This window comes from Heteronotia binoei, chromosome 2, assembly GCF_032191835.1.
Source record: "Heteronotia binoei isolate CCM8104 ecotype False Entrance Well chromosome 2, APGP_CSIRO_Hbin_v1, whole genome shotgun sequence".
NCBI lineage: Eukaryota > Metazoa > Chordata > Lepidosauria > Squamata > Gekkonidae > Heteronotia > Heteronotia binoei.
Window position 1 is genome coordinate 92,214,071 of NC_083224.1, and position 144,179 is coordinate 92,358,249.

The following is a 144,179-nucleotide window of genomic DNA, read 5'->3' on the forward strand; positions in this document are numbered from 1 at the left end:
CTTCCTGCTCAGTTGCATTCAATTGGTGACTCAAACTTTCTGTGCCATTTTTTTAAAGCTATGATTCAAAGTTTTATATTATTGTTATTTTAGTAGCTTGGAGATTGTGCATATCTCTGCTGGGCAATTCATGTGTGGGAGTGTGCACATAGTGAGCTTCTTTAAAAAGTTACTCAGATAGGCTGTGTAATTTTTTTTTTATCCGTTGTTAAGGTTTTTCCCCCCCATTGATACATTTGGAGTTCGATCATTCTCATGATCTACAATTTATGTGTGGGAGTACACACACAGTCTGATTTTACTTTTAAATGGTGAATGATGCAGTTTAAAAGGCTGTATCTGCCTCCCCCTCTCTCATGGTACATGCCAATAGAAATTTTGCTGTTGTTGCTAATATGTCACTTGTGAGATCAAGCAGTTGTTAATGCACAAAAAGAGCATTTTAGGGGAATGGCTGTCAGTAGCAAAGGACATGCTTGGCATGCAGAAGGTCCAAGCTCCAATCAGCGGTATATCCAATGAAAGGAACTCCAGCAGGAGGGCTTTAAAAACCCTTGCATTTGAAGAGTCCCTTCCAGTCAGAGTATGTAATAATGGATGAAATAGGTCAGGGAGCATAAGAATGTTGTGCTCTGCGCTTTGAGTATTTAGGAAGAGATGGAAAAATCTGGGTATTTGTGCATGAATGCCTGCTCTCAAAAGACAGCCATGGCTAACCTTCCTTAATTCCCCCCCCCCCTCAATTAGAGGAATCTTTTGGGAAATGACACAGGAAAATTGAGCTCTGTGCATTTTCATGTCCATGGGATCAAGTTCTAGCAAACAGATCTTCATCATTTTCCCATAGGTGTAAACCAGGGATGTTCCTGACTCAAGAACTGCATGCTTAAGAGCCAGTTTGGTATAGTGGTTAAGTGTGCGGACTCTTATCTGGGAGAACCGGGTTTGATTCCCCACTCCTCCACTTGCACCTGCTAGCATGGCCTTGGGTCAGCCATAGCTCTGGCAGAGGTTGTCCTTGAAAGGGCAGCTGCTGTGAGAGCCCTCTCCAGCCCCACCCACCTCACAGGTTGTCTGTTGTGGGGGAGGAAGGTAAAGGAGATTGTGAGCCGCTCTGAGACTCTTCGGAGTGGAGGGCGGGATATAAATCCAATATCTTCTTCATCTTCTTCTTATAGTAAACAGCAATGATTAGTGGGCCATTTTAGAGCTGGTGTATACAAACAGGCTATCCTGTAGAGAACACTTTATTTGTTTGTTTGTTTGTTTAATGGAAGCAGGCTGCCACCATTCTCTATGGTTCAGACTGAGGGATTTTTTTTCCAGTCCAGAAAATAAAAAGGCTTCCTGTGGCACAGAAAATCTCCCATTATGTACAGTGAGCCACTGCACATGAATAGCTTGCTGAGACTCAGTTGAGACAGCTATTAAACCTCCCTGTAGCAGCCATTCCACTAGAATCCAACAAACTGAAAGGCTTCTGCCTTCTGGAGATTTGGTTCCATGAATGCTTAGCGAGTGGGTGCCAGTGGGTGGTGCTGTTTTGCTATGTCTGTCCCAAAGGCAGGTCCACACACTCAAGCTCTGACGATTCTCTCTGTGCTCTTGTATGTGTGTGTGTGCAGGATAAGGACAGGACTGTACCAAGAAATAATGTGAATCAGGCAATAGGTAGAGGCTGCCTTTTCCAGGATTGCAGCTGCACTTTTTCAGCCACTCTGATAATGGACATTTTGATGATCTCTGCACATGTCTTCTACTTTAAGGCTAATTTTTCTCCATACTGTTGTGGTCTCTTGAACACTGTAACCCAGCTGTGTGGAGGAAATGGAGGGCAGGGGTATATGCTCCCACATATAATGTCCCTCAAACAGGAAAGAATCTAGTGATGGTGTTTTTTGTGCCTAGTGATCACTTTGCACCATGATTTGGAGATTATGGTGGAGAAGCACATGTTGGTTTCAACCTAATCTTAAAAATACTTTTATGTAAAAGTAAGACCTGCTGATTTCAGTGAGAATTATTTTTACTACTTCAGCAGAGTAAAGGCCTTAGCATACTTTGCACTTCTTTTTCTTCTTCTTTTTGGTCTTCAAATTAGAGCTGATAGAGACATTCCAAGATAGTTTGCTATTGCTTCACTCACACGTAGCAACCTTGAATTCATTAGTCATCTCCCATTCAAATACTGACTAAGGCTGAGCCTGCTAAGCTTCCAAGGTGAGCTAGCCTGGGCTATCCAGGTCAGGGCACTTTGCACACTGAGAAAGTTTATTACTAATTCTATTGCGCTCTCTCTCTGCCTTTCCATGCTCTTTTCTCCTCACCCTCTTCCAAGTAGTGCTTTAGGATGCAGTCTGTCAGGGATTAACAGCCTTCTTAATCTATATGTATATTTTGCTGGCCATGCTTCTCAGCCTATGCACACTGGCAAATTTATCTGGAGTTCAGTGAGACAGACGGAACCAATGTAAAATTAATGCACTTCAGTTGAAGCCAGTGGAGCAGATCCTCCACTGAAACAGATTTGTGGCATACCTCTATAGATTTTGCCCACCATCTAATGGGGCAAGCCAGTGACTCTGCAGTGGGTCCACTGTGTTTTCTTCTCTCATCTTTTGTCAATATCGTGCCATTGACAATGAGGAAACAAAGAAGCACTATCTGATATGTAAGTGTACATATTTATAGATATAATCTATATATTCTATTTCTATTGTATATTTTATTCTGTAAATGTTGGTGTAAATGCTGTTAAATGACGAACATATACCAAAAGTGATATGTGAAACTATTTTCATTCTCAGTGCTGTACAGATCTATTTTGTTGTATATTTGATATATTTATAATTTTTTAGTGTATGACTGGTGACCACACCCTGCTGAGCTGCCCATATGGGGGTGGGTGGGGGAGCACAGGGGGGCACTGCCTTCATTCTTTCTGTGGAAATGTTAACAGTATTATGTTATGGCATTTGCTAGGCATTAGAATGGGGAGGTGATGGGATTAAATGTTAGATGCCTTGAGCAGTTGCTCCATTGTGTGTGTGTGTTTTAGAGATTGTAACTGCTGTTGTGCTTATGTTTGTTATATTAGAGTTAGCTTTTCCTATAATCTAATCACTTTCAAAGCCATTCTGTAGCTTCTGTTGTTATGGATGTTTCCTATTGGGTGAGCATGGCCTCTGGATGTTCCCCAATGTATGGTTGTTCAGGCAGGGGTGAAACTGAGCGGCATGGTTTGATGATTGGGCTATACCTCATAGTGACAAGACTGAGCCCAAAGAAATGATCACATGTACATTCCATACAAACATGGATGGCCTGTATAGGGAGCTTCTGAAGTCAACATTTTCACTTTGACTTTTAGTATAGCGAAAGTAATCTCATCATTAATTGGATACAAGCACTGACTCAGAAGTGTCCATGCTCTGAAAAAACAAAACCCACTGAATTACAGTGAACCAAGTGAGAATTTTGTCAATACTCCACCTCTCCATTCACTCCTACTGCCTCTGCCCACCTAGGGTTGGCTAGTTTTTTATAGCACATCCTACAACTTCTTGAAGTGCAAAAGCCCAGAAGGGAAAAGCACCATCCAGCAGCTCTCCCATCAATATAGCCTACCTGGAATGTATCCCGAGCACCTGAAAGCTAGCCCAGCATGCAGAATGAACCCACTTGGCCAGGGTTACTTTCCCTTATTTTGTCTTCTATATTTTGGCCCTTTAGACACAATCAAGTTTCTGTCTATTTATATAGTCAAGTAATATCTAAATTGTTGAAATGGTTGCCTTGAGCCAGTCACAGCCTTGATAAGCACACTGAACTGCACACTCTTAATTCTACTTAGCCAGGAAGGAACTTCAGATAACAGCACAAAGGAGATGTATGCCCCATTCCAGAGAATGTAATCCACATGTAGGCTTTCACATATGGATCTTCTCTGGATCAGATACTGTAGGTGTAAATTGGATGTACATTCAGATGCTCATTCAGATGTAGATGTCATCTATTCAGACTGCATTGCTTTCGACTGATATAAATCCAGGTGTACACCCTGGTCTACACAGTGGTGCAACTAGTCACATGTGATTATAACTGGATGGGGCTGGCCTACTCCAAGAACAAGCACATTAGTCTTATTTTATCATGAGGATGGTTTGAGACCAAGGCCTTCAAATTTTGACCACTGCATATTTTCTGGTTTAGCTAAAGACATGGGCAGACACACTATTAGTGGTGTCATGGGACCCATAGTTTCAAATGAAATCTGCAAGATTTTGTATCTGAGTCATAGTAGGTATATCAGAACCTAGTCTTATCCCCGTTTCTAGCTTATTTTTGACTCCATTAATTGATCTCAAGTTTATTTCACCATGCAATGAACGTGTTTCATAATTTCCTTAAACGTTCCTCCAGATCAACAGGTTCTAAAATAGGTTTTGGAGTGCTGAATGAGGATATGGTTACTAATATACTAGCTTCATCACATGGTGAAAGCAAAAAGGGTCGACTGAGGATTGGATAAGGAGCTATCTAATCCTAGGCAGTCGGATGTGTACCTAAATTGCTTGGTTTCAGTGGGCTTAGGCACAACTAGCTCTGTATGTTCTATCAGCCAGATGTGCATCCCATCATGCAATAGACATTGGTTAAATGTCACTTCACCACAAAATGGTTGTCTCAGCTTCCTCCAACAGAACTAGAGCAGAATGATCAGAATTTTAGAGCTGAACTGTGACTGGAATTCCCAGGGGCTGAGGAGGGCTCCATTAATCATCTTCCCAAGAATGCTATTCCTGGAGCTGTTTTAGTTTGCCTTTTACCAGCTGACAGTTTATACTCTGTCCCCAAACTATTTGATGTTCTACTAAATCCCTCTCCCCATACACACACAATTGTTTTTGTACAGTTTTGTATGCCTGCAGTATAACATCCTGCAGCTTCCATAAAGTATCTGGCAAGACAATGCAACATTTTTTCAACCTGTCAAACAGTACTAGATTATCTTGCTGCTACCTTACTTTTTAGACTCAAGTGCTATTGGAGGTGGACTAGGAGGCAGCTACAAAACAGGAACTCTGAATGTTACCTATTTCGCTCCCAGTAAATCCCCTTGGCATAGTTTCTCAGCTCCAGCTACCTGTACAATTTCTTAGACCATGGACATGTTTGTGTGTTAGTCCCAGCAGGTCTATGGAGACAGGAGTAAAGATCTTTCCCAATAGAAGAGCTCAAAAGTGATGTTATGTTGATGCTCTCAGAATAGAAAACATTTATTTTATTATTTATTTATTTATTTATTTTATTTGATTTATATCCCGCCCTACCCCACCGAAGCAGGCTCAGAATACACACCTCAGCAAGTTAATAGAGGCCACAAGGCTATATTTCCCACAATCTACTGCTGAATTCATTTGAAAACAAAGGCCTGATCCATCATCAGAACTGTTAATTGACTTCCTAGTAAATCCTGAAGCAAGAAAAAGCAGGATGGTTAACCTGAAGAATGGAGAAAAACTGAAAGAGGGAAGAGGGACAGAGTGCAATTGTTGCCAATCTTCAGTTGGAACTGGAGATCTCCTGGAATTACAACTGATCTCTAGATGACAGAGACCTGCTTTCCTGGAGAAAATGGCTGCTTTGGAGGGTGGATATGGCATTATAACCTATTGAGATCCCTCCCTAGACTTCCCCAAATCATGCTTCATGGACACACCTGAGTAAAAGTACGCTGAATCCCACAGGGATGTCTCTAGCTATAGTGAGGAAGCAGCATTTGGGATGGGCTAATTATGATTTCTGAATGTAACACCATGCCATGCTTAAGACTGGAAAGCACATGTTTCTCATGAGACTTTATGGGGTGTGGTGGTGGGGAGCACTGGTTGTAGTGGTTTGTTTGATATATAATGTAGCTAGTGTATCTACCCTATGCACCCTGTGTCAGCAGGAGAATTCTGTTGTTTGGGAGAAATACTGTAACAATCTATAGCACCCTGCAATTAAAAAGAATTTCTTCTTTACCATGCAATGTCTCTGGGGGTCTCCTTTCCCTCTTGTATATAATACCAGAGCACATGGGAACAATCTTCAGGGACTTTCAATGAAGGATGAGGTCCAGAGCAAGATTGTCCAACTTAAATATATTTGTGCAGCACCTAGCAATCTGTGAAAGCATTCTTTAAATATCATTGCTGCTATGGAATACATTGGAAGCTATATGAGTGTAGTGGTGAAGTGAATGAGCTGTGATCTAGGGAAGCTGAAGGTTCCAATTTCATATCAGATGCAAATTTACAGCTACTAGCATTTCCTACCAGCAATACTGGCCTACCTTACAAGGCTGTTGTAAGGATTACTGAAGTACTTTAAATAATAATAGAGTATAATAGAGATAGTAAGTAAAATATATTTAAAGTATAATAGAGATAGTAAGTAAATACATAAGAAACATATTCTGCTACTTGCTTTTGAGTTGTGCCCTACCAAGCAACTATGGTATTAATACATGTTATAAGGCCATGGCCTAATTTACTTTACTTTTTTGATTTATATCCCACCTCATCCTGCAAGTGGGCTCAGGGCGGCTTACAACAATAAGGCCTAAGAGGTAGAACTGACATACCAGCAACCTGGAGAATCACTTTTCCTTCAATTTTGACTAAGGCGATTTGTAAGGCAGTGCAGATTGCAACATACCACCACCTGTGAGAAGTGACTGAGGGGGGCAGTTTCCTTATCAGCATACTAATGTGAAGCCTGTGCTTCACTATGGTATTTAACTACCTTTAATCCAGTTATAATACTTCTGGGTATATAATTTTTTGTGTGTGTTTTAGGGAGGGTGCTTTGTTTTTGGAATTGGTTTTGTGATATAATAGCAGTAGGAATAAGGCCCATTATGAAGGGAAATACAATGGGCTCTAGAAAGAGGCTGTGGGCGACTGCCCCCCCATCTTTGCTGTCTTCCCACCCACTCACCCAAGTGAAGGAATTCACTCCCCCCCACCTTGGTGTCTCCCCATCCACCCAAGGCAGCCATTTTCTGTAGGGGAATTGAAGCTTTTCATCTCCTCTCCCCTCTCTGCAGCCTTTACCTAGGAAAAGTACATTTTTTTTCTTTACAGTGTGGACCAAAGCAGTTTACATTATTCTCCTCTCCCCCTTTTGATCTGCACAACAACTCTGTGAGGTAGGTTAGGCTGAAAGTCTGTGACTGGTCTGAAATCTCAGTGTGGGCCAAAGCAGGGAGAAAGTGACCTCTGCAGGGTATAATGACACAGAGTCCACCCTGTAAAGCAGCCATTTTCTCCAAGAGAGCTGATCTCTGCCATGTGGAGAGTATTTGTAATTCTGAGTGATCTCCAGTCCAAACCTGGAGAGTGGCTGGTTTGGAGGGTGGGGTCTATGGCATTGTACCTGTCTGAGGCCCCACCCCTCCTCAAAGCCCACTCTCTCCATGCTTAACCCCTTAAATCTCCCTTTGAAGGGGGGGCAGAGATACCAAGAGCGCGTGGAAGGTTTAATGATGGTTGTGGCTGAACTGCTTATGGTACTGGCAGGTCCTTGTGTTGTTATATAAAGGAGCTCTGCCCTGTATTGCATCTGGCCATGCTAGATGCATGAACTCTAAGGAAGTAAGACAATAGCAATAATTAAAAAAAAGCACCCTAAAATGAAGGAGGGATTGCCCCATCATTATCTGACTTTGAAACGAGGTTAAAAAAGCACTTGATTACCTGCACTGCAAAAATTGCAGTAACCTTATTTCTGGCTCAACCAAGATTTTGAGCTTTGAGGGTTTTTGTCACAGGCGAAGGTAAATATTGCAGTGATATTATAAATAATGATATATCTTATTTCCCTTTATTTCAGTGAATGCCTTGGATTAGTTGCTATTTCCTCACCTAACATGTCACTGGGTTGCTGTGAGAATAAAATGAGATAAGGGTGTATTGTAATTTGCACCAAGCATTAGGGATGAGCTTGGAATGGAAAAATATTTTTAAAATTAAGTTATCTAGGCATTAGCCCTGTCTCAAATTCATAGCTGATAATGTCACCAGCTTTATTTTCCTTGAGTATTATCCCAAATAAAGCACAACTGTACCACTTGCTGTGTCCACTGGCAACTAACTACTCCGCTTTCATATGGTTATATCAATAATAGATTTATTTATAGTCCATAAATAGTCATAATGAGTCACTTCTCAGGTCTCAGGATGATACTTGTTCTTATTTAACATTTCATATTTTAGGTGGTGGTTGTTTCTTGAAAAGTAATCAAATTAACAATGGTGTTTCTGGTAGAAAATCAGTGCCTAATCTATTTATCATACTAGTGATTTCTGCCCTAATCATAACAGTGAAGTGGGCTGTTTCTTTCTTTAGTCTCAGGGGGGCGAGTTCTGTGCCTTTAGCAGCAAACAACATTGGCTGGCAGAGTATTTCCATATGTGCTAACAGAATAACTGCAATTCTAAATGCAGAGCCAGTGTCCAACTGGACTGGTAGTTCACACTTTGCTAATTTAATTTCTTCAATTTACCAGGCTCCTTCAGCTCAAGCAGATCCAAGTTACATACATCAGGGCTGCTCTTTATTGACCTGTTCAATCACAACCTTTAAAAGCACACACATACCCAATTTAGTCTTGGTGCAGGAAATAAACTTGAACGAGGAGATTTTGACTGAGGTTTCACATTGGATCAGGCATGGGCCAGCCAGGCTATGTGACTCCAGAGAAAAAGGGAAAACAGAGGGCACTCTCAAAGACATGAAGATCTGAATAGCTATTCATTCAAGTTGCAGCCCACAGACAGAGGAATACAAAGGGTCTTTGCTCCAGTTTTATGGGCCAGCATAATGAAAGCTTGTACCATGGTGCCACTGGACTCAACTTCTGTTCTGCTGCTTCAGATCAACATGGCTACCCCACTTGAACCAATCAAACACAGTAGTTCTCCAGTGTGAGTTTACACAATGAGGCCATTCCCCCTGCAATGTCTCCGTCTACATGTCCTTATTCCTCAGGAGTCCATATATATCTGCCCAGCTCACTGGTTTCTGACTGGTCATTGACAGTTAAATGGGCTTAAGTATTATGTATGTATACCAAAGGCACAAATCCTTAGTAAAAAAAGAGAGGAGAATGGCCTGTGTTAATAACAGTGCTACAGTTACAAAGATGAAGTATAAAAGCCATCAGACATATTCTCAAAACACATTGCATTTTGTACAATATAGTTTGAACGTATCCAAGAACAGGCCTCTAAATCTTTCCCACACATCTTGTCCCCTAGCCCTTTCTGAAATCTGAATAGGGCTGGATTAACAATTAGGCCAAGTAGGCACTAGCCTATGGGTCCCCACACCTTTAGGGGCCCCAGGCTGGTTCCCCCCCCCAGTCCCCCCCCCCCCTGCTTGCAGCCCTTTCAGCCTGCACTCACAGCCAGCAACTGAGCTGCTCTTTGCCTGACTTGCCTGGTGTGGCTGCTGCTGGTGTCATTGCCAAGTTTGCCTCTCTCTGCCTCTCCCCCATAGCTTAGTAAAAGGGACTTTTAAGAAGGTGCCTGCAGGTGCAGTGGTGGCCATAGGTGGCAGGGCAGGTGCTCCAACTCTGAGATAATTTGTGAGGGGGCCCCAAGATTTTGACTGCCTAGGGGGCCTCCACAGGGTTTAATCCAGCACTGAATCTGAAACTTCTTACTCCCATCTTGTCTCCCTTGGAAAAGCCTAAGCTCTTCTTTTGCTTCTCCTGCTTCTTGATCAGAATAGAAAAAATGATGAAGATAAATATGATAAATAAAGGCAGAAGGAAGTATTCCAGAAAATTTTAGCTGCAATGGGGAAAAAGGCCAATAGCCTTCTAGTGATATTTTCCCCTACTCATGCAGCCCATCTGTACTGCTCTCTGCTTACCTATGGTGCTTCATCTACCACATCACATTTAGTGGTTTTCTTTTTAAACTGCAGGCTGAGAACCATGCACATTGAGTTAGTTTGTCCAAAATGAGAAAACCTGAATGTATAGCAGTGGTTTACATAATTTTAAAGCATAGAATGAAAGAGTTGTATATCCCCTTCTTCCTTGCTACAAAATTATGTAATTGTGCTTAATGTGCATCACTCTGGAACTCATTTTTTTTCTGGATTCTGCTTTACAAGCTCCTAACAATTACCAGAGAGGGATTTGGGTTAACTCACTCCAAGGACTGTTTATGAGTATATCACCCACAGAAAGGTCAAGTATGCTCAGGGCAGTTAACCACACAAGAAGTACAATATAAATCAAGTTAAAATTTAAAAACAATTTTAAAAAATAGAAAACTTTAGATAGTGCCAACTAAACACAGTATGCATTACTGTTCCACAAGCAGGAAAGAGTGGGGGGGGGGGGAGGGAAGAGGGAGTGTCAGATAAAAGTGGTATCTGTTGCTATCCTCAACTAAAAGCCTGGTAGAACATCTTTTCCTTATATGCCCTGTGGAACTGCATAAAGTCCTGCAGGACATGGATGTAATTTGGCAGAGAGTCCCACCAGGAATGAGGTAAAGGACAGCTGGACATCTTTAGGGCTAGCAACCACCAATTGTTTTCCAGCAGAGTGTAAAGCTCTTTGGTGGACATACCAGAGGTGGCAGTTCCGAAGACATGTAGGTCCCAGACTGCACAAGGTCATTACCAGAACTTTGAACCTGACCCGGTACTCCACTGGAAGCCAGTGCAGCTGGCACAGCACAGGTTGAATATGTGAAATCCATGGTGTCACAGTCAGGACCTGCTCCACTGTGTTCTGGACCAGCTGGAGGCAGGCCAGCACAGAGTGAGTTACAGTAATCCAATCTGGAGGTTTCCACTGAGTGTGAGTTTTACCAGCCCAGTTCAATCCTTTGCATTAAGCTCTAAATGACTATCTGAAAGATGTGAGTAGCTGTGGTACAGAGGTACCAAATCTGATCTCCAGAAATGACATTGGCAAAGTTTTCTGCCAGAAGCCTTTGGAACATTTGGGCTAGGTGAATCAAGAAGCATATATCCTAATATCCCATCAGGAGAAACAGCCTGCTGCCGCCTTGGAATCATATCCCAAAGGGTCTCTTAACAATACTCGCCAGCTCTCTGGGACAGAATGATAAAAAAAAGAAGACAAAAGAACACACTCTGCTGGTCAGAATATACTGGACTAGGTCTCTAGCTGGTATTTGGTAGCTCTGATTCCGAGAAAGCAATGACATAAGCGTGACTGGGAATCTGCCATTTTCTCTGTACATGCATCTATGCTTTTAGTCCACATAGTATATTTCAGCGTGCCAATAAAGTATTACTGTATTATCCATCTGTCAAGTAATTATCACTGTGAGCCTGTGCCAAGAGCTCTGTGAGGTGCCTGAGATCAGATCTATGGGAAGCCTGTGGCTGTTGACTTCAGTGCTATCGTCTCCAAGGACCGGGGCACAATCATTCACCTACATTTTCTCTTTGAAGTGTCAAATTTTCCTAAAAATTTGGCTCTCTTGCAGTTAAATGGAGACTCAGTTTTAATTTCATTTGTAGCCAGGAGGCCTGCCATAATGCTGTGAAAGCTGAGCATATCGCTGCTGGTAAATGAGTGTTTAGGAGAAGCTGTTGTAGGAGAATCTCAGGGTTTTTTCTTCTTAAAGTATTGTTCTGGATGTATTAATGAATGGGGGAAACTAAGGAAGGCTTTGATGCATTGGGTACCTAGCAACTCAGAAACCAATTGACAGACCAATATATAATTAAAGATGGAGACAACTGTATTAAAAGAAACACTGGATTTTAGATATCTCATCATGTTTCAGTATTTTTTTTTATTTTGCTGTTGGACATATTTTTGTATAAACAGAAGCCAGAACAACAGATTTCCCCCCTTAGCTTTGCATGCCTTTTTATAACAAGACAAAGGGCCCAATCTGACTGACAAATCAAGTGTCACATTGTTGTTTGCCTTGCTACTTGTGACCAACAGATGTACCAGCACACATCTGTTGCAAATATTGGGTATTTTTTCACCTATGGCCCTAAAGTAATTATAGCTTTTTCCATGCCTGTTATTGAAATATATACTTTGGCTAAAAAGTATATTACATTTTAGAATGGCTCTTTCTTGCTTTCTGTTCTGTATTATCAGCATACACACCAGCTCACTAATTGTGCTTGAGAAGCTCCAAATTGTGATACCATCACATCTGAAAAAACAAAAACGTATTCCTGCCAAATGGACAATAGCCAGTGTGCCCTGAGATGCTGAATTTGTATTCACCTACTGTTGAATTGGGCACTATGTGTGTTTTCTTGGGAATAAACTTTTACATAACTCAGTTGGTTTTATTCCTAAGTAAGGTGCTCTCCTATTGAATAGCTCAGCTGCAGAACTTAGCTACTGAACCTTGGGTGGATGCATGCAGGGCTGGCCCTACCACTAGGCAAACTAAACGATTGCCTACAGCACTGGCCTTCTAGGGGCACCAAATTGGGTGCCACCATGTGACTCAGTGACATTATCAGTGCAGGGGGGGCACCAGAAGTTAGCCTTGCCTAGAATGACAGACAGTCTAGGGCCACCCCTGGATGCAAGCTACAGGTGGCTCCCACTCGTGCTCTAGGACAGAGTTTCCCAAACTTCTCCCCTCCATGGCCCAGTTGCTTCCCCAGAAGAAGCAATACAGAGACTGTGAGCCGGCCAGGAACTTTCCCGGCCCTCTCTGATGAGGGGGGGGGGGGGGGCTTCTGGCCAGCTCAGTGTCTGTAGCACTCTCTGAGTGCTACAGGCAGCAGTGGTGGCGGTGTGAGAAGAAGAAGATGATGATATTGGATTTATATCCCGCCCTCCACTCCAAAGAGTCTCAGAGCGGCTCACAATCTCCTTTACCTTCCTCCCCCACCACAGACACCCTGTGAGGTGGGTGGGGCTGGAAAGGGCTCTCACAGCAGCTGCCCTTTCAAGGACAACCTTTGCCAGAGCTATGGCTGACCCAAGGCCATGCTAGCAGGTGCAAGTGGAGGAGTGGGGAATCAAACCCGGTTCTCCCAGATAAGAGTCCGCACACTTAACCACTACACCAAACTGGCTGGGGGGTGGGGCTGGAGTGCGGTGTGCAGCACCGAAGATAAATAGAGAGGGGAGGGGGCTGTCAGGTCACCCCTGGTGACCCGGTATTGAGGCTTCCACAGCCTGGTACCGGGTCGCGACCCTGCAAATGGAAAACACTGCTCTAGGAAACCAGATAGGAATGTGACCGGCGAAGCAACTAGGATTCCTCAGCCTATTTGCTCCTGCCCCAACTGTACATGACCCTGCTGGTGATCCAGAGCTGATCCACCTCCACTTATAACTCAATGTCCCCCCACTCTCAGCTGAGGGAGAGCGCTGGTCTGCTGCTGATCCCACAGGATAGTCGTGCAGTGGAAGGGGCGGTGCTTTTTCTGGAACCCGACAAAACTTCTTGAGAGTGGCCTATGGATGCCCTTATTCCCTAGGCCCCTACGGCACCTGAGTCTGAAAGCCAATTTGGTAGCGCATAGGACAGCTTTCCCGAGTGGAGGGTAAGGATACCCAGGGCCATCTTAACAGCATTATGAACCCCCCGCCAAGCAGTGTACTGGGCCCTTACGACAACTACTCACAGGAATACAAATGTAAATAGTTATTAATACTGTATCATGCACAGATTAGTAAGGGGCCCCTATGCTCGTGGGGCCCACGGGCAAGCATCCATCAGGCCCATGCGTTAAGGCCCAACCCCTGAGACTCATGGGGCCATGTGATATACTTTTTTGGTTGGGTGTGGACTGGGTATAACAAGTGGTCATCGTCGGCTAGCCAGCGGTCTCTTTCGGCAGCCGTGAACCCTCCTCTTTCTCACACCTCAGATCTGTCTCAAGTTGTCCTGCGCTTTCAAAAGACTGAGCGTCAGTTCTGTTCCCCGGAGCGAGTCACACGCTTCGTGCTGAGCGAACACTCCCTCCCCCGGCCTCAGCGGGAAGCTGCTTGGAAGAACTGCAGCAGCACAAATGGGGTTAATGCTCATCTCCCGCTCGGCAGAGTTGGGCTGGGCAATCCAGAGCCGAGTATCCGGGCAACAGGCGGCGAGGAGTCACTTGCTGGAAAGCTGCCGGAGTTGTCCTGCTTCGTGCCGCCCTCCAGAGAGTGCCCCCTCTGGACAAATGGCGAAATGCACAGGTCCCCGTTTGCTTCGCTCCTACCGAGGCTGGACGCGGCGGCGGCCGTCGTCATTGGCGCCGGGCGTCGTGCAACAGGGCGCTTCACGGGCTGAACAACTAACGTTGCTGATGGCTGCCCTCAAGCTCTCTCTCCCCGCCCCCGCAGCAACTTCTCGGTTGCCTCAACTTGCCCCTGTGATCGGTGCCTCCCCCTCCAGCCCCTCCCTCCCAGCGCTGGCGAAGGGAGGGGGAAGAGAGGCCAAGTCGCCTAAGCGGCGCGCTTCCTTCCACTCCCTCCCTCCCGCCCGCCCGCCCGCCTTGCGTCTGAAAATGATACAGCTCCCAGCCGACTCGGGTTCTTCCCGCTTTCTCGCAAACCTGCAGGCCGGCCAGAGCCACCCTGCCACCCGCGCCCGAAAGGTCCCATCGCCTCCGCCGGGAAGAAGCGGACTCCACCCGGAGCCTAAAGGCTTTGCCTGAGAAGGCGGAGGCGAAAGCCCAGCCCAGCTCGGCCCCCTGAGGGATTGCTGGAGAGAAACCAGCTCAGCCCAGGAGCAAGTGCAAAGGATGCGCTTTGCGAGGTCGCGTTTCCCTTACCGGCTTCTCAAGGCGGGGAAATAAACTCGGCTTCTTTCTCGGAGCGCTGGAAACGTCCGTGATTTTTGTCGACTGGCTGGTCGCGACCCTGCCTGAGAGGGAGAGGCGAAGCCACCGGGCCGAAGCAAAGCGAGATCCAGGTAGCTGGCTGCGTGTTTCCATGCGGAAGAGAAGGGGGTGTTGATCATACTGTGTCTAGAAAGATCGTTCAAAGTTTAAGACCTCTTTTCAAGTCAAGGGAAGCTCTCGCGTCCACTTCGGAAAGATCTGGAGTGGCGTTGGCAACCTGCAGAGAACAGAAGGGGGAAGCATTTGCTGTTGCAAATACCTGTTTGTTTGTTCCTACCTCGTTAGCAGCCTTGTCACATTTGATGAGCCTTTGCCGAAGACGCGCACTGCCGTCGCCTTCACTTTCCAATCTGCGTAGCCAGAGGCAGAATCCGCCGGGCGTCGGGGTTAGCCGGCGAGGTCAGCTGCCTTTCTCTCCGGGTCTTTTCTTCGGGTGCAGATGTACTTGTTGCAACCGGGCGGTACTGGGAAGAGGTGAGAAGTCCTCGCCTCACGGCCTCGCCTCCCTCCAGAGCAGCCGGTTGCGCCAGACTAAAGGCCAGCCCTGGCTGGTCTCTGAAATAGCTTTCTCAGCCAAAGGTCAGGGCTGCCAGAGGTCAAGAGGGAAGAACCCTCCCCCGAACTCCTTAACAGCAGAAGGGTGTTTAGAGGGCACCTCTGGTCCACCTAACGTGATCTATGATTAGCTCGGTGTGCGTCTCATCTTACCGAGGGCGCAAATCAGGGAACAAGCCACCCTCCAAAACATGCCTGAAGGAAGAGATGGGCAAAGGGGAAGAGTCGGACAAGATTACCATCAATGTGGGGGGCACCAGGCATGAGACCTACAAGAGCACTTTGCGCACATTGCCTGGCACCAGGCTGGCCTGGCTGGCTGACCCTGATGCCCAGAGCAACTTTGACTTTGATGGGCAAAGCAATGAATTTTTCTTTGACCGTCACCCAGGTATCTTCTCCTATGTGCTGAACTACTACCGCACAGGCAAACTGCACTGCCCTGCAGACATCTGTGGGCCCCTTTTTGAGGAGGAGCTCACCTACTGGGGCATTGATGAGACTGATGTGGAGCCCTGCTGCTGGATGACCTACCGCCAGCATCGCGATGCTGAGGAAGCCCTGGATATCTTTGAGAGCCCTGAGCCTGGTAGTGGAGGAGCTGGAGAAGAGGCTGAGGATGAAGGGGCCAGGGAGGTGACTCTTCAGCGCTTGGGCATGGATGACAGGCCTCCTGGAGCTCCTGGGGCCACTGGAGGAGGAGGCTGTTGTCACAGCTGGCAGCCCAGGATGTGGGCTCTCTTTGAGGATCCCTATTCTTCCAGGGCAGCCAGGGTGAGTTGGGGAGCTGTGGGTGACAGCTGGTGGACTGGGTCATAGAGTATTGTGGTAGCACAAGCTTACACTTCTCTCTTGATAATCCTTTCCCCACACTCCATTTTTGGGGGGTTAGGGTCAGAGGGTATATGAGCTGCTACCATTCAGCTATACCTTTCTCTGGATCATGATAGTTCCCCACTTTTGATTAACTTGAGGTGCAGCAGTTAGTTCAGATTTCATCCACTCCCCAAGGTCATTGAATGGACTTTCTTTCCCCTTCCCACCTTTATGCCAATGTCTTTGCTGTTTTTTTCCTTTTTGTTACTTCTCTTGCACGTATCATCTCACTTTCTCTCCTTACTTTCTCCTGCCAAAGCACTGGAGATAGGGCATGTTTCAGGCCTTCATTCCACTGTAGGACTGCCTGCACAGGTTTGATTGTACGTTGTTTCATTTGTTTTGCATGTAGACACTCCATGAGCAAAAACATCTAATTCAAGGTACTAAATAGGTGAGTCCCTGGATGTGAGTTGCTTCTGAGGACTATTGTCATCTGAACACAATTCCCTGGAGTGCTGTACTCACCTTGTGCTTGGGGTCTCTGTGCAATATTGGAGCCATCTGCCTCTGCCCCTTGTATTTGCAAGCATATGCCTGAATGCTTTGGCGATTCCTTTCCCTCTTTCACCTGCTGAGCTCAGGATCTGACAGTTTTAGGAGCACCCAAGAATTCCCTGCCAACTTTCCTCTACTGGGTGTATGACAAACTTGTGTTTAATTGTGTTGGATTTATGAATGGTGCACACAGCACTTGATTCCCTTTCCCACATATGTATACATGTACATGTACACAGACACATAGGCTCTCACATGTCTGTGCATGCATGTATAATACTGTACATATCTGCAACAAAAGCAGTTTGGGTCCTCAGAATTATTACAAGCTGGGGAGGGTAGTACTGTTCTGCCTTTCAGTTCTTTCTGCTGACCATTGCAGTACAGACATGTACTAATCAAGAGCAATCCTTCCTTGGATTAGGACAGCTGTGAGGCTGCCACATGATCTTTTCCATTCCAGCAGTCATTTATTTTTCATCTTCAGAATAGTAACTTGCAAGCCAATCAGCAATTCTCCTGCTGCCTGCTTCCAAGTTTTAGGACTCAAAATGTCAATGAATGGAGATCTGCATGATACTTGCTTTTTAGAAATTCTGCTTCCTTTTTCATGTATGCTAATGCAGGCACACCCACTGCTTTCCCATTCAGACCCATACAAATTGTCATTCAGGTTTTTTTAAAAATGCATAGTTCAGAGACATAATTCACAAGTTCTTCTCTTTGCCATACAGCCAGATTCTGCTTTCATACTCAAGCCATTCACATATCTGTTTCCTTAGTCACGGAGAGAATATAATTGCTGCTGTACATACTGGTAACTCTGTATCTCACATGCATGCACTTGGGATGCAAAAGAATTGTTGGCATTTAGAGGTGTAAAAATGCCAGGGAACACTCTGAGCTTTGCTTGCCTTCTGGCAGAGTTTATATCAAAATGCATGTGTTGGGAGGGAAGGCAGTTACTATTTCCAAAATGTTTTCTTCTATCCAAAGAGATTATTTAGGAAGCCAAATATTTTCCAAAAAGGCACATTCTGAAGATGGAATTACAGACTCTTCCTGTGCCTTAGAGGCCTTAGATTTCCAGAGTGTATGTTCAGTGTATGAGAGGGTCCAAAATAGACTCACTGAAAACAGCCTCCAGGGATTTCTCCCACACTGCAGTTGGCTGCCTCTTCTCTTAGAAAAAAAAAAAAACTTTCCTCAGCCATTGACCTCAGCAACAAGGAGATATAATGATTATCACTGCTCGGAAACCAAAGAGCTATCCTATAGAGAATTATTGTAGTAGACATCATGAAGATAGGTTTCCCAGTCTTTTTCCTGTTGGTGAGATAATCTCAGTTTCTGTTTTGATTTTTTTAAACAACAGCTCAGTAACTGCCTTGGGCAAAATATTTAGTTTGGGGAGGAAAACTATGTGGCCCAGTGTCTGCATAGAATATGGAAGGGAATGTGGCTCCCTACATTATCCTAGGCTTTCTCAGGGTCATGTTAGACAGGATATGAGCAATCCCTGATAAGTATCTCCCACTTTTTAAAAACCTAATTAGTACTCCCCTGCAACTGCACAGAAGATCATGAAAGCAGAAAGGGATGTTTAACCCTTTCTTCCATGCTTTCATCAGAAAGCTGCAGGTACTCTATGGTGTTTCTCCATCCTCCCTGGAGTTAATTGTAACTTAAGAGGAATGGAAATTGTGGAAGAGGCATGGCAGGTATGGGTTAAATATCTCTTTCCTGTCTTCAAAACAGCTGCATGGGACTGCTAATTAGCCTTTTTGAAACAACCTTTTGTTTAAACCCTTCCCCCCTGATCATTTATTAGTTAGTTTTGTTATTATCTTAGTTTTATAAAGGCTAGTTTGATGGGGTGGACACAGTAGGCCCATCCAGGGGTGATGATCCTGCAAAGTTAAGGTGCTCCAGGAGCACTTGGAGCTCCCTTAGCATGCACTTTTTGCTGGGCAGGGTTTGAGTGACAAGGGTGCCCATGGTTGCCAGTTTGTCATCTGGCAAATGGGAGATGCTGCAGATGGAGCAGAACATATCCAGGACTGGATGGCTGCATCTAGCTGGCATAACCTGGCTGTACTCTGTGCTTTACACCATGGAGAAACAGTTGGACATGGAATTTGGCTCCTCTCTGAACTGTCCTACAGCTGTGATAAGAATCCTCATGTGGCTTAAGTTCAGCTGCTTTCATGCGAACTTCAGCAAGGTTGTCTCAGTTTGTACCACATCAGTATCTGACACTCGTGCTTCTAATATTACATGCTGGTGTTGAGAAGGGTGTTTAAACAGTTCATAAAATATAAATGGGCTGTCTTGGAAGGTGCCCTTGTGTTTCTCCAAGAGCAACAGAAATAACTCTCTTCTTTGTGGTCTTCTGCTATGAATTCTTTACTTTGGATATCTCCCAAATACTTGCATAGACAATTCCTCTGTCTTTTGTTGTGTGCTTGGGGTTGACTTACCAGAGCTTGGCCACTGTTCCTTTTCCAACCACCAGAGGAGTTTTGTTTTGTTTTTGTTTGTTTGTTTGTTTTAAAAAAAACACAATTTACAGGAAGAAGAAGAAGAATTGCAGATTTATAACCCCCCTCTCTGAATCAAAGATTCAGAGCGACTTACAATCTCCTATATCTTCTCCCCCCACAACAGACACCCTGTAAGGTGGGTGGGGCTGGGAGGGCTCTCACAGCAGCTGCCCTTTCAAGGTCAACCTCTGCCAGAGCTATGACTAACCCAAGGCCATTCCAGCAGGTGCAAGTGGAGGAGTGGGGAATCAAACCCGGTTCTCCCAGATAAGAGTCCACACACTTAACCACTACACCAAACTGGATTATCTTATTAACAATTCTAAATAATTTCAATTGTTGTATGAAGTTTTGGCTTGCCTTATCAGACCAGAAAGCATTTTCTAAATAATAGTGTATTGTCCTGATTAGCAAGCCATAGAACAGATCCTAACTTGTCATAAGACTTGATTATAAAGTGACACCATTCACTCTTGCCACATCCATATTTCTAGTCAAGGAAGCTGGACTTTATCATATCAGTGTCCAAACTTGGAGAGGAAAAGATGGCAGGTGAACTCAGAGAGCAATCCTAGGCGGGTCTTCTCAGACTTTAACTCCAGTCTGTTCCATGGGGCTTAGTCTCTGGAAAGTGTTATTAGGATTGCTCTCATAACCTGTGATTAGTGCGATTTATGCTGAGTTGCTTTACACTCAGATCACATTAGATAAATGATAGTTTCTAGATATACGGACAGGAAAATGCTACTCCTGTTAACTGGCAGCCTGATCTTGTACATTGTGTTTAGTTGTCACCGCAAAAGCTAAAGCTGTGTTGTAATTTAAGAAAGTAGGACAGGTATATCCTGTGCTGTCTTCTCACTATTACAAGAATGTGTTAAATGTAGGCTTTCCTCATTCAGGCACTTCCTCCAGCCAGCCTAGTGAGGTCCTTTCTTCCAGTAGCCTGACTCCCCTCTCCAAGTCCTGCCCTCCTGCTTCTTGTTCTGTAAAGCTATGCGTTGAATGTGAAGAGCCAGGTGCTGTAGTAACAAAGTGTGCTATTGTGCCAATGCATTAGCTGGAGCTTGGTTCCTGCAGTGGTATGAGCATCTGTGCAAGCATTCCAAGACTTGGCCTGTATTTATAAGTCTTTTCAAACCTATATGGAAGGTAATTCCATATCATAAAGCAGAAACTGAGGCAAGAATTGGTATGTTCTTGGTGCTTGGGGGGAGGCAACAGTGGGAGGGCTTCTTATGTCCTGGCCCCACTGGTGGACCTCCTGATGGCACCTGGTATTTTGGCCACTGTGTGACAAAACGTTGGACTTGATGGGCCATTGACCTGATCCAACATGGCTTCTCTTACGTTCTTATGTAAGACTTACAGTTTTGATTTCTCCTGAAATAGCACAAAACCCATCTAAAAAGTCCCTGAGCTTAACATATACATTGCTATAGAGTGCCCTATGGAGTGCTGTGAAAGAGAAGGTAGCCAAGCTGATGAGAACAGCAGGCAAGCAGGAGAAGAGGAAGGGCTTCATTGGCTTCTTATTAAGATACAGCAAAGACTGTGTGGCTGGCTTTGGAGTAACAGTAGGAACCAGTGCTTTATGCAGGGAAGAAGCTCTGCACCCCTGCAGTGATGAACAAGGAAATGGCATACAGGAGACTCACACAAACAGGTGTAATCATAAAACCTACAGTGTTCTGCTGCACAGCTCCAGATGAGAGCAGACCTTCCACCCATTTTCGCCCAGACATTAATCTTGATTGCTCACATCTCATTATGAAAAATTGTGACAGAGCTGTGTAGGTCGCCAGAAATTCACTCAGAGGCCCTTTGAATAGAACAGAACCCTGATGGCAACTGTACTGGCATTAGCAGTGTTACCATGGTCTCTCACAGGATGGACCCATTAAGCCAGAGAGCTTATCCGTGTGGATAGCCCACTCAGATGACATGGACCTCAAGCAAAAGAGAAAAAGGAGAAACATCTGTATTTAATTTTTTAATTTAATTTGCGATTTATACCTCGCCCTATCCCACAAGGCGTAAAGCCACCTCAGGTTGGCATTTACCATTCCTCAGGCCAAATGGACACTGTTAGAAAAAGATGTGTCTTGAAAATGGTGCAGAAAGTGCATGATCTTAAGATATGGAAGCAACTTGAGCTTTGCAGCTCCTGCCAGCATGTTTTGGGGAATGGGTGGATCTGAGAAAATGGATGCATAGGTGTGCTCTCACCATGAACCGGTTCATGACTTTAAATGACCCAGTGGCTAAAAGGCAATGGTTAATTTCTAAGAGATAAGGCAGGACTCAGCTCTGTCTACAGCATATTACTCCTGATTTCTTTACTGTGCCCCAGATCCCAAATTATGTGTTGTGGGCTGTGATAACTTCGTGATAAAGAAAGGGAACTCCATATACACTCAGGGACAGTTGTCCAGAGGTGAATTAGCTGGAATTAAGCTCTGCATAAGGAGATGTGTTCCCCTCTGTTTGTTTTCCCATCCATCCATGTGGAGCAGCCCTGGCTTATTTTTATATGTACAAGAACAGAGTGGGAAACAATTTCGCCAGATCGATTTACATAGGAAATAATATACAATGACTAAATGGTTTCAGTGGACACTGTGGCTACCCTTAATTTTCCTTTCAGTAGAAGTTAGATGCTCAGAAATCAATCCATAAGTGATTTGCTCAAGGTAACACATGGAATCTCAACAGAGCAAGAAACCACTTTAGTAGTAAATAACCCCCCATGCATTTTAATGAAGGGGGCATGGCCAGTGATGTCACTTCTGGTGACGTCACCGGAAGCGGTGTCAACCCTTGCATAATTAATGAAAGGGGCATGGCCAGTGACGTCACTTCCGCTGATGTCACCGGAAACTGCATCATCAGTGTCATGACCCCAATGATGTCACCTAGGTCATGACCCCACCCCCACGTGACCTAGCCCCTGCCGATCACCATCTATGCTCCACCATTATGTAACTACCCCGCATATTTAATTAATTAAGCACCTCCTCCAGGAAATGACCTTACTGACTCACACCACGTGACGTAGCCAGGCCAATCAGCATCTACGTCCACCTTGCTGTGACCTAGCAACCCTGCATATTAATTGAGCAGGATGGAAATCACATGTGTAGCCCCCTCCCCTGCCCCCTTCTCCAGCACCACCCACTGCAGCATCATTGAACTTCCGCCTGTGGCACCCCACTCTGGAAATTGGGGGCCACCACTGAGACGGCCTGAGTAGGTCCGTGTGACGCCTCTAACATCAAGCCCAGTCACCCCTGACCAATAGCAAATGGGGCTGGGGCCCACCTCCACCCAGCCCACCCTCACCAGGTTATTTTAGGAAAGAAGCCATTTGTGCTTGAACACACGTGCACAGGCTCTTGCTGAGAACATGGAAACTCCAGCCAGACCCTTGGTACTTTCCAGCCCGCCGCCATTGGTGAGACAAAATTTTAAAAGGAGATATGTGAGCAGTTCTGAGGATGAAGAATTTGTTCCCACAAAGCTCCATTTCCCGGGGCCTGTTTTTGACGAAGAGACATGTGTTAGTATGGACAGCGGGGAGACAATAGCTGACATGCTAGCTAAAAATGGCGTTTCCCAAATTTTGCAAGGCCTCCTGGAAGATTTCCCAGACACCCAGGAACTTATTCCCTACAGTACCCAGGTTTTCCAAGAGATTCCTGATTCCCAAGAGCTGATTCCAAGCGAGAACCCTATGGCACAGGTAATTTGGGAAAGGGGGGGAAAGGGGTGGGAGGGGAGTAGAAAAGGTTATTGGAAACAGGCTTTGCATAGTGCTTTTAACTGAAAAAAACCTGCTTTTAATTTTCTAGTATTCTGCCTGCATTGAGCCACAAATTCCAGATTTAAAATTGGCTAAAGCCTCAGAGGAGAATATTCCTTCAGAGGCAAAAATCTCCACACAGGTATGAACCCCAGTTGTTTAGTGTTGTGTGGTGGATGTGGGGGCTTGTCAAGGCTTGTAAAACTAAAATAAATGCTGTCTTTTTAACAGGAACAGCCAAAAATTCCATTTGGCATGACACCCGGGGAACGAGTCATTGCCATGAGAAAGCTTTTAAACATGGAAGTTTTTGAGGATTCTGACTGTATACCACCCTGAAAATGGAAATCAGCAATGTCAGCATTAGTTCGTGCTGCTGTCTATTCGATAACAATGCATTGTATCAATGAATTTTTATATGATTCTTGTGAAGGATGCCAGCTTCAATCGCCCGGGCAGACATCGCACGCATGTCTTTTGTGGTCTGAAAAAATGGTAGACCGCAAGGTGAAATTTGTTATAGATGAAATGTCAATACATTCGATAATGCAAGTTGTGACCTCAGTTGCCTATTCATTGAAGTGTCTGCTCTTCACGCAAGAGAATATGGACCAAATATTTGATTTATTGAATAGAGTTGGAGACTCTCCAAATTCATGTAAAACTCTTGAAACAATTTTGAAAAACTCTGACAGTGCAATGGTTAAATATGTTGAAGGTTATATCAAAGATTTGCATTTTCGTTCATTTTTTCTGCACAAAAAAAAATGGCGTATAAAAGATATTGCAGCTGCTTTTTAATGTATGCTTTTGAAATAAACCTTGTAAATAGACTGCAACTACATTTGGCATTGTCTGTAAATAAAACGGAACCTTTTTAAAGAAATCAATGCTGTCATTACATTTCCAGACATGTCCAATATTGTTATCAGATGCCAGGTCATGCCCCCATGAAATGAAGGCCTGGTGGGAGGGAGGGTGCTGCACACTGATTAAATCTGGCAGCATTTTAAAATTCCTAGGATGGTTAACCCCTCTATTCACTGACAGCTGTTTTTTTAAAAAAAGTTGGGGGGGTTGCAAGGGAGAGAAAGGGGGCTGTACTCTGATTAAATCTAGCAGCATTTTAACCCCCCCCCCTTTACTGGCTACTGTTTTTAAAGAAATTCTGGGGAGGGAGAGCCTATATATATATATATATATATATATATATATATATATATATATATATATATATATATATATATATATATATATATATATATATATATATATATATATATATTGCAGTGTATTCTGAAAAAACTACTCACCCTCTTTTCCATGTGGATCCTAAAGCCATGGCTGCTTCTTCTCAGAGATTGTGTGGGAGGAGAAAGGAGGGGGAGGGATTTTGCAGCCGCATGGATGGAATCTGGTCTAAGCAAGTCATGGAGAATCTCTATTGGATCAGCAAGTCACACGGCTAGGAGAACCAATCACAGTGCTCCTTCACACAAAATAGTGGTCATGATTAGATTAGGGGTGAGTCACTTCTTTTTTGGCCAGAGGAGGAGAAGGGCAGAAGACATCTTTTACCTCAAGGCTGCAGGTAAGCCATGTGCTCCAATTTCTCTATGTGATTAGAAATTAATACTGCTTTTAAATTTTGTCTGTTTCAACCCCTTTTACTGCCATTAAAGCAGATAGTTTATGGCTTGTTTGCCCCAAGCATGCTTAATGAGAAGAAGGGGGCATGGAATAGTATGGCCTGTTTCAGTTTTTCTTGATTAGATTAAGGGGCCAGGAGACTTTTTACCTTGAGGTGTTTGTCTTAAGCTTCATAAATGGGGATAATAATGTAATGCTGTAAAAGGCTTATTTGTGATCGGTCCTTTTCAATATTCTTTGTAAAGCTTAGGGGTTAAAAAGAACAAAAAATGGCTGAAGATAAATCTTCAAAAAACAAAGGTATGGTGTGAGTCAGTAAGGTCATTTCCTGGAGGAGGTGCTTAATTAATTAAATATGCAGGGTAGCTACATCATGGTTGGGCATAGATGGTGATTGGCGGGGGCTAGGTCACGTGGGGGTGGGGTCATGACCTGGGTGATGTCATTGGGGTCATGACCCTGATGACACAGTTTCTGGTGACGTAAGCAGAAGTGACATCACTGGCCATGCCCCCTTCATTAATTATGCAAGGATTGACACAGCTTCCTGTGATGTCACCGGAAGTGACGTCACTGGCCACGCCCCCTTCGTTAAAATACATAGGGGTTATTTACTACTAGCTTTGCTTTCTTTTCTAAACCTAGAAAAGAACTGAGAACTGTCAAGTCTAGAATAAAGATTATTAGAGGAAAACCATGACAGTTTTGCAGAAATGCTAGTGGGACCTCCTCTTAAGCACTGGAGAAACACAGAAGTGATTTTCTGGCAGAGGCTTCAGGAGTCGCCTGCCTCTGATCGATTTACAGCTATCATAGTCATGATTCATACATAGTCCTTGTTATTGGTTGGCTTAAAGATGATAAGAAGCTGTAGCAATGGTGGCAGAGCAGAGTCATGCCTTCACATTTCTGGACTCGTTTGTGATGCCAGTAATGACATTTGTGCCCAGATACTGCTCCTGGACTGAATGCTGCTTCTGGCATCGCCAGTGAACTGAGAGTTGTGCCCCAGGACTGATATCATAGGGCACCCTGGGGAGCAGTCTTTGGACTTGCACCCCATTGTAGTGCCCACGTTGCTTCTCCTAGCTCTAGAAACTTGGTACATTAAGCAAATATTGGAGTCCTGTTTATCAGTTACAGTGAACTCTCATACAACTTGTGTACAGTGCACACTTGATTTTTAAAATACATTTATTGAGTAATGTAGCCAAATAAATTCATTTGTTCATTCATTTCTTTCATTTATATACTGCCTTTCTCCTCACTGGGGGCCCAAAGAGGCTTATATTGCTCTCCTGTCCTCCACTTTATCTTCACAGTGACCCTGTAAGGTAGGTTGTGAAGTTTGTGGCTGTCCCAAGGTCATCCAGCAAACTAAAAGGGGATTTTCAGGGTTAAACCATTAGTGATTCATCAGAGGGAATCATGGGCGGGGAGCACTGAGCAAATCACATGCATGAACCTCCCCGCCCCACCAAGATCAGATGTGTTCCTGTGGTGAGAGTGGGAGTCCTTATTTTATAATGGAAGCTTCTGTGACATAAAAATCCAGTTTTTGAAAATCAGCCGTACAGGGGTGAGTCACTGTTTTTGAGAATGTCGCACATTCCCTGTCCCCATCCTGGCTCAGGCCCTGGCTGGGTAATATAGTTAGCATCGGGGCTTTTTTGAACAGGAACGCAGCTCCGACTGGCTTGGCATCAGGGGGTGTGGCCTAATATGTAAATGAGTTCCTGCTGGGCTTTTTCTACAACTAAAGCCCTGGTTAGCATAATGATGAATCTACTATCTAGAATTTATGGGAACCAACACTACTTCATTGATCTGAGTAGAGATTGCTGATTTAATGGACTTGTGCATTGTGATTGGGCCCATTGATCTATGAAGCATTTTGAAATCAGCATAGGATGTATGAGCTCCCTTTGAGTTTTAGCCAATGAAGAGCCACTATAATGACTAGATTTCACCTGGGATTAAGCAGTAGAAATGTAAAGTTCTAAGAGACTATTATGTTTTACAGCTATATGTTCATTACCAGGTCTATATAACTAAGGTGAATTCATTTCTCAAAAAGTAAAAAAATCCATTGGCTCCCAGGGATGATGTGTGTGTGTGCGTGCATGTGCGTGCATGCACACTTGTTCTTCTTCCACATTTCTCCCAGTTATTAATTTTCTGAAACATCCTGTGGGGCTGTAGTGGTCAAACAATGTCATAGCCAGGGTGGATTTAAATCATTTTTTTTTTAAAAAAAATCTGACTTTTCATTCCAATCCAGTTTTTAGTTATCAGTGAACAAATTATTCCCACATGGCATATCACAGAGGGGTGTTACTCAAGAGAAACAAAAGCATAAAACCTCTTTGGCCTTATGGTTCTGTTTATGTTTAATGACTTTGTGGGCTTTAGCCTCAGAATCCTTGCTCATGTACAGAGAATGCCAACCATCAGTTTCACAGTGGCTCCTTTTCCTTTAGAAAGAAATTAAAGCACAAAAATCATGTAGATTTCATTGGTTTTGGAGAGTTCTTATGGTTAGTATAAAGAGCCTATTTACTTCCAAACCAATGTTTTAATTACTATAGTATTCAAATAATGTATGAATTACCAGAGGATTTAAATGAAATCAGTCTGTTCTTGGTGATTTTAATAATGATTTAAAACATTGACATAAATCAGTCCACTGTATATATAGCCTTCTCCATCTATTAATCAATCAAATCTTGTGATACTGGATTTTAATTCCTGCCTGTGTTGATAAACTAAATGTACATGAATAAAGCTGGGTCACAAACACCCAGAATTCCAGCTGGGTAAGTGAGTCCTTTCAGTTTATTGTTAGTATCAGTAGAAGGTGCCAGACTTGCCTTTGGGATGCAAGGGAAAACTTGCAATAAATTTCAGTGTAATCAGTGACTTGGCAGATTACAAATTTACCACTGGAAATAAAAAGGGCATTATGAAAAGAAAAGGAAGTTGAATGTCAGTCCTTGCCTAAGCTGGGAACAAGCTGAAGTGAGAACAAGCAAAAATATAGAAGGTAGAGATAAGCTCATTTTGCCAACTCTTTTTCTTTTCATATCTGCTTATATTTTTACAGTGGTTTTACTTCTCAGCAGGGAAAAGTCTGATTTAGGGTTGGTGCTGTAGCAGTGCGATTCTTCCTCAATCTCCTTTTGTCCTCAAGACCAGCTATACGTGTGTTCTCAAAAGAAGAGACAGCCTGGTGGATGGTGTGCCTCCATGCTTTGCGATCTGAGGCTAGGTCAGACCACTGGTGATGGTCGGACCTGCCTGTCCCGCATTGGTCTTGTCAGCCACCAGCGAGCCTGCAGCAGACGTGGACTATTGCACCCTTCTTAAATCTTCGTTCGCGAAGCCAAGCCAAGAGAGAGAGAGAGACTTCTCAGCATTTTGCAATTGGCTAGATTCTTGTATGCATCTTGTATGCATCTTGTACAATCTTTTATACACAGTCCGTATGACATTTATTTGTGCAATGTACGTTATATACACACCCACGCAATGTGTGATACTAATGTATTGATCTACATAGAATATTGAAAAATGCATAACCTTTATTCGGAAAATTTGGTGTGAGGAAACAGAAAATGGCAGTCAACTAAGTTGTCGTGGGTTCAGTTCTCACAAGGGAGAAATGAAATCAAAATTGAGGGACAAGAAATCTTTAATAAAAGGAAAATGCAGAAGACAGTCTTTTCTTACAGAGTCTCCCTGTTTTGTGTGTATGGGGGAATTCACTTTATTTGCAAGGTTTGTCTTCACTTTTTCATCCAGCTTTGGCTTTGAAACTAGCCAGACTGCCTGGTTTGATTTGCTTAGTAGGCAAAGATTGGAAACTGGAACTGAAAAGTAGGATCCATTAATTAAGAATATGATCCATTTAGGTAAGGATTTTGAATTCTGCACTGATGGACCATAAGACAAAGACGATAAGAGTCATGTAAAATGTGCAACTGTAATATCAGGCATATCTGTTGATCATGGCTGTGTCTCTTCCTAGGGATGCATCTGCATTTCTTGTCATTTTTGTAGTGATTAAGAAAAGCAGGTAAGAAGGAGAAAGGATGAAATTCATTTTAAAGTTCATTGCATTTCTGTTTAGGTATCTTCTTCTACCATGGCCTGTTGACTAACCACTGAGATTATCTTTGCTTTTTCTCAGGTAATTGCCTTTGCTTCACTTTTTTTCATCTTGGTATCTATCACAACATTTTGTCTGGAGACGCATGAAGCCTTCATCATAGATGTTAATGTGACTGAGACACTGGTGGTGGGCAACACAACAGAGGTCTTTGTGATGCAAAAGATGGAGACAGAACCCATTCTTACTTACATTGAAGGAGTCTGTGTGCTTTGGTTCACTCTGGAGTTTCTAGTGCGCATCATTTGCTGCCCAGATAAATTGGTCTTCATTAAGAACCTTCTTAACATCATTGACTTTGTAGCCATCTTGCCCTTCTACTTGGAGGTGGGACTCAGTGGCCTGTCATCCAAGGCTGCACGGGATGTGCTAGGCTTCCTGCGAGTAGTTCGCTTTGTTCGGATCCTCCGGATTTTCAAGCTGACTCGCCACTTTGTGGGGCTTCGGGTGCTAGGTCATACACTTCGGGCCAGCACCAATGAATTCCTCCTTCTCATCATCTTCCTGGCTTTAGGAGTTTTGATTTTTGCCACCATGATCTATTATGCTGAAAGGATTGGAGCCAAACCATCGGACCCCAGTGGAAGTGAACACACACATTTTAAGAATATCCCCATTGGATTCTGGTGGGCAGTAGTGACAATGACAACATTGGGCTATGGTGACATGTACCCTAAAACCTGGTCAGGCATGCTGGTTGGTGCTCTTTGTGCCCTGGCTGGAGTTCTTACCATAGCCATGCCTGTCCCTGTAATTGTCAACAATTTTGGAATGTATTACTCATTGGCTATGGCCAAGCAGAAACTCCCAAAGAAGAAGAAGAAACACATACCCCGTCCAGCACCACTGGACTCCCCAACATACTGCAAGTCAGAGGACAATTCACCTCACAACAGCATTCAGAGTTACAACAGCCCCATGGCAGCAGCAACGGCAGCAGGGGTGGAAGAAAGGAAAAGATCAGGTGAGATACAGGATTTCAGATGGAACCAAAGCTGGAGAGTGAGGAATTGGTGGTAGGAATCTGGATGAATCTTAATGCCTTGTGGAAATGTAAGGGTGGATTCTACATCATGGGTGTTTCCATGTTAAATCTTATATCACTGCTGTTACAGTGTAAAATTCATCATAAAATGGGGTTTGACTCAAACCCATTTTCTCAGTACATATTTGTATTAAAGGTTCATGGTTCATTAAAAGTTTTTAATTCATGGATCAGCAGAACTGTAGCCGCCTAACCAAAGTCAGTGATTAGTTTTGCCAACCTCCAGGTGGTGGCAAAAAAGGGAAAGGAACATGGAAAGTAGAAGACTGGGAGAAAACCGTGTTACAAGTGAAAAATTACTAACATTAAATCACTGTTACTCACAATAAGTACTGATTACACATTGCTTATTATTAATAATGCCTAGAAAAATCATTTAACACTCATACATTGAAGAAAGCATTCACTGAAAATATGAACACATATATCAGTCTACAGTAATTCCGTGTATAGTTCTCCTGCATAGGAAAAGCACTTAATACATGAAAATTATAGGAAGGTGCCAGATTTTTCTCATCCAGAAGAACATGTGAATGTGACATGATTCTGGTAAAGTTTGTCTTTTGAATGTGATTCTTCATCTGACAAAAGAAGGTAGTTTTCTGGAACCGCAGCTCAATTCATAATATGCTTCGGTCAATTTAATTAGGCAACAGTTCTCTATGAGTAGCCAACACTGCAAGCTGAGAGCAATTAATCTGGAACCAGTGCTCTATACTCTATATGGTGTCTGCCTTGAGTAAACTGATCAGCAACATTGCCACTATAGAGTATAGAATTAGGGCCAGTCCTGGACTGTGGGCAAGTGGCTGGCACAGCAATATTCTGTTCAGTGGCCTTTCCAGCAACTATCAGTGGCCTCTTTGCACTAAGCATCTAGTTATTGTTGGCCAACGTAGATTTCCTGAACTATTAAAGAGGTTTCTAGACTGGTTTACGTTATTATTTTCTGCTGCATTCATATCAACACAGAGTGGTGTGGAGCAGCAATGAAGACTGGGTGTATGAGTAAATTACAGATCTACTTTTTGCCCTCTGACTGTAACATCCAGGGAATTTGTGTGTTTCTTTAGAGATCAAATGTATGCTGTGTTACCACTTGGGCTGCTGCCTGATTAAAGACATCTTTGTTGATATGCATGAGGATTTAACTAATTCATTAATTAAATCTATATTTTCCAAATGAATGAAACAGTAATTTTTAAGAAAAATTACATTTTTGTTTGTTTTAGATGGTGTGCAGTAGGCACAATATTACAAGAGACATTCTCTCATGTAAAGAGAAAAGAAATTCCTCTACTATGATGCCTATCACTTGCAGATTTTTAAAATTATTTTGATAAGTATAATTGCATTTTAAAAATGTAATGGCCAATCAAATTTGGATAACTTTTTAATCAAAAGCTCTAAAATTGACTATCTAGTCAATTAACTATACAAAACAGCCCTAGTTAGTGCATATTCCTGTAGAATTGGTTTGCAAGATCCATCTTTGCATGTTCCGTTAAAACTATAAAAGAGCAACTTGCACAACTACTTTCCATAATCTGCGATGTCACCCTCCATGCAGTCTATTATTGTCTTACAATGGCTTGCTGTGCCTGGGCTATTCAAACGATAGACTTCTTAACATTGACCAATTGTTTGATCTTCCTGGCTGCCATGATTGTCTAAGGGGATCTTTGGTATCACCAAGTCAGCCAGGCAGCCCCAGCCATATATGTCTTGTTAAAATAGAGATTCATTGATACAGGTGATTTATTTCCAGTCAGTGCTGTTGATTTTAATTCCAGCAATTGGTAGTCGTTAAATGAGGTATATTTGCTGCCCAAGGCTGTGACTCTCTAGGGTTTCTTACTGTAGGCTGTTGGCTAGTAGTGGAAAGTGCTCTGGAGCCTCCATGGGGATCCTGAGTATACAGTGATAGTAATTACAGGAGAAGAGAGATTTTGCTTCATTTCTTCTAGAAGAGAGGCAAGAATTGTTATTAAGAGTTTTCAAGTAAATGACTCCTAAAAAGGTTGATGTAGGGTGAAGTGTCAGTGTTAGATGATAACAAATGGCATTCTGATTGCATAAAATGTTTAAATTGAAGAAGAGTATAGCTTGCCCAGCTATGGAAAACTCTAAAGTTTACTAAATCAGTTTTCTCAAGTTTGTTGACCAAATTGAACTATCAAGCAGATACATCAAATAGGCTCAGCAACAGCTTGACTGTATCGTTTTCATTGCTGCCTAAATGGAGGAAGTTGACTGCGTGTCTCTAATAGTAAAGAAGTTGGCATTTGTGCTTGTGAAAGCAGCAAAACCCCTCCACACACACATTCTGATAACCCTGAAGCAGAGGGAGGGCCTCCAAACCAGGGGATCCCCTGCCCCCAGTTGGGGATTGGCAGCTCTACAATTGAAGAAAATGGGGAATAAATTGGGAAATGGACATGACTTGAAATCTGCACAGTTTGTAGTATCATAGAGCAGAGAGTTAAGTGCACAGTATATATGCTGTGAGCGTACATTCTCAGACATTAATGTCAATACACTGTTAATGACTTGACCCCTTTAAAGCAAAAGAGTTGAGAGGAAAGGGTTATTAGCATTTGAGGAAAATTGCTTTCTTCAATCCTAAATTAAATCTCCTACCCAAGAACTCCTGCAATTGGGAAGGGGGCCAAACTCTTATTCCCATTATCCCATATAGTACCCTAGACTCAAAGATGAAATTATTAATCTTGGGAGTTTAGACATCCCTTAATCCCAGTCCCTTCCTGGCTTTCCCATATGGCATTTCTGGTTTAATTTACTCCATTTCCTGTGCTGTATTGATCAGGGTTGGGGCAAGAATAACATAGCCACAAACCAATGTTGTAGGGCATTTTCTATACAGCAGTGTACTGTTGAGATTCAGGGCTATAGGGAACAGGAAGTCACTCCTATCACTCCAGAGTTCAACAGCCTCAGGCGGTTCAGTTGTGATACTGGAGGAGGCGGTTTTCCCATAATTTAATCCTCCAGTGCAGTTCCTTGCTGGCTTCCAACCTGCCCCTCCAAACAGTGAACTTTGTGGGCTTGTTCCTATCAGTAGGGCACCACACTGGGGCCATCCATAGATAAGTTAGGGTTTCTACATAGCCAGGGGGCTATATTAAAAAGAAAATAAAGTCAGGCCAAAAATAGCTTGATAAGGGCTGAGTATGGTCATCAACTTTCAGGAGTGTCAGAATACTAAGGGCAGATGAACAACAGCTAAAGAAAAATAAAAGACTTAAGAGCTTAGTCAAGCCCCCAAAGTACACAGGATGAGTGTTTTAAGGACTGGGCGCTTCATTCTGATTTTCTTTTCCCCAGCCTGCAAGCAACGTTTAATGGTTATGAAGTTAAAATATTTGAGAAGGCCTTAAATTTAAGTACTTCCTTCAGGACTAGTTAATTGCAATCCCAACCCTAGACACTTTCAGCTGTGAAGGAGGTAGAACCCCTGATAACTTAGATATTTTGGAATGGAGGAATGAAAATAGGGTTGGAGAATGTGTCACTGGTGTGCACCCCCTGACCTCCAATCCAATCCAATTTCCTATATAATCTAGGGAGGGGAAGATAAAAACAAAAATATACTGCTCAGATTCAAGGCTTGATGACCAGCTTTTTCCTCAGGATTAGGTGAGCAGGAAGCTGCTGATCTAGCCCCAGAGCTCAGAGGTTTGGGGCAAGTTGTTATTATTTTAAATCAAAACCTTTATATCCTGCCTTCCCTGTACCATTCAAGGCAACTCAAGATTTCACAATTGCTCCATTCTTGTCTTCCTGCTCTGCCAAATAATTCCTCAGGTTCCCTCTATTTGTGAGCTCTGTTTTCAGTAGAAGGGTGAACCTGGAACAAGGCAACTAGTATTAATGTAGTTACGTGGACTTGTTGAAACCAGCAGCCAGGAATCCAAGAACCATGATGCAGGTGATTGTTTTTTTAGAGACATGGACTGAGATGACTGTATGAAGTAATGAGTACTTTGGAGAAAGAGATCTGTTCTAGTTTCCTTGTATCATCACTGGAAATGAACATGTTAGTACAATCAAGGCTTCACTGTAGGAAAAAGGAACTCATTTGCATATTAGGCCACACCAGGGCTTTTTTGTAGAAAAAGCCCAGCAGGGACTCATTTGCATGTTAGGCCACCCCCCCCCCCCCCCCCGATGTTACCATTGTTTCACACAGGGCTTTTTTGTAGAAAAAGCCCAGCAGGAACTGATTTTCATATTAGGCCACACCCCTGATACCAAGCCAGCTGGAACTGCATTCCTTTATGTTCCTGCTCAAAAAAAGCCCTGGGCCATAACCCTGACACCAACCCAGCCGGAACTGTGTTTCTGTGCATTTTTGGTCAAAAAAAGCTCTGAGAACAGTGATACCATGTCAAATGTTGCATGACTCAGAAAATTATCAAGTAAGCAATGTTCCCTCTAAGCTGCAGAGTCTTGTGATCAAAAATTCTACTTTGTGAGCTACTGGCATTAAAGTTGTGAGCTACTGGCATTAAAGTTGTGAGCTACTGGCATTAAAGTTGTGAGCTACTGCATAAATTAGTGTGCTCTGGGGTCAATTTTCCTGAGCTAAGACAAAAATGTGTGAGCTGGAGGCTAAAAATCCGTGAGCTAACAAAATCATGCTAAAAAATCATGCTAACTCAGCTTAGAGGGAACACTGCAAGTAAGTTGTTGGTTATAAATTCCATCTGCTATTGCCATAATATCATTCAGTAGACTAACCTCCCCCTTTGCAAACTTGTGGATCCAAAAGCAGATGCCTTCCACAGCACAGAGGGACCCACGATTTTCCAAAATTGTGCAGTACTTCTTGGGTTCATCTTAGTGCAGTGATATTGGAGTTAAGTGTAGAACCACTGCCTAGGAAATGAGAATTTGACTTCAAGGGTCCAAGATTGTGGCCAGACTCCCAGATGATGTAAACTACTATAGATCCATCAGAATCCACAAAGTACTGACTTTTCCCTTCACACTGCAGTCACTTTGGGCTGGTTTTCTCCAGGTTCTTTTGCCTTCCTTGGGGACTGTTCCTTTCAGGGAACTCTTCAATGCCCTGCATCTGAGATTTAAATTGATCTATAGCTGCAGCCAGATCTATACCTGCAGCTGAACAGTGGCAAAATGCTGAGGTGGTAGAAAGGATAGTATTACATCAAATTTCAGATAAAAAGTTACATTTTCCCCCATGTCCTATCCAGGGGTTCTGCATCACCCCCATACTCACCAGAGGTAAAGGATGCAGAGCCCACCAAGCAGCATCCTGTGGACATCACAATTTGATCCTGCCAGCTAACATGGCAGGAGCGTCCACCCTCTAAGAGGTGGGACTGTCAGATCTGGGCCTATCCAAGAGGTCAATGGCATGCCCAGTCCAGTAGGGCCAGTTGAGGGAACAAGGAATGAGGCTGCTTGGGTTGACCGTGAACTTTGGCATTCCACAATTAGCTGGCTGTGGTGTGGAGAGATGAGGGAGCCAGTTAAGGAGTGAGGAGTGAAAAGTTGATTGGTAACTGCTCCTGTCCGTCAACTCTGACAGGGAGGTGGAGGCAGAGAAAAGAATGGGAGGGGTATACCCCAGGGAGTCTCCCTCATAAAGGTTGGGACTCAGGGCTAGCTCTCTTGCTAAATAACTGACTACAGGGAAGGCAGTGGGAAGAGAGAGAGAAGAGAAGACATAATCTCTTCCCCTTTCAAGTTTTAGGAGTATCAAGGCCTCATGAGGAGGCTATGGAGGATGCGTTGACTCTGTCTGGCCCTGACAACAGGGTGGACTCTAAATCAATTATTCACTGAAAATTCCCATAAATCTTTTCTTTAACCATGAATGTGATCCACCAGTAAAATTAAAAACATATTCTTGACACCTAGTAAAGTGAAAAATATTGTTCAAGAGCACTGATTCCATTCCTCTCCATGCAATTCCTCAACCAGTTAGATAAGCAAAGCAGTAGTGAAAGAGCTGAGGGAGCTTCACTAGCCTCAAGATTCTTTGAGCCAGGCAGGGAATCTCTCCCTGCTGCTTTCCTGAATGTTTTATATGTCCTAGTTATATTCCTGTTGTCAAAACAGATGCAGACCTGGTCTCCTATTCTCTCAGGTGCTGAAATGTGTCATCTTCTTTCTCCTTCCAAAGATACCAAGCAGAATGGTGATGCCAACGTGGTGCTGTCAGATGAGGAGCAGCCCCTTTCACCGTCACAGGAAGAGAAGTTGCCCATGAGGCGCTCAAGTACCAGGGACAAAAACAAGAAAGCAGGCACTTGCTTTCTTCTGAGTGCTGGAGATTTCTCATGTGCTGCTGATGGTGGCATCCGGAAAGGTATGAGTGAGACCAGTAGACTTGCACCCGTGGAAAAAGGGGATGTTGTGGATGAAGGAACAAGTATATATGCCTGAGGCCAGCTGAGGCCATTTCCCAGTCACTGTCACCTATAAAAAGTGAACTAAATGCTGCCTTTTAAAGGCTGTGGTTCTTTTCCTGTCTGTAGTAGGGGAGCTAGCTTGGAACCTGGAGAATGTACGGCTATGCCATTGCAACAGCAGCACCAGGAGAGTTCCATCTTCTCCATCACATTCCTGCCTTAGTTTTGGTGGTTGCCATCCTCTCCCACCTGCTGGGGCAAGCACTGTACTGCAAGTGAGGAAAGGGCTGTATGACAGGATTCAGAAGTCAGGGAGAGGATAAGTCACTGTTGCATTAGAGATTTACAGTGGAATCCTAAATAGAGCTGTACTTTTCTAAGCCCACTGACTCCAGTGGATTTAGAAAGATGTAACTGTGCCTGGATGGCACTCTGAGGATAGCACAGGAGCATTCTTTAAGTTGCAACCAGATAGCCCTCATTGGAGGTATCCATGCTGCTCCCACAGGATTGCTGTGGTCAGGGCTGGCTCACCCACTAGGCAGACTAGATGGTTGCCTAGGGCGCTGGGAGGGTGGGGGTACCAAATTGGGCTCCCCCCCCTCCCAGTGCCCCAGGCAAGTGTCTAGTTTGCCTGCCTCCTCTGCCCGCTGCTGCCCACTGCTGCCCACCCCTCCTTTCCCATCCCATCCGTCATCCCCCCCGGTGCAATCAGAGCACGCCGTGCCTGGGCCCTGCCGGCTGCGATGCGGTGTGCATCTTATCTTTCAAAGGACACACTGGAGAAGGCTTGGCTCCCCCTCTCTTCCAGTTCTGGAAAGGAGGGGGGAGAAGTCTCCAGCGCCTTCTTTGAAAATTAAGATACATACCACGTCATGGCTGGTGTAGCCCAGGCACGGAGAGCTCTGATTGCATGGGGGGGGGGGAGGCGATGGGAAGGGAAGGGAAGGAGGAGGTTGGTGCTGTACCTCAACATGGCACCCTCAGGGGGGTGCAACAGAGCACGGTGCAGCACTGCAGCACTGCGGGGGACGGCGGGGGGGTGCCTGCCTGGGGCGCCATGCACCCTTGGGTCAGCGCTGGCTGTGATGTATCTTTCACATTAGAAGCAATACCCACTTCACCTGTATAAAGAGTTAATCAGAAAAGAGTGTCAAAGTAGACCTTGGGGCACTTTGTGCTTACAAGCTTCTAGTTCATCTCCAGCTCGTTAGGCTCTTTGGAAAAGATTGCCTGATAAGTTCAAGTAGGATTTTACTTCTCAGTTATTTTGTTGTTTTTATTTACAAAATTTATATCCTGTCTTTCTTCCCTCATCAGGACCACCAAAGCAGCTAACAATTTAAAAACATACATAATAAAAACATATCTTAAAGCCCTTAAACGCAAATCAAAACCAGAGCTAAAATTTAAAAAAATGTAAATTCAATAAAACATAGGGAGGAAGGAGAGATTTATTTATATATTTACTTTTGGGGATATTTTTATTCCACTTTCCTCATCCAAAGCAAGACTCAAAGTGGTTAAAAAACAAAAAATGATCAACAGTCTAAAAATCACAATATAATAAAACACAGAAACAGCAGGCAGGAGGTGGGATTGAGCAGCTGGAAAAACTCACTGTCTGATGGAACAGTCTCTCCTGGCAAGTAGCACCTTCTTCTTTCAGTCTTTGTAGAGCCTTGGAGGCAGTTGTCTTTGTTTTCATTTATTTAATTACTTTTTTTCCTTTTGAGTTTGTCCTCACTGGGATTTTTTTGTTAGTATTTCTTCACATTTTCTTTCATTTGGATTTGTGTCTGGCTGTTCCTTGATGTTGCTTTACTATTTTTTTTTAGTGTATTTCCTATCTCTTTATGTTTCTTCTACCTGGATTGCAACTGCAGAAAATTTATAAAAAGTGTTGAATATACTCCTCCTTGCACAGATTTTGTTAAAAGGGGGGGGGGAGGGCAGAGAAGTGCCCTGCAACCTACATCTTTTTGGAATTTGAAGTATTTGGTGCAGTGTAAAGTAAAATAAAAAAAAACACTACCAAAAATAAACAAAATGAGGTTTCTGACAGTGGGGTTGGCTGTTTGAGGGAATAGATAGAAATGCACATTTTCAGCATTCCAAAATGAACAAAAAAGAGCAAATGATAATGGAGGCCAGATCAGACAACAGGATGATAATGAGAGATGTTGGTATATACACAAGTATAGGGAGCATCTTATGAAGGTTAGTACTTAAGCGTCTAGCTTGCATGCAAAATAAAACTCCAGGAGCATTAATTGGAACAATGCATGATGTGTGGCATGGACTGCACCTGCTGTGAACAATACATTCAGGTATACATGAAAACAACTAGTGCAAATGTATATTTTGTCTCCTCAGTGGCATCATCTCTATTTCTTCGCTGTGTTAATAGTTAACATTGCTTCTGGCATTTCCATTTGACAATCTAGCTAGCTACAGGTCTGCTTAAAACCAGTGGCACTCATTCTGCAGCTCATAGAAAGCCACATTGACTTCATTCTCAGGGAGACTCACAGTTCACCCCTTCTGCTGGTGGCAGCTGTTCCAAGGTGGGAACCAAATGCCAACCACTTGCCCGCTTTCTTGAAGCACATGGCTGGTGCCATATTGGGAAAGGTACTAAGAAGAGCCACAAGAAGCATATAAAAGAGCCATGTGACTCCTATAATAATAATAATACCTTTTATTTATATCCCGCCCTCCCCGCCGAGGCAGGCTCAGGGCGGCTAACAACATTAATCAATATAACAAATGATACAGTACTTTAACAGTAGATAAAAATTAATTAAAATTCTAAAAGCAGTAAAACAGTACAATTAACGTCTTGGTGCTATTCTGACAGATAACAAAATCATTTAAGCAGTCTCTCAGTGTTTAGTCGGTGAAGGCTTCACTAAAGAGGAAGGTCTTGCAGGCCCTACGGAAACGGTCAAAGTCCTGCAGGGCCCGTACTTCCTCTGGGAGCTGGTTCCACAGGTGTGGGGCCACAACAGAGAAGGCCCGAGTGCGGGTACTCTGCAGTCTTGCTTCCTTCAGCCCTGGGATAGTAAACAGGTCTTTCCCTGCTGACCTCAGTGCTCTCTGGGGTTCGTATGGGGAAAGACGGTCCCTCAGGTAGGCAGGTCCTCGGCCATATAGGGCTTTAAAGGTAATAACCAGCACTTTGTAACGAATCCGGTGTATAACTGGCAGCCATTGCAGTCCACGCAGCCCAGGCTGTATGTGCTCCCATTTGGGGAGCCCCAATAACAGCCTAGCCACTGCGTTCTGCACCAGCTGCAGCTTCCGGATTCGGCACAGAGGCAGCCCCATGTAGAGGGCATTACAGTAATCTAGTCTCGAGGTGACCGTTGCATGAATCACTGTTACTAGGTCCCGGCGCTCTAGGAAGGGGGCCAGCTGCCTTGCCCGCCTCAAATGGAAAAAGGCTGACTTAGCAGTGGCAGCTATCTGGGCCTCCATTAATAGTGAGGGCTCCAGTAGAACTCCCAAGCTCTTGACCCGGCGTGCCGCTATCAGCGGCGCCCCATCAAAAGCCGGGAGAGGTATTTCCCTCCCCAGAGCACCCCGGCCCACGCAAAGGACTTCTGTCTTTGCTGGATTTAGCTTCAGCCCACTCAGCCTTAACCAGGTTGCCATGGCCTGCAATGCCAGGTCCAAGTTCCCTGGGACGCAGCCAGGCCGGCCATCCATTAACAGATAGAGCTGGGTGTCATCCGCATATTGATGGCACCCAAGCCCATACCCCCGGGCAATCTGGGCAAGGGGGCGCATGTAGATATTAAATAGCATCGGTGAGAGAACCGCTCCCTGAGGCACCCCACAATCTAGTGTGCACCTCTGGGACAGCTCACCCCCGATTGCCACCCTTTGTCCCTGATCTTTGAGGAAGGAGGAGAGCCATTGTAAAGCCAACCCCCTAACCCCTATGTCGGCGAGGCAGCGGGTAAGTAGCCAGCGGTCGACTGTGTCAAACGTGGCCGACAGATCTAACAACATCAGCACCGCCACGCCACCTCAATCCAGGTGCCGTTGGAGGTCATCTGCCAAGGCGACCAGCACTGTCTCCGTCCCGTGACCCGGGCGAAAGCCGGACTGGCAAGGGTCTAGGACGGAAGTGTCATCCAGAAATTCCTGCAACTGCAGCGCCACTGCCCTCTCAATAATTTTACCTAAAAACGGTAAATTAGAGACCAGTCGGTAGTTTGCCAATTTGGCCGGGTCTGCTGAACTTTTTTTCAGGAGGGGGCGGACCATGGCCTCTTTCAAGGGTGTTGGAAAACACCCCTCCAGGAGGGATCTATTTATGATGTCCCGTAAAGGACATCGAAGCTCCCTCTGGCATGATTTAATTAGCCAAGAGGGGCAAGGGTCCAGATCACAAGTTGTTGGGCGTGCAGAGGAGAGAATTCCATCAACTTCCTCCAGGCTGAGTGGGTTGAAGTGTTCCAGAACCATACCAGAAGACAGGCACGGAGCCTCGAGTTCGTATACTGTATCCAATGTGATGGGCAGGTCCTGGCGGACGTGATTTTGTCTGCAAAAAATTTCACAAAAGCCTCACAGCCTATTTCTCATTCTCTAATATTTGGTCTGCCTTGAGGCAGTGTAGTAAGATGTCCAATTATTCTAAACAATTGTGCCGGGTGCGAATTTGCAGACGCAATCCTGGCCGCGAAGTAGTCTTTCTTCACGGCCTTGACTGCCATCTCATAAGACCTCATAAACGTTCTGTAGGATGTTCTCGTCGCTTCATCATGAGTGCGCCGCCACTGCCTCTCTAGTCATCTGAGCCCTTGTTTCAGCTGGCATAACTCCAAGGTGTACCATGGAGCCAGCCTCACACGAGGGCGCAGAGGATGTCGAGGTGCGATCTCGTTGATCGCCCTGGATAGCCAATCTTGCCAGGCATCCACCAGGGCATCAAGGGGACCGCCAGTGGGCCAGGGATCCCGTAGGGCCATTTGGAACCGTTCCGGGTCCATTAGGCTCCGCGGGCGAGCCAAAATAGGCTCTCCGCCCTTACAGGTTTGGGGCAGCGTCTCCATACTGGCCTTGAGGGCTAGGTGATCCGACCATGGCACCGCCTCTGTCGCGATATCGTTCACCCGAATCCCGGACGCAAAGATCAAGTCTAACATGTGCCCCGCCTGGTGTGTAGGAGTCGTAACAAATTAAGAGAGTCCTAGTGTCGCCATGGAAGACACCAGGTCCAATGCCCGATTGGAGGCCGCGTCATCGGCGTGGACATTGAAGTCACCCAGGACCATAAGCCCTGGGTACTCCCAACGCCCAGCCTGCCACCGCCTCCATCAGGGATGGTAAGGCACTGGCCGGTGTGTTAGGCAGACGGTACACCAGCCAGATCGCCAACCCGTCTCCGACATCCCACGCCAGGCCAGCACATTCAATACCCTCGATCTTTGGGGCCGGGAGAGCCCGGAAGGAGTAACCCTCCCATATGAATAACGCCACCCCTCTCCCCACCCACTAATCTGAGATTGGTGAAAGACCGAGTAACCCGGGGGAGTCATCTGGGAGAGAGCCACCGTCTCCCCCTCTCGCACTCAGGTCTCGGTCACAAAAGCCACTCCATGTCCTGCTGAAGCAGGAATTCCCTCAGGGTCTCGGTCTTATTATTTACGGACCTGGCGTTGCATAACACCAATGACGCAACACCAATGGGCAATTCCTCTTGGCCCCACTAACTGTCACCGTTGGGATGGGAACGGTGTAACTGGCGTAGACTGGAAGGGGGCCAAGCACTGTTTTGTCTCTGAGTCACTGAGTGCGTATCATTGATTTAAATCCTTCTTTCTGAGTATGAATCAGTCTTAATGGTGCAGTCCTAAACAGAGTTGCACCCTTCTAAGTCCAATAAAGTCAATGAGTTTAAGGCTCTGACCAGGCAGGTCTGCCAGATATTGGAAGCTAAGCAGGTTCAACCTTGGCAAGTACTTGGATGGGAGACTGCCAAGAAATACCAGGACTGGGATGCAGAGTAAACCAATATAGGCCACCTCTCTGAAAAACATTCTAACCTCACAAGTGGTCATCAGAAGTCCCATAACTTCCAGGTGTGCTAGTATGCACACATACACATATACTTAGAATTTTTTAAAAAATTTAGAAGGGTGTAACTCTGTTTAGGATGGCACTGTAAATATATTTACTTAGAGCTCCTGTCTACTTATTCATAACATCATCTTGCCTAGTTACTGACTTCAGCTTTGTGATTGCCATCATGTTCTTACATCGTAATTCGTTTTCTGTCTTTTCCTGTCAATCCTTCTTCAAGGCATTCAGCAGTGGAGGCATATTTTCCTTTGAATTACATATCTTGTCTGTTTTACACTTCCGTGCATGGAAGAAGAAGAAAAATACATAGCTGTGTTTTACTGAAGTCCACAACTTGTGTCCCATGAGCAGTCAGCAGATGTACTGGATTTTTAAAAAAAGAGTTTGGAAAAGGAAGTCAAATAAGACTGAGTCATTTAGCATGAACCAATGTGCCTCTTCTCTGCTGAAGGCCTTAGCTACTTAAAACTGAAGCACTGCCAGTCCCACTTGCCAATTCAAGGGCGTGGCTGTGCTATGGGCAGGATCCAAAGGGACATGAAGGAAGTTTCCATGCCCACACTGGGAGTCAACTCACTTTCAGAAACTGTTACAACTGTTCTAATGTAAGAGTTCTTCAGGTATCGATATTCAGAACAAAAGTCAGATAAACAAGGTGAGATGGAATATTGACCTAACAAAAGCTTCTGGTTATCTGAATGAATTCTATTATTGGTCACTTCATTTTACCTTATAAGCTAGTCTCTGGGTAACCTGATTTTCAAAACTAGAACAGCAATAGACAGGGCGGCCATATAGGAGTTAGGTAGGTCTCCTCTGGTTTCAAACGGACTCTCATTATTGCCTTATTAATGTCCTGGGCCATCTGATCAAACAAAGCAAAAGAAGGTAGCTTGATAAAGAACCTTAAAGGAAGTATATGTTTATGTGGGTGGATCTAGTTGCAAGCATCTGAAGTACTGTTTCAATGCCCACTGATCTCTGTGGTTTAAATCTGCAGTTCATCCCATATGGTAGGGTTGCCAGCCTCCAGGTGGTGGCTGGAGATCTCCTGGAATTGTAACTGATCTCCAGGTATAGAGATCACCTGGAACAAATGGCTGGTTTTGAAGATGGGCTCTATGGCATTATACCTCACTGAAGTCCTCCTCTTCCCAAACCCCACCCACCTCAAACTCTACCTCCAAAATCTCTAGGCATTTCCGAGTCCAGAACTGGCAGCCCTACTATACAGTCTCCATGGGAGATACACCCCCCTCCCCAAAGAACAAGTGGGAAGGTCTCAATGGGAAAGGGCATGAGAACAGTGTTTGAGTCCAATGGCATCCTTAGGACCAACAAAGTTTAATTCACAAAGGGTGCAGCCAGACGTACCATTAGTGGCGACACGGCTTCGTCTCACTGATGGATTAAATGTGTTCATTCAGACATCCACATCTGGCAATCGAGCGTCATTCCGACTTGCTGCGGATCAGTGCCGCATTAATTTGACACCGCAGAAAGTCCGGCCCTTTTTCAAAACAGTGGCAGAAAATCGGCTTTTTCCTGTTTGGACAGCTTATGCACGATACTGCCCCTTGGAATGTTTACCGCCCCTCCCACCTTTTTTTTTTTTAAAAAGCCCCAGCAGACACGCTCATTGCCAGATCATCCGGGAATCTGAGGTGACGCTTCTGCTTCTCCAATCAACACAGGATTGGAGGGGGGGGGGGATGTTATCCCACTCTTCAGAACAGGAAAAAAATATTTTTTTTCAATGTGGAGGATTTCCAGATATCATTGTCACTGCCAATTTCTAGGAAATTAATTCCTGGCAGTTCCCTGGTTTGAATCCGCAATGTTAATTCCGGAAAATTTCCCCCTTCCCCCTGCCTCTGAAGCATTGTTTGATTTCCCACCTCCAAACAGTTGGATGCATGTTCAATGCCCCCCCCCCCCAGAAATCAACATCTGATCACGCATGCTCTAAAAAAAGCCCCAGCAGACACGCTCGTTGCCAGATCATCTGGGAATCTGAGGTGACGCTTCTGCTTCTCCAATCAACACAGGATTGGAGGGGGGGAACGTTATCCCACTCTTCAGAACAGGAAAAAAAAATTATTTTTCAATGTGGAGGATTTCCAGATATCATTGTCACTGCCAATTTCTAGGAAATTAATTCCTGGCAGTTCCCTGGTTTGAATCCGCAATGTTAATTCCGGAAAATTTCCCCCTTCCCCCCTGCCTCTGAAGCATTGTTTGATTTCCCACCTCCAAACAGTTGGGTGCATGTTCAATGCCCCCCCCCCCCCCGAAATCAACATCTGATCACGCATGCTCTAAGAAAAGAGTGTGATAGTTTTGACTGTGGTAACCTGAAACTTGAGCTAGATGATATGTGTCTCATTGTACATGCATGGCTGTGGAAGTGAATAACTGATCAATAGGCTGCACAGCACACTTCATTTGTCCATGTGCGTGGTTTTCCAGAGTAAACAGATCACCACCACACATCTTTGCAAATGTGTGCTTCTGTGCATTGAATATCCACACATAGAGAACACTGAACCTCTGAAGTATTATGATACCAAAGAATGATATCATCTGCTGCCTTTATGATGGCACAGATTTTTTTACAAGCAGCCTCCACACAGCTCCTTGGCAACAAACAAACCCAATTTTAACGAATTAGAGTGACCTCAATCAGCACCTATGTGTACTGAATAAAAAACAGCCTGACTAGCTAAGCTGAGCTGATGGCAGTTGTTTATTTCTTTAAAAGATTTGTTTGCCACACTTGACAGTTGAAAGTACCCCTGGCTGTTCGCAACAATTAAAAGTATAAACAATAACCATTAAAGCAACCAAAGGAGATAGTCTAATAGCAATGCATGAGCAGTCTCTAAAAGCAGCAAATAAAACTCGATAACATTGTTAGGCAAAATTGAGTGAAATAGTAATCAAAACTATTTATTTATTTTTGTATATTTTTATTCTGCCCATTCCTAGAGCTCAGGGCAGAGCACAACATATAAAAACAATAAAATACAATAAAACATTTTATGAACAGCTCTCAGAAACAAAACATAAAAGATGATGCTGTATAGCAACAAAACCACCACCACCTCAGTAAATGTCTGTAGACTAAATGAAATATCTGGATAAATAATAATATTTTCAACTGGCACCTAAATCTGAAGTTGTGCTAAGTGGACTACTGATGGAGGGCATTCTGTAATCTGAGTGGCAGCACAGATAAGGTCCTGTACACTCACCTGATCTCCAAGGTAGGACCTCTCTTTCAGATTTGATCTGATGGGCAGGCTCTTAGGCAGAACATCAGATACCCTGGTCCCAGGCGATGTAGGACTTTAAAGGTCAGAATCAACACTTTGAATTGTGCTCACAAGTGAACTGGCAACCAGTGTAGTGCTTTTAAAAGTGGCAGGACTTCTTCTCTGTATCTTGGACCAGTCAACAAATTTACTACTGCATCCCAACCATTTGAATGTTTCAATCAGTCTTCAAAGACAGCTCCGCATAGCGTGCATTACAGTGATTTAACCTGAATGTAAGCAGAGCAAAACTTTCTCCCAACTCTACTACTTACAATTGATCTTATAGTAGTTTCCAAAGTCCTTGGGCTGTGTGCTTCTGTGTTCTTGTAGGCTGTGTTTCACTTTCTTCTTGAAGGGGTTAACAGAGAGAAAATGTTAGTCAGGTCAGTCTGATAAGGTTTGACTGTGCAATAACACCACACTAGTACCTACAGCCTCCTCATAGTGTTGGTATGTCCAGGAGGACATGGATTGGCTATATACCATTTCAGCCCATGTTAATGGAACAATAGCAGAGATAATATCCGGATCTGAACAGTCAGAAAAATAATAGTGACTAAAGTAGTAGCAGAATATGCAATACATTCTGCATTATTTGTACAGGACACTCACTGAAAAGGGATGTGGTGGATACAAACACAAATCTACTTTCAATTTTCATTTTGTTAAAAAAAGTTATTGCTATCAAACATGTTCATTTTCCTTTATTTTATTCATTGCCATTTTTTAAAGTAGGAAATGCATTTCTGTCTATAACTTTCCCATCAGCCCATAGAAATGAAAGTCTCAGTACTATATTCCAGGGGTGGCCAACAGTAGCTCTCCAGATGTTTTTTGCCTACAACTCCCATCAGCCCCAGCCATTGGAGAGCTACCGTTGGCCATCCCTACTATATTCTCTCTCCCAAGGGATTCTCCCTGCCAAACTTGAGGCACATGAAAACACTCCCATTTTGTAGCAACTGTGGACTTCCGGGGTTGGAAAATGCCGAGCTAAATTGCTTCTCAGAAGGGGAGCAGGCTGGGGCTTCTGTTCGGGGTAGTGGAGGGCAATTTAATGCCTACTGCCTACTTTTCTCAGTCAGAGATCAGTCCAAGATATGCACAGGAAACTCTGAGGAGATTTACCTTGGCTAAAAGGGAATCCCGGTGGGGGGGGCTCCTTTGAGGGGTCCCGGAGACAAGTTGCATATTCATCATCTGCAGAAGTTTCCAGAGTCATTTATTTGACATAAGCTCTACAGGATCCTAACCTTCTTTGAGATTGCTAAACATCTAAAGCTATACAAGACTGGTGTTGAATCTGGATAACTGCAGAAAAAGGTACTGATGACTATCTTCATTCCGGGACTATTTAAAGTTAAACAAAATAAAATCAGAAGGTGGGAAGTAGAGATTCAGAAAGCTTGGAAGAAGAAGGGGGAGAGGGGTGAAATTTGAACTTTGTAAATTTAAAGGACAGTGCTAAAAAGTGGAAAGGAATTTATTGTTTTGTCTACTTGCGGTTTTGGTGAAAAAGCCCCATCATCACAGATTTGCAGCGCTCACAGTCAACACAGGAAATACGTCAAACATCGCAAGATCTTTTTACCAGTGAAAATGGGATTTGGTGGCAAGAAAAGCAGGAAGTGTCGGATGAAAGAGGTAAATCATTGAAGCAGCTAGCCTACTCTAGGACTATAATATCATAGAAAAACATCGGCGGCCATTGCTAGGAGGTCAAAATTTAAACAAAGTTTTTTAAGTGTTCGGGACATTAAAAATTGGTGAAGCTGACAGAGGTGACAATTATAAGGTAAATACTATTGGACATTATCACTGATAATTATTTTAGAAGCCTTTTGAAGGAAGAAATTTTTTAAAGGGAAGCAGAAAGTCGCGACCGCCATTTTGGAAGAAATAAATACTTTAAAAATTAATATCTGAGCCCAGGAGGCTCTGAGGACAGTGAAATTAGACTTATTGAAAAGGGCAAGCCTTACTCTATCAAACCTGATAGTTTAAATTTAATTTGGAGAGGTCAAAATTTTCGGTGTTTTAAAATGTCAGAGCATGTTAACCCGTGCAAGGACTGCCTTAATGGAGAAAATGCAAGAGCAATTAGAAGCAATAGAAGCCAGGATGATGAAAGGGGTGAGAAACATGATAACTGCTTCTAAAAAAGAAATTAGAAAAGACATTGAAGAGCTAAGGAAAGATATAGAAGATCTCAGAAATGAGACTGTGGTAACATCAAAGAAAGTGCAAGAGGTGGAAGAGAGAGTGAAAGTACATGATTCCACCTTGCTAAAAATGCAAGAAAAGGTGGCAATTCATGACTGCAAATTGATGGAAACCCAGATATGTCTGAGAGGAGTACCTGAGGATGAAGAGACTGATTTGAAAGGATATATAATAAGAATAATTGCAGAATTTTTGGAGGAAGATCCTGAAGGAACTAGAAGCATGTATGACTATATGTATAGAGTGAATTCACTATATGCCAAGAAAAATAATCTACCAAGAGATGTGGTTATAAGATATATGACAAAAGAAATGGTGGGAAAAATCTTGAATAAAAATTTTGAAAAGACATTGATAGTGGGAGGCAGCAGAGTAAGAATCATGAAAGAATTGCCAAGACAAGTGATAAATGACAGAAAAGCATACAAAAAATTGAGAGAAAAACTACGTGACAATGAAATGAGGTATAGATACATAATACCTGAAGGTCTGAGCTTTGAGCTGCAAGGAAAAAGAATTACAATTACAAGCACACAGGAACTGCGTAGGTTTTATGAAGAACATAAAGAATTTGCACCATGATGGATTACAAATTATTATCTTGGAATGTAAATGGACTAAATTCACCACAAAAAAGAAAGGCAACGTTTCATTGGATTAAAAAGCAAAATTGTAATATAGTTTGTTTACAAGAAGTGCATATCAAACAAAAGGATTACAAATTTTTATGGAATAAACTGGGACTAGAATTTTATTCATTGGCTGAACAGAAGAAAAGGGGAGTGATTTTCTATATTAAATAGTGTTTAAAGATAAAGATGGAAGATTTGTAGCTGTAGAAATAATATTAAATGCAAAAAAAAATGTTGTTATTGGGACTGTATGCACCAAATGGTGCAAAGGATGCTTTTTAAAAAGACATTATACAATGATTTGATGAACTGACTTATGATCAAGTTTTGATAATGGGGGACTTTAATGGAACAATTAAGAACACACTGGATAGGTCTGGGGGGGGGGGGAATAATAAGGAAGGAAAATTGCCAAAGTCTTTTTTTGAATTGGTCAAACAAGAAAATTTGGAGGATATATGGAGGAAATTTAATCCTGAAGTGCGGGACTATACCTTTTTTTCAGCAAGACATAAAACTTTTTCCAGAATTGACATGTTGTGGGGCACTAAAGAATTAGGCCTTATAACAAAGAAAATAGAGATTTTACCTAAAATTGGGGCCTCACATTATCATACCTGCCTGAACAGAGAAGCTATTGAGATTTACAAACACCAGCACAACTTTAACAGAAAGGAAGAAGGCATTTCCATCCACCATTCTTGGTATCCAGCTCTGCAAAACACCCTACAGACTATAAATTGCAGAAATTCACAGAACAACCAGCACATTTCACAGAACAATCAGCACAGTCAACAACCATCTTCCTTATCTTCACACCCCTTCCAACCCTCCCAGCAATTAACACAGAACAATGGTCACATTCAACAGCCAGTTTCCTTATCACTACCCTTCCAGGAAGCCCCACCAAACAATGGGCACATCCACAAACCTATTTCCCTTTCACCACACCCCCTCCAGCCTAGAAATAGCAGCTCTCCAGCAGCCCTGGCCTCACTCAATGCACAGCAGCCAAGAAGGTCAGAGCGCCTGCTCTGGCTGCAACGCCACTGAGGATGTTCTCCGCAGCCGAGAACGAAACGTCTGGAAGAAAAACTTTCTCCAATAGAACACGGCACTTGAGCCCGAAAGATTCTACAAACGCTAATGATGTTACCAGCCGTGAAAACCTGAAATCTTTGATATAATGTTTATAAAGGAAAACCCCATACAAGTCACACCTTTGTTGTTAGCCAAAATACAATATGGGGAGTTGGCGGGACTTTGTATTAATGAAGAGAAATCAAAACTTCTATGTAAAAATTTGCAAATAAATAAGCAACAAGAATTGCAGAGACTAACGGGCTGTGAAGTTACCGCCAAGGTAAAATATTTGGGTGTGGAGATAACAATGAAGAATATTGATTTGTTCAAAAATAATTATGAGAAGCTATGGCGTAAAATGGATGAAGATATGTTAAAGTGGAATAAACTTAATTTGTCACTGTTGGGTAGAATAGCCGCAATTAAAATGAATATTCTACCAAGAATAATGTATTTGTTTCAAACTATTCCGATTGTGAAAGACAGTAAACAATTTAATAGATGGCAAAGAAAAATGTTAGAGTTTGTGTGGGTGGGGAAGAAACCAAGAATTAAAATGAAAATTTTAACAGAAGCAAAAGAGAGAGGCGGATTTCAATTACCAGACTTAAAATTATAGAGAACTGTTTTAAAATGATGTATAGATGGTATATGACTCCTAAGAAACCGGCAAAGATGAATAATAAGATGCCAGACAGATGTTGGAAATGTAAAAAACATGAAGGTTCTTTCTACCATATGTGGTGGACTTGTGAAAGAGCAAAAAAATATTGGCAGATGATTCAACAAGAAATTTCTAGGATCTTGGGATATGAATTTAAGAAAGTTGCAGAGACTTTTCTGTTGGGATTACAAATGGAAAAATTCCCAAAAGAAGATAGAACTATAATTTGGTACTTGCTTTCAGCTGCTAGGACATTGTATGCGCAGTTGTGGAAGCAAGAAAAAATACCAGAGAAATGGGATTGGATTGTAAAAGTTATGACATGGAGTGAAATGGACAAATTAACAAGAATTTTAAGAGACTGTGATTTAGAAGTTTTTAAGATGGAGTGGAAAAAGTTCAGAAGATATGTAGAAAAACAGTGGAAAATAAAAGGACATTGGACAAATTTTGATAATGATTAAGTCTTAGAAAAAAAGAAGAATATTAATTTTTGATTAGTTAAGGGTACCTTTAAACATTAGTACTTTAAGTAAATAACACCGGCAGGGGTCAAGTAACGGGAGGGGTGGGTAGAAAGTAATATATGGGATAGATAAAAGAAGTTATTAATGATGCAAGAAATATAATTTGTTACCATATGTTACCAAATAAAATTGTTTTAACACTCATTTTGTAGCAACTGTTACCCATGGAACTAGTGAACACAGGCATTTGGTAACGCAACAAAATAGGTAGGCATAATTGAACATATAATTGTAAATGTCTGAACTGATTGTTAGCTGCCCTGAGTCTGCTTGCAGAGAGGAAAGAAAGAAAGAAAGAAAGAAAGAAAGAAAGAAAGAAAGAAAGAAAGAAAGAAAGAAAGAAAGAAAGAAAGAAAGAAAGAAAGAAAGAAAGAAAGAAAATGGTGGGATACTCGTGAGAGGGGTCTATTTTAATTTTTTTTTAAGGCGAAATAAAGCTAGGTGAGATAATCCTCTCAGCCCCACCCCTACATATCTTCACTGCAGCCCAGTGCTACGCACACTATTCCAATACCAGAACTGAGTATTCCTAAACATTACAAATCATCTGTAATCACACAGATTGTTATCTTGGCACATTAACAAGCATGGGAAAGTGTGGCATTTGCCTCTGCCCCCCTGCCATCTACAGTGTTTCCTGAAAGATTCCCAGCTGCCTGGAGCAAAAGAGCCCTGTCTGTTTAATAGAAACTTAACGGGATATTATTTATCAAGTGATGTTATTTACCACTGTGAAAAGCCTCAACTGCCCATTACAACATATTAAACCTTTATTAAAGGGAGAGACCATTTTTTCCTTCAGGATGTTGGGAACCCTAGCTTCCTGCTTGTATTCCTGTTATGTCCTGCATTCAAATCTCTATGTACAGCACAGCGCACGCTACAGAGGCAACCAGTGGAACCCCACTGGTCCCCGGATATAGCTCGCTAATACGCACCGCCAATCAAGATCTGTGGTGGGAAGTTTAACTGACCAGGATTGGACCTGGCCTCATGGAGGGTTGTTCCGGGGCATGTATATAATCGGGACCCGGCCCGCCATTCCCTCTCTTGTGATGTACTTGCTAAAAAAATATGTTGCCTTCAACACATCTCATTACTCAGTACATTATAGTGGCGACGAAGATGGGATCCTAGCCAGGTAACTTACACAGTGAACTTCGCTGACCTGGCCGGAGACTAGGAAGGCACGCAGTCCAGGGAGACTGAAGAGCTCGCTGCCGCCACCATGGCAAACCCGAGCGTGATGACGGGCTATCTTGCAGAGTTCGACCCAGCCAACCCCAATAGGTGGGAGACCTACACGGAGCGGGTCGACTGCTACCTAAGAGCGAACGGATGACAGCCGTAAAAGAGACGTGCTTCTGAGTGTCTGTGGGGAGGCCACCTTCAAGATCGCCAAGGGTTTCTCGGCTCCTGCGAAGCTCACGGAGAAAACATACGAGGAGATAGACTCCTGACCGGGTACTTCTTGCCCCAGCCATCCCTTGGAGAGCCAGTTTGGTGTAGTGGTTACGTGTGCGGACTCTTATCTGGGAGAATCGGGTTTGATTCCCCACTCCTCCACTTGCACCTGCTGGAATGGCCTTGGGTCAGCCAGAGCTCTGGCAGAGGTTGTCCTTGAAAGGGCAGCTGCTGTGAGAGCCCTCTCCAGCCCCACCCACCTCACAGGGTGTCTGTTGTGGGGGAGGAAGGTAAAGGAGATTGTGAGCCGCTCTGAGATTCTTCGGAGAGGAGGGCAGGATATAAATCCAATATCTTCTTATCGCCCGCCGATTTCTCTTCCACAGGCGAGATCAAGGGGCGGGAGAGACGGCCGCAGTCTACCTAGCCACCCTCTGCCAAATTGCGGGAAACTGCAGCTTCGACAAGCTGGACAAAGCCTTGAGGGATCGATTTGTTTGGGGCCTCCGAGACGAAAGGCTACAGCAAAAGCTTTTCGCGAAAGAGGAGCTCACCCTACAGAGCACCATCAACGAAGCCATCGCATTTGAGAGAGTCACCAAAAGCTACAACAACCCGCGAACAGAAGCCGTCCACCAGCAAGAAACAGCACCGGGCAACCCAGAGGAGGAGGAGGCAAACCAGCTCTGTCACCAGAGACCAGCCAACACCAAGTGCACCAGCTGTGGGGATCCACACGAGAGACGGGACTGCCCCTATCGGAACATGGACTGCAGAAACTGCGGGAGAGTGGGCCACATAGCGCGAGCTTGCCAGGCCAAGGTGACCCACAGGCGCCAGTCCACCAACCACGACTCGATGGAGGCATACTCGATCGCATCAACGAGCCTGCAGGTAATGAACTTGCCCTTCACCACCCCCGACAAGGTCAGGGTGTCGGTCTCTATCGAGGGCGCTCCATGCGTAATGGAGCTGGACTTGGGCTCCTCCATCTCCATAATCTCGGAGGAGCTGCTTAGAAAACTTTGCCCCAGGGGTTGTTTCAGGCTGCGGCCAGCCGATTTCATACTGTGGGACTTCCAAAAAAACCCCGTACAGGTTTTGGGTTGGGCCACGGTAAAGGTGGCGTATAAGAGTTTCAAGGGCAAGCTGGAAATCCTAGTAGTCAAACGCTAGCTCACCACTTTGCTGGGGCTGGCCTGGTTTCGTCCGTTGGGCATTCACATAGTGGGGGTGCAGCAACTGCGAATGCAGGATTTTGAGCATGTGTGCCGGGAATTCCCAGAAGTGTTTGATGGGTCCCTGGGGTGCTACAAGGGACCTCCCATCACCTTACCCCTCGATCCCCACGTGAGACCGATAAGGCTCAAGGCCAGGTGAGTCCCCTTCGCTCTTAAACCTAAAATCGAAGCGGAGCTGGACCACCTCACGGCACAAGGGGTGCTTGAACCGGTGTCCTATGCCGCCTGGGAAACACCGATAGTCACCCCAATGAAGCCAAACGGGGATGTGCGCATATGCGCCGATTACAAGTGCACCATAAACAAGGCACTGCAAGACAACCCATACCCTGTCCCTGTGGTCAGCCACGTGCTGGCAGCCCTAGCAGGCTCTAAGGTTTTTGGGAAGCTGGACTTGGCTCAGGCATACCAGCAACTTCCAGTAGATGCCGAGACGGCAGAAGCCCAAACCATTGTGACTCACAGGGAGCTTTTCGGGTGCAGCGGTTACAATTCGGGGTAAGCATGGCTCCAGGGATTTTTCAGAGCATAATGGATTCTCTCCTTAAAGGGATCCCCGGAGTGCAACCATTTTTTGATGATGTTCTGATCGCCGCCCCGGACGCTGAGGAGTTCAGCAGCCGTCTGCATGAGGTGCTCCGCCGTTTCCAGGCGGTGGGACTCAAAGTCAAGCGGGAAAAGTGTTCCCTTGGGGTGTCGAGGGTTGAGTTCTTGGGTTTGCTGTAGACGCCACGGGGATCCACCCGACGGCCGACAAGACTAAGGCAATTGTCCACGCCCCGGCCCCCACATGCAAGGCGGAGCTACAAAGTTTCTTGGGGTTATTGAATTTTTATCATTCATTTTTGCCACACAAAGCAGCCGTTGCGGAACCCCTTCATAGGCTCCTGGATAAAAATGCCCCATGGGTCTGGGGAAAGCAGCAGGCTGCCGCTTTTCAGGCAGTCAAGGGCCTCCTAGTTTCCAACAACGTGCTCCACCACTTTGACGAATCCCTCCCTGTGATTCTGGCGTGCGACGCCTCCCCCTACGGGGTTGGCGTTGTCCTGTGGCACCAACTCCCGGATGGGAGGGAGGTCCCAGTGGCCTATTATTCAAGGACCCTGACTCCTGCTGAGCGCAACTACGCCCAGATTGACAAAGAGGCTTTAGCAATCATGGCGGGGGTGCATAAATATAACGACTACCTGTATGGTAGGAGTTTCACAATCGCCACGGACCATAAGCTGCTCCTGGACCTCCTCGCCCCAGACTGCCAGACGCCGCAAATTCTGTCGCAGCGCATCCTGCGGTGGAATCAGTTCCCCAATTCATACACATATGCCCTGGTCCACTGCCTGGGCAAAGCTATGGGACACACGGACGCCCTCAGCCGCCTCCTGCTGCCCTCGATGGACCCGGCCCCAGCCCCGGCCCACCATGTGATGCTTATTGAGATGCTACCGGAGAGGCCCCTCCACGCCGCCGAGGTGGCTAAAGCCACAGGTCAAGACCGCATCCTCGCCCGTATTTTAGACTGGGTGGGGAGGGGATGGCCTGAGGAGGAACAGGCTGCAGAATTCAGAGCCTTTGCAGCACGCAGGGAAGAACTATCCACACACAAGGGGTGCCTTCTCTGGGGAAGCAGGGTGGTGGTTCCCCCCCCCATTGCGGAAACAAGTGCTGGAAGCCCTACACGAAACACATCCGGGAATAGCGCGGATGAAGGCCCTAGCACGCAGCTATGTGTGGTGGCCGGGAATGGACGAAGAGATTGAGGGGTGGGTTTGAAGGTGTCCACCCTGGCAAGAGTCCTGGCCTGATCCGCCTAGTTCCCCTGTACACCGCTGGGAGTCCAATAGGAGGCCGTGGTCCCGGTTACACCTCGACTTTGCGGGGCCATATCAGGGCCAAATATTCTTTATTCTGGTGGACGCATACACCAAGTGGTTGGAAGTTATTTCAGTAGCTTCAACCTCCATGGCGGCGGCAGTCAGAGCCCCGCATAGGGTCTTTTGCATGCATGGTATTCCCGATACCCTAGTCATGGACAATGGGACCACTTTCACCTCCCGGGAATTCCGGGAGTTCATAAGCAGATACCTAATACACCACATCCGGTCTGCCCCCTTCCATCCGGCCACCAACGGCCAAGCAGAGCACATGGTGCGCACCACAAAAGAGGCTCTGCGGCGCATCGTACAGGGGGATTGGGACCACCGCCTAGCAGCCTTCCTATTCGATAACTGAGTCACCCCCAACCCAGTCACTGGGTCGAGCCCTGCAGAGTTGCTAATGGAAAGGAAGCTAATCACGAGGTTAGACCAGTTGCAGCCCGACAGGGCCACAGACCTCCGCAGTTCCCCCGAAACCCAGGAAGCCACTAGGCGGTTCTTTCCAGGTGATCCAGTGTATGCTATAAACTTTGCGAGCGGCCCGGAGTGGTTGTCCGCCCGGGTGCTGCGGGTGACTGGGTCCCGCTCCTACATGGTCTCGACAGAGGGGGGCCAGTTTCTCAGGAGGCATATCGATCAGTTGTGCCGCCGCACTTTGCCAAAGGAACCGACCACCACAGGGGGCGGGGGGAGTGGAGAAGAACGGACAGCAACACCCCCGGAAAATACCCTGCCCATGCCGGCCGCACCGACTGCACGGGCGGAAGAGCACCACAGCGGCGGACGTGACACCACCAGAGAAGAGACTCCGGATGAGCAACAAGCAACGGCCAGTCAGTGTCCGGCGACACCTCAACAAGGGGAAACCGCCACCCCGCCAGCCACAGCGGCCGCACCTACTCCCCAAGCACCCTGAGGAGGTCGACCAGGGAACACTGGGCACCGGCCTACTTGAAAGACTATGTGTCCTGAACTAGGAGGGGAGGAGTGTTATGTCCTGCATTCAAATCTCTATGTACAGCACAGCGCATGCTACAGAGGCGACCAGTGGAACCCCACTGGTCCCCGGATGTAGCTCGCTAATACGCACCACCAATCAAGATCTGTGGCGGGAAGCTTAACTGACCAGGATTGGACCTGGCCTCATGGAGGGTTGTTCCGGGGCATGTATATAATTGGGACCCGGCCCGCCATTCCCTCTCTTGTGATGTACTTGCTAATAAAGTATGTTGCCTTCAACACGTCTCGTCACTCAGTACATTACAATTCCAGTGTGCAGAAGCAGACCATTTGCCCAGGTAACAAGCTGGCATAGCACAGAACAGCAATCAAATACATGTTCTAGCTCTGAGAGTAATGGCTTAAAGCAGATTCAGTAGCTGGTTACTGCGTCCAGTCTCACAGGCAGCACAGAAGTTAGCTAGCCATACAAACAGGTTGAACCAGTAAGATTCTTTGTTAAGCCTAGGACTTAAATATCCTGGGCAAAAGGCTCCCACTTAATCCTGGGCTTCCTCTGGCCAGGGCTTGTTGGAGAGCCAATCCTGTGTAGCACTTAGACCATGCTCTGGCTCAGTAACTATAACACAGGTTGCCAGCTTGGGGCTTCTTTGTTAATGAACTGCTTTCTCATAGGACCACCATCTTTGTTGTTGTCACTGGATGGGGGGAGAAATTGGAGGACTGGTAGTCCAGGATCTGGCTCTGGATCTTGGTGTGACCGCTAAAAGGGAATTCATTGCCCTGGAGCATATTGGCATCATTGCGTAGAACTGTGCTTTCAGTAGGCGGGTCCTTGAACTGCGGCCTTGGAATCTAGGGGCTCTGGGTCTGGATGGGGCCTATTTTTGTTGGGAAACCTCTGAGCCTCTTGGTTTCCCCCAACAGTGGTCTCTGAGTCCTTGTGTTCATCATCTGAAGAGTCTGTTCCCAAATCTGGCCCTGGGGTGGGGGTTACAACAACAGGTGCCACTGCTACCTACATAGAATCAAACTTAAGCACACACACACCCAGCAGTGATGTGGTTGGTATAACACCACTTTGGTAAAACAGAGTTATCAGGCCATTCCTCTTTGATGGCAAGATCTGTGTGTAACTTTTACTGATTGCTCTGAAGATGGATCTAGTTGGGCAGATTGATCTGCATTCCTGTCAGTTAACTCTCTGCTGAATCATACTCTTATTCCTCCCCCAGATCTTCTTGAACTTTAAACCAGACCCGAATGTTTCTTAAATATTACCAACCATTGTTTATTTTCCATTTTGAATTCATTATAGTAACAGTATTAAATAACAGGCTATTTTCAGTTCATTTTTGATTACCTATATTGTTCTAAGGTACAGCTTTAAAAAAATAAGAGATCTTTTCAAAATAACTGCTCCATTTGTTTCCTACACTTTACCTTGTAAGCAGTGCACCAACAGCTGGAAAGCTATTGTCTGGACACAGCTTGTGGCCCAAAATTGAGCTGCCAGCCTTTTATCCTGGTTATTACTTCCCATCTGTATTGTGTAAAATATAAATGCTGAAAAGATTGGACACCCATCATGCTAGACTTCCCCAGTTCCCCACCCTGTTTCTCCACCTGGCTCCTTGCTCTCTCTCCTCCGCTGCCTGCTTTGACCAGAAGGACTCTAATTCTGCCCTACAGCAGTGAGTAAAGTTGCCAACAGCCTGGGGAAAAAGTCCTTTTTCTTCAATAGAGGCTTAAATAGGCAGCTGAAGCTTTTCATGGCATGGAAGTAGGGAGCATTATGTGATAAATAGCATCCCATTCAGCCTGTATTAAAGGGGCAGGACATTTCCTCCTTCTGTTGCTGGCAGTTTCAGCAGGCAGAGAGAGACAAAGACCAGTTAATTTGTTTAACTATGTATGTTTCCCTCTCTTTCTGTGCCGTTCTTTCCTTTTCCTACTTCTTCCTAGTTCTCTTCCACCTGGAGGTGATGCTGCTCTTGGTGTGACCACCTTTGCTGGGATACAGTCTGCAGTGCAGTGTTGCTACCCTCCATCTGAAGGCCAACGCCTTGAACATGTGGTACCTACTCCTATGCAGAACAAAGTGTGAATCCAGTGGCAGCTTTTAGACCAGCATAGTTTCATTCTGGGTATAAGCTTTAATGTTTCTTTAGATACATACACACAAAAGCTTATACCCAGAAGAAAATGTTGGTGGTGCCACTGGATTCACACTTTGTTCTGCTGTTTCAAACCAACATGGCTACCCACCTGAATCTACTCCTATGCATATTTACTCAGTAATAAATTCAATTCTGTTCCATCAAGCTTATGTCCAAGTAAAGGTGCAAAGAGCTGGCAATCCCAGTAGTATGGTTAGGACTGGTGGCAAAAGTTATTGACACAGTAAAAATAGTAATAGCAAATAGTTTATAATTCTGCATCATCATTAGATAACTCCAGTTCTATTGCCAAAAGAGCACCTGTGCATATATGAATGTCTAGACAAAAATTAGTTACATCTTTGGACGGATCTTCAAGGCTGCTGTTAGATAATGGACTATGGAGAGGGTAGAAAAGAGCAAGAGTCTTAGCACCTTGAAGACTAACAAGTTTGTGGCAGGGTATGAGCTTTCGTGAGTCACCACTCACTTCTTCAGATATAGCTAGAATGAGAATCATTCTAGAATCATTCCAGCTGTATCTGAAGAAGTGAGCAGTGACTCATGAAACCTCTTATTCTGCCACAAATTTTGTTAGTCTTTAAAGTGCTACCGTAGACTTGCTTTTCTCTACTGCTACGGACAGACTAACATGGCTACCCATCTTGATCTTTCTCTACAGAGAGGATGATATCCTTATCTTCACCAAACAAAAAATATATGGTAATCATGAGAACATATAGGGAAATGTAATATTAATGGACAGATACAAATTTATCTTATTGAGGAATATCAATCACAACTAAATAAAAAATGATTGAGTGATTCTGTCTCTGTGCTTCTGCATGGGCAGGCCCTCTGTTCGATTGAGTTACCTGAGAATTTATCACATAATTTGTTAAAGGGTAAAGCATTGTGTTGAACCAAGAAGAAAAGTCTTTGAGAAGCTGTAATTTTTAAAAATTCTAGATAATATGGAGGTACCGGAAAAGAAAAGGTACTCAGTTCCCCAGAAGAGGCTGCCCATAACTCAAGGTGGTCCCTTTGTTCTAGGATAGTAATTATCTTGTTCATAACTAAAGGAAGATCTGATGGAAAACTAGCATAAGAAATAGAGATATGAGAGGCTTTGTCAGGAGGACCCAGAAAATCCAGATCTAGCAAATAAAATCTAAATTTCACCATAGCCTTCCATACCATCAAAGGGATGGAAGTAAGGCCAGCTTCTAAAAACAAGGTGGAGTGTGAAATCCAATTAGGCACTTGAAAGATGGCCCAGGTTCAGAAGAAGAGATTAGATTGTCCTTCACTCAGAGTGGTTTACAATCTCCTGAAAATCTTTAGTTTTTGAATAAGAGCTAGAAACCACAGTGGCGCCTCGTATAGCAAAAATCTAATTTTTGCTTTATAGACTTCCAGAACAAAATATACAAATTGCCCTCTGGTATGATAAAAAAAACCCCATCTTGATAGCTGCTATATGTATTTTGGTGGACTTGAGGAGACAAAAATAATGAAATTTCCTGTTATTTGAGGAGGCAAAATGAAGACCTAAATACTTGAGATTAGACACTTCCTCAATCGAATACCCATCCAGCATCCATAGGTTGCTTTTTTCCTTGATGGGTATTTCTGGAGATGCATTATTTTAGATTTGGTGTAGTTAATGAGAAACAGATTATCATGGCAATAAGAAACAAATGCTTGGAGAAGACATCCTGATTCTACCCTAGAATGAGAAAGAAGAGCCATCTGCATAAAGTAAAAGTGAAGTAGGATGTGCAGCCAGACTAGGAGCATGAAAATTGTTAGCTTTGTAATTTATTTGGGTGGTCCTATAAATACAAATTAAATAAATCTGGTGCCAAAATACAACTTTATCCAACACGTTTTGTGACTGGAACTGAATATGAGAGGCAACTAGTTGTTAGGCATCTTATTCTCATGGAGTTGAAGTATGTAAAGAGACAATCAGATGTTATAATTCTTCAGGAATTCCAAACTAGTTTAACTTGATCCAAAGTCTTGTGCATGAGATATTGTTGAAGGCTGCCTAGAGGCCCATAAAAGTGGTAAACAAATTCTCCTTAGGATATGATGCATATTTATCAGCTAGAACTGAGAGCACATATGCATGATGTAATGCCAGTGAATTCTGATTTGTTCAGGGCCTGGAATGGATAAATTGTAGGACCAACTCTGGAGCTTCAGTTGTAGGTGGGCAGCATACAGCTTTCCTGGTATGGACAACGGACTAATTGGTCTATAATTGGCTGAGGAGTGCTATGAGCCCTTCTTATAGGAACTACAATAGCTTCTTGCCGTTTGTCAGGGACTTGGCCAGTTGAATCAATCATGGTGAATAAGCATTGTAAAATTGGTGCCCACCAGTGACAATAGATCTTAAAGAGATAACTAAACTAAAATAGATCAGATGATTACATAATCCTAGATAACAATTAAGGATTTTTACAAAAAAAGAAGTCTGAACTGCAAAGTTTCTGGCCTTCCACTTTCTGACCGCACACATCTCTTAATGCTGTTAAAATCATTCTAGGATACAGTAAAGCTTCCTATTTCTAAAATTTGAGAGGGATAAAGTGCCAGGGCTTTTACCTTATGCTCTGGTGTCTGTGAACCTGCACCATGCCAGTGAACAATCTGCTGTTCATAGCCACCAGGTTTGCCAGGCATTTGTTCCTTTGGGGTGCAGTTTGCACTTTTGTGATTTGTATAATTAAGTGCATTCATTTACCTGTTAATCCCACCATCCTCAACACTTAATGAGTCATGCAATAAACATGCTTAATATTGTATTCCTTATTCACCCAAGAGGAAGAAAATAGGCTTCAGCTTGTCATCATAATGATAAACCCCCAATATACATTTCTTGTTACTGTGGTATCTATTTCTTGTTACTGAGGTATTCTGGAATGGATTCAGCCGCACAGCATTCCACTGTGGAAGGAAAACCCAGATAGTGCCAATTGTGCATGTAGGAAGCCACATAGTACTTATTTCAAGGACTGAATGTGCTTAAGAAAAGAAGATGCAAAACAAGTCAGGGCAGAGCAAGCTGAACTTGCTGCAATTTCCTCTTCTGCACCATTATTAAAAGGTACAGGAGCCCTGGCCTGTTCTGAATGTGGTCACCCTTGGGGAAATGCTATATTACATGCAGGTCCTTGGCTTCCAGCATCCCAAGCTGGACTCCTGCAGGTCTTTAATACCATCTAATCAAGCTTTTCTTTTGTGCAGGTTTGTTGTGAGAACAGTAGGAAGGGATTGAACAAAGCAGGAGTGTGCTGATGAAGTGTGCTTAAGAGCACACGGAAGCTTATGTTCTAAATAAAAATTGGTTAGTCTTAAAGGTGCAACTTGACTCCTGCTTTGTTCAACTGCTTCAGATCAACACGGCTGCCCGCTTGGATCCATCTAGTAGGAAGGGATGAGAAGGAGAGTTCCTTTCTATTTTACCTGTCACTTTTGGGCTTGTACCCTTATGGCTTGTGACATGTTTGACAATGTCCCTGTTTCTGCAGTCTCAGGCAGGCAATAAGACCTGGTACATAGCTGGTATATAGGGCTTGACATGGTGAGTCAGAAGTTATGCAGGTTTGAGCTGCAGCTATTCCCTAATGATGCTGTCTTGTTTCTGGCTACTGGTTGAAGGCTAGTTTCAGAGAGTTGCCATGTTGGTCTGCAGTAGAACAGCTAGAGTCAACTCCAGTAACACCTTAGAGATCAACAAGATTTCTTGGGTATGAGCTTTCAAAAGTCAAAGCTTCCTTTGTCAGATATGAGTTGGAATGGAGATCTCTGAGTCCCTATATTCCACTCAGAAAGTGGGCAGTGGGGTGGGGTATTGCAGAGAAGGAACTCAGGATGCAAAGATACAGTGTCTATTCAATCAGTTTGATTAAAGCAAGGGAGAAATGCCTGGGGAAGAGATCGAAGGCAAGGTTAGCTTCAAAAAAGGTAAATAGCAATTACCTGTTAATGTAGCAATCAACAGGAAAATGCAGTGTGTACAGTCAGAATTTGGTCAGGATTTTGGCTTAGCCACAACTAGCATATTTATCATTGATTAGAAAGCTGTGGCCTTTGTAATTCAGGAAGTTAAATCACATTACTCCAGTGAGCCTCCCCCTTCACCAATCCAGTCTCATGCTTCATAAATAATGTTGCCATATTCATGCAGCATGTTTGCAAGGAAACCAGGAATGGAATTGATATACTGAATGTTTTGATTACAATCTAAAAGAGGTCTTTGGCTCTGGACAGAAGAGTAGAAATACTGAGGTGGGCTTAGAAGCAATAATCTAGAGAGACAGAGCAGGATGGATTCTGTTACTTGCTTGTAGCATGGTGTGGTTGACAGTGGGAGGGAGCTGAGTCTGCTTTGTGCTTTAAACCAAGGACAAGCCTGTTGCTATCTGACATGGAAAATCCTCAGTGGACCAAGCGTTCCTAATCAGCAAGGATAATATTGTTTCAGGCAAGGTTTATTGGAACTGACATGTAGCTATGCTATGCAATTTTTAGACTTGGCATTATGCAACTTGGTATATAAGGCATGACTAATAGCCCTGCTGCTCTGAGAACAAAACCAGAATTAGAGAATGAGATACATACCAGGAAGCTTAGAAGAAGACTCCATGAAGTGGGAAAAACAAAGGGTTTCTCTTTCCTCCCTTTTCTTCCCAAGTTTGTAAGGATAGGTCAGCAATAGCTATACAGTGGAAATATTAAACGTTTCCTGGTAGGGTTGCCAAGTCCAATTCAAGAAATATCTGGGGAGTTTGGGGGTGGAGCCAGGAGACATCAGGGCGGAGCCAGGAACAAGGGTATGACAAGCATAATTGAACTCCAAGGGAGTTCTGGCCATCACATTTAAAGGGACTGCACACCTTTTTAAATGTCTTCCTTCCATAGGAAATAACGAAGGATAGGGGCACCTTCTTTTGGGGCTCATAGAATTGGACCCCATGGTCCAATTGTTTTGAAACTTAGGGGATACTTTGGGGAGAGTCACTAAATACTATACTGAAAATTTGGTGCATCTACCTCAAAAAACAGTGCCCCCAGAGCCACCGAAACCTCCAGATCAATTCCCCATTATACCCTATGAGAATCGATCTCCACATAGAGAATAATGAAGTACTCAGCAGACTCCCCCCCCCCCCATTTCTGGCAACACTGAAGGGGGATTGGCCTCTCTACTCACGAGTTGCTGCAAATTTCTTCAAAGTAACACAGACACCCCATCCCAAGAGGAAGCCTTTCAATCAGCGACTGAAGCCTCTGGAGGTAGAAACGCACATGGTCCTCTGGGGGCGGAGCTCCCCCCCTCCACTGGCCAGACTCCCTGAGAAGATGCCTGTGGCAGCTGGAGAGGACGCAAGGACTACGAGTCCCAGCATGCATCTCGCGAAGGGAGGCCGGACTGGAGCGAATAGCAGGCCGACGGTGGGCAGGTCTTTGTGACCCAGAGGAAGGGAGAAGGGAGGAAGGCAGGCAAGGAAAGAGACACCACGCCGTCCCCCCCCTCCGCTTCCACATTTTTGGAGAGCAGGGGATGAGGCTGCTAATCCAGGGGTCCCTCGGCAGGGCAGGGGGGGGGTTGGGAAGCCTATTTCCTGGATAAAGCCCCTCCAAATAAAAACTTCAATGATGGGGTTATTCATATTAATGAGAAACTTGTAAAGAATGGATAATAATCTTACCACAATCACCTTCAGTTCAAGATTGCAGTCTTAGATGTATTTACTATAAAAATGGTTTGTACTGAAATCTATATCTTTTAGGTGGTTGTATTGAAGATTTGAGTATAACAGATATATAGAACTGCTGAGACACAACCTGCAGAACCACATTCCTTACTAAATGTGCTGATAAGTGAGAGATGATAGTCGCTAGTTGGTCCTGTCCTTTCTTCTGGCTCTTCCTTCATCCATTCTACTTGCTGTTGAAGATGGAGCTCCATATTTTCCCTGTGACAGGCAGTGGAGGGGGACACATAAAGCCCAGGAAAGGAACAAGCAGTTGGAGTTGCAGTGGAATTTAGCCTACTTAGTTATTTAGCCTACTTAGTTATCATTACCTTGGGGTCTCCTTTAACCTTTTAAAAGCTAGACATTGCATGAGTTAAAAGATACACAATATGCACATCATCGCTATACATTTTTCCAGTTATTCTTTCTGCTTTTGGCATTTTGTTTTAGTATGGATTGTGATTAATTGAAAGCAGTGTTCTCATATCACGGGGGTGGGGGGGGGTTGTCTATCTTCCTCCTGAGAATTCCACCCTTGAGCTACCCTTCTCTTACACTCAGTCAAACCATTTAAAGGTAAATACTTATTTTACAGTAATCAATAAACTATATTTTGTTTGAAAAAGAAATTACTGCAAGTTGAATTCTTTACAGAGCTAGACAACATACAAAAATCAGGTACTATTAATAAGGCAATTTATTATGCTGCTTTCCTCCACAGCAGGGACCCAACGTGGCCTACAAAGGTACCCAAATATAATGTAAACAAAGCAAACCAAATGCAATTCAGATCAAAAACAAAAAGCACAAAAGCTTATCAGAGGCAGGTTCTGAGTTCTGTGAGCTTGTTCATTTAAGGGCCAAAACTGGTTTGGAGCCATGGGCCAAAAGCCGTTTTGGCTGTTTCTGGTGATTACGAGATACAGCTGTCTGCAACCAATTGACTACAAATGTGTCAGATGACTGAATCTGAGCAGTCTCAGAGGAGTTGACCTGGAAAAATATCATATTCATAAAAGAAGCAAGAAATTCTAGCTGGGATGGTTAATACAATTGCATATCAGGGGGAAAGTGCCTGTCCATTGCTGCAGTGTTTTTCCTACATAGACAGAGAAAAACAGGTATATTTTAAGTAGAATTAAGCAAGTGGACATGAATTTGGTGGGCACACACATAGACTAGACATTCATTAAAAAACCCAAACCTGGCACCAAGGTATTTACACAGTTGATTAATGACCACCCTCAGTCTTCAGTCTGTATCCCTTTTTCTCAATTATTATTATTCTTGCATTTCTCTTTAAGCTATACTAGACACAAGATTGCAGTGGCTGTTGTTGAAGTTCTACATATTCTTGCTGGGTATTTTTAAACTGTTTTATTTTTTAAAACCTGTTGTGAACTGCGGAAAAGTAAAATCTTCTCACAGATGTTCATTAGGTTTTGGTGTTCTGGTACCTCATGGGTACTGTTTCAGACTTCAGTTGAGGGCAGCAAGCAGGGAGAGAACACCAGCAGAAAATATGAGCAACAAGGATATGTCCTTGGGGCTTTTTACATTCCACATCAGCAGCAACACTACTGCCAGGGCTTTTTTTTTTAAAAAAAAAAACAGGAATGCAGTTCCGGCAGGCTTGATGCTGGGTGTGTGTGTGTGTGGCCTAATATGTAAATGAGTTCTCCTGGGCTTTTTCTACAAAAAAGCCCTGTGTGGAAACAGTGGTGACATAAGGGGTGTGGTCTAATATGCAAATGAGTGTCTGCTGGGCTTTTTCTACAAACAAAGCCCTGCCATTTCCATTTGGATGCACCGAGTACATTCTCATTTAATCTGTGTATTTACAGGTTTTTTTACTTGCTTTACTAATACCGGTTGCTGCTGGTGTGACTGCAATGTGTGCAGATTTCTGCAATCTAAGTCAATTGAAATCAAAGAGTATAAAGAATCTCTGCATAGGATGGCACTTTGAGCTGCCTGAGAAAGAGTGCCTGTCTTGGGGCTCCCAGGATTCTGTCCATGGTGTAACACTGCCTGCCTTCAGATGCTTCCCAGTGGTTGCTGTGCAGGTAGAATTTTAGGTGCCTATAAAAAAGCAGATCCGTTGTACTCCGACTGAAAGTTGGCAGGGACAACCACTTGATTGAGAGGTATAATCCCCAGGAATTTTATTCCAATTGGGTGAGAAAAAAATAGCCAGAGATGTGTCCTCATTTTAATTGACTATAAAATGGCAGGTAGGACCCTCTCCATGGATAAGTCCATGAAAGCTTTTCTTTAAATTGACTGGAAAGAAGTGTTACAACTAAAAATGTGTTTTCCATGGAAATCCATGAAATCTAATAAAATACACAGAAAATAATGCAAATAAAAGAAATGCACAAAATGTTTTTAAAAGAATATAAATTGAAAATAAACTTGAATAATTTTTGTGCATACCCCATCAAGTACAACATTCCAGAAAAATAAAAATTGTCTTGCTGAATCAGATGTAACAAGCTCCCTAGTACAGCCTTCTGTCTCTAACAGAAGATGCAACTTTCAGAGACACTCATGGGAAAGGCAGGAAAGAGGCACACCCTGTTCTTTGCCCCTTTTCACATCCAGCAACCTGCTCCATTTGGCTTAGCCTGGGTAGTATCCATTGACTTTAATCCCCTGAATTTAATCCTTTTAAAAAGAAATAACAACAACAACCACAACCATCATCATCATCATCTGTCTTTCTCACTGGGACCCAAAGTGAATTACAAGTATAACAGTAGTACAACTAGAAGACTACATTTTACTTTGCATTGAGATCCTGGAGGGGGGAGGACTCATAATACAAGAAAAATATTTTGTTTCTTAATATAAATTTCCCACATCTTATTTTTCTCCAAAAAGCCACTATGGAGAAAAATGGGGGAGGGGCTGGAGGGGAAGGCAAGGCAAGGAAAACTGCTAGCTAGCCAAGAAGTGTAAATGTCAAAGCAATAATTGAGCTGCCCAGTAATTATCTGTGCAAAGTTGTTTCCTGCACTGCCAACAAGACTTTTCTGTTCTTACTGTTAAAGTAAAAACATCAGTAAAGCTTTCCTGATAATGAAGCAAAAGAGCAATCAGATTAAATGCAACCAGAGTATGAAAGGAATTATTTTTCAAGCAAACATGAATTTATGTTTCTTTGAGCAAGAAGGACAAAATATACCTGAAAAGTAAAATATCACAGCAATATCACATGAATATTCACATTTATGTATTTTGGGGATGGGGTAAGAGAAAGTAAGCATCCACATAGAGTGTTATTTATGAAAATTACAGAGACACTAAGGTAACAACAGATGAGGATGGAAATTGAAAATTGCAGTTATCTATTTAGCTATGGTGCATATATTTGGAAACAGATGCATGCTGTAATTTCCAAATACATGTACATGCATCAAAATAGATATTTGTGAGATCTTTACACATGATGGTTTTAAGTGATACTTTATATGTGTGAAGCAGACATCATTGATCAAACAGTGCAGAATGGTGTGCACTGAATGATATATATGCTTGTGTGAATCATTCCTTAGCAGCTTCTGATGAAGGATTTGGCCATATTAAAAGAACAGTAGACGATCCTATGCTATACTGTTAGAAGCACAAGAAATTGCTACTCAGACAATCAGCCATTCCATCTTGCATGCACTTTGAAACAACCACTTCTTACCTGAATGGGTCTTCCTGCCTTCAACTGCTTTCAAGTGAAAGAATAATAATAACTCTTAAGAAAAGCACAATAGATCATACTGAGAGTCAGCAGCAGAACAGACAAAAAGAATAGGACAAGAATTAGAGGATTATGGTTTTTTTCCAAGCAGAGGTTGGCCAGGTAGTTAAGTTTTGGACCAAACTCTAGCAGGTATTTAATTATCAACTATATGTTATAAGAACTCAGGTGAGCCACTTTCTACAACTAAGTATCCTGCTAATAAACTGAGAAACATCCGCATGGTCATTTTTTCTTGTCCAGTTAAGTTCTCTTTAAGAGGGAGGTTGTGTCTTTCAGTGGCTGGTTCACAATCTCTTAGGAACGAGAAGATGAGGGGTATGTGTGGTCTAAGTGTTCTTTTGCAACAGAAATGTTGTATTAGGGATCAATTGTCTGTGGCCAGGGCTGGTTAGAAATTCCCTGTTTTATTTTTCTTCATCTGAAAAGTCCCCCACCTTAGCAAAGTTACATAATTCCTCTGCATATTCATTTGGATTTATAACATGAGATATGTACATTTGTATATGAGAATTTAAAAATATTAAAAAAATATATACCTCAACAATAAATTAGAGGGTTATTGCCAAAAATGGAAATTCCTTCCAAAATGGTATTGTGAAAGATGATGACTTGATGTCTTATTTCATTACGTACTCAGTTCTGTTAACTACCCAGATCATGCACTAACATGGAGAATAGTCACCATTTTCCATGGCTAGTATATGAACACAGATGCTTCAATGATCATTAAAGATTTAAAAAAAAAATCTGGGCACTAATTTTACTTTCTATATTTCAGCTGCTGGAGTTTAGTGAAGCTCTTCATTCCGATTTTCATTTAATTCTTAATTTTCAATAACAGTTTTCAGTATTTATTCTATTGCAACAAGACCTTCCTGTATGTTTAATTGGAAAGAAACAGATTGCAGGATTTTGCCATGATGACTTCAGATGGGGAAAACAGAGATTTCCTGATGAACCTTGCTTGGGTTACTGATCTAAGATATTTGTACTACTTGTTTTTCCTAGATGGAGGGCTGATTCCCAAGGGAAGAGTGGTGGGTTCTTTATTTATGCAAAACTCAAGTAGGGAAATGAGATTCAATAGCCTTCAGGGATGCTGTTCTAGGATGACATAGCTCTATTCTCCATGGTTTTCATTCCAGATTCTACCTTTCCCTTGAGTTGTTCATCCATTTAGAGTTATTCAACCTTGACTTTAGGAGGACAGGTGCCATTAAAGATTTCAGTACTTATGGGTGGGGTGGGGGTGGAAACCTTGATAAAAGCAGAATACAAGATTCTCAGGAAGTTTTAAAAGTCTGCTCCTGGGTATACTGAACATGAAATTGCAAGTAAATAAACAATACAACAGCAGTTTACTCATAGTTACTTATATATACATATCACAGTAACTACAGAAGTGTTACTAAGCTCAGGTTGAACAAAGCAAGAGTCAAGTGCACCTTTAAGACCAACAAAGTTTTATTTCGTGTGCTAGGAGCACACTTCATCAGACATTAATGTGGAATGACAAACAGTCCTAAATATAGAGAAAGTGGGCAATGAGTTAGTATATAGAGTCATGGAAATGTTTTTAGCAAATTAAAAGAGTCACGTTGAGGTCTGGTGTTTGTTAGTTTATGTTAACTGGGCTGAAAGCTCAGGTTGGTCAGTCATCTCTTTTAAGCAAGTGGTTTAGCATGCATGCCTATTACATAGGCTCAATTAATTGCTGACTCTCATCAAGTTTTATATTCACTCAGTGAATAGCCAGCGCATTGGCCTGACATACACACTTTTCTAAGGAACTTTCACATGTGGTCTGAAGTGGGGGTGGTTGTACACTACTTTACAAAGATCTAGATCTGGTGGTTCTGCTTGTAGTCTAAGAGATGATAACATGATATGATTAAGTTTCATGTAGATACAGGCAGGGTAACAATGCTCTTTAACCCCCTCTGTAGTTGATAGGACATGAGGATATCAATTTCTACTGAGCCTTTGTCTTCTCCCTCTGACTCAGCCAAGTTACCCCATATGCTGTCTGGGCCATTTCTCCAGCCTTTAGAAGGCCGAATGAATCATCACCGTTCTTCTTTTTGAAACACCTCTGGATCCTCCAGCACACGGATCTCATTTTCTCCCTTGTTACATTTCCTTTAAAAATATTCATGTCTAGGAATTAATGAGAGGGGGGAAAGTACATTATGGTGTTTTCAGTGCCAGTTCCCTTAAATACAAAGAACTGAAAATATAACCCTCTCATCTAAGTAGCTCCGAGGCAAGTTTTGGTCATGGGTCAGGAAAGGAAAGGTCCCCTGTGCAAGCACCAGTTGAGACATGCAAAAACAGAAGCATTGGTTGGAACACTTCTTTGCCTGTTTGGAATCTTTAACTGGGAAAGACTGAAAATCCTTGTTTTTTCAGGACTGTTGAATCCTCACTGTCACTAGAAGCTGGGATTGGCTCAAGCAGTTTTCCTATTAGAAATGTAAAAGGGGAGAATGTAAACTAGGAGAACCAGAATTTTTGCTGTAATCCTGCTTGCTTTGTGTTTGATGTATAAAAACTTGTTTGAGACATCATCCCAGGGTTTTCCCACATAACCAATGTCATCATGCTGCACAAACACTTGAACTGTTCCATCAGCAGTCAGATCTTTTTTATTGTACTGACTGATCTGCTAGCTGGCATAACTGCTGTTCTCATGTAGTCACTTAAATGGTTCCTGGACTTTGTCACAGATGGACTTTATTAATCTTAGATACCTTCCTGCAGATGCTTCAGTATGCAAGTGCCAACTATTGTCTGCAGATCTCACCTTTTTTAAAGACTCCACTGTGTGCGTTCCAAGTGTTTCTGATGTTCTGTTTCCTTGCCATAAATTATATTCATAGAATTGTTGTGAGAAGAAACTTTTACTTCCTGACAAAATACCCTGTGGATGTGTATAAGAGAAAAAGGCAGAAGCATTAGACTGAAGAGCTGATTATGTTTTTTCCAATACTGTTACTACATCCCAGACAGTATATAATACCATTATCTTCTGCGCTGTACACATGCCTCTTCCTGTCAAACTGCTCTAGTGTCCTAATAAAGAGATCTGGGAGCTGAGATCTAGTTTTTGTGTGTTCCTTGTATTGTATTGTATTGTCTTTTCTTTTATTGTTTGTTCCAAATATTTTTGTATTAAAATGGCCCATTCATTGCCATTTGAATCTGACCTGTTTCCTTATTTCCCACCTGATTGACTTAACTATTTGCAAGAGGTATGAAACCCAAACTTCTGTTATGGGAAATTGTAAACATTACTACTGTTATAAGTTTAGAAAACGTTTTAATTGCAATGTTTGTTTTAACATTGCTTGCTGTGACCCTCCTCCTTCCAGGGTAAACATGTCACCCTGCTGGGAAAAAAAATAAAAATGAAATCTTAGACAGCTGATATGTTCATTTTTAAAAAAATGCTTTTAAAAATGATTACCATCACTGCTTGTCAGGTTTTTTTTCTTTTGCTGTAGTGCTCTTTTGGAATATTCAAATATTAGTTTACATTTGAGGTTTGTCATCTGACATCCAAAACCAACCAAGCTGAACTGCCGCCTGTATGTTTTGGCAGTGACACATCACTCTTTCAGTTCATTCCTTCCAAAGCTCCTATGTCGGATGTTTACAAAGCCAGGAGGTCCTTTTATATAGCAACCTGAATACAGCTCATACAACTTGTAATGTGACATGATTACTTGTTTGTGTTCTAAATGCAGAGTCTCTCTCAGCAGGTTGGCTGCATTCACTCTTACCAGCCAGAGTGTACTCAAGCAGAAAGGACTGACTGCTGGGGAACATTGGTTTTAGACTTTCCCACTGCTCCATGGTTTGAAATGAGTTGCAGTATTACATTTGGTTACTAGATTCCACAAGAGGTATTATTTTTCTGTGCCCAAACTCTTTTTCTCACTGTTTAAAATGTACAAACAAATGGGGGTGGGGAGAGGAGAATCCTTTCAGCTGCTGAATGTTTTTGGCTGATGCTGCTCCCTGACAGGAGTGTAGCATGAATTTAGTAATCTAGGTCAAGAAAATCTGGGGGGGGGTTAAAGGGGGAGGGACCTAACCATAGGTAGTTGCAGTTGTGGAAATGGAGAAGGATGCAGCTAGACCAAAGAGCTCTATGTTTCAGTGTGCTGTAAGAGGTACTGTTTGTGTCATACTTTGACTGAGAGGGAGTTTGATTTCAGTTTGCCTCTTTTCTTTCATGCCCCCGTCAGGAAGTTAAACTGCTACATATTGGATCAGAACAGAAACCTCCCTCACTTCCGAACCTTCACCTTTGACAACAACAGCAGTAGGATCAGTCCTTGGTACATCCTCTATACCCCCTTTTGAAGCCACAAAGTCCTGGAAAGCTGCCCAATTTGTCTGGCTGCTGGCACCAGCCTTGCTCATTGTAAGTCAAGGTTCTCAGCAAAACTAGAAAGAAAAACAGCATCAGTTCCTGAGCAGTCCATGTTTTCTGGCTTATGGCCAAGCATCAATTACAGATAAAACCCCTCTCAATGATGTGGAGAGAGGCTATAGTTCTTAGTGTGATGCGGTGGGGGGGGGTCATTTCCAAGTCCAGGTGACTTGAAAGATCCACTGCTGGGTACATAATGACATGGACAGTGTACTGGAGCACTAAGGATGTTATGCAGCAGGGTCTGTTTCCAAAATTGCTACTGATCAATATGAGCAGTTGCAGCTGCCTCTGTTTGAGGGGAGAAATTGAAGTCCTTCACTGGGCTCCAGGTTCCGTGGTGAGACTGTGATTGTGGTGACCATCGCCCTGATGTAATGGCAGGTAAGTACAATAACTCCTTAGTATAGAATTATGTTTATTGGTCCTGTAACTGACATGTAGTTGTAAGATTAATATTATTAGGCAATCCAGATGGGTGAATAGTGATGGAGATATCAGGGACAGGTGAGTGACTTTAAAAGGAGAAAGAGGTGTGGGCTAGACTGGGCCAGAAGCCAGATCTTCTGCCTTGAATGCCTGCCTCCCCTACCATCAGATCTGTTTATTTATTAAAAAGGCTATACCCTGCCTTTCTCAGGACAGTTGCCACAACAGTGCAACTAAGGAATTAATCCTACTGAACAAAATTGAAATTATGTCTATGTATGTGTGCAGGAGACTCTGGTGCAAATTATTTGGTCATGCAATGAGTGGGGATTGGCCAGCCTGAATTTATAAAACCTCTTTTTCCTACAAACAGTGCTTATGCAACAGACCCTTAAGTGCTACTACTATTCTTCCTTCTTTTAATGTCCTACACTGTTTCCTTTTTCAATGTCTTGCTGGATTTTCCAATGCTTCTGTTTTCCTGCCTGCCCCATCTTGGGATTTCTTCTTTACCCTTTAAAGATCAAGACTTTAGGGCAGGGGTGTTAAATGTCTGGCCCTTGGGGCAGAACCAGCCCACCCAGGGCTTTAATCAGGCCTGTGGGGCTCTTTCCCCCCGCCCCTCCTGTCCTTACCCTTTGAAGTTCTGAGGCTAACTTTCCTGCTCTTTCTGCCTTGCCTTTGCTTCTTTTAGCAGGAAGCAAAGCTGCAAAGAAAATTGAGAGTGGAATTTCCATCTATGCCCAAATAGATAGGGCCCAGAGACCTTAATGGAAAATCCCTTCCGCATTTTCCTTCCAACTTTGTGCTGCAATGTGTTTCAATGGAGTGGAGATCAGTTTCACTTTTCAGTGTTCCAATAGCCAGCTGAAGCTCATGCTTCCTGGAGTTGTGTCCTTGCAAATAAAAGATAGATGCTTTGCACCAGCTATTTTCTACTGATTGGACCTGAGAACTGGTGCCTAGTGAGTACTCTAAGCTGGGAACCCACAACCAAAGGGGAACATTATGCTGGAGAGCTATTGTCTATCTGAGTAGACAGGGAGGGTGGGGGGGAGAAGCTTGCAATGCCCATCCAGTTCATGTTTTCCCAGTCTCAGAGCATTTTATATTTTTAGTTTCTGCTATGATCCTTGTGCTTTTTCTTGATGTTTTATTTTAAAAATTGCACTGCTACTTCCCACTATTCCCCTACCCTTCCATTTTAAACAAAACATTGCAAGAGTTTTAAGCATGTTTGTATTTTAAGTTTTAAAATAATATATTTAATTGTGTTGGTGTGTGTCTTTTATAAAGTTTATATCTCTACTACATCAGATTACATTTTATGACACACATGGCCTGGCCCCACAAAGTCCCATTAGGGTCTGATCCAGCTCTCCTAACTAATGAGTTCAACACCACTGCTTTAGGGTATCTATTGGTCATCACTCATGCAAGAGCTAACTGTCCTTGAATTTTAGACCTCTGCATATATTACTGCTAGCACTGAAGATATGCTCCCATCACTCTTAGTGCTTGCTTTCATGTTATGCCCCATAATCATTTGAGTGGAGGAGATACCTGTAATGTACTGGGTGACGAGACAAGTTGAAGGCAACATGCTTTATTGGGTGGTACATTACAAGAGAGAGAGCACGCGGGCCGGGTCCCGCTTATATACATTCCCCGGAACTGCCCCCCAGTCTGACCAGTCCAATCCTGGCCATTTAAGCTTCCCGCCACAGATCTTGGTGGGCGGGGCGTCTAGCGAGCTACATCCGGGGACCAGTGGGTTTCCCCTGGTTGCCTCTGTAGCGATCGCCATGCATTGCATTAGCTTTCGTTTCAAGACATAACACTCCTCCCCCCCTAGTTCAGGACATAGTCTTGCAAGTATACTGGGGCCTTGCGTTCCCTGGTCAACCTCCTTGGAGTTACTTGTGGAGTAGGAGCGGCCACCGGGTCTGATGGGGCCGCGGCTGCTGCGGCGGACGGGGCGGTGGTTTCCCCGTGTGGGGGTAACGCCAGCATAGGGCGGTCCGCCACCTGTTGCTCTTCTGGTGCCCCTACTCCTGGGGGGTTGCCCCCGCCATGGTGCTGCTCTTCCATCCGTGCTATTGGAGCGGTCAACATGGGTGGGGTATCTCTCGGTGTGAGTGCGGCTGTTGGTTCATCCCTGTTCCTTACTACAGCCGGCTCTTCCGGCAAGGTGCGGTGGCACATCTGATCTATATGCCTCCGCAGGATTTGACCCCCCTCCATTGAGATGATGTAGTGGCAGGACCCGGTCACTCGCAGCACCCGGCCCGCTTCCCACTTGGGGCCACTTGCGTAGTTCCTTGCGTACACCAGATCCCCTGTGAAGAACTCCTTGCGGCCTCCCTGATCTCGGGGGAGCTGCGGAGGCCGGTGGCCCGGTCTGGATGCAGCTGGTCTAACCTTGTGATTAGCTTCCTCCCTATTAACAACTCGGCTGGGGTCACCCTGGTGACTGGGTTGGGGGTGATTCTATTATCAAATAAGAAGGCAGCCAGGTAGTGGTCCCAGTCCCCCTGTACTATGCGTCCTAGGGCTTCTTTTGTGGTGCGCACCATCCACTCCGCTTGGCCGTTGGTGGCCAGATGGAAGGGGGCAGACCGTATGTGTTGTATTAGATATCTCTGCAAGAACTCCTGGAATTCGCAGGAGGGGAACGCGGTCCCATTATCCGAGACGATGGTGTCGGGAATCCCGTGCGTGCAAAGGACCCTGCGCAATGCCCGGACTGCCGCTGCCATTGAGGTTGAAGCTATGGAAATAACTTCCAACCACTTGGTGTAAGCATCCACCAGAATGAAGAATGTTTGGCCCTGAAACGGCCCCGCAAAGTCAATGTGTAACCTAGACCATGGCCTCCTATGGGCTTCCCAGCGGTGGACAGGGGCACTGGGCGGTTTGGGCCGGGACTCCTGGCAGGCCTGACACCTACGAACCCACCCCTCGATCTCTTTGTCCATCCCCGGCCACCATACATAGCTGCGTGCTAGGGCCTTCATACGTACAATTCCTGGATGAGTTTCGTGTAGGGCCTCTAGCACTTGTTTCCGCAATGGGGGGGGGTGAACCACCACCCTGCTTCCCCAGAGAAGACACCCCTTGTGAGTGGACAGTTCTTCCCTGCGTGTTGTGAATGCCCTGAATTCTTCGGCCTGTTTGCCCTCGGGCCATCCCCTCCCCACCCAGTCGAGAACCCACGCGAGTATTCTGTCCCGCCCCGTAGCCTTCGCTACCTTGGCGGCGTGGAGGGGTCTCTCTGGTAGTGTTTCAATGAGCATCACATGGTGGGCTGGGGCCAGGTCCGGGTCCATGGAGGGCAGTGGCAGGCGACTGAGGGCGTCCGCGTGTCCCATTGCCTTGTCCGGGCGGTGGACCAGGTCATAGGAATAAGAGTTTAGGAACTGATTCCACCGCAGGACGCGCTACGACAGAATCTGTGGCATCTGGCAATCCGAGGTGAGGAGTCCCAGGAGTGGCTTGTGGTCCGTGGCAATCGTAAAACACCTACCATACAAGTAGTTGTTAAATTTATGCACCTCCGCCACGATTGCTAAGGCCTCCTTATCAATCTGAGCATAGTTGCGCTCTGCGGGGGTCAGGGTCCTGGAATAATAGGCTACCGGAACCTCCCGTCCGGGAGTTGGTGACCCAGGACTGCGCCCACCCCATATGGTGACGCATCGCACGCTAGGATCAACTGCAGGGTTTCATCAAAATGGTGGAGCACATTATTGGATATGAGGAGCCCCTTGACCACCTGAAAAGCGGCTGCCTGCTTCTTTCCCCAGACCCATGGGGCGTTTTTGTCTAGGAGCCTATGGAGGGGTTCTGCTATGGCCGCTTCGTGGGGCAAAAATGAATGATAAAAATTTAATAACCCCAAGAAACTTTGTAGCTCCGCCTTGCACGTGGGGGCCGGGGCATCCACTATGGCCTTGGTCTTGTCGGCCGTCGGGTGGATCCCCACAGCGTCTACTGCAAACCCCAAGAACTCCACGCTCGGCACCCCGAGGGAACACTTTTACCGCTTGACTTTCAGTCCGGCCGCCTGGAATCTGCGGAGTACTTCTCGCAGACGGTTGCTGAACTCCTCCGCGTCTGGTGCGGCGATCAAAACATCGTCGAAAAATGGTTGCACCCCGGGGAACCCTTTGAGGAGAGAATCCATCAGGCTCTGAAAGACCCCTGGAGCCACACTCACCCCAAATTGCAGCCGCCGCACCCTAAACGCTCCCCTGTGGATCACTATGGTCTGGGCTTCCGCCATCTCGGCGTCCACTGGGAGCTGCTGGTACGCCTGGGCCAAGTCCAGCTTCCCAAAAATTTTAGAACCTGCTAGTGCTGCCAAAACGTGGCTGACTACTGGAATGGGGTATGGGTTGTCTTGCAGTGCCTTATTTATGGTGCACTTGTAATCGGCGCATATGCGCACGTCCCCATTTGGATTCACCGGGGTAACTATCGGGGTTTCCCATGTGGCGTAGGAAACCGGTTCCAGCACTCCCTGGGCTGTGAGACAGTCCAGCTCTGCCTCAGTTTTGGGCTTAAGAGCGAACGGAACCCTCCTGGCCTTCAGCCATATTGGTCGCACGTGGGGGTCAAGGGGTAAGGATATGGGAGCACCCTAGGGCCCCATCAAACACCTCTGGGAATCACCCAGCACACATGCTGGAACCTCTGCATCCCCAGCTGCTGCACCCCCATGATCTGAATTCCCAGTGGTCAGAACCAGGCCAGGCCCAGCAGTGTGGTGAGCTGGCGTTTGACCACAAGTATATCTAGTTTCCCCCTGAAGCTCTTAAAGTCCACCCTCACCGTGGCCCATCCCAGAATCTGTACGGGGTTCTTTTGGAAGTCCCGTAGTATGAAACCAGCCGGTCGCAGCCTGGGCTGGCCACGTGGGCACAGTTTCCTTAGAGACTCCTCCGAAATTATGGAGATGGAGGAGCCTGAGTCCAGTTCCATCAGGCAGGGGCTGCCCTCGATCCTGATCGATACTTTGACCTTGTCAGGGGTATTGCTGGGCAAGTTCATTACCTGCAGACTAGTCGAGGCAGTCGCGTAGTCCTCAGTCGAGTCTTGGTTGGTGGACTGGTGTCTGCAGGTGGCCTTGTCCTGGCAAGCCCGCGCAATGTGGTCCATTTTCCCGCAGTTCCTGCAGTCCACGTTGTGATAGGGGCAGTCCCGACACTCGTGTGGGTCCCTGCAGCTGGCGCACTTGGTGGTGGCTGGTTTCTCGGTCACTCATGGCTGCTGGGTCGCTCTCGGCCCCATCCCTGGTTGGCGGCGTAGCTCGTGTGTCTCCTCCTCCTCTGGGTGGCTCTGCGCCATCTCCTTCTGGTGGACTGCTTCTGTCCGTGGGTTGTGGAAAGCTTTTGTGGCTCTCTCGAACGCGGCGGCCTCCTTGAAGGCGCCTTGGAGGGTGAGCTCCTCCTTTGCGAAGAGCTTTTGTTGTAGTCTTTCGTCCCTCAGGCCCCAGGCAAAGTGGTCCCTCAGGGCCTCCTCTAGCTTGTCGAAGCTACAGTTTCCCGCAATTTGGTGGAGAGCGGCCAGGTATTCGGCTGCCGTCTCTCCCGCCTCTTGGTCCCTCTTGTGGAAGAGGAATCGGTGGGCGATGATTGAGGGTTGAGGTAAGAAGTGCCCCGTAAGGAGTCGGACTATCTCCTCATACGTCTTCTCCGTGATCCTCGCGGGGGCCAAGAGGCCCTTGGCGATCTCGAATGTGGCCTCTCCACAGATGCTCAGGAGCACGTCTCTCTTACGGCTGTTGTCCATTATCATGTTTGCTCGAAGGTAGCAATCGACCCGCTCCATGTAGGTCTCCCACCTCTCCAGTTTAGTGGAGTTGAACTCTTCGAGATGACCCATCGTTCCACCCGGGTTAGCCATGGTGGCTGCGGCGGCGCTTGCTTCCATCTCCCTAGATGATGTACCTTCTTCGTCTCCGGCCAGGTCCGCGAAGTCCCTCTTCGGGAGTTACCTGGCTAGATATCCCATCATCACCACTATAATGTACTGGGTGACGAGACGAGTTGAAGGCAACATGCTTTATTGGGTGGTACATTACAAGAGAGAGAGAGCGCGGGCCGGGTCCCACTTATATACATTCCCTGGAACTGCCCCCCAGTCTGACCAGTCCAATCCTGGCCATTTAAGCTTCCTGCCAAAGATCTTGGTGGGCGGGGCGTCTAGCGAGCTACATCCGGAGACCAGTGGGTTTCCCCTGGTTGCCTCTGTAGCGATCGCCATGCGGTGCATTAGCTTTCGTTTCAAGTCATAACAATACCCTTTGATGATATACAGCAAAATTGTACATTAGCAGGTTTCTTTGATCACCTAGTCCAGGAGAATCATCTTTGCTTCATTTCATACTTGCAAACTGACTATTGCGCAGCTGTCTTCCTACCTTTCTCATCCTTCTGAATTTGATGTCATAGTGGCAGAACCTGCCCTCCCCTATATGCTTAATTTATGCATTTAAATTTCCTGCCTTCTACCAGCAAATCTTAATGCATCTGATAAATGTCAACACAGGAACCTTCTGGTTTGGGGGAGTTTAAACTGCATGCACAAAAATGCTATTTGCATAGATAGAGCAATAACTTGGATGGGATGCTAACCAAAATTTAGTTTGGTTCCACTAAGAGACTGGAATTAACAGACAAACAAGTATATTTGGGGAAGAAGCATTTCTGGACTGTGTGTCATACTAGCATTTGTAATGTGCATTTGAGTGTTTGGAGGTCTAAAGTATGAGTTAGGACTTTTGAAGCATACATATTTGCATGAAACTGGAGTACAATGATGATATCAGAAAATTCCAGTCAGTTAAATAGTTCATTTACTGCGATGCCTGAACAGAGTTTGTTAGGAAAATCCTCTATTCAGCATGTGCTATTCCTAGATAGTCAGGGGTGTGTGTTTTGTGCATTTGAATTTGGCGTGCACACTGGAATTCCAAGCATGTCAGGATTTATTCTGGAAAAGGTAGAGAGAGTGCAAGTTCTATCCTTTGGTGACTGTGGAGAATAACACTAGAAGTTCATGAGTACCGCCTTGTGAAATGTGGGAGGGCAAACTATTTTATATACACACAGACACAGAGAGAGATCTGCTTTCTTAGAATGGGATGCATATTCATTCAGGAGTGTATGCAAACTAAACAAACAGATGGAAAGGCATAGTTGTGGTGGGTTCATGTCTCACTCTACGACACTTCTGTGAAAGTCAGAGTCTTAAATGACATTGAAATAGAGTTTGTGTAATGTAAAGCTTGACCAGTGTGGTCTGTACCCCCAGCCTGCTACATGACAGACTTAACCCAAATGGCTTTTGTATGTAGCAAGTTCAGTACCTGTGAGGGAAACAGGAAAAAGAACAATTACTTTATTTATCCCCCATAGTGGAATAAGGTGATTCAGAAGAGAGGACAGAAAATACTTACAGCTGCAACAATCTTGGTGGGCCCATTCATTCAGAAGGTTACAGGTAATAATTAGGAATAGACAAAAGTTGGGAAAATGCGGTTTTTTGTAATTCATGGTGCGCCCAGTTTGCAAACTATGAACCATCACAAACTTTTCTGGGCCAAAACCTTCAGTTTGTGATGTTTGTTACATGGTAGAATAGCCTCCCAGTATGCTAGAGACACCAAAATTGCAGGGGATCTCCAGTTGACTCTCCTCTACCTGCTCTCCAAGTTTGATGAGGCTTGATGGACTAAGGTCAAACCAGATAATCTCCCGTGGCAATGTATCTTTGCAAGCCCAGCAGAACCAGTTCAATGTAGTAGTATCTAGTGGAGGGATGTACTAAAAAGAATGACAGGATTGCCTATTGGAAACAATGGGAAAGGCTTGAAGGCCATTAGAGATAATGGGAGCCAGGAATGCTCGTTGACTTTCAGGGGCTCCAATGAAATACATTACAGCACAAAAAATTGTTGAAATGAAAATGTGTGGTGGATTTTAAACTAATGTCTCTGGGCCCAGATAAACTGCTCTGAGACTGGAATGAAAATGACAGCTCCTAATTGGAATCATGACCCCAGAGAATAGCAAAAGTGTTCTGAGACTGTAATGATACCCACCCCACAACTGAAATGACAGCCACTGGGAGTGATAGAACCATTTTGGGACAGGAATTACAGGTTCCGGAGTGGAATGACAGCCCTTTGGAGTAGCAGAAATGTTTTGGAACTCAAATGACAGCCTCCTCCTCTGATGACAAGTATAAGCCTTGCCCCGTCCCAGTTCCGGTGTCCAGTTCAGCTTCCTTCCTGTCCTCCATGTTCCAGTTAAGTGTTACACCCTGTCTGAGTTCCTCATGCACTTTTGCCCACTATGTTGACTAGTGCCCCAAAGCACCCCATCCATAGGCTCTGTGAAAAATCATGTCCCATACTCAAGGTCAGGGCTCCCCAACGTTTTTGAGCCTGAGGGCACCTTTGAAATATTGGCACAGCATGGTTGGCACTGCCACAAAATGACTGCTGCAGGAGGCAGAGTCAGCCAAAAAAAGGATGACCACAGCATACTTTCAGTCACACGATGAAGATCCTTGAGATGTGGTGGCAGTTGCTGCTAAAGGAATTGTTTAAAAAATCTGCACCGTCCATCAGAAGCTTTGTTGAGCAAAAGTCCCATCTGGCCCCATCCACTTTCTAGAAACACTTGGTGGGCAGCAGAAAAAGTGTTGGCAGGCACCATGGTGTCCATAGGCACAACAGTGGGAACACCTGCCCTAGGTGATATGTTCATTTGTATATGAAGACTTCAATATCTGCTCTTTCTATAGCCCATCAAGCTATTTGCCCATCTTGATAAGTGCTCCGACTGCCTGTGGCTTGCTAGTATCTCAGGCACAGGTGAATAGTTCTCTGTCTTCCCTTTGACACCCTTGACCTCCATCTCTCAACACACGCTCCTACCCACTGTTCACTATGGTAATTGTAAGAATTCATGAATGAAAATTTGCCCATAGAGTATTAGCTGCAGAACAAAACTAAGCAAGGGGAGTTTGCAAGCCCAGCAGACCAGTGCAATGCATTAGTGCCCAGCAAAACCTAGTGCCAATGTAGCAAAGCAAGCAGAAGAGGACTAATGTCAAAACAGAAAATCTCTGCAGTACAAACTGAAGAAGGGACTTTTTTTTTCAAGTCCAGCACAACTGGTTCAGTGTATAGAATGTCCGGCAGAACCCAGTGCCACTGTAGCACTGCAAGTTTACAAGGACTGATCTCAAAGTGATGTTGCAAGAAATCCAAGCAAGGCAGCACGATGGAGGAATTTTGCAAGCCCAGCACAGCCAACTACAATGTGCAGAATGCCCAGCAGAACTCAGGACTAATCTCAACGTGGAGTCACAAGAAATCCAAGCAAAGGGACAGGGATTTTGCAAGCCCAGTACAACCAGTTACAATGTGCAGAATGTCCAGAAGAACCCAGTGCCACTAGCATTTGCAAGCTCCAACCTATCAAACTGGAATCCCTAACAACTGAGAGAGTCTCCTCTTTCTCTCATTTCCCTCCTCCCATTTGGTTCCTCCAATCCTTCCAGGGATTCTGATTTGCTGACAGCTGCTTTACCAAAGAGCAGGACCTTTGTCTGTCTGTCACAGCTTACCACATTCTTATAGTGTTAAATACTGTACAGTACATGCAGAAATCTAATGCAGATTCTGGAAACCTCTCTTATACATCACCTTCAGCATGTCTTTGCATGCAGCATGATGATGTCCTATATCATTCTCTATGGCTTGTTTGGAGGAAAAAATGTGACTTTGGTATGCTTAAACCATGCATCCTGGAGAACTGTTGAGTGGTCCTGATTGATAACTCTTCTATTAATTATGCAGAATAAGGTGGTAAACTTAGGAAGCAAAATTGTGCTGTGCTGCTTCAGAGCTCAAGGACATGTCATTTAAGACTCTGTATATAGAAAATGTTCACATTAAGGAGTAAACTTATGCTAACTTTTTCTTTTGTGACATAGCTTAGTACTGGTCAGAGCTTTGTTGGTGTTTTGTACAGAGCTATCTCCAAGGCACCTTCTGGAGACCCCCTTAATCCATAATAGGCAGGGTATGGTCACTGAAAATTTCATACCATAATGCAAAGTGGTGTGTGGTGGTTTTGGGGTGGTGGATCCTTTGCTGAGTTTCAGCCCCCAGCAAACTTTGTACTTTACCACCCTATGGAGCCATTACTAGTTTTAGTTTCTGTTGCCAAAATATGACTCCATCTTTAGTGCACTGGGAACTGTCCAGAATTTTACCATCTTCACTTTCTTCATCTTTTGACATGATGTGTAGCTTGACTTTGGGAACCAATTTGTATCTATCAGCATTCCCTTCACTAATGTTCCTCCCTTCACTAATGTTCCAGTCGTAAACATATTTATCTGGGAAAACAGTTCAGTTGAAATATTTACTGGAGTAAGTATGTTTAGGACCAAGATGGTTTCCACACTTGGATGGGCTTGTATGGAGTCCCCACTGTGACAGTGGAGCTTCCACATGGCTAGTTTCCCTGTAATTTCCATGCCCCAGTTCCCCAGCAGTGACCCCCCTCAGCCACTGCAGTATTTGCAATTTAAAAAAAAAATCAGCACTAGGATATTGTTATATTGATATACCATTGTACAATATAGTTATTAGGTTCTCTGAATTCTCAGCTTTTGTTTTTTAAAAAAAGGTAATATCTAGCCCCATTCCAGTTCAAAGATATATCTTCCCCTTTGAAAAGCCCCCAATGGCATGGGGGGGGGGGGAAATGGCTGCCATGATGAGAGGATCAGACAAAATGGCTGCCCTGTGGACAGAAAAATCCAAACTCTCCCACCCACATAGCAGCCATTCAGGCTTTACTGCAGTTTTCTCCAAATCTTTGGTGCAACACAGGTTTCAGAAATATTGGAGAAAAATTGGAGAAACTCCTGGAAGTGAACAAATGCATCATGATACTGTGGAGAACAAGTCAGTATCCAACAGCACTGGAACCTGAGGAAGATGACCTGTGTGATATTCTGCATTGAATTGTGAAGGTTTGGAGACCAGGCCTGTATATTCTGATTGAATCATGCAGGTTTGGAGACCAGGCAAGTTTTTATACAGGTTTGGTGTAAAGGGTATAGTTTGGTGTTACACCAAGTATTCATGTAAGGCTTTGGGGACCAATCTTCTTATGTGTTCCTTTGAGAGGGGCTTGTTGTGTGCATGGAGAGAGAGATTAAAAAGTCAATCTTTTTCTGTTATGAGCATGATTTCCCTTGAACTTTCCCTTCAGAGCTCATGTCATTTAAGACCCTGTATTTAGGAAATGTTCATATTAAAAAAGTAAACTTATGCTAAACATTTTCTTTTGTGAGATAGCTTTGTACTGGTCAGAGCTTTGTTGGTGTTTTGTACAGTGCTGTCTCCAAGGGACCTTCTGGAGATCCCCTTAATCCATAATAGGCAGGGTATGCTCACTGAAAATGTCACAAAGCCCCAGGAAGAAAGACTTTTGCCTGAATGACATTGGTTAGCTCATTGTCTCTTGAAATAAATCTATCCTCAGTGATAAGAGGGGGGTGAATAAAGATTCACTAAATGGACAAAAGTCCAGATTCATTTCCCAGGGAAGAAAGGGGCTGAGTGAGCCAAGCAAAACTAGGATTAATAGCTTTTGAGGGTGTTTGAATTTTACAGTATGTATTTGAAGATGGAAAAGGGGGGAGGTAAAAAGATCTGAAAACTTGAAAGACAGACAGAGCCAGCAGATGAGAAGAGATAAAAGTAAGACAGGCAGTAAAAGAAAAAGGAGGAAGCAAGAATAAAGCACAGAAAGCAACAGAAAACAAGTTCAAATCCCAAAATAGAACCTCTATCGGAACATGCCTGCATTGGAACTTGGTGAGTTGTTATTGAATATAATGGAAGTATTTTAGTAAATAAAAATACTACTATAAAATGGGATTCAACTGAGCTGAAGAGACAGACTCTTTTAATCCAAGAACAGTGCAAATTATGGACTGGGGATCAAACCAAACAGATGTCAGGTTTGTTTTACCAGTCTCAACAGACCACAGTTCAACTGTTTTCGTAATCCAGAACTGAAACATCAGAACGCAGATTTTGTGGTCTGAACACAAAAGAGTACCAAAGATAAACTGCAATTGGTGCCTAAACAGCTGTATCCTTTCTTTGATAGTAATGTTTATGGAAAACTTTACAGTTTCAGTCTTGTTTAATATGGTTAAAGTTGAAGATGATTATGAAGCATTAAAGTTTCTAACAAAGTCAAGAGGAACTTCACGGACAAACATGTCTGTATGGAATAGCAGTAGGAATCAATAGCAGTTTGCAGTGCAGATTGCACAAGCTTCTCTTGTAACTTTCGTTAGCCAATTGGGAAGGAATGCAGCAGGTTTGGAAACCTTTCTTACTAAACCAAAAAGTCCTTTCATGACACAAGTAACCCATAGCTGCTAGTACAGATGTCCAGCATGATTGGGAAGAGCTCATTATAACCAATTCAGCTCCCTTGACACAAAGCTTGTAAAGAAACAAGCCCTGATGGGATTTTTCATAAAGGGAAAAAGAGGCACTTTCCCTCTTTTCCTCCTTTTTTCATTTATTTCTTGATGAACCTTTCTACATAATTCCTGTTGATGGGGGAAAGTGCCATCAAGCCACAGCTGACTTATGGTGACCCCACAGAGTTTTCAAGGTGAGAGACATTCAGAGGTGGTTTGCTGTTGCCTGCCTCTGCATAGTAACCCTGGACTTCCTTGGTGGTCTTCCATCTGAGTACAAACCAGGGCCAGCCCACTTAGCGTCCAAGATCTGACGAGATTGTGCTAGCCTGGGTTATCCAGGTCAGGGCAATTCCTATTACATATTACTTTTCTTGCTAAATTTAATTGATTCTTCACCTGTTATTAGGCTGTCATCAGGTGGCAGCCATTTAAAAATACAGTTGTGGGGAGTGTATGACCCCAAAGCAGGTGTTTTCCAGACTGCAGCTGCCTTCCAGGTTTTCATTGGTGTTGTGGCGGTTCTGATGACTGTGCAATCATTACACATTTACATTTTTACTTCATTTTCCCTTGTCAGTGTTCTGTCTGTTCATGTTCCCATTGTGGACTGGTTTTCTGCTTTCCCCCCAGTTTTGTTTTGAGTTTTTATACATGTACTGAAGCATTGCAGTGCTTCAGCAGCCTCAAGGGGACTGAGAAATCCCCTTACAAGTACATTCCCCATCCACCACACCAAACTAGAGTGTCATGCCTGGTGTACATTAGGGGTGTGCATTCAGTTCAGCTGAACCAAATATAACCCTGACAAACAGCTGATTCAGCTGTACTTGGGTTGGAATCTCCTTTTTTCTATTAACTCTGCCCTCTTCTTCTGTTCCAGTCTGTTTCTGAAATGATGTTGCAGTGAAACAGGTTGCTCAGCTTTGTGAATTGTTATTTCATATTTGTGTCCATTCATCTTTTGGTATATCCAGGCCACAAGGGCACTGGATTCAGCTGCTGGGCAGTAGTTGGTAGGGTTGTGCCACTGGACACAGTTGGCATAGGACTCTGCTGCTTAGCATGAGTGCATTCAATGCACTGTCTCTGTGCTGCGGTGCTTACAGAATTACAACTCCCCCCCCCCCCCGGTTTGTAATTCAGAGAGATTCTCAGATTTGAACTAAAATCCTATGTGTGGTGCTACCACTGCCACTGTGGGACTTGTTCTGCGGGGCACATAATTGTTATGCTCCTTGCAAACAAGCATCGTCATCACAGTTGACTTTCCACTGCAGAGATTCTCTATGAAATTCTGACTACTGCCTGTGTTTGCAAGTTTTTCTCATCTTAGGAGACAATGGGGAATGGGGAGCAAGTTGGTCCAATCTTTTTTGGAACTTGGGGGTTCCTTGGGGGACAGGCTCCTGCAGCTACATGGTAAATTTGGTGCCTTTCCCTCAAACTCCCTCCTCTTCAGTGTCAATTTTCCGACCATGGGGAACTTGACACCTTCCCCCCCCCCCACCATAGGAAAGTCTGGGGAATGGGGGAACCTTCTTTGGGTGCCCCTAGAATTGGACCTCTGGTCCAGTCTTTTTGGAACTTTGGGGTTCTGTGGGGGAAGAGACTCCTGCAGCTGCCCTGCGAATTTGGGGCCTCTCCATCAAACCTCCTCCTCCCCAGAGCCCATACATTACCCTGTGTTTTGCCATTGACTTCAATGGTCCATAGAGAACAATGCTTCTAGAATTGGATCTCCTGGTCCAGTCCCTTTGAAACTTGGGGTTGTATGGGGGAGAGGCTCCTGCAGTTGTCCTGAAAATTTGGAGCCTCTACCTGAAACCTCCTCCCCACCAGCCGCCATTCAATTTACCCTATTATGCCATTGACTTCAATGGCCCACAGGGTATAATGGGGCTGTATATTTGGGAATAGCTGAATATCTCCCAAATCAGATTTGGCTACTGAATCCGCTATTAGGAGATATTCATTCCCCCCTCCCATATTTAAGCCCCAAATACCCCCAAATCCAAATTTTTCTGATTTTGTTTTTGTTTTGCACAACCCTAGTGTACATGTTTTCCTTTACCTGATTTGCATCAGGAACACAGCTCACAACACCTTGTTTCCTTCAGTTGCAGGTTTTTAGGCTAGCTGCATGCACTGCAAAATGTATTTGAAATTGGTGCCCAGGGACATGCTAGAATTTGCTCAAGTGTGAATGAAGGAGTGATAAGAAAGGGAATGATTGGCTGCTGGTGTTGGGCCTCCCAATAGGACTGACTTTTTTTCAATGCAGTGCAGTTCTTCAGTGCTGAAATGCTGGCATGCAACTTTAAAAAATTCTTGCTGCCCAAACCCACCTTTTCTGGGTGGAAATCCATGAGGCAGGAAAATAATGTTCAGATTCTGAGCAAAAAGCTATCTTGCAATTTCATTCTGCAATTGGAGTGGGCAAAGTACAGAAAGAACTAGTTTAGGAAAGAATGGGGGGGAATGAGGAAAAAACAGGGCAGCACAGAGAAGTTATTGAAGTTGTTTGGGCACATGAAAAAAACTGGTAACATAGGGGAATAAAAATTGAACATTAGGGCAATCTGGAAGATGCCGTAGTTAGCTCATTGTGTAGCAATGCACTTATTTAAAAATATAATTGAAGTCTATTAAATTGCCCATAGATATATACAAGTTAGGACTAATTCATATATTCTTCCAGAGGTATGACTGCCACTGGGAACCTGAATCTCTTGTGTTGTTCTGCATCAGCCCCGTAGCTAAGAGTCATAGGGCAAGGTGGCTGTAGGGGGGCTTTTGGAGGGGGGGGGGCGAAAGGGGTGAGAGCAAGAAGCTGAAGAGGCTGAGGGCCACCTCCACCATTGTGATTTAAATTGCATGTGAGCTCCGATTTCCCTTCTACCTTTCCTGGAGCTCAGCCTGCAGGATACTATGGTCTAGGTATTACTCACAGTTTGGTCCTTCATAAAACAACATGAATGATTAATGTGTCATTCAATGCATATTCACATAAAGAAGGCCCTCCAAAATCATTGCATAGAAGTAAAACATGCATCAGAAATTGCTACTATCAATTGTAGCAATTTTTTTTGTGTGTTAAGTGCTGTCAAGTCACTTCCAACTTATGGTGACCCTATGTATTAACAACCGCCAAAATATCCTATCATTAACAGCTTTGCTCAGGTCTTGCAAACTGAGGGCCATGGCTTCCTTTATTAGGCAATCCATCCAAGGGCAATCCATCCAAGAGGTGCTGGAGCTCATTAGCACAACTCATTTGCATAACATCTGTATATGCCACATACCCCTGACATCACCAGAAGGTGTACTAAATTATATCAGCTCAGCATCTCCCTTAAAATGCTTCTTGAATTATAACTGTTATAATAAAACCTTACTCCCATCATACTTTCTCCTATGTGGCCACAGTGGCATGATGAAGATTTCCATCTATCTGCTTTATATATTTTGGCTATTTCCTCATTTTTTGCAGGGAAAAATATTAGAAAGTTTTTCAAATCTTAGAGTTTAGCCAAATTCTCGCAGTGCATTTGAACAATGGAGCCCAGAAGCAAGGGGGTTTTCTTTTTTTTGGGGGGGGGGGATAAGAAAAAAAGAGCACAATAAAAGCTGGAGCTCTTTTCCTGTGAGCTCCTGCCCAAAATGAGGCCTCATGTTGGGTCTTCCTCTTTTCCTGTTACATGCAACTTTTCTTAGCATTACTGTCTTTTCCAGTGACTCTTGTATTCTCATAATATGACCAAAGTATAATAGCCTTTGGTCATATTAGCTTCTAGGGAGAGTTCCAGCTTGATTTGATCAAGAACCCACTAATTTGTCTTTTTATAGTAGGCCCTGTACTAAGAACCCTGTAAGCTCTTGGAGGATTGGCCACATCAGGTGGGTGTAGCCTAATATGCAAAAGAGTTTCTGCTACAAAAAAAGCCCTGGGGTTTTCAAGGCAAGAGACATTTGGAAGTGGGTTGTCATTGCATGTCTCCATATTGACCCTGCTTAGCTTTTGAGATCTGATAAGATCAGGCTAGGCTACAGCTATCCAAGACAGAGTTCCTTCTCAATATGATGAACTTGTCATGAAATAAAACAAATAAAATAATGGTCTGAAAAGAAATGCAGACAGTGAAAATTTAGCTTTGTATATATAACCATGATTCCAACACTCTATTCCATCACAAGGGCCAGCATGGTATAGTGGTTAAAGTGTCATATTAGGATCTGGGAAATCCAGGTTTGAATCCCCACTCATGCCATGGAAAGTTCTTGGGTAACCTTGGCCAGCCTAGCCCTGACCTGGATAGCCCCAGGATAGGACAGAGAAGAGAAGGTCTTGAGACCAAGAAGTGAAAATAAAGGAAGAGGGGACATAGAAAAATTAGGTGAAGGGAGACAAACATGAATGAGAAACGTGTTGAAAAGAGGGAGTGAAATTAAGAGAGGGAAAGGTCATTTTGTCTTGCTGCAACACCCTAACTACTGCTTTGCCAGATCTGGTTGATCTGGGTACAATGAAAGGAAGAGAGGAAGAGCAGACTATTGGGGAAAATGACCTACAGGCTGGCAATTACTATAGCAGCTATCAGCATGCTGTCTTGGTGGTTGTTAAGTGAGTTTGCTTCAGTCTTGGAGAAAAGGAAGTCTAGCTGATCCTAGACAACTTTTTGCTATTCTCAGACTTTCCTGCACCTCTAAAAGGAAAGACATTCAGCTGGATGCAGCATGACTCTGGCCTTTTTTTTAAAAAAAATTAACATTTGTGAATTTTATCAAGCCCTACAAAGTTGAAAGTACAAAAATATATCCACTAGAAGGAAAGGTGAACTAGCAAATAACTATCAGCAGTTGAACGATTACCAGCAAGTAAAGTTGAACAAATGTAAAGATATACCAAAATCTTATTATACCATATATTTGATTTATGATATTTAAAAGAATGATACCATGCTGAGTAATCCAGGAAAGGAAGCAATTTGTCTAATAAATTAGAATTACCTGAGGTCGACTCAACTGTAGAAACATGATCAGCTATTTTATCCATTGTGAAAAACTCCCATACCAATCTACAATTGAAGGAACAGAATTCTTCTTCCAATGGATGGCCAATAAAACTTTGGCAACTGTAATCAGAATTGTAATTAACAATTGCCATATCTTAGGTATTGCTGAATTTTGCCACAAATTCAAAAGAATCAGTTCAGGAGTGTTTGGTACCTTATAATTCGTAATGAGCCATAAATGATCTAAGACATTATCACAAAAGCTTTTAACTATACAGGACCACCAGGGCTTTTTTTTGAGCAGGAATGCACAGTAATGTAGTTCCGACTGGCTTGGCACCAGAGGGTGTGGCCTAATATGCAAATGAATTCCTTTTTCTACAAAAAAAACCTGGTGTGAAACAATCGTGACGTTTTCTACAAAAAAAAAAGGCTTGAGGACCACCAACCACACATTAATGAACTATGATCTCCAATTTTTTTTACTAACAATGAGGAGAAATACATTTATTACCTTTATGCATTAAAGTCAGATACCATCAAATGAGCACTTTGTATTATGTTAATTATATTTTAAAATAGCTGTCCCCAACCTTTTTGGCACCAAGGACCGGTTATGTGGAAGACAATTTTTCCACAGACCGGAGGTGTGGGGTGCGATGGTTTTGGGATGATACAATTGTGCAGTTTATTTCTATTAGTTTAGTGTAGTGGTTAAGTGTGTGAACTCTTATCTGAGAGAACTGGGTTTGATTCCCCACTCTTCCACCTGCAGCTGCTGGAATGGCCTTGGGTCAGCCATAGCTCTCGCAGAGATGTCCTTGAAAGGGCAGCTTCTGGGAGAGCTGTCTCAGCCTCACCTGCCTCACAGGGTGTCTATTGTAGGGGAGGAAGGTAAAGGAGATAGTAAACCACTCTGAGATTCAGAGTGGAGGGCAAGATATAAAGCCAATGTCATCTTCTTCTTACTTTTAATATATAATGAAATAATTATATAACTCATGGCCTGGTTGCTAACAGGTCACAGACCGGTCCTGGTCCACGGACGGGTCCTGGTCCACGGACCGGGGGTTGAGGACTCCTGTTTTAGAAGATTTAGACGTATATGTTGTTGAAGACCATATTGCCTTTGATTGAGAAGGGTTTAAAGTTGGACTTGCAGTCCTTTTTTCATGTGATTTGGTAATACATAGGTCTGGACCACTGAGGTATCATTAGTATGTTATAAATTTTTGCAATTAACCTTTTCTGAGGGCATGGATCTATTGCCAGTATTGTCTCAAATTTTGTTGGAGCTCTGTTCAATATGTTTCTAAAATCAGATGGTTCTAACAAGTACTTTAATTGTAAATATTTATACCAAAGTAATTGCACTTTACTTTTTGATTCAAGAGAAAGTTTTTTTCATAATAAACCCATTGTTATCAGTAAATCTTGTCATTTTAGCCTTCCGCCAATGAGAAAAGGATTTACAGTTCCTTCCTGGGGGGAACCCATGTTGTCCCAAAAAGCAAGCAATAGGTGAGGGGAATGAGGCAATATCATTACAATATCTTTCCAAAATTTTACAAAGTATATATATGAAACAATTATGTTTGGAAGCCCTAGGCCCAAGTCATGAATTGGACCATAGAGACTCTGAAGATGAATGTGGCATGATACACTGTTCTTCTGTGTATTTCCAATCTACCTTAATGGATGAATTATACAAGGTAGGCAGAAAGGAAAGAACATTTGCTTGATAATATTCAGCTAGGTTGGGAAAGGCTAAACCACCTTTATCATGTGATCGTTGAAGTGTATTAAGGCTAATCCTTGGTCTTTTGTGTTGCCATACAAAACTGTTTAAAATATTTTGTCAGATATATTGGAATGTAACTCCAGGTTTGTTAACTCCATATTTGTTGATTCTATAGATCCAGCAGAATCTTTATGCCAAGATACTTCCAATGTCATGTAGTCCATGAATAAGAGTAATTGGATTTGATAAAAGCTGATTGAGAAGTGGATAATATGATGGAATATAATGTAGATCAATTTTTAAACCAGAAATTTCACTAGAAGAAGAAGATATTGGATTTATATTCTGCCCTTCACTCTGAATCTCAGAGCAGCCTACAATCTCCTTTACCCAAAAAAACCCTTACTTAATCTCTGAGCAATAATGGATGTGAAAATTTTGAAATCTAGTAAAGAGATTGGTTGATAAGATTTAGTAGAGGTAAGGTCAGTAACTTTTTTTTGTAAGACAACTATATTGGCAGAATTCCATCTGCTAGGAATAATACCTTGGGTCATTGCGAGATTAAAAACCTCCATGAAAGGACCCACTAAAAGATCTCAGTACTTCTTATAAAAATCTACCAGGAACCCATCTCTACTTGGTGATTTCCCACTTTTAAGTTTAACTGTACTATCCCGTATCTCCTGTGCTGACCAGAAATTGTGCATGATCCTCTGAGAGAGAGAAAAAATAAAAAATGGTCCTCTGAGAGTGTATGTATTAGAATTAAGTTCCAGATATTCATTGATTTTTCTCAATAGTATGTCCTTGGACTTGTACAAATTTGAGTAGAAATTTACAAATGTTTTGATAATCTCATCAGTTGAGGAACGTAAGACCTCTCTCTTATCTTTTATAAAATTGATATGTCTAGTTGCTATTTTCCCTGTAACCTCTAAGAAAGGTGTTTAATGGATTTCAAGGATCTGTACCAAAAACATTGCTTTAAAAATACCAAATTTATCTGAATTTGAGAGATTTGTTAAGCCTCCAGTTTATGTCTTTCCATTAGAAACAGAAACGACTATGCAAAGTCGTCTGGTATTCAGCTGAAAACAATCATTGGTAATTATTATCAGTTTTTTATGTTAGCTAGATAGGCATGAGAAAGACTCATCCTCTTTCCATACAAAAGGCCTACTAACATCCTGGATATCCTTGTAGGAGACTCCCTCTCTGCAGTTCCCAGACCACAGTTCGAAAAATACTGATGTCTAAAAAATCATGAAAGCTGCTCAAGATGAATTGTTCAGATGCCTTGCCAGGCATCACTGGATCCCCTTTTTCAGGCTTCTTTCAAAAGGAGAAGCAGAAAGATGCTGCTGCATTACATATTCCTTCCCTTAACCTTGACACACAGATTGAAACTAGAAGAATGAGCCAGTAGCTGGACTGAATGCGACCTGAAATGATATGACTTTGTTGACAACAATAATTGGCTACAGGTCAGCTATAGTTAGTTAGTACTAAGTTCTGTCGCTTTTTGTATGGTAGCCAAGACTGACTTTAGCTGCATTGAAGCCAATAACTTTACTCCTGCTAACAACATAAAAGGTGGGTGGGAAGAATAGCATAAAAGGAGTCAATTTGGTTAACTTATTTTGTAAGTTGGAAGAACATACAGTTTAGACATGTTCCACAGTGAAACAATCAAGCCTCAAGAAATTAGGCCCGGGACAATATTATCAGAGTGTGTTATTAGTACTGGAACCTATTTAATTCCTCAGTAAACAATTGTTAAATTCTTTACCAGGTCTGTGGTGATTGGGAGGGACATTTCTTCAAATGTTCAATGAGGCTTTATTGCAACTGATCTATAGAAATTCTCTAGACCATAGAAGAAGTAGTAGCAAAAGCAAGAGACACTTTAAGATGCATACTAAAGTTCAGGAAGAGAATGAACAATGTGTATTTTTAGCCAACAGGGTAGCTGAGTGGTATTAAAATTCAGTCTGTGTTACAGACACTTGGCCTGAATCAGTATTCTAGCATGTGTCTCTTCATACCAGCATTTTCCATTGAGTGTCTGAAAAGCAGAGTTACCATGGAGACCCAGCTCCAGGGCAACAGAACTTCCTGTCAGAAAGGGGCTACACAGGTAGAAAGATGGCCCAACAGAAACCTAAACAGCTTAAGGCATGTTAGATGGTTCATCTCCACAATACAAACATCTTTTTAATACACTCCATCTGGGAAAAAGAGGATAAGCTAGAATTAGGATACTTGGCCTGAAGATCCCATGAGGAATTTGGGTTTGAAAAGAATAAACTGAAACAGTATGCATACTTCCCTGAGACCTTATTTCTATTTTGTTCATTCTCCCCCAAACCATCTCTTATTAGTTCTAAAAGCCTAAAACCCTGTTGAGAGGATGTCCAAAGTCTTTTTAGTAGAAATGTAAGGTCTACACCTTAAAAGAAGACAAAAGACATTAGAAAAAATATGGGCAAGATTAGAATAAAGACACATTAAACAGTACAAAGTTGACAGAGATCACTAGGGTAATCTAACCCAGTTTTCTGCCCTGAGGCTGAACATGCAATATCAAAATGAATGGCATCAACCGCCACTCCTAGAAATGTTCTTTCCTTTCTTCTGCTGCCTGATTTTCCAGCTGGATAGTTTTGCTTGGAACACTAACTGAAAGAAGTTGGCTAAAATAAAACCCAAATAACATGGGATGGTGGTAGGCCAGTGTTTTTCAGTTTGGGTCATCAGCCCCAGGGGCACATAAATAAGGGATTGCTGAACTCTCCTCCATTTGCTACTTTCCCTCCCCACCACTGGCTCTCCCCCCGCCACCTCCATGGGCTCACTTCCAGTATGTAAGCTTGGTTAAAAGAAAAATGCCCCTGGGGATGGGCTGCAGAGGAAGCATCCCAGCTAGCCTATGTGCTCCTTTTGAACTTTACATCGTACCCCATCCTCGGCCTTATATATGGTGGTGGCGGCCACAAGTATAGCCACCTTCAAGAAGGGTTTAGATGAAAATATGGAGCACAGGTCCATCAGTGGCTATTAGCCACAGTGTATGTGTGTATATAAAATTTTTTGCCACTGTGTGACACAGAGTGTTGGACTTAATGGGCCGTTGGCCTGATCCAACATGGCTTCTCTTATGTTCTTATACTGGGGTAGACCTGCATTTAAATAGATAGGTCTGCAGCTGCTGTCACATGTTTGCCTGCAAGACCATTACATGCTGTTTCTTTATTGAGAAGGAAGAATTAAATGCCAGGGCTGATTTCTTCCACACACTGGCCCTTTACAATTGAATATATATATATATATATATATATATATAATCATATACTCAGATGCCCTATGTAGGGTAATAATAACTGTGCATATTTATTTCTTCGCAATTCACTGGACAATTCTCATATGCAACAAGCCTTATTGGAATGAATGGGAACTGCAGAACAACAGTTCAGCTCCCATTCGCTGCAGAAGAACTGGAAAACTCCCCATAGATGTACCCTTAGTTAGATTTGTATCCTGCCTGTCCTTAGCATGTCACACTAATCACACTGATTACGAGTTGCCTGATGTCTCACCCCTATGATTCCTATGACTCACCCTTTGGGAATTGCTAGCCTAACTGCAGACTTAAACAACCTTTGGCAAATACTTGTCCAGTCTATTAAAAGTCTTCAGCAGGAAAATTATTGCCCATTACTCACAACTATTTGTTGTACTACCTAACAGTGACACACTTGGAAAGCTGTTTCTGCAACTTAAATCCATGTATGAATGAATGTAAGCTATGAAGAGATTTATGTCACAGACTGGGGATATGATTATGAGGCAGTTATACAGCTGCCTTGTTTGCTCCAAGGCTGGTAATTCGATATGAGTAGAGGCTGAATGACAATGAGACTCGGAGAGTCTTATTCGCCCAGGATGGGTCAATATCACAATCTTCATGAAGCATATTTACATGTGCTTGTCATAAACACTCCTGTAGAATAGCAGGGAGAAATGCATAGAAAAATCACAGCTGACAGAGAAAAGTGTGCAGAAAAAGTGTGTGTCCCATGTGCACACACTGTAGCCAATGCTCATCCCTCACACAATTCCGCAGGACCTGTAAGACGGCGCTTTTCCACCAGGCAATTGTAAATTAAGATCACAGGCTACAACAGACTCTGAAACAACTGGACCACCTTGAACATGAACCTAAGATCGGTCTTTCTATAAAACACCCAGCTGGAACAACAGAATAGAAAAATTCAAAGAATATTATAGCACTTGAAACGATTTGGTTTTTATGTCTTTATATCTTAATGTGGTTTTATGTTCCATTTATTTACATGAACGTGTAAGCCGCCCTGAGCCTGCTTTCACAGGGAGGGTGAGATATAAATTAAATTGAATTAAATAAATAAATCCCTGTGCATTTGCATTGGCAATAAAGAAAAGTCCTCACCATGCAGCCTCTAATTGTATGGTTGAAAACTCCAAGGAAAACATCTGCAATAAGTGTATTTTGCTGCTCAAGATTTTTGAATCAATAAGCTTCTAAGGGTACAAAAGGCGGGGGGGGGGAACCTGGCAACCCTATGAAGGCCCTGTGTACTTTTCCTGACAGTATACTTTATTGACTTCATTTGTACTCCACCATTATCCCCAATGAGGACCTAAAGGAGCTTATCTCATTCTCCTTTCCTCCATTTTATTCTTACAATAACCCTGTTAGGTAGGATGGGTGAGACTGGCCCAAGGTCATCTGGCAAGAATCTGTGACAGAGTGGAGGATTCAATATACTTGTACATTGTGGGACATTTTGGTGCTCCCACTATTGCAGCATTTTAATTGGTGGCTTCTATGCATGGCTAATCTGAGTGTAGTATTATGGTTGATGCGTAGCAGTGGAGTCACTAGGGTTGCTGTGAGGTCGCTGTTATTCCTACACTGCCTCTTTCTTCATAAAGCTATGATTGTTCTTTGAAGTTGCTGTTGGGAGGGGGCAAGTGTGAGGTTTTGCTAGTTACTGATCCCAGTCAACTGAGTTCATTTGAAAATGATCAGAAGTTTATTAGAGATCAATACAGAGCAATGGATCTTTGTGCTACAAAGCCATTGCCAAGAATAGAGTAATTTACAAACAGAACCAATAATATACCAAGCAAAAAGGTGCACAAGCTAAAGCCATATCCTGTTCGTTAGGTTCCCAGGGTCAGACGTATAGCATAGAGATTCTTCTCTGGATGCCCAAAGTGATCTGGCCAAAGCCAGGTGTTGCCATGGCTACCAGATAACAATTCCACTGCCAAAGTCTTCCTCCTGAGCATCTTGTAAAAAGTTACAGCAAGCAAAATGCCAAAGTAGGCACAATTGGATACACATTTGAGCAATGTGAAAAATGAATATACAGTTCAGATTATAATGGTATGTAATATGATGTAATGCAAATGGCTGAATGAGTGAATATCTCAAATACAGCACAACCATCTGACACCCTGACCCAATTGTAGGGAACCTGACAGCAAGAGTCCTAATTAGTTATGGAAACATGTGCTCTGGCATAGCAACATTCAGCTACCAGATTGCCCTATCAATTGCTAAAAACTGTTTCAAGTGGCTTTGATTTGGATAACAGTATAAAAATTGTCCACATAGCAGGTATTAATGCCATATTCTCAGGGTCACAACATATTTGTTTCCTTGTCACTCTCACAGGATTTCTCCAGTTGCATTCTAAAATGGATTAACTACCTTTGCTATAATATCCTTTTGCCATTCTAATTAGTAATAATTCTTTAGGGCTGTTTATGGTAGCATGAAACAACCAATTATTCTTCACTGTGTGTGTCATTGTTCCTTCCAATGTACACATTTTGCTGTCTCTGATTTTGTTGATTTTAATCTGTTTTTCTAAAATGTCAGAATGTTACCATATCTTTCAAGTTGGTTTCATTCCCATCCAGTTTTTTGCCACCTGTAAAATTATACTTCCAGTATACGCATGAATCCATTTTTATGTTAGTAATGCTGCATTACCTCTGTAAACAGAAAGGTCAACTTTTTAATATTCTAATATTCTGCTAAGTACTTCGGATAAGGTGACAGGTCTAGAATTTTCTGTATTTCAAAACCCAGGAAAATTATGTTAACTTTTCTCCATTATTCTAGTGCTATGTCTGTCTTTCACAGATTCTCAAAATAACTGTCAGTGTTTCTGCAATTTCGTCCATCAGTTGTTTTTTTCAGCATTTGACTCGTAAACTTTGATTTAGATCAATTCAGATGTGACAGATATTCTTTGTCCTATTTTGCTCTCATGAATCATGTCTTTCCCCTTCTTGGTTTGTGTTAAGTGGCTTATCCTGCTTTCTGCTTTTCCTTTTTTATGATGAGGGAAGGAAACTTGGGCCTGGGTGATTCATTCTTTTTTGTTAACAATTCACCTTTCCCATTATATATTTGACCCCTTATGTTTACTATGTTTCAAAACCCACTTCTGGTTTTCATTATCCCTTGCCAACCTGATTTGTTCTCTTGACTATTTTCATTCTATACCAGGCGTGTAAAGATGTACATTTAAAAGAGCAACAACAAAAGTGAAAGTCGCTCCATTCTGGAAGTACACAGATGTAGGGGTTTTTTTTGTCTCCAAGATCTGCTTGGGAGCAGGAATTTATTCCTGCAAGTTTTGCAGCAAAGTCAACTGTCTGATGCACTGATTGGCTAGTATTTGTTTGATAAGGATCCCACTCTCCCCTCAGATCACTCTAACACTGTTTTACATATTATACTTTCTTTTCAAAAGGCATCAAACATATCAAATAAAAGCACATTTCATTTATTAAAAATGAAGCATAAGGGTAGAGGACACAGTAGACAACTCTATCTGCATTCAAATTGATGGTTGGCCCAGTGGGAGAAACAACTTTATTAACTGATGTGATTGATCTGTGCTTCTGTCTGCAGATCTAGATCTAATAGCATCCTAAACTAGCTCATGTAGGGGGAGTAATAAACCCCTTAGAACAGACCAACTCTTCTGTCCTTATTGGCTACACTATTGACCAACAATGCTTGAGACTGATCTAGACTGAATTTCAGTTTACTAAAACAGCCCATTTCTGTCTCTGTGAAGTGGGTCAAAACAGATGTTTAAATGGTGCTTAAGACTTGAAACTTCATAAACAATCTTTGAACAAAAGACTTGAGAGAATTTGGCATTAAATTGTATTTTTCTGTGGGTACAGCAAGTTAAACCTTTTCATTTTTCTCTGGTTCTTATCCCTTGCCAGGCACTGAATTTCATATCATCTCATCCTAAATTTAGCTCCTTTATTTTGTAAGAGTAGAACATACTTGCCTTAGATACCTACAGTGAAATAAAATAGAACTCAGACATAAAAGGCCTTCAGTTCTAAGCAGAGGTGACAAGGCACACATCATTAAAAATATTTAAGTGCCAAAATAGCTTTGAAATATTTCACATTACAAAGAAAACATTTCAAAAGCAGGACAGGCAGAACTTCTATAGATGCATTTTGAATAAATCCTGCCATCAATGCTGATCAGTTCTGTGCTTGCTTCCACAAGACGGGGCTATGTCAAGAGATGTGTGGGTTCAGTTTTATATAAAGAAAGAAAAATAAATTAAAAATGCCCACACCATTCTCTAAAGAGATGTTTTCATCAAGTTTCATCCCCCTCCCCTAGCCCCCCTTTTCTGAGGATGGTTGTGATATCATCTTACAGGACAATGAAATAAGCATTTCCTGCTAAAAGTTACACCAACTCTTTGAAGGTTATGTTTACTTTTTATTATGCAACATATATTAGTCTAGTAGAGAAGTAACCCAGATTATTAAACAGATGGAAAAATGCTTTAATGGCTTTCTCACAGCCACTAGGTATACTATCTGAATTTTTAGCCCTTCTTGAACTTCTCATATCAGACATGGTTAATCAGCCACTGCCAAAGCTGTCTTGACTCTGTGATATAGGCGGTGCTCACAAGCAACATTAAGGCTACCACCCGGCCACCACTAGAGTTACCCTGAAGATGGTAGTGGATACTGTGGGGCCAAGCTCTGTGGCAACACAACAGCTGTGGACAAAGAGGTGCTGGGGCATGAATATGCCAGTCAGTCCCATTGATCAGCAGCCTGCAGTTGCTGTCATCAAGGCAACTGGTTGCAGTCCACCTTGTGGGCAAGGTTTCTAGGGACTTGGGCCAGCTGCCAAGGCTAGAAGGGGCTGAGACAGAGGTGGGGTGAAAGTCCAGATACCTGAAAAATCACTAGAATGAAAATGGTGGGACTGCAGAGAGTGCTTGGCATTATTTAAGCTGCAGCCTGGCATGGGACTCCCTTGCCATTTCTCTCAGTATAAGAATACAAGAGATGGAGTACAGAGAGAGGCAGGGAGAAAAGCAGGAGGAAATGGTGGGTGAAACCCCTGCCCCATAGCACAAAAGCCCAGGGAGGGTCAGACTCATCTGGGAGAGCATTGGGACATCCTTGAGAGTTCAAATCGTTCCTGGGCCTGGATATACATTTCATGAATACATTACATATGGAAACTGCTCCATTATAATACTGTAAGTGACAACCATACTTTGACCTAAATCTTCATAGGAGCAATTCCATATAAAAAAACCATGGTTGATCAACACTTGTCATTTAGTTTGAAATTGCCATAATTTATTATCTTATAATATCATTGTGAACTCTTTCCTCAGTGTTTTGTTCTTATAATAAAAGTTTCTTGTTTTGATTAACTCTGTGGTCTGTGGTTCTAAGGGGAAGACATACACATGCAAACATGAGTAAATAGCTCCATCTACAAACATATATTCTAAGAGAAGAAGAAGAAGACTGCAGATGTATACCCCGCCCTTCTCTCTGAATCAGAGACTCAGAGTGGCTTACAATCTCCTATATCTTCTACCCCCACAACAGAAACCCTGTGAGGTGGGTGGGGCTGAGAGGACTCTCACAGCAGCTGTTCTTTCAAGGACAACTCCTGCGAAAGCTATGGCTAACCCAAGGCCATTCCAGCAGCTGTAAATGGAGGAGTGGGGAATCAAACCTGGTTTTCACAGATAAGAGTCCGCACACTTAACCACTACACCAAACTGGCTCTCAAACTGAATGAATGGTGGCAGTGAGTAATTGGATTTGGAACAGTCTTTGAGCCCCAACCCCCGTCGCTCTGTGGGAGTGAAGGCTGGGCTAACCTGTCTGTGAATGTCTCTGGGAGTAAGAGAGGGGCTCTGAGGTGTGAGATGGTCATGATTCTCTGTAGATTTAAGAGACAAGAAGGGTGGTGAGTGTGACATCCTGACCTACATATAACCCATAACCTGAATAAGAGAGGTTGTAGTGGGTGGTAGGAACTCTCTATGAGTGGACAAGAGGTGTCACAGAGGTCATGTGATGTTCACACATGTCTGAACAGAACACAGCCACCTATACAATGTAGTTTGAATGGGCATCATGCTGATGGAGTAAGAAGAAGTAAAAACAGACTAAGAACCACTTAAGTTTAAGGTCCTTTTTCTTTCTATCTATCTATCTATCTATCTATCTATCTATCTATCTATCTATCTATCTATCTATCTATCTATCATCTATCCTCCCTCCCTCCCACCCACGCACCCACATGGCCAGATCTGCATACACAAAGCTAGAGACAGGACCAATGAACAGAAGACACGACAAATCTTTCTAGAAACCTGAGAAACAGCCCCAGGTTTGAAGAAAAATCTGAAAAAAATCATTTGAAAGTTAAAACCCCACAAATAACAGAAGCAGTACCTGTACCTTTAAGAAGCAATTGCCCTCTGCAATGGACATTGTGGGGGTTGCTAGGCAATCACAACAATATTGTCAGGCTTCAAGCCTTGGTTTTTGTCAATAAAAGGGGAGGGACAGACATATTTCCAGACCTGTTTTGACCTTCAAGAGAGTACTCATGGGGGCTAGGCAGTTACCACTGGCAGGCTTAGCTGCTTATTACAGTTTAGCAGCAGCCACTGCATGAAAGCTGGTGCTGTGTCCAACGTTTCAGATTAGGATCTGGGAGACCCAGGATCAAATCTCCATTATTCTGTGAAATCTCACTGGGTGACCAGTCATACACTCCCAGTCTAACCTATCTCACAATGTTGTTGTTAGTATAAAATAGAGGCTAAGAGAAAGTTGTTTCAAGTCCCCACTGGGGAGAAAGGTGAGGTATTAATGAAATGATAAATATAGCTGAAGATGTTGGGGAAGATAAATGGTAGGTTGACGGGTGGGTGGGAAGGATATTTTTTATTTTATTCATTTATTTATGAGGTTCCTAGAAGGGGAAAAAGAAGAAATAGTGAGGAAAGGATATGTGGAAAAATGAGATGCCTCATGAGTTTTTGTGGGTCCCCCATTTGTTTCTAATGTCTTCCCTCTGCTTATCTACTCCTGTTGGCCCGACTCCCACCTACTCAGTGCTACTCTGCTTCTCATCTGCACCCCATTGTGAGCACTCAGCAGGGACTGTTTTCCAGCTCTGTCATCTTAAAACTCCAGTGGGTTGGAAAGTGCATCAAATTAAAATTTCTGTTTTCAGATTTGTATTTTCCTGTTGATTCAGGACAGCTGCAGTTGTGAGGACCGTGTATTTTGGCTCAGATGCTGTCATTCGCAGCCTGACAAATAGCTCTTGATTCCTGCTGTTTTTACATTTCACCATCTGAGACTGGAGATGGTGATGGCATTTCAGCTCCATCAGTCTTTAAATTATATGCTAACAATATCTGGCTGGGTTTTCTTGGCAAAAGGCTAAAATATCAACGTGGGAGATGGTGTAATTTCTCTTTTGAAGAAGTGTGTGCACACAGCAAACACAAAAAAGAAGCCACATTAAAGTGTGATAGCAAGAGCATAAAGCTAACTGGCATACTTAACATGAATGTTCAGTCCACAGGAATCAGCTAAATTGTGGATATTGCACAGGGAGGAGTGTCCTTAGCATTTTGGATGCGTGAGCTACAAACACAAAGCTGTTGCTCCTTTCTGTACTGGTCTCCTTCTATGGTACCACCCATCAACTTCTTCCTCTGGATTTGATCCCAGGGCTTTTTTTGTAAAAAAAGGCTGGCAGGAATTTATTTGCAAATTAGGCCACACCCCCTAACATTGCCATTGTTTCACACAGGGCTTTTTTGTAGAAAAAGTCCAGCAGGAACTCACTTGCACCCTTACATCATGTCAGCCAGAACTGTGTTCCTGTGCTTTCCTGCTCAAAAAATGCCCTGATCCATCTCATTCTGCGGCGGCAGCAGTGCTACTGAAGCTTCCATAAGGTGCCACAGGGCATGTACATATTGTTTTACAGGTCTCTAGTTACATCAGTGGGGTACCATGAAATGATGTTTGGAAGTGTTAAGAGAGAAAGGTGTTAGCCATTCCACCCATCTGAAAAAAATATATAAGACTCTGAAAAGGCTAGGGGTGAGAATGTAGTATTTATTCAATTGATCTGGGCAAACAATTTATGACTGGAAACAAACCACAAGCTATACTCTTGGCCCAAGTGTTTAGTCAGCCAAAGATACAAACTGAAACAGGCAGATGGTTGTTGTAAGCAAATCACATTCAGTGTCTTTAAGATTGGCAAGGCAAGAAATAGAGACACACCAGAAAATGAAATAGATCACAGACCAGAAAGATGGAAAAATGGTGCCAGTTTCTTATTGGGTCAGCTGTAGAATATCTGGAGTTGTCTTCAGTAGCATAGCACCAGACCTCAGATTCAGCAGAAGCTCACAGGAACATAGCTCCTGAACCTTTCTGAGGGCTCCCCCTCTTCCTCCCCACCTACCTTGTCCATTGAATAGTAGGTGCAGCTGAATAACGATCCCTGGATTAGGAGACCAGGCAGCCAGCCAGCCAGCCAGCAGGGGCTTTGCCATGCCCCCAGCAGCGCTCATTAACCCCTAGAGAAGCCCACACCACCCTTTCTCCACTTATGCGATTTTGGGCAGCAGATGGCTTGCTGGCCTTTTGACTGGGAGAAACCGTTTCTCCCTGTACATCTCTCAGCAGTCTGCAGTTAAGAAGAAAACATCTATCTATTATTCCAGTTTGGTCTTTACATCTCTTAAACACAGGCCTTGAATTCAGCAGGAACTCACTGGAGCACAGCTCCTGAACCTTTCTGATGGTTCCTCCTCTTCCTCCCCACCTACCTTGTCCATTGAATAGTAGGTGCAGCTGCATAACAATCCCTGGATTAGGAGAGCGGGCAGCCAGCCAGCCACCAGGAGCTTTGCTACACTCCCAGTAGCCTTCATGAACCCCTGGAGAAGCCCAGGGGTTCATGAAGCCACCAGGAGGTTTGCCACACCCCCAGCCAGCCACCAGGAGCTTTGCCACAACTCCAGTAGCCTTCATGAACCCCTGGAGAAGTCCGCACCACCCTTTCTCCACTTCTTATGTGATTTTGGGTGGTGGGTGGCTTGCTGGCCTTTTGACTGGGGTGGGGGGGCAGCCAAGAAGAGCCCCAGATGAGCAAGGCCTGCTTGGGCTGGCTGGATCTCTAGCCAGCCCAAGCAGGGCTCACTCGCCCAGGGCTCTTCTTACTTGCATCGGGTTGCTTTTGACTGGGGGTGGGGCAGGGGTGGCATATGCTAATGAGTTATGCTAATGACCTCTGCCACCTATTTTTCTACAAAATGACTCCTGTATAGCACCTTAGAGACCAACAAGACTTGCAGGGTATAACCTTTCAAGACTCAAAGCTCTCTTCATCAGATCTCTCTTCATCAGCTGTATTTCCATAGTTCTGCTTGTTAAAATGGTCGGACTTGGAAGCATGTTGTTTGTAATGATAGCCTTTCAAAAAGCAATTACGTGATGACCTCAGAGCTAGTTTGGATCTGTACCACGGTTTCTTAGCAACAAAGCAAAGTAAGTATACATGGTATGAATCTCTGTGATGAAGATATGTATAAATGTATGCTGTTGGGAAGCAAATAAACAAGAAAAAGATCTGGGCAGCTGTGGAACACTGGAAACTGGCAGCCATTTTGTGAAACTTAACCAACTGATTAGAACAGATACATTTCTCTTGGCTTTCTATTGAGATCCATTCAAGTGGGAAACTTGCTGGTTACATAACAGAAGAGGATAGAAAGCAATAGTTAGTTTGGACAAAATGGATTTGGGGATAGTCTCTCCCATGCAGAAAAGCAAGATGTCCAGAGATCCAGCAGAGTTGTCATGAATAAGCTGGGTAAGTGTCCCATCTTCCCCATGCTGCTATCTCACTGGGAACTCAGCTGCTAAAAAATGTAGTTCTGAAACAGATTCCCACATTTCTGATTGGGAGGTCTATGATGTTGCCTGTTCAGCTGTTCTAGGATATTAAAAGTTGAAAAGGTGTTAGAAAGGAAGCATTTAACACTGACAGTTCCCCTACTGATTTTCTGTTTGATTCAGGATTTCTTCTTTGCTGAGTTTACCCAGTTAGTAACCTGCTTATGGAATTAAATACAATCTAGCTTGGAAACCATGCATCTGACTCCAAACCTGTTCTCCACTAAACCTAGTCTATGGGATAAATGCATGCTTGATACTGAGGCCCAAACTACATGCTACATGTAGCATTTGATTGTGTGAGAAACTTGCACAGGACACTAGTTATGAGTTCCCTAGGGGAGCTCAAAAAAGGGGTGGGGGCTGCAAGTGCCATTTTGGTCAGGAAAAAGTTCAGAGGGAAGACTGAAACCCCTCCATCCCACACACCACGGTCCCAATCTGAATTGGGCTCCTGTGACTCTTTGGAATTGAGTTCTCACAGGAAACTCACAGCTGGTATGACTGCAAAGCTCCCTGGCAATCATGTGTTACACATAACCTGTAGTTTGGGCCCTTGGGCTTTTTTTCTGTAAAGGTCAGTATTGTATACTTTGCCCAGGAGTTCTTCAGGATCCCAGGCAAAGGTCTTTCACATTGCTTAGTATAGATCTCTTTAAAGGGAGTTGCTAGGGGTTGAAACTGGGACCTTCTGCATGCAAAGCAGATGCTCAGCCACTGATCCCTTCTCTGCCTATGACTGACTGCTCAGTGACAGTGGGGAAAGCATTCTGTACATGCTCAGATGGATCAGCTAGGCCTATAATGCAGAGAAAAAGCATACCTGTAGTGTGCAATATGGAATACTGTGGTTGAATACTTCAGAAAAAGACGTGGGCCTAACTGATAGATCTCATTTGGAATTTATCACCAAAGCTAGTCTCTTCTAATTTCTAAGTGAGAGAGCGATCTGACCACATACAACAGTCTACAACAGAAAGTATTTTATAGAATAGTTTCCATCTTCTATTCCAGTGTGTTGCGATAGTTTTAGTATATTGCTAACTGAAAAAGATAAAAGCTTCCCTGAATGGAACTACAGGGGCATGTCTATGCTTTTAACTAGACCAGGGGTGTCAAACATGCGGCCAGGGGGCTGAATCAGACTCCCAAAGGGCTCCTATCAGACCCCTGAGCAACTTGCTATCATCTCTCTCTCTCGCTTCCTCCTACATCACAGCTTGCTTTGCCAGGCTTGCTCAATCTCACAGGCGCTACAGAGCAAAACCTCTATTTTTTCCATTGACCGAGTCTCCTTCCTTGGGAGGAAGGGGGGAGAAATAGCTTTCTTTGCCAGGCTCTCTCAATTGCACAGCAGAGCTACTGAGCCAAGCCTCTCTTCCTTCTATTCGCTGAGGCTCCATCCCCTCCTAGCCGCCCGGGGAAGGAAGGAAAGAGCCAGAGCTTCCTTTGCCCAGTTCCCTTGGTCACACAGGAGAGATACAAAGAAAGCACCTTTAAATCCAACATGTGCTAATGTTTTAAGCATGTTTTATTTTAAGTTTTTAAGAAATCTTTGTGTTTGTCTGTGTTCTTTATAAAGTTTATATCTCTGCTACCTGGCATTACATTTTATGACACACATAGCCTGGCCCAACAAGTTCTCATTTATGTGAGATTCAGCCCTCATAACAAATGAGTTTGACACCCCTGGACTAGATGGTTATCACAGGTCCCTTAGCGGACTTCACCAGCATCTCTCTGCAATGAGCAGGGGAATCTGATTGCATTTCACATGTCTGCCTTTGGATTAAATTTGTGTAGACTATTTCTGCTTTTTTTTAATTCAATGTTTTGTTAAATCATTATGTAGATAAATTAATCTTCATTTAATCTTCATTTTAAGTATATTTTTTAAGGTTGACTTTAGAATTTTCAGTCAGATGTTGTGAATTAGATGCATCAATTAGAGTGTACCTATTAATGTTGTGGTTCTCTGTATAGCTTTGGAAACATGATAAATTGATCTTTGAGCTTGCAAGAATTTATAAATGGATGTTTGGTAAGTGTATTATATTATGACTTACACACCAGAGAATTCATGATTGAATATTGTTATTATGGGATAGGTTTTTCTGTATTATCTTTGCAGTGAGATCTGAAGAATGGGCATGTAGGACAACATTCTGTTCTACCTTTGATGAGACCACGAAGGAAACAGATTCACAGGCTGGCAGACTCTGGCAGACAGAACAGGGGTGTCCTTATATCTGTCTACTGTCCACTTTATGAAGAAACAATTGGATTTCTATGGCCACATCTCAATGGATGTAAAAAACCCTTTCCTTTGAAGCCTATATAGGACAAGAATAAGTCTTCCAGTGGCGCAAAGCCTTGATCTTTACTAGAATTTGGACTTGTTATTTACATGTGTCATGTAAATTGAAGCTTGGGATCCAGAGTAATTATTTATTTATTTACATTAGACTTTTATCCCACCCTCTCCGCAAGCGGACTCAGGGCGGCTTACAACAGTCGTTTACAGGATTTAAAACAATAAGTCAATAAAATCTATAAAACATTAATACAATTAAAATTTAAAAACTATTCCATGGTGCTGTACCATTACTATGTTGGCGGTTCTGCTTTTCAGACGGTTGGTCACCGGGAACTCTAGCTGATGTCAGGTGGCAGCTCTCTCTCAGTTTAAGCATCGAAGGCCTGTCGAAACAATTCGGTCTTACAAGCCCTGTGGAATGTAGGAAGGTCCTGCAGGGCCCTTATGGCCTCCGGGAGAGCATTCCATAATTCTAGTGCTGCCACCGAGAAGGCCCTGGCTCGTGTCAAACGCAACCTGGCCTCCTTTGGTCCAGGGGTGGACAGCAGATTTTTTTGTCCCTGAACACAGTGCTCTCTGGGGGATATATGGGGAAAGGCGGTCCCGCAGATAAACAGGTCCCTGACCATAAAGGGCTTTAAAGGTCAATACCGACACCTTGAAACGGATTTGGAACACAATAGGTAGCCAGTGCAGCTCTTTCAGCACTGGCTGAATGTGCTTCCATCAAGGGAGCCTCATTAACAGCCATGCCGCAGCATTCTGCACTAACTGTAGTTTCCAAGTCAGCATCAAGGGTAACCCCATGTAGAGAGCATTACAGTGATCTATTCTTGAGGTGACCGTAGCATGGATCACCATTGCTAAGTCATTGTGCTCCAGAAAAGGAGCCAGCTACCGCACCCGCCAAAGATGAAAGAAGGCAGATCTAATAGTGGCTGCTACCTGGGCCTCCATCATAACGGAGGACTCAAGGAGCACGCCCAAGCTCTTGACCTTAGGGGCCGGTATCAATGGCACCCCGTCTAGAGCTGGCAGCTGGACCCCTCTGGCTATAGTAAGTTATATGGTATACTGTTATGAGACTGATTGTGTAATATTGTGTAATATTGTTATGAGGATATGCTTTACTGAATTGGTATGTTAATATAATTGCAATAATTTTCATGGTAGCTTGTTCATGGTATTATTTTTTGGTTTGATCTGCATTTGACATGTGGCTTGAAATGTTGTTCAGTGGAATGCTGCAGCAACTAAACCTGAGTGAACAGAAAGGAAAGGCATCTTGGCTGCCAATCAACTCCAGTTCTCGCTGCCAAGGGCTACAATTCAAAGCAGCTGCTTTGTGTTGATATGAGAGCAAACAACCTTCTAGCATCCTCAGATATAACCCAAACAAAAGCAAGGGATGTGAAAATGGAATGTGCAGGATGATTTGACTAAGTAGAAGGGCACCTGAATTTGCTTGTGAGGAAAGGAGGAAATATAGACATTTTCTTGCAATCAGTCACACAAGCACAATTTTGGCAGAGGAGCAGCTGAATAACTGATGCTTTAAAATGGCTGTTAGAGTTCAAAACATCTTTTTTTTGTCACAATTTGGGAATATGAATAAAAAAATAAAACCAGCAATGTGGTGGCTGCAGTTGTCAAAACAACATTATTTTAAATGACAAAGCTAATCAGATCTCAAATGGCAAGATTCAAATTCCCACTCGCCATGAAGCTCACTGGCAGTGCAGTCCTAAACATAGTTATTATACCCTTGGGCCAGCCCTCACTCTCAGCCTAACCTATCTCAGGGTTGTTCTGGGGGTTAAATGAGAAATGAAGAATGATGTACTCTGCTCTGAGCTACTTGGAGGAAGGGTGGGCTAAAAACAGAAGACAGTTTTGTAGATGATATTGTCAGGAATCTACCCCAACACTGTATCCTCTTAACATAAACTACCCAGACAATGTATATCAGTAACCCTGAACACTTTTGTAACTGGTGAGTGAAATTGTCTGCATTCCAATCTGAAATATACGTTTGCTGCTTCGTTTTGCTTTCACTTTGGTTAGAGGAAGCATCCCCAAACTGTTATCTTAGAAGCTTGTTAACATGGCAACCACGGTCGCGCTGGAGGAGATGGAGAGGCTAGTAGATAGCACACTTGGACTAAGTGGGGAGGAAGAGGGGAGTAGAAAGCCCGCTATAGCAGCGCCCACCTCACGGCCTCACTGGATCTCTTTAACTCAGTCTCTTCGGGGTATTTTACTTGTTTATTTTGATGGAAATAGAATTCTCTTCGTAGGGGACCACAGCAGCTTTGTAGTTTTTCCCAAAAAATATAGGCTCTCAAGAACTTTAACTCAAACCACAGATTTATTGTAACACAAGGTCTTTAAACTGGAGATATGGGAGATATTTACACAGGCTAACACGTTGCTCAGTTGTTTCAGGCTTTACATTCACTTTTTCTTCCTTCTTTGAGTCTCTCAGTTACACAGTTCACAGTTTCCCTATATCTTGCTCTCTCCACCTCTAGCAAAGGCTGGCCTCTTGGGTATGATGTGCCAAGTCTCACCCCTCGACTGGAGTCTGTCCTCTCAGCCCTTCTGGTGTCTCAGACCCACATCCACTCCCTCAGCCACCTCACTAGATCTTCAGAGTTGTCTATAGGTGTCTGTGACCGTTCAGGTCTTGACTGACTCACACACACACAGCCCTCTTGGCTGGTTTTGTCGAGCTTGCAGTCTCTGGAAGACTTTCCCATCACTGTCTCAAGCTCCTTCACAGGATCAGCTGTCCCCTCAGCCTCTGTCAGGCATGAACTGACCCACTCAGTCTCTGTCAGGCCCCAACTCTGACAGACTTCTGACAGGCACCAACTCTGTCAGACACCAACTGACTGAACGACTGCCTCAGCAGATTCTGTCACTCAACCACTTTCCCTCCCTGAGAGCTCCAAGCACTTTGCCCCCGCCCTCAGGTCACCTGACGCAGGCCCTGTGCGTCTTCAGTTTCTGGTTAACCCATTGCTTTCCATCACATGTCCCTCCCCCTTTTGAAACATTGCGCAAGGCGAAAGGTCTCAGCCTTTTGCTGAGCAATGGGACATGGGCACACTTGCTTGGGTTACACTACGTTATAACTCCACACTTTTGTTATAACACCAACTTCAAAATTATATACATTCTTCATCAGACTAATATCTTCTATAACATTGCTATACAAACAGACTTCTCAAAATTTTTCTTGACAGTGCATCTGCAATCACATTTTGCTTCCCAGGGATATGCTGTATATCAAAGTTGTAATCTTGGAGCTGTAAACTCCATCTTATCAGTTTGCTGTTCGTATCTTTTACCTGGTTCAACCATTTCAGGGGAGAATGATCTGTACACAGTGTAAACTTCCTTCCCCATAGGTATGGTTTCAATTTACCTATTGCCCACACAATCGCTAAACACTCTTTTTCAATTACTGAGAGGTGTTGCTCTCAGTCCAATAACTTTCTACTCAAATACAGAACTGGATGACACTGTCCTTCCTATCCTTTCTGACTTAATGTTGCTCCTACCCCAACATTGGATGCGTCAGTAAAGAGGGTAAACTCCTTTGAAAACTCTGGAGTTCTCAACACTGGTTCAGTGGTCAGAACCACTTTCAGATGTTCATAAGCTTTTTGACACTCTGCATTCCAGTTTACTGGATCAGGGTTCTTCTTCTTGGTGCACTCACATAGCGGTGCTGCTATCGTGCTAAACTCAGGTATGAACCTTCTGTAGTATCCTACTACGCCCAAAAATGCTCGAATTTGTTTCTTGGTTTGGGGTCTGGGCCACTCGTGTATGGCTTGCACCTTTCCCCAATCTGCTTTGATCTTACCTCCTCCTAGCACATGCCCTAAATACTTAACCTCGGCCATGGCTAGTTGACACTTAGATGCTTTGATGGTGAGACCCGCATCTTTCACTCATTGTAACACAATGGCCACATGCTGCAAATGTTCCTTCCATGTAGCACTGTAAATAGCAATATCGTCAATATATGCAAGAGCAAATTCTTTCAGTCCCACTAACATCTTATCAATTAATCTTTGGAACGTGGAGGGAGCGTTCCTTAACCCAAATGGTAATACAGTAAACTCAAAGAGTCCCTCTTTGGTTACAAAAGCTGTTTTCTGCTGATCTTTAGGATTCATAGCCACCTGCCAATAACCTTTTGTCAAATCTAAGGTGGTAATGAAATTGGCAGCTCCAATTGTCTCGACCAACTCATCTATGCGAGGCATTGGATACACTTCCGGTACTGTGATCTTATTCAATCTCCTGTAGTCCACACAAAACCTCATGGTTTTGTCCGGTTTGGGTACTAGGACTACAGGTGAGGCCCACGGACTTTCTGATGGTACAATCAAACCCAATTTCAACATTTCTTCTACCTCCTGCTGTACATACTTGGCATTCGGGCCGGTCACTCTATACGGTTGGAGTGCCACAGGCCTCAAATCCCCTGTGTCAATCTTGTGACACGCTAGGTTTGTCTTACCTGGTACATCTGAAAAAATTGTTTTGTACCTTCCCAATATTGTTTGTAACTGGCCTCTTTGTTCTCCATTAAGAGAAGGGGCGAACTGAACCTCATTAATGGTATCTTCCTGGGATATTTTCCCCCAACCCGACAATTCAGTTCCTGCACACACTCCCTTCTTAGCAATTAAAACCAAATTACCCCTATCAAAATAAGGTTTTAACATGTTTACATGGAACACTCTACATTGTTCACCATTCTCACTTAAGTTCACTGCATAGTTCACGTTAGAGACCTTATAGGCGATGGTATAAGATCCCTCCCAGGCCACATCTAACTTGTTCTTCTTCCTGGGCTTCAAAACCAGTACTCTGTCTCCTGGCTTGAACTCTCTGTCTGTGGACTTGGAGTCGTACCACTGCTTCTGCCGTCGTTGCGATCTTCTCATGTTATCTGCAGTCTCCATCATCTGCTTGGCAATTCTTCCGGCGGTGCATTGTTCTTGCTTTTGCTGAATGAGCCGCTGCAGTTCTGTTTCACAAGTGGTGATGCATAGCTGGTATGTGGATGGGGAAGCTATACTGCTCAAAACTTGCACGGTTGGTTTCCTAGCTTGGACAACAGTTCCATTAGTTGTCTTGGGAGAGGATGACAAAGGAGCACTGTGGAGAAACACCATCTTAGAGTGTTGGTGCTTCATTGGCAGGGATCAGTAAATTCCCCAACAGGCTTTGTAGCCTCCCTCCAACCCCCCCTCCCGTCCAGAGCCAAACCAACAACTCTAGGGGGAAAGTCTCCTAGAGAGGCAGGAAGTGCTTTTGTTCTTTGCATGTGTGTTAGCAGGAAGAGAAGGGAGTTGGAAGCCAGCGCTCGAGCGAGCATGTGGTGAGCAATGGAGGCTCCTGCCTGGGAGGCCCCAGGCAGTCAGACCAAGTAAGTCATTCTCATAAGCAGGGCAAGTGTAGACCAGGGACAATACGATGCGTTTAAAAACCACCTTTATTTTGTTATGCTGTTTGCTGTGCGTGTGCTGTGCTGTGCTAACTTTTTAAAGGCAACTGTTTTTGTTTTGTTTTTCTTTCCCTATCTTTTTCTCTTTTAAATAAATGTTTTTTCTGTTTTAAAGACCGGCAGTCAATCTCTGTACCACATAGATCCCCAAACCGCTTTAGACCACGCTGTGTTGAGAAGGGGGCCCCGGGGAAGGGGGAAGGCATGCAGTTGGATAAGGTGCCAATCCTCCAGGGGTGCCCCAAAGAAGCGCTGAGGTCTCTGTGAAACCCAAGTGCAGGGTGGCAGAGGACCTGGAGGCCTAGCCTCATAGCGGGAGAGGGGGATTGGGAGTCCTGTTCCTCTCAATCTGAACCCCGGGACTGAGCAGGTGGTGGCAGCGAGCCCAAGGGGCAGGAGGAGAAATAGCTCCCTCCAGGAGTTGGCGACTCAATAGGGAGCTGACGGGACCGGGTCTGAAGGCAGAATCGGGCCGGTTCCGCCACATTTGGCGGCAGCGGTGGGATGAGAACAAACAGAGAACTTGATTGGCCAGGCATTTTTGGTTTTTGATATGTGCAAGCACCCAGAGGAAGCAACAGAGGTTTTGTTTTCTTTTCGGGTCAACTGGAGTAGGGAAAGTTCAGTTTAGTTAGGATGGAGTGTGCTAAGAAACTGGAAATCCTGAAGATGACAAAGCCACAGCTCCAGGAAGAGTGCGCAAAGCAAGAGCTGGAGTGTGACAACCTGACTGTAGTAGATATGCAAGTCCTCCTGTTGGAGCATTATCAGCATGCAGGGGCACCTGCAAAAGTGCCCCCCACCCAGTCAGAAGCAATCTTGCGGCTACAGTTGGAACTGGAGAGAATGCGTATCGAGAGGAAGGAAAGGCAAGCTGAGATCCGCAGACAGGAGGAAAGAGAGAGAGCTGAGATCCGCAGACAGGAGGAACGAGAGAGAGAGGAACGACAAGCAGAGAGGGAGGAGATCCGCAGACAGGAGGAACGAGAGAGAGAGGAAAGACAAGCTGAGAGGGAGCTGAGACAAGCTGAGATCCGCAGACAGGAGGAAAGAGAGAGAGCTGAGATCCGCAGACGGGAGCAGGAAGAGCAACGTCGCCATGAGCTTGAGGTGCTACGTCTGGAAGCTGAACTAAGCAAAGAGATCCAAGTCACCCCCAAGGACTTTGCAGTGTACCAAGAGGGAGAAGACCCCTCCATATACCTCTCCAACTTTGAGAGGGCAGCCAAACAGTGGGGGATTGCAGAGGAGGACTATATGTCTCACCTCTGTAGCCTCCTGACTGGAGAACTCTCAGCCATCTATCACAGCATGCCTATGGAAGATGGGGGGATAACTTTTGCAGGCTATAAAGCCACTGTATTTAAAAGGTTTAAACTGGGGCCAGACCACTCCCGAAAGCAGTTCAGGGGTTTGGCTCCACAAGAAGGTAAATCCTATTCTGAATGTGGGGTAAGGAAGGAACAGACAGTTCCAGTGTTATTGGGCCGGGATTTGTTGGTTGGCCAGTACTCTATAAATGCTGTAACCCGCAGCCAAACCCTCAGAGGAAAGTGGGGGGAGGAAGGCAACTTTAAGGAAGCCACCTCACCACCAACCAGGGAGGGGGAAATAACCCAAGTTACTGAGGACGAAGAGAGGGCAGTCACCCAGGAGGGGGAGGACCAGCCTGTCTCAAGCCCTGGAGGAGGGTGTTCTCAAGGGGAAGAGGGGTGTAGCTTTCCCCAAGTGCAGCAAGAGGCTGCAGATGTTCCTAGCGAGGAAGGGAACCTGTCTAGCCTAAAGGATGTGCATGCTGAAGAGACAGAGGTGGAGAGTGGAGATTTCACGGGAGGTTCTGAGAGCAGCAAGGCTAATGTGGGCTCAGAGGAGCACATAGCTGGAGGCTTGGGGGGACGGGAGCGGTTCCAGAAGGGGGTCCGGAGCGGCCTTGGGTTGGAACCGGTTCACCAAGTAGCTGTGGATCAGGAAGTGGGATCGTCCGAGACGCTCTCAAAACAGGTCGTCTTGAAGCAGGGCAGACAGGAATCCTGGGAAGCTGTGGGACCTTCCAGGCAGGAAGGGGGTCAGTTGGGTAGTGCTGAAAAACCAACCGAGGGGACTGAGAACCCAAGCCAAACCCTCAGGGGAAGGTGGGGGGAGGAAGGCAACTTTAGGGAAGCCACCTCACCACCAACCAGGGAGGGGGAGGACCAGCCTGTCTCAAGCCCTGCAGGAGGGTGTGCCCAATGGGAAGAGGGGTGCCAATTTCCGCAAGGGCAGCAGGATGCTGTGGAGCCTTCCAGGCAGGAAGGAGCTCAGTTGGCTGACACTGAAAAACCAACTGAGTTGGCTGGGTGTTCTGGAAACAGTGGGACTAGGGGTGGCTTGAAGGAACAGATGATAGGAAGTCTGGGGCAGCCAGAAATGTTCCTGTCTGAGGTTCAAAGTGACCCTAGGCTGGATCCACTGTGTGAGGTGGCAAGGGACCAGAAAGTGGAGTTCTCAGAAGCTGAGACAGGGGATAGGGTGATGGTTTTCCTGCCCCTTCATACTGGTGAACGGAAAGTGGAATGGGAGGGACCCCATGTGATTGTGGATGACCTAGACGAGGCTACTTATGTGGTGGCTATGGAGAAGACAGGAAAGGCAGTTAAAGTGGTGCAGGTGAATATACCACAGCCATTCTCTGCGAGGTCCATGGTGGTGCATATAGGTAGGAAGGAAGGAGACAAAAAGAAGCTGGGACAGCAATTGTTTGGAGCCCCAGAGGTGGTTTTCTGGGAGGTCAGAGTGGACAGAGGGAATATTCCACCAATGAGGGATAAAGAAGAAGCAACTGTGTGGGAACTGGGCAGTTTCCAACCCCATATGTGGGGCCAGGGATTTCCTCCTTTGATGGACCACTCACCCCAGCAACAGCAGCAACGGAGGGAGAGCACCAAACTCCAGAGGTGGTCCTGGGAGATGGAGGAGTACATCTTAAAGACTGGACATTCCTTCTGCATGCAGCAATGCAACGTTTTGTCCAGAAAGGACACGGACACCTAGGTTGTGGGACTTTGTGTATTATTGGAGAAATACCTGAATGTTTGTGTAATATTTTGGTTAATGGGTTTCTCCTTGGTTGGTTGGATTCTGCTACGGGGTCACCTCTGTAGGAGGCAACCCCTCCGGCTCAGAATTTAAGGAGGGGGACGTGTGGAGAAACACCATCTTAGAGTGTTGGTACTTCATTGGCAGGGATCAGTAAATTCCCCAACAGGCTTTGTAGCCTCCCTCCAACCCCCCCTCCCGTCCAGAGCCAAACCAACAACTCTAGGGGGAAAGTCTCCTAGAGAGGCAGGAAGTGCTTTTGTTCTTTGCATGTGTGTTAGCAGGAAGAGAAGGGAGTTGGAAGCCAGCACTCGAGCGAGCATGTGGTGAGCAATGGAGGCTCCTGCCTGGGAGGCCCCAGGCAGTCAGACCAAGTAAGTCATTCTCATAGGCAGGGCAAGTGTAGACCAGGGACAATACGATGCGTTTAAAAACCACCTTTATTTTGTTATGCTGTTTGCTGTGCGTGTGCTGTGCTGTGCTAACTTTTTAAAGGCAACTGTTTTTGTTTTGTTTTTCTTTCCCTATCTTTTTCTCTTTTAAATAAATGTTTTTTCTGTTTTAAAGACTGGCAGTCAATCTCTGTACCACATAGATCCCCAAACCGCTTTAGACCACGCTGTGTTGAGAAGGGGGCCCCGGGGAAGGGGGAAGGCATGCAGTTGGATAAGGTGCCAATCCTCCAGGGGTGCCCCAAAGAAGCGCTGAGGTCTCTGTGAAACCCAAGTGCAGGGTGGCAGAGGACCTGGAGGCCTAGCCTCATAGCGGGAGAGGGGGATTGGGAGTCCTGTTCCTCTCAATCTGAACCCCGGGACTGAGCAGGTGGTGGCAGCGAGCCCAAGGGGCAGGAGGAGAAATAGCTCCCTCCAGGAGTTGGCGACTCAATAGGGAGCTGACGGGACCGGGTCTGAAGGCAGAATCGGGCCGGTTCCGCCACAAGCACACATGCCAACTGACGACTCTGATCGAAGAGGCTTGCTGGACTGGACGATTCCTTGCTTGGCTGTGTCCTCTGCTCACTGGTTGGGCCATCTTGGAGGGTTCCAAAGAGCCAAACATGCTCTCCCACTCTTCTTCCGTCATCTCCCCAGCTCTCTGCCATAGTTCCTTCAGGCTGTCATCCTGTTGCTGCTCTCTAAGGAATTCTGCAGCAGGGATGGTCTGCAACATTGTTTCCTCTTCTTCTGCTGGTTGCTGTACCAACACCTCAGGCGCTGGCTCTGGCCTGCTTCTTGTAACAATGTTTACAGGATTAGCTTGATGTCTCTTTAATTCAGAAGCTAAATCATTGCCCAATAAAAGCGATGTTCCTATGTCACTCAGGACTCCCACAATCCAATCACCTTGGAACTCTCTGTACTTGATAGGAACTTCTGCTAGGGCCACTTCAAATGCAGGTCCTTTAATGCCTTTTATGGTGTAAGATTTCCCAGGCAAATACTGATGACTTTTTACTAATCCTGGCTGTATTAGGGAAACCTGCGCCCCTGTGTCCCTATAAGCCTTGACTTCCTTGTCATTTACTATCACAGTCTCAGTATACTCCTCACTTAAGCCTTCCTGCACCTTCCATACTTTCAGAACACTAGTGGGTCTTTCTGGTGGTGTGTTCTCTGGAAGTGAGGGGTTTGTTTCTACTTCTTTCTGTTGACACTGCACCACTTTAACTGTTTTAGCTGGTGGTGTCCTTTTCCCTTTTTTCTAGGCAAGATCTGGCATAGTGCCCTATATCCCCACATTGGAAACAAGCAGCCTGAGTCTTTCTGTATGGAGGTGGACTGTACCGCTTTGCAGGGTTGTTGTTACCCGCCCCAGACTTCTCTGGAGAGTTCCAGACTCGGGGTTTTTTAGTTGGAGCAGTCCACATTGATCTCCCTAGATCTGATTCAATCTCATCTAGAATCACAGCTGCTTCTTCTACTGTTTTCAATTTCTTGTCTCTCAGAACCCACCTAAACTGAGAGGGGACTTGGTTATAAAACTGTTCCAAGCCCACTAAGTTTTTCAGGTCTTCTAATGTGGAAACTTTACTCCCTTCTACCCATCTGTTAAGGGCTCTGTCTAACCGACAACCTAGTTGAGAGTATGTTTCTCCAGGCTTTCTTCTGATTTCTCTAAATTTTTTTCTGCTTTGCTCTGCTGTTAAGCCAAAGCGGACCCTGACTCTTTCCTTGTACAATTGATAGTCAGAGGTCTCCTCATCCCTCAGTTCAGAGTAGATTTCACTCAACTCTCCACAGATCTGAGGTCTCAAATAAATCATTCTGTCCTCATCAGCAACTCTTAAATCCTTACAGGTTCTTTCAAAATTAAACAAAAAAGCTTCTACATCATCCCCTTTTTGGTACTTGGGGAATTTCTTTTGTTCTACTGTGAAGCGCCTTTCACTTCTAATATCATGTTGAAACTCTGGCCTTCCCTGAATCTCCTGGAGTTTCAAACTGTACATTTTTTCCTCATGTTCTCTCTCTCTTTCTGAATTTCATCAGAATTTCATCTCTCTCTCCATCTGAATTTCTTTTTCTGCTTCTATTCTGGCCAATTCTAACTGTATTTTCATAGCCTCTATGCTCTGACTAGGATTCTCTTCTGGAATCTCTTCTTGTGTCTGCCCATCCCCCGTGGCTGTGGTAGTTCTCTTAGGAGGAGCCATTTCTGACAGGAATGTTTCACAAATCTATCTTAATTCCTTTACTGCAGTGTCCCTCTACTTTCTGTGTGTCTTAGTGACACTTATTTTGGGGGTTTTCTTCGAAATCCCGCCGCTGGCAACCAATTATAGCAGCGCCCACCTCACAGCCTCACTGGATCTCTTTAACTCAGTCTCTTCGGGGTATTTTACTTGTTTATTTTGATGGAAAATCAAAATAGCAGCTTTGTAGTTTCCCCCCAAAAATATAGGCTCTCAAGAACTTTAACTCAAACCACAGATTCATTGTAACACAAAGTCTTTAAACTGGGGATATGGGAGATATTTACACAGGCTAACACGTTGCTCAGTTGTTTCAGGCTTTACATTCACTTTTTCTTCCTTCTTTGAGTCTCTCAGTTACACAGTTCACAGTTTCCCTATATCTTGCTCTCTCCACCTCTAGCAAAGGCTGGCCTCTTGAATATGATGTGCCAAGTCTCACCCCTCGACTGGAGTCTCTCCTCTCAGCCCTTCTGGTGTCTCAGACCCACATCCACTCCCTCAACCACCTCACTAGATCTTCAGAGTTGTCTATAGGTGTCTGTGACCGTTCAGGTCTTGACTGACTCACACTTGTTCCTCACACACAGCCCTCTTGGCTGGTTTTGTCGAGCTTGCAGTCTCTGGAAGACTTTCCCATCACTGTCTCAAGCTCCTTCACAGGATCAGCTGTCCCCTCAGCCTCTGTCAGGCACGAACTGACCCACTCAGTCTCTGTCAGGCCCCAACTCTGACAGACTTCTGACAGGCACCAACTCTGTCAGACACCAACTGACTGAACGACTGCCTCAGCAGATTCTGTCACTCAACCACTTTCCCTCCCTGAGAGCTCCGAGCACTTTGCCCCCACCCTCAGGTCACCTGACGCAGGCCCTTCAGTTCTGGTTAACCCCTAGCTTTCAGTTTCTGGTTAACCCCTAGCTTTCCGTCACACCCGCCAAATGTACCCGCTATTATTTGTTGCGCTTTGCTTGAATTGGTAACAGCCCACGGAGGGTATATAGTGTCAAGTCTGCTTCAACTCTGGTCAAGTCTGTATTCCATCTTTGGTTCAGGGGGAAGCATTCTGGGTAAAAGCCACACTGTATGCCAATGCTGCTAGCTCGAACTTTCCTCTCCCCCCTCCTTTCCTTTGTTATGTAGTTTTGCTTTGAAATGGGAATATGTGAAAGAGATTGTGGTGCCTTCTCAGGCTGGGCACCGGGGGAGGTTTCTCGCCCAAGGCCAACAGGCCTGAGAACGAAATTGTAACATCAATGTGTGAATGTGCCCTGCATAGTACCCCCTCCCTAAAGAATCCCTTTGAAATATACCTTATATGATTATGCTTTGCTGTATGTTCCTTAGTCTTCCAATCTCTCTGAGTAGTCGAGAACAATGATATCAATAAACTAGAAACTTTTATCAAGAAGGTCTCGTTATTGAATCAGCCGACTTGACATATAGGTGGTGCCTGCAGGCTGGAACCCCAGTTTCAGCAACTTCTTGTACTGACTTAAAGATGCTTGGAATAAACCTCTGAAGTTACCCTCTGTGTTTTCCTTGATTCTGGGGTCTGACATATTGCTGAAACTCCCTTATCCTGGCTGCCTGACTGTCGCTGTTGAGCAGGATCAAGCCACGGGAATGACTAAAACCATGACCACCCAGACGGATGAGGAGCCTAAGCCGGAGGGCCCGAAGGTGACTCCGTCCATTGCCACCGTCAGAAGGAAGAAATGGGGAGCCATTGATTTCCAGGGGAGTATTATCAGAGATCTCCACAGCGATGCTCCCTCCCGATTTCATACCTCAGGCCTACAGTGATCCTCCCAACCGTGGGGATTCCAAGGCGAGAACAATAGCCTGGACCTCTCATGGAGGAGTGGGTTCAGAGACCGTTCGACCGAGTGGTTGCAAGAATTGCTCACCACCCAGAGCCAACAACTACGAGATGAGATGCTACCCATGAATGCATATTTGGTGCAGGAGATGCAAGGTCTCAGCCGCCAATTATGGGATGTCGCTGCACAAGTAGCAGGGGGCCCGGCCTGCCAGCTACCACGGCCGGACTTACCGAAAGAGACCCCGGCTGGACCCCCAGGACAGCCGGTGGGGCTGCCTGCAGGAGGAGAACTGCCCATGGGGGGAGAACCGCCAGCGGGGGGGTGGACAAGCCATTCTGCCTCCCCCTCCCCAACCAGAGGAACCAGCTCTGGTCCCAGGGGACTCTAAGTAAGCAAAGCTAAGTTCGACGGAGATCCGGCGAAACTAGCGTACTTCATAGTGCTAGTGAGGGGGCACCTGATTGTGTGGGCCCACAACTTTCCTATGGAGCAGTCAAGAGTGGTCTACATTCAGCACGGGAACTGCTGAGGGCCCTGCACCACCACTTTGAGGACCCCCTCCAAGAGACTAATGCAATCTCAGCACTCCAGGACCAGAGGCAGGGGTCAAAGACAGTTCGGGAGTATATGAGTGACTTCCGCGCCCTCAATTCCAAGGTCCACCATTGGGATGATGGAGCAAGAGTGGAGCAATTCAAGAGGGGATTGAACTCCAACATCTTTGTGGAGGCTCTCAAGGCAGGAGAACCCCACACACTCGTAGACTGGATCCAAGTGGCCTGTGAGATCGAGGACCGCCACAAGATCATCGCCCTTCATTGCAAACAACATGGTGGGGGGCCACGTAATGAGAAAGAAAAGCCCTCCAAACCCAAGCCTCCTCCCCCCAAGCACAGGACAAAGACGACTGTGACTCAGGCCAAGAGAGATCAGAGGGCCAAGGCTAAGCTGTGCTTCAAATGTGGGGGCCAGAATCCTATCACCAGCGAGTGCCCCAGCAAACCACGGGGCCCAGTTACTTCAATCTCCATTAAAACAAGTTCCAAAAAGAAACCGGGGGAACCCAGGGGGCACAAAGGGGAGAGCCGTGGCTCTGCAGTATCGTGACCCAACTCCCAAGGCATCCGGAGAGGAGGACGATGGCCAGCCGGTGGGAAACGACAACAACCTGCTGTGAAGTGCGCACAACAGCAGGTCTGCTTGACAGTTGTGCCAGTTCGGGTGAGACCTTGGTGCACTTTATATTACGTCCCAATCACTTTGGTGAACCCTGTGACTAAGCGCTTCTCCTGTGTGAGGGCCTTACTGGACTCGGGGTGTTCTAAAGACCTAATCTCCCTGAGCCTCGTAGAAGCACTGGGGCTGAAGACTGCCCTGCTACCCAGTCCCTTAGTGTTTGAACAGATGGATGGAAGGGTGATGAGAGGGAAGCCCTGTACAGAAGGTACCAAGCCCTGCGCCTTCGGGGTGGGTGAAAATTGGGAACCATAGTCATTCGTGGTTGCCCCGGCTGCCAAGTTCCAGGCTGTACTCAGCCTTGAGTGTATGGTGGATCATGACCCATTTGTTGAATGGTGCGGCAGCGCAATCCATTTCCAAGCCAGGGAATGCGATCACCACCGGTGGGACAAGGCGTGGGGGCCCAGCCCTCCTCTGCAACTAGAGAGATTGTGTCTAATGGCAGTGGAGACCTCCTCCATTCCCCCCGAGTATCAGGACCTATCCAGGGTTTTTGACACCCAAGAAGCAAATGAGCTACCCCCACACCGGAACACTGACTGTGCCATCAAATTAGTAGAGGGGGAGCCCCTCCCCAAAGCCAAACTGTATTCAATGAGCAGGGTAGAGCGGGAGGAGCTGCAAAAATTCCTAGAGCTGAACCTGAAGTGAGGGTTTATCAGACCAGCCAAGTCCCCCCACGCTGCCCCCATTTTGCGTCGAATGAAAAAGGACGGCTCCATGGATTTTTGGGGTTTGAACGCGATATCCATCAATAATGCCTAACCCCTCCAGCTTATAAGAGACTTGTTCCAAGAAGAATTTTCACTAAGTGTTCCAAGAAGAATTTTCACTAAGTGTTCCAAGAAGAATTTTCACTAAGCTGGACCTCAGAGAAGCTTATTTCTGCGTCCGGATAAGGGAGGGGGATGAGTGGAAGACAGCTTTCAACACACAACCCCTCCCCCCGCGTCAAGACCATGGGAGTGCATCTCTATGGATTTTATTACAGACCTACCACCCTCAAAGGGAAAGACAGTGGTGTGGGTAGTGGTAGACACCTTTTCCAAACAAGCTCACTTTATCCCGTGTAAGCAGTTGCCCACGGCTAAGAAACTGGCCAAGTTGTTTATACAGCATGCTTTCTGTCTCCACGCTTTTTAAAATAAGGTCATTTCCAACCGTGGAGCCCAGTTTGTTGCCAAATTTTGGGAACACCCGTGTAACCTAGCGGGGGTTGAAAGGGGCCCAGTTCAACATATCACCCCAGACTGATGGCCAGACAGAATGGACAAACATGGTGCTCGAACAATTTTTAAGATGCTACACATCCTTTCAGCAGGACAACTGGGCGGAGTTATTGTCGTTTGTGGAGTATGCTTATAACAGTGTGCACAGCGCCACCAAAACTTCGCCTTTCCAAGTGGTGAACAGGTATGAGGGGAAGCCATTCCCAGAATTACCCTCTCCCCCCTCTGCCCCAATTGAGTTTACAGACTGGTGGTCAAGAATATCACAAGGGTGGGCGGAAATCCAGAAGCAGTTAGTGCAAGCTCAAGAGGCTTACAAAGAACAGTATGATAAAAAGCATGGTGAGCTTTGGGACTTGAAGGTGGGAGATACCGTTTATATCTCCACAAAACACCTACCTGTTACACAAAACTATAAGAAGCTGGGCATGAAATGCCTGGGGCTGTTCCCCATTAAACAGATTATAAATAAAGTGACTGTTGAAGTAGAGTTATCTAAGAACTTAAAACATGTCCACCTCTGTTTCCATTCCAGCTACCTCAAACGCAGCCCTGGTCACTCGCCCTGGCACCTGCAGCAGTCACCACAGCTCCAATTCTGATACGTGGTCAAATTCATCATGAAGTGCAGGAAATATTGGATTCAAAGATGAAGCAGGGGAACTGTTTTACCTGATCAAATGGGCTCACTTCCCTATCAGCCAAGTGGAATGGGTTCCAGCTTCAGAGACTAATTGCAAAAAATTGATCAAAGACTTTCACAATCAATATCCAACCAAACTTGGGAGGAAAAGGTCTTAGGGGGGGCCGAATGTCAAGAGTCTACCCCCACACTGTGTCCTCTTAACATAAAGTACTCAGACAATGTATATCAGTAACCCTGAATACTTTTGTAACTGATGAGTGAAACTGTCTGCATTCCAATCTGAAATATATGTTTGCTGTTTCGCTTTGGCCAGAGGACGCATCCCCAAACTGTTATCTTAGAAGCTTGTTAACGTGGCAACCATGGTCACGCTGGAGGAGATGGAGAGGTTAGTAGATAAAACACCTAGACTAAGGGGGGAGGAAGAGGGGAGTAGAAAGCCTGCCAAATGTACCCGCTATTATTTCTCGCGCTTTGCTTGAATTGGTAACGGCCCACCGAAGGTATATAGGTGGTACCTGCAGGCTGAAACCCCAGTTTCAGCAACTACTTGTACTGACTTAAAGATGCTTGGAATAAACATCTGAAGTTACCCTCTGTGTGTTCCTTGACTCTGGGATCTGACAGAGGTCATAGCCAGAAATTTCCTTTTCCTTTAGTACCCTGATAAGGGTCCCTAGCTCAGGATTAGTAATTACCTGAAGATTTTGGGGGTGGAATCTATGGAGGGCAGTGATTGGAAGGTGAGGGGCATCAGCAGGGAATGCCATAGAGTCTACCTCCAAAGCAGTCATTTTCTCCAGGGAAACTGATCTTGGTCATCTGGAGATTAATTGTAATAGGGGGAGATCTCCAGGTAACCCTAGCCCTGATATATTATTGGTGTCTGCATTATGGCTGCTACATGAAGCCTACCTCAACTTGTGTTATTTTGCAGTTGTTATATGGTGGATCATCTTTTTTTGGGGGGGGGGTATTTTGTATTTTTGTGTGTGTGCATGTGAGTGTGCACCTGAAAGTCATAGCGACCTCGGGTGACATGGAAGATATTCAGACAGGTGACTGAATAAAGCCTGCCCCCACCTCCCAACTGCTGGTTTTCCATGGTGGTGTCCCTCCATGTACTTAACGGAATCAGCCCTGCTTAGCTTCTGAGATCTGACAAGATCAGGCTTGCCTGGGCTATCTAGGTCAGGGTGCATTGTGCAGTGGTTCATGGTGCAGACCAGTCAGTTTTTTCCCATATCATTGCAGAACCATTCATTTTCAGATGTTTGTTGCAACATTAGAGATTATCACCTAATTCAATGTGGTTTTGCACACAAATTCCTCATGTAATAGCCACCATGCGGCTTCCTCATAGAGGCTGTAATGTGCAAACCAGCCCTTTGCATCCAAAAAACAGTATCCAAGCATTGCTTGAACTACAGATATTCATGTCAGTGTTTCACTGCTCATTTGTTTCAGCCATTTTTGAGTAACATATCCCTTGTCCTAGAGGCCGCTGTAATGTGGTATACATTGCTTTTACTCCTTTCATCTGCTTGTAACAAACTATGGTCTTGCTGATGGCAAATACATTAGGATATTTCAGTACAAAACTATGTTTCCCTGAAAAAGTATCAACAGTTGCTAGGGGAAGTGAGAAGTCCACCAGGACATCTTGAAGTACAAGTTTTGACCAAGTCATAATACACAATTAACATATCTAAGATAGCTGCAACCATGCACCATTCAGCATCCCATCCCCATTCCAGCCAGCTGTGTCTATCATTGTGGCAACATTGTCTTCCAGCAGTCTCTATTTGGAGAGGCTCACTGTGACAATGTTTTGCAATTACTATTATTGAGAGGGATTATTTATTTATTCAATTTATTTCCTGCTCTCCCCACCGAAGTGAGCTCAGAGCGGGATTAGAGCAGTCCAGACTTAAACAGTAATCCTTTTTTGCTTTAGGTTAGCTAATATTCTGCCAGTAATTCCTGGAGCACACACCCACAAAGCTCAGACAGCAGATCTTTAACATCTATGTCATATATCATGGAACTATGATGAACCATATAAGGAGGGTATGAAGTTCCAACCTAGGATCAGCATAGGGGTAGTACATAAACACTTAGTTTCTTTAAATGAAACCAAGTCTTCAGGGCCAGATGAATTGCATCCAAGGGTTCTAAAAGAGCTTGCGGATGTAATTTCTGAGCCTCTGGCTGTTATTTTTGAGAATTCTTGGAGAACAGCAGAGGTGACAGAAGATTGGAGGCGGGCAAATGTTGTCCTCATCTTCAAGAAGGGGAAAAAAGACGATCCAGGTAACTATCGACCCGTCGGCTTGACATCTATACCTGGAAAAGTTTTAGAACAAATCATCAAACAGTCAGTCTTGGAACATTTAGAAAGAATGGATGTGATTACTAAGAGCCAGCATGGGTTTCTCAAGAACAAGTCAGATCAGACTAATCTGATCTCTTTTTTTGAGAAAGTGACTAACTTGCTGGATCAGGGGAATGCTGTAGACGTTGTTTATCTTGATTTCAGTAAGGCTTTTGATAAGGTTCAACATACTATCTGTCGCGCTCTGGGTACCTCCCCCGGTCTCCCGGCGCCGCCGTCGCCCCTCCCGGGCACTCTGGGGCGTTCCCCGGAGGTCTCAGAAACAGGGGTGGGAGCCAGGTTACTTCACCGCAGGCCCCCGTTCCCCTTCTGGCTGTGCTGCGGCTCCTGTCGCTCTCTCTCGGGAGGCAGCCTCCATAAGCACCGGCCAGCTTCCTCCCCGACCTCCTCCTTCCCTCCCTTTATCCCCCCGTCTCAGTCCTCCCCCCCCCTGGGTTCTGCCCCTCTCTGGCTCCTCCCCCCTTCAAAGCCCCAGACGCCCGGGAGAGGCGGGCCGGGGCTGGGCTGCCTGGGCGTGCCTCGGGCGTCTCGGACTTCTGCAGCGTGCTGGGGTGTGGCGTTTCTCGTGACCACGGGTCAGGCGGCTCTCCTCCTCTCCGCCCAGCGCTGGGCTCAGCTTCTCCCTCCTGCTCCCCGACGTCTCGCTCTGGCCAGGCTCCTCGGACCCGGAGACGGGCGCGGTGGCTGAGAGGCGCTGTTCGGGCGGCTGTTGGCACTCCGTCAGCCCAGGTGAGGGGTGGGGCCGCCGCGGGGGTTTGGGAAGGCGTGGGAGGCTCTCGGGGCAGCGGCGGGGGCCGGGAGTGGCTGGCCGGCGCCGGGGGGTCCCCCTTGCGTAGTCCTTGCCCGGGCTGGGCGGGACACTATCCTTGTTGACAAGTTGGTAAAATGTGGTTTGAGAGAACTTGTAGGTGACCCAAAGTCACATCAGCAGGTGCATGTAGAGGCATGGGGAATCAAACGTGGTTCTCCCAGATAAGAGTATGCACACTTAACCAGTACACCAAACTGGCTCTCTAGCCATCTAAGGAACAAAATTAACTGGCACAGCTGTATCAATGTCAAGCCAGAGACCTGCAGTGTATATCTTGTCTATAATCTGTCAGGAACTTTAAACTTCCTAGTTCTGAAAAATAAATCAACACCTTTAGTCAACTTGTAATTAACATGAAGGTTTTATGTTGGAACAGTGCAGCCCTAAACACAATTACATCTGTCTTAAGTCAAATGAAATCAATGGGTTTAGAAGGGTGCAAGTCTGTTTAGGATTGCACTGAAATCCAATCTACAATAGTATTGTAGCCTCAAGTATAAAAACAAAATGAAAAACAAACATAATGTGAAAAAAGGGGGAAAAAGTAATCCTTAAGTGGTTGACACAAAGATGTGAGTTCCAGTCAGGGCCAGGGCGCCCATTAGGCAATCTTAGGCGGTCACCTAGGGCAGTGGACCTGAGGGGGGACACCAAATTGGGCTGCCCCCTCTCTCCCGGGTGATTTAAGTTGCCCAGGAGGGCCCCAGGAGCAGCTGCTGCCCTCCCACACCAGTGAAAGGTCCTTCACTGGCACAGGAGGGCTGGCAAAAGCAGCCACAGCCTCCCCACACCATTTAAAGACCCCCACCGACCAGCTGGTCAGCAGGTTCTTTAAATTGTATGGGGGAGGCATCCAGCTTATTCTGCCACACTTCCTGTGTGATTTGAATTGCCAGTGGGGGGTAGCCTTGAAGGCCACCACCTCTGGCAATTCAGTTTGTACAGGAAGAGCGGCAGGAGCAGCCACATATCTCCCTGCATGATTGAAAGAGCTCTTTCAATTGTGTAGGGAGGCTGCAGCTGCTTTTGCCGGCCCTCCCACATGATTTGAATCACTGGTGGGGACAGCTGTCAAGCCCTTGCCCCCGCTGGCAATCCAAATCGCATGGGAGAGGTATCAGAAGCAGCCTCACTCCTCTCTGTGCAATTTAAATATCCCACCAACAAGCTGGTCAGCAGGCTGTTTAAATGGTGGGGTGGTCAGCTGGCTTCTTCTGCTGGCATTCCCCATGCCATTGAAAGGTCCCACCAATCAACTGATCAGCAGGGACCTTTCACTGGTACAGGAGGGCAGTGGCTGCTCCTGGGGCCCTCCCGGGTGATCTAAATCACCCAGGAGGGAGGGAGCAGCCCCACTCCCTCAGCCTAGGGCACCAGGAAGCCTGGCCCTGGTGCCAGCTCAAAAATGTAGCATCCAGATTCATTCTCCAGCCTTTGAGGTTTCATATTTTACAGCACAATCTTGAGGTGCGAAGGATGGCGAGGTCACAAGAAGTCGACTAAGCAGTCTGCTGGCATACCTCTGAGATGTGCTGGTGGAGCATCTGGGCTGGGTGCTAGCATAGCAAAGCTGCAGAGCAATGCTGGGCCATTAAGACACTTTTGCCAGGGTGCCCCCTTCCCCATGTGAGGGACAGAGTACAACAAGAGTTCTGGGTGCCTAACAGCTGCCCTACTGTGCTCTGTGGATCAGTGAGCCAGGCAACCATGAGACTCATTGCCTTGCAGGATCAGGCCCTATGCAACAGCAGCAGATGGAGCAGTTGCACAGACATGGCTGTGGCTGGCTTGTTGTGAGTGCTGTTTGCCTTTGCTGCGCATTTATGTTTAACATCTGCGTAGGTGGTGATCCAACAGGGAGACCTGGAAACATGACCAGTGCAATTCTTGTCACTGTGCTCAGTTACCAGTTCCATCCTAGCGCATAGAGCAGGGGTGCCAAACTTACGGCTCACCAGGGCTTTTATCAGGTCTATGGCTCTTTTCTTCTCCCTCCTGTCCTCACCCTTTGAAGTTCAGAGGCTTCTGAAGTTGCCAGCTCCTTCCACCTTGTCTTTCAAAGAAAATGCAGAATGGATTTTCCATTAAGCCCTCTGCACCAGATAGACTACTTTGGAACTGTTTCTAGCAATAGAAACTGCTCTAGGACTGGAATGATACTGCCCAGAGTAAAATGATGGTCCCTAGCAATAGAATATGTCTCCTGGGACTAGAATGACAAGGTGCAGAGTGGAATGATAGCCCTGGGAGTAGCAGCAGTGTTCTGGGAATGGAATTCCACTCTGGGAATGATATTCCATTCTGGGGCCCGTCATTCCAATCCCGTAATGCTTCTGCTACTCTCAGATACTGCCATTTCACTCTGGGGGCTGTCATTCTAGTCCCAGAGTAGTCTATCTGGGCCCAAAGACCTTAATGGAAAACCCATTCCACATTTTCCTTACAACTTTGTGCTGCAAAGTATTTCAATGGAGTGGAGCTCAAGTAGTTTCACTATTCAGCATTTGTATGGCCAATTTGCTTGCTGCAGTTGTTTCCTTGACAAAAAAGGGTTGATGCTTTCAGCCAGCATGTCTCTGCTGAATAGACCTAAGAACTGGTGCCTAGTGAGTACTCTGACTCCACCCCCTAGGCTGCTCTCCTTTCCTGTTCCTGTTTGACGAACCTGGTTGAAATACAGCAGATGGTTGTTACATTCAGCAACACCTGTGAGTAAATTGCCCCAGTGAGATCCAAAAAAGTGTGGGCTTGCAAACTCTGTTTATTTTGGCTGCTTTGTGAATGTGTGTCCCTTAAAAAAACTATGCTTGAAAATGCTTCCAAAGCCTGACAAGGGGACTTGTGGAGGTATGACAAATTTCACTTTCATTTAGTGAAAGTGAAGCTGCCGGGGTAGGCAAAAAAAGAGGATGAGGAAATGAAGACTGTATTCAGGGGAACTGCACTTCTATATTTTTATTTATTTGTTTAGGGAATGGGAAAGTCTCCTGGCTCTGCCCCCAGAGTCCCTAGATATTTCCTGAGTTGGACTTGGCAACCCTAACACAGGGAGTTAGCATCCCTTGTCACTGGTCTGCTTCCTGATTTATCATTCAATAAAATCTGGGGTGTTCTACAACTCTACCCCTCTTTGTTTATTTGTGAGAGGATGAGGCTTATTCCATACCCTTCCCTGCCCCACATTCCTGCTCCTCCAAGATTTCACCTCAGGCTGCCCTTTCACACATCTGAGAGGCTGGTAGGATCACTGTTGTTAGTCTTCCTGGTGCCACTGGACTTACGTTTAGTTCAGCTGCAAAATATAGCAGAAGTCCAGTGGCACCTTGAAGACTGACCCTATAAATTGGTCTCTCTCCCTTTCCACAAGTAAATTGGTCTCTCTCCCTTCCCATAAATTGGTCTCTCTCCCTTCCCACTTTGCTGGTTGATTTGTAACACTTGCTTGGGGAACAGGCCGGTGGGTTGTCCAAACGTGAGTGTGGCTACTTGGGTTGCCAGGTCCAACTGAGGAAATATCTAGGAACTTTGGGGTGCAGCCTGGAGACTTTCCTATTCCCTCTAGCACAGGTGCAGGCAAGGTCTCCAGGTCCCATACACACACACACCCCACAGTACTGCTGGCATTGGACAAACCATGCATCTTGGTGATACAGACTCAAGGGAGCTGCTGCCATGCAAAGAGGGGTTGTGGAGCTTGTCAGCTGGGCCATCCTGTTCCCCCTTTCCTGGGACAAAATGTCAGCTTCAACGCTGTTGTCTGCCTTTCAACTCTCCCCATGTGGGGATTGAAACAGGAGTCCTGGCCATGTTAACATCGTGTCTTTCTGCTGAACCATGCCTGTCTGTGCAATGGTCTTTGCCTGGTCCCATGTGTTGGAAATATGTATCTGTTTTGTATGTCTATTGCAATGTTCTAAAGTTCCAGTCATTATAGGGTTAACACTGTGCCTGATTCCCTATTGTCTGCATGACCTGGGAAGAAGATACTGACTGCTGTCAATCAGGGTCCAGAAGCGGGAAAACCTGTTTTGTCTGTTTGATCAGTTAGTCAGGTGACTTCCTTTGTTCAGGCAGAGAGGTCAAGAAGAAGGAGGAAGTAGCCTCTATTAAGCACATGATCTTCTAGTGTAAGCATGTAGTTCTATAGTGTTTGTTATTTTCACCTCCCAGTACCCTTTCCCTGTAGAAATAAATATGTTTTTGCTTTTTCATGTTAAATGCCTCTCAATGATTATTTGATCCAGTGATCCATCGCACTGTTTGAGATAAAGAAATAGAATTTCAAACAGAAATTCCTAACACCATGTGGCTGGGGGTGATGTCAGGGTTTCCGGGGAGTGCCTAATGCCTGCAGACGTGTCACTTTTTATTTATTTATTTATTTATTGTTTCAATTTATATTCTGCCTTCCCCATAAATTAAAACAACATAGTGCCACTAGGCCTCTCAGATCGTTTAATCTGGGTCTTATAAGATAGTAACTTTAACTGCTGTATCTTCAGCATCTAAATATATCCTCTTTGCTCAGTGGTTAGGATGCGGATCTTGGATGTGGGGGTTGTAGTTTTGCCTAGCCAGTTATTTTTTCAAAGGAAGGGAGGGGGGATGGCTGGCAGTATCTTTGCAGGCAGTCATGTCCTTGCTGGGGAAGGGATGGATGGATGTCCTATGTGCTCCACAGGTGCCCTTCCCTTATGGGCTGGTCAGGAGCTCTCAGGCTGTGTGCCTTTGTTGGGGTCCTCCTGTTGCTGGGTCTTCTCTCTGTCCACTGACTCTCTCTGTGTGGGGGGGGAGGAGTGGTGTCAAGGGACAGTGGCCTGATCAATAGGCAATGATTGGCTATGCCTGTGTGTGCCAGTCACAGGGGTGTCATCTGCTACTGTTGTCTGAAGTTTGGATGTTGTTGGGGTTGCTATGGACGCTGGTATGCTTGATATGCTGTCTGTGCCTTGCTGAGAAGGGCATGTTATTTCTCCTTGCAGAATGTCCATAGGGAACAGACCAGCAATGCTGCTTTTGTGTTGCTAGCTGTCCACTACTGCCTCTGCAGCCCTCAGTATTACACTGCTAATGCCCCAAATTTTTATTTATTGCTATCACAAACCCTAATCCACAAACTCTCTTCACAAGTTTCACATAATTTTATTAAAACTATGGCAAAAGTGTTGTAGCATGTAGAAATAACCATGCTTGTCTAATGGGATCTGAAGTTGCTGAGATCAAGAGGGGGAAAGATCTTGGGGTTGAGTGGATAGCTCAATGAAAGTGTCAACCCAGTATGCTGCAGTGGTGAAAAAGGCAAAACTCTTATGTTAGACATCATTTTAAAAAAGGGTGAGGGGAGAGGGTTAAGAATAAAACAGCTGATATTGTAATGCCCCTGTATAGATCTTTGGTACAGCCTCTTTTGGAATACTGTGCACAGTGCTTGTTGTCACGGTATCTCAAAAATAAAATAAAATAAAATAAAAGGACATTGCAGAGCTAGAAAAGTATAGAGGAGGGCAACCAAGATGATGAGGGGTTTGGTGCACCTTCCCTATGAAGAAAGGCTGAAGAGTCTGGGGCTTTTCCGTTTAGAAAAGAGATGTCTAAGGGGTGACATGACAGAGGTTTATAAAATTATGCATAGGGTGGAGAGAGTTGACAAAGAGGAATTTTTCTCCTTCTCCCAAAATACTAGAACTCAAGGGCATCCAGTGAAGCTGATGGGGAGTAGGTTCAGGATGGACAAAAGGAAACATTGCTTTATACAGAGAATGATTAAAATATGAATTCGCTGCCAAAGGATGTAGTGGTTGCCACAGGAATAAACAACTTTAAAGGGGAATTAGATAGATTCATGGAGAATAAGTCTATCAATGGCTACTAGCCATGGTGACTGAGAGGAACCTCCACATTCAGAGGCACTAAACCTCTGCATCCCAGAGCCAGGAGGCAACATCATGGGAAGGCCTCTGCCTCTGTGCCCTGTTGTTGGCTATCCATAGGAACTAGTTAGCCCCGTGTGAGACAGAATGCTGGTCTAGATGGCCCATTGGTCTGATCCAGCAGGGCTCTTCTTATGTTCTTATGATGTGAGAAAGATAAGCTTTGTGTTAGATCCCACTAACTTTTTCTCTTAATCTCAGGCAATCCCCATCTTTATGACAGCTGTAATTTCACAAGGCGTTTGTCCATGCCTATCTTATGATCCCATGTATAGCCTTTTTGATGGTTAAAATGGATGGCTTCCTCCCTTTTCCATCAGTGGTTGGATCCTACCCTTAGTACTACCAGTCAAAGCTTGTGAAAGGCACTACAATAAACTCATTGCTGGAAAGACTGTGTTCCACAAATGAAATTTCTAGATGACATGGTGACCTGGTCCTTAGGGCTTGTGAAGACCTGGTTTAAGTGATGTTTGCACATGCACAGATGGTGCAGATAATTTTTTTTTGAAAGTGTATATATATATTTGTAAATGGAGGCATTACTCCATGTTTACCCTAGCATAGGCTTCCAAACCCCCCCGTCCTGTCTGGATTTTTTTTTTATCCTCATGAGAGGGCTATCCATTGCAATATGGCTGACTCAATTATGATTTTTTGTGGCCTGCTGCCTCCCTTCCATTTTCTTGCCAAATCACCTGCTCTTGTGGCGCAACTTTTCTCCATTAAGTCTTGAAATGTCAGAAAGAACTGAACAATTACTGCACTAATGGGTGTGTAAGTTCTCTCATTATTTATTAAAACTCAGCACCAATAATTTGATTTGAAAAACATAACTGGGACTGGTACCATTTGAGTGAATTACTCTGGTTAAATGTTTCATCAGACATTACAGCTCAAATTCTAGAAGCTATTATTCCTGTTATCTAATGTCAAATAATGATGAGAAAAAGCAGCACATGAGAAAAAGCAATGAGGAAATTCCTATACAATGTCCGCCCTCTGCTGGTATTATAAAGAGAATATGTGAGGCATTCTAATACAATTTAAGCAACTCTGTTGTATTTCAATGAGAATAGAGTCCAGGGTATTGACAGCTGACTTATGATGTGGTTAGCTATACACAGGTGAAAAACAAAGTTTCCTTTAAGCAAGAAAGATTCTGGCCACTAACAGGAAAGATAGCAAGTGATTTGGATGAATCTCTGCAGCTACCTGGGCATGACAGGTGGTTTACTTGTTCCACAAATACCAATCATTTTAAGTATACACAAAGAACCCTCATTTATATTCTTTTGACAGGGAAAGGATTTGTTTATCCAAGAGAGGTCAGCAGGGCACATGCTATCACCACCACTTACCCATTTAGAGAGGGCCAGCATGAAACACTGGGAGGTAGCTTACTTTGCCTCAACTTCCATTTGCTCCTTGAGATGCTGTTATGTGAACCCAAGAACTGATGTAAAATTTTTGTTACAGTATGACAACTTAACTTTTCATACAGCACTGACTTCACCAACAATTTTCTAAATGTTGAAGTATACCATACTCACCTCATCGCTGTTGGCTGCTCTTCCAATATGCTTGTGATATCGAATAAATAGAAATCAATGTGGCCCTTGACAATAAAATGCACTATAAAATATGTTGGCAGTGGACAGAAGTGAAGTTTGTGGTTCTGAAAGAGATGATCCTGGATGGTGAGAGCAAAGTTTAGTAATACTAAACATTATGTTATCTTGTGAATGGAAATAAATGTATTGCTCTAGGATGTATTTTCAGTGATGCATCATCATCTAGCAAGTTTCAAGATTTAATGTAGTTACATGGATTTCAGTTTTATACTAAAAAAAAAAAAGATTGGGGAGATAAGCAGCTGAAGCACTTGTCAAGCATGTGGTTTATATTCAGTATTTTAAGTCCTGCTCTTTCCTGTAGAATATTTTCCCATGTAATTGCCTATCAAAGCTAAGTAGCCCTCCTTTGTTCTCACCTCCCTTTTCCCTTTCCCACCTTTGAGTAGCAAATGTAGGAATGCCATGCTTTGATAGTAGGCGCCTCCCGGAAAGGTTTACATGCTATAACTATCAACTCTAACAAGAATGCCAGAGAAGAGGGAAGTTTTAACCGCAGAAATAGCAAGTTGCATATTTGTAGTAATTCACACGTCCTTGTTATGTCTTTAAACTAGCTCTCCTATGTGCTTTGATGTAACCCTTAAAGCTTCATGCCTTACAGTACTTTGTATCAGTTTCAAGGTGTTCCACCTTGAAGCAACAATGGATTATCAATAAACTGAGACTTTGTATTAAACAATCACTGTTATTTGAAACTTCCATGCTTGACAGCACTAAGAGTTTCTACATTATAGTCAGAACAAAGTTTGAGTCCAATGGCACCTTTAAGACCATCCGTTTTATTCAAGGTATAAGCTTTTCCACCAGCACACTTCTTTTCAGATACAAAGCTTTGAACTTAAACTTTGTTTTGCTGCTTCAGACCAACGTGGCTATCCACCTGAATCTACATTATGTTCAGTTAAACCCAGGACTTTTTTGGAAGAAAAAGCCCAGCAGGAGCTCATTTGCATATTAGGCCACACCCCCTGGTGTCACTGTTGTTTAACATAGGGCTTTTGGGTAGAAAAAGCCCAGCAGGAACTCATTTGCTTATTAGACTATACTCTTCTGGAACCAAGCCAGCCGAAACTGCATTCCTGTGCATACCTGCTCAAAAAAAGCCCTGATCCATCTCATTCTGTGGTGGCAACAGTGCTACTGAAGTTTCCATAAGGTGCCACAGGACATGCACATATTGTTTTAATGGCCTCTAGTTACATCAGTGGGATACCATGAAATGATGTTTGGAAGTGTTAAGAGAGACTTTGTATTATTCTGCCTGTCTCCCACACAGCTAGTTAGAACTTATTCTGCATGAGTAACCTATATTGTAATATGAAATTATGGACATGGATTTCTACCATTAATACATCTCAAGGTAATTCAATATAAGATTTCAATACAAGTTTGCCACCAGTCTATTAACCAGTTAACTATATCCTTTTTCAGTACCAGTGTGATGGTAGTACCCTACCATCCCAGCTATAAATTGCATAGACTTCCCATTCATTTTACTACGAAGTTTAGCACATGTTACTACATTTCAGTCTCAGTATTCAGATTTGACTAATCAAAAACCAGGCACAGATTATTACTTTAATCTTAAATATAGAAGTACAACTTGGCGTCACCTGGATAACCCAGGCTAACCCTACCTTGTCAAATCTCAGAAACTAAGCAGGGTCAGCATGAGTTAGTCCTTGGATGAGAAGCCGCCAAGGAAGACTGAAGTTGCTTTGCAGAGGCAAACAATGGCAAACCACCTCTGAATGTTTCTTGCCTTGGTTTTACTTCTTAGGTTGCCAAAAAACAGTTGCGACTTGATGGCATTAAAAAAGTACAAATTAATACTGAACAAGGTCAGTAGAGCACAATCCAGAGAGGGGGGGGCAGAAAGTCTTTTGGGAGCAGACGAACCGCTACATGGGCGCAGGAAGGATTTGCACCAACATACGACGGGTGCTGCCACAGTGGAGGGGGGTTACGTGGACGGAGGGCCACCCGAGCGTGGTGTTCAGGCAGAGGAGGGGGTGGAGTTGGGGGCACGGTCAGGCTTAGGCAGCTTCCTGAGCAGTTTGGCACATGACATGCCCCACCCAAGAGGCGCAATGTTATGCCTGCAAAAATACCAGCGTGTCCCACAGGCACTCGTTGAAACCAAAAACAAAGGTCACCTCCGCCACTGCGGAAGCTCGCAAACCCCTTAGGGAGGGGTCTGGGTAAAAGTCGGATCTACATGGATCTTCATGAATTCATATGATTTTTACATTGAAATGAAATCAAACCACTATTATTCTGTAGATCCTGTTTTAGACTATAGGCAGGACCACAAAAATCATGCTTCCACAGATCCGTGGGGCCTCACCAGTGCAAAAACAGGATTCCAAAGCACGGATCCTCATGAATTCATATGATTTTTACAGTGAAATGAAATCAAACCACCATCACGCTGTAGATCCTGTATTAGATTATACAGAGCACCAGAAAAATCATGCCTCGACAAATCTGTGGCACCACAGCAGTGGAAAAACATGTTTCCAAACAACCGGTCATCATGGATCCTCATGATTTTTGCTTCAGGTTCCCCCAAACTCACCGTCAGTTCTTATATCATGTCCATGGGCAGAGTTTGCAACAGAGAAATCAGGTATCCATGGCTTCGTGGCAGCACCATGGACCAAAAACTTGGGTTTGGACCACAGATCCTCATGGATTTTCATGATTTTTGCCTTGGATCCCCCCCAACCTCACCATCCAATCACATATCGTGTCCGTAGTCAGAGCTTGCAATAGAGAATTCATGGATCCATGGCTCTGTGGCAGCACCATGGACAAAAACTTGGTATTGGACCACGGATCCTCATGGATCTTCATGACTTTTGCCTTGGATCCTCCCAACCTCACCATCAGTCCATGGGCAGAGTTTGCACCAGAGAAATCATGGATCCATGGCTTCGTGGCAGCACCATGGACCAAAAACTTGGTTTTGAAACATGGATCCTTATGGATCATCATGATTTTTTAATTGCATCCCCCAAAGCTCACCATCAATTCTTACATCGTGTCCATGGGCAGAGTTTGCACCACAGAAATCATGGATCCATGGCTTCGTGGCAGCACCATGGACAAAAAACTTGGTTTTGGACCACGGATCCTCATGTATCCTCATGACTTTTGCCTCGGCTCCCCCCCAACCTCACCATCCAATCGCATATCATGTCCATGGGCAGAGTTTTCACCACAGAAATCATGGATCCACGGCTTCGTGGCAGCACTATGGAACAAAAACTTGGTTTTGGACCATGGATCCTCATGGATTCTCATGATTTTTGTGTTGGATCCCCCCAAGCTCACTATACAATCGCATATTATGTCCATGGGCAGAGTTTGCACCACAGAAATAATAGATCTACGCCTTCTTGTCAGCACCATGGACCAAAAACTTGGTTTTGGACCATGGATCCTCATGGATCCTCATGATTTTTGCCTTGGATCCCTTCAACCTCACCATCCAAACACATATTGTGTCCATAGGCAAAGCTTGCAATATAGAATTCATGGATCCATGGCTTGGTGGCAGCATCGTGGACCAAAAACTTGGTATTGGACCACGGATCCTCACGGATCCTCATGACTTTTGCCTTGGATCCCCCTAACCTCATCATCCAATCGCATATCATGTCCATGGGCAGAGTTTGCACCAGAGAAATCACAGATCCATGGCTTTGTATCAACACCATGGAACAAAAACTTGGTTTTGGACCATGGATCCTCATGGATTCTCATGATTTTTGCCTTGGATTCCCCCAACCTCACCATCCAATTGCATATCATGGCCATGAGCAGAGCTTCCACCACAAAAATCGTGGATCCACGGCTTCGTGGCAGCACCATGGAACAAAAACTTGGCTTTGAACCACAGATCCTCCTGGATCTTCATGATTTTTGCTTTGCATTTCCCCAGGCTCACCATCCAATCACATATCATTTCCATGGGCAGAGCTTGTACCACAGAAATCATGCATCCATGGCTTCGTGGCAGCACCATGGACCCTTGGTCTTCAACCACAGATCCTCATGATTTTTGCTTTGGATCCCCCCAAGGTCACCATCCAATCACATATCATGTCCATTGGCAGAGCTTGCACCACAGAAATCATGGATACACAGCTTCGTAGCAGCACCATGGACCAAAAACTTGGTTTTGGACCCCGGATCCTCATGGATTCTCATGATTTTTGCCTTGGGTCCTCCCAAGCTCACCATCCTATCTCATATTCCGTCCTAGACCCTTGCCAGTTCGGCTTTCGCCCGGGCTACGGGACGGAGACAGTGCTGGTCGCCTTGGCAGATGACCTCCAGCGGCAACTGGATCGAGGTGGCGTGGCGGTGCTGATGTTGTTAGACCTGTCGGCAGCGTTCGACACGGTCGACCATCGGCTACTGACCCGCCGCCTCGCCGACATAGGGGTCAGGGGGCTGGCCTTACAATGGCTTTCCTCCTTCCTCAAAGGTTGGGGACAAAGGGTGGCAATCGGCGGTGAGCTTTCCCGGAGGCGCACACTAGATTGTGGGGTGCCTCAGGGAGCAGTTCTCTCCCCGATGTTATTTAACATCTACATGCGCCCCCTTGCCCAGATTGCCCGGAGTTTTGGGCTGGGTTGTCATCAATATGCGGATGACACCCAGCTCTATCTGCTAATGGATGGCCGGCCTGACTGCGTCCCAGTGAATTTAGACCGGGCACTGCAGGCCGTGGCAACTTGGCTTAGGCTGAGTGGGTTGAAGCTGAACCCGACGAAGACAGAGGTCCTTTGCGTGGGGCGCGGCGCTCGGGGAAGGGAAATACCTCTCCCGGTTTTTGACAGTGCACCGCTGAAACCGGCGGGCCGGGTCAAGAGCCTGGGAGTCCTACTGGAGCCTTCACTATCAATGGAGGCCGAGGTAGCGGCCACTGCCAAGTCGGCATTTTTCCACCTGAAGTGGGCAAGGCAGCTGGCTCCTTTCCTGGAGCGCCGGGACCTGGCAACAGTGATCCATGCGACGGTCACCTCAAGACTAGATTACTGCAATGCCCTCTACATGGGGCTGCCTTTGTGTCGAACTCGGAAGCTGCAGCTAGTGCAGAATGCAGCGGCCAGGCTGTTATTAGGACTCCCGAAATGGGAGCATATACAGCCGGGGCTGTGTGAACTGCACTGGCTGCCAGTTACATACCGGGTCTGATACAAAGTGCTGGTTATCACCTTTAAAGCCCTATATGGCCGAGGACCTGCCTACCTTAGGGACCGTCTCTCCCCATATGAGCCCCAAAGAGCACTGAGGTCAGCAGGGAAGAACACACTGACTATCCCTGGGCCAAAGGAGGCAAAATTACAGAGTACACGGGCACGGGCCTTCTCTGTTATAGCCCCGTGCCTTTGGAATCAACTTCCGGAGGAGGTACGGGCCCTGCGGAATTTGGACCAATTCCGCAGGGCCTGTAAGACCATCCTTTTCAAACAGGCTTTTGTAGACGTTGATAGGATGGCTGTTTAATCCACCAACGATTTATCTAGTGACTCCTGCCATAATATAAGTGTTCAGAATAACATCAGGAAGATCACCGCCGTTTAAACTATGGAACGACCCAGACATTTGGAACTGGTTTTAGATTGTTGTTTTAAATTAATGTATAATTTAAATGTTGTTTTAAATCACCTTATATTGTATATTGTATAATTTTATTGAACTGTTGTTAGCCGCCCTGAGACTGCCTAGGTGGGGAGGGTGGGATATAAATAAAATTTATTATTATTATTATTATTATTATTATTATTATTATTATTATTATTATTATTATTATATATTGTGTCCATGGGCAGAGTTTCCACCCCAGAAATCATGGATCCACAGCTTTGTGGCATCACCATGGACCAAAAAAGTTGGATTTGTACCACGGATCCTCATGAATCCTCATGATTTTTCCTTTGAGGCACCCCAATATCACCATCCAATCACATTTTGTGTTCATGGACTGAGTTTGCACCCCAGAAATCACAGATCCACGGCTTTATGGCAGCACCATGGAGCCAACCCATGGTTCTGAAGTGTAGATCCTCATGGATCCTCATGATTTCTATATTGGGTCATACCAGTGTCAGTTCAAATCGTATGGCAGCACCATGGACCAAAAACTTGGTTTTGCACCATGGATCCTCATGAGTTTACACCCCGGAAATCATGGATCCTTAGCATCGTGGCAACATCATGGAGCGAAAACATGGTTTTGAAGCACATATCCTCATGGATCCTCATGATATCTGCATTGGATCATCCCAGAATCACCATCCAATCTCATGTTGCGTCAATGGAAAGAACTTGCACCACAGATATAACGGATCCATGGCTTCGTGGCAGCGCCATGGATCCAAAACATGATTTTGAGGCATGAATCCTCATGGTTACTCTTATGAGAAAATAGGAGTCTTGAAAAACAATTTCAAAGTAGACCTTTATTCCTGGTTTAGCCATGTCCCCAAGCTAACATTCTACACCAAGGGTGGCCAATGGTAGCTCTCCAGATGTTTTTTGCCTACAATTCACATCAGCCCAGCCAACATGGCTGATGGCTGAGGCTGATGGGAGTTGTAGGCAAAAAACATCTGGAGAGCTACTGTTGGCCACCCCTGTTCTACACTAAAATCATAGAATTGTATAAAATCATAGAGTTGGAAGAGACCTCCAGGGTCATCTAGTCCAACTCACTGCACAATGCAGGAAACTCATAAACACCTCCCCCTAAATTCACAGGATCTTCATTGCTGTCAGATGCCCATCTAGCCTCTGTTTAAAAACCTCCAAGGAAGAAGAGCCTACCACCTCCAGAGGAAACCTGTTACACTGAGGAATCGCTCTAATGGTTAGGAAGCTCTTCCTAATGTTTGTTCAACATCTTTATCTCTTTTGATTTAATTTCAACCCATTGGTTCTAGTTCTACCTTCTGGGGCCACAGAAAACAATTCCACACCATTCTCTATAGGACAGCCCTTCAAGTACTTGAAGATGGTGATCCTATCACCTCTCAGCTGCCTCCTCTCCAGGCTAAACATCCCCAGCTCCTTCAACCTTTCTTCATAGGACTTGGTCTCCAGACCCCTCACCATTTCTGTCGCCCTCCTCTGGACCCTTTCCAGCTTGTCTATATCCTTCTTAAAATGTGGTGTCCAAAACTGAACACAATACTCCAGGTGAGGTCTTACCAGAGCAGAGTAAAGCCATACCATCACTTCACGTGATCTGGACACTATACTTCTGTTGATACAGCCCACAATCGCATTTGCCTTTTTAGCCACCCCATCACACTGTTGATTCATGTTCAGCATATGATCCACTAAGACCCCTAGATCCTTTTTGCATATTCTACTGCTTAGACAAGTCTCCCCCATCCTATAACCATGCATTGGATTTTTCCTTCCTAAATGCAGAACTTTACATTTATCCCTGTTAAAATTCATTTTATTGATTTTAGTCCAGTTTTCCAGTCTGTCAGGGTCATCCTGTATCCTGTTTCTGTCTTCTTCTGTGTTTGCAACCCCTCCTAATTTAGTATCATCAGCAAATTTAATAAGCATTCCTTCTATTCCTTCATCCAAATAATTGATAAAGATGTTGAACAAAACAGGTCCCAGGACAGATCCTTGAGGCACTCCACTTGTCACTCCTCTCCAAGAGGATGAGGAACCATTCACAAGCACTCTTTGGGTGCGATCTGTCAACCAGTTACAGATCCACCTAATGGTAACAGGATCCAAACCACATTTTACCAACTTATCAACAAGGATAGTATGTGGAAACTTATCAAAAGCCTTACTGAAATCAAGATAAACAATGTCTACAGCATTCCCCTGATCCAGCAAGGTAGTCACTTTCTCAAAAAAAAGAGATCAGGTTAGTCTGACCTGACTTGTTCTTGAGAAACCCATGCTGGCTCTTAGTAATCACATCCATTCTTTCTAAATGTTCCAGGACCGACTGTTTGATGATTTGTTCTAAAACTTTTCCAGGTATAGAGGTCAAGCTGACAGGTTGGTAGTTACCCGGATTGTCTTTTTTCCCCTTCTTGAAGATGGGGACAGCATTCGCCTGCCTCCAATCTTCTAGCACCCCTCCTGTTCTCCAAGAATTCTCAAAAATAATAGCCAGAGGCTCAGAAATTACATCCGCAAACTCTTTTAGAACCCTTGGATGCAATTCATCTGGCCCTGAGGACTTGGTTTCATTTAAATAAACTAGGTGTTTATGTACTGATCCTAGGTTGGAACTTCATACCCTCCTTATATGTTCTGTTTTTGCCATGTTGAGCACCGTTTCCCTCAGAAGAGAAGACTGAGGAAAAGTAGGAATTGAGCAGTTCCGCCTTCTCTTCATTACCTGTTACAATTTCACTTTCTTGCCTTCGCAATGTCCTTGCTCTTTTTCTTACTCTGAACATAAGAAAAGAACCCTTTTTTGTTATCTTTAGGATCTTTGGCCAACCTAAGCTCATACTGAGCTTTAGCTTTCCTCACTTTTTCTCTACAAGCACTGGTGATTTGTTTATATTCATCCTTGGTTATAAGGCCTTCCTTCCAATTCTTAAAGGAGTCTTTTTTATTTCTCAGGTCTTTAGAGAGCTGTTTATGGAGCCACTTCGGCTTCTTTAGGCTTCTTCCATTTTTTCTTCTCATAGGAATTGTCTGTGATTGCGCTTTCAGTATTTCGCTTTTAAGAAACTCCCACCCCTCCTGAACCCCCTTCCTCCTAAGTATTTCTGACCATGGGATTTTACCCAGCATTGTATTAGATTGTAGAGTTGCTTTATCTGATTCTATGATTCCAGTGCAGAATGTTGGTTTGGGGACAGGGCTAAACCATGGTTAAAGGTCTACTGTGAAATTGCTCTATAATATTGCTAGGAAATGGTAGAGGCAGTGGGAGAAGAGAAAGGCCCGACATGAGTTGCATTGATTCCGTTGAGGATGACATGGCCTTCAGTTTGCAAGATGCAAGTATGCCTTTTAAAGATAATACGATTCGAGGGACATCAATTCGTAGGATTGTCAGCTGTTGGAAACTACTTGATGGGACTTCACACACATAGCGTTCCACTGAGAGGACCAGAAGTCATGTGTCTGCTGGAGTTTACAGTAAAATATAAATCTTCTGAATCACCAAATTACTGCCGCTCATTTTTGCAGCAGCAGAGTGACTTAGAATCATAG

At 44.4% G+C, this 144,179-nt stretch overlaps 1 protein-coding gene across 3 annotated transcripts; it reads left to right on the forward strand.

Annotated features, from left to right (window-relative positions):
- The first annotated feature begins 14,637 nt into the window (after positions 1–14,637).
- On the forward strand, positions 14,638–70,994 carry KCNC4 (potassium voltage-gated channel subfamily C member 4). Of its 3 annotated transcripts, none has more exons than XM_060231618.1 (4): positions 14,638–16,188; positions 28,973–29,915; positions 36,169–36,354; positions 70,114–70,283. In XM_060231618.1, exons 1-4 carry the CDS (start codon positions 15,538–15,540, stop codon positions 70,191–70,193), a joined length of 1,860 nt encoding a protein of 619 aa, XP_060087601.1. In that variant the 5' UTR covers positions 14,638–15,537; the 3' UTR covers positions 70,194–70,283. The 3 variants fall into 3 exon arrangements, with proteins under 3 accessions (XP_060087601.1, XP_060087602.1, XP_060087603.1); XM_060231619.1 differs by lacking the exon at positions 70,114–70,283 and adding an exon at positions 70,518–70,994 and having other exon boundaries at positions 14,915–16,188; XM_060231620.1 differs by lacking the exon at positions 70,114–70,283 and adding an exon at positions 70,317–70,393 and having other exon boundaries at positions 14,915–16,188.
- The last annotated feature ends 73,185 nt before the right edge of the window (positions 70,995–144,179 follow it).

Coding starts and splice junctions, on each gene's coding strand:
- KCNC4 (XM_060231618.1), top strand. CDS start 15,538: ATGATTAGCTCGGTGTGCGTCTCATCTTACCGAGGGCGCAAATCAGGG. Junction 29,916..36,168: donor GGAAGAAAGGAAAAGATCAG/GTGAGATACAGG, acceptor CTCCTTCCAAAG/ATACCAAGCAGAATGGTGAT. Junction 36,355..70,113: donor TGATGGTGGCATCCGGAAAG/GTATGAGTGAGA, acceptor CCTCTGACTCAG/CCAAGTTACCCCATATGCTG.